The sequence below is a fragment of the Caloenas nicobarica genome, chromosome 7 (genome assembly GCF_036013445.1).
Source record: "Caloenas nicobarica isolate bCalNic1 chromosome 7, bCalNic1.hap1, whole genome shotgun sequence".
Classification (NCBI taxonomy): domain Eukaryota; kingdom Metazoa; phylum Chordata; class Aves; order Columbiformes; family Columbidae; genus Caloenas; species Caloenas nicobarica.
This window is the reverse complement of record NC_088251.1, coordinates 17,407,008-17,551,186: the sequence shown is the minus strand read 5'-3', so window position 1 is coordinate 17,551,186 and position 144,179 is coordinate 17,407,008. Positions and strand designations below refer to the sequence as shown.

The window sequence follows — 144,179 nt, the reverse complement described above, 5'->3', positions numbered from 1 at the left end:
TTGCAAGTTCTGAACAGTCTATCAAACCCATTCCTCAACTGAAACACTGAATCCTCTGTGAGACTTAAGAAGCTGACCCTTGCTCTGTAGACCCTCTATGTGCCCCTGCTCTCCCATTTTTTTCTAATTTGTTGTAGGACTTGTACTGGCAACCTATTACAGACGCATCAATCAAATCAGCTCCTAAAACAGCTTGTTAGACTGCTGTGTTGATGCATGCATTTTTAAGCGATTTGGAGGGAGAAAGTTTAGAATCAAGCAGTGGCACTGAAATTGACTGGGGCCAGTTTTATTGGTTCTGGAGTAAGCAGAAGCAAAGTAGCAAATACAAATGAACACACAGAGTATGGTGTTTGGAACTATGCAGAAAATGCTACAAGCTTTTTAAAAGTCTGTGTTGAGATGTGACACTTTAATCACACAGAATCTACCTACTTGGTGCTGAAGGAATGTTGGATCTACAAGACAACTCAAGATAGACAGTAGGTCACACGAAAGTTAAGTCTTCCATTTATGTTGTGTGTAGCTATTTCATAAGCTACAGGGTAGCAGCAAATAACTCTGGCCTCTGGGAGACGTAATTTTATACACAGTTTTATTAATTGTTCTTCTGATGGTATCACTGCGGGTCCGAGCAATGTTGCATAAATGCAAAGCAGAAAAAGTCCCTAAGTCCTTGCCTAAAAGAGCTCTACTATTAAATAAAAGAACAAATTACAGCAGAGCTTTATAACAGAACACCAGAACAATACTTGTTGGCTTGAGGAGCAGGAGTCTCAGGACCCCAGCAGTCTGTGGTTGGCAATTTTTTTGTAGGCATTGTATCTAAGGGCAATTAAGATAAATAGGTTGCACTTCTAAAGAAGTTCTTAATGGAGCTTCTGCCAAATATATTGATGAAAGCACTCTGGTGCTCTTTTGAAAATGTAACAAGTGGAAAATAGACACTGGCATCATTAAACAGATTAAAAATAGTAGTCAACCTTTAGATTCTAAATGAGAAGCTCATATAAGCTATGAAACGCAAAAGAAAAGACAAATCACTTATGCTGACTTAGACTGTGAAATGATTGTGAGAGAGAGGTGAGTGAAATAACAGCCTAGGAAAATAATTTTTTAGCCATTGTTTTGAACAGAAACAAATGGAGAAGAACTGAATTTGTGAAAAACAGGCAAAAAGATGTGTTAGAAACTGACATATGAGTGGATGAGAGTTTCATAAAAAGGTTTTAGCTGTCTAGGTATCTGGAGGTCATGGATGACAAAAAAATCTGCAAGATAAATATAGTGCCATGGTCAACACTGACTCAAGAATGTGGTGTCATGCAGACAAATGGGTGAAGGTTCATTACATGGGACTCAGCTAGTGTGCATGGTCTGTGGAGCAGTTCCTTGAACCAGATTCCAGCTGTGATCATCTCCTCTTTGGCAGCTAATTGTAATGATTTGTTCTTCAGATTGGATGTTGCCTTGGGCATTTGGGCTTTCTGTACCAGTTTTGAACCACTTCAGACAGTATTAGAGGCTAAAGTGTTAACACAGGTAGAGATACAGACTTGACACTCAAACAGTTCTAGGCTATAAACTCCAGGGCAAAAACTGTTAAGTTTCATAACCATAACAATGTCATTTTGTTTTGTTTTTCTGGCTAGGGTTTGAAAAAAATGTATGTTAGGTCTGTACTCAGAGTTATCTGAAAAATAAAACACTGAAAAACATCATATGGAAGCTGACTGTGTGGTTCCTTCCATGATCTCATTGCACTTCTCTAATCACCGATTACACCTTTCATTTAGTTAGGTTCGATGTAACTGAACCATGCTCTAAGCCCATTATTCTAAAGCACAGGATCAGTAAATTAAGAGAGATGTAAAGAAATGCATGAAGACCTTCCACAGTTATCACTATAACTACAAAAATGTATTTTTCATACATTTAAACCAAACGACATTTTTTATCTTCTCTTTCTGGTATTTCCTGTACTGCTTTTATATAATTAGTACCAGCTGTACTGTTAATACAGCTCCCAGCAATGTAGATTTCCAGCTCGAATAATTGACAGCTTTCTTCACTGACCTCATCCTCTATGGAGGCATCATTTCTAAAACACTTTCCACAGACACACTCTTACTGTTTGCATACTCTTAACTCCTGCCTCTGGTTGCGGTCCTGTCAGATTACATTTGGGTCTCTCTCCATCCATTGTTCTGAAGTTTCTGGAAATTAATGTGCTGATGTTGCTAAAGTATTAAAAAATGTTTTACTGGTCATTCTGTCATCTGTTGTAAAGCCATGATTTTTGCAGAGCATCATTTTTATTTAATGTTCATGCTTGATTTGTCACCAACTGTCCTTCCTCTGTCAGTACCTAGTACTGCTCTTGTATTACGATCTTAACAAAAACTCAGGCCACTAAGTTTTTGGTGAGATGCCCATTGACTTTAGCCAGCTCGTGGTCTCTTCTATCAATATTGTTCTGTTCACCTCTCTCTTAATTCTCTGTGGAGTGTGGTTACTTAAGGACTTACTCTGCTGACCAAGGTCTGTCCTCCAAATGAGTTTTCAATGGAAAAGGTAACATTGCAGTCCCATCAAACCTTCTATTTGTGAGTGGTGTCAGCATTGCCCTTCCTGTGACCATACTGCCCTGACATGGTCTCAGATAAAACTCTTAAGAATAGATGAAGTAGCTCCAATAGTTCCTCTGCTTGGTCATTCGTTCAAGATGATCTTTTATCTGTAGTGGTGCAACTGCCTCTCCTAACTTGCTTGTGGCAGTACCTTTTCCTTTAAGGCCTTTGGCTTATACAATTTATCTGTTTCACATCTCTTCATCTGATCATGTTTGTTTTCAAATCTGTGTGCAGTCTTTAGAAGTTGGGTGTCATTAAAACCAGCTAGTAGTGATCACTGTTAACTGCTGCCTCCTTTTGCAATGAGGCATGCTGTGCTGCCTCTGGATCAATTGCCCCAATAAACATCACATCTGTGACCTCAGCTCATTCTCTTCTCTTCCTCTGTGTTTCTCTCTTGGGAAGCACATTTTTTTGCAGAGGGATTTTCTTCTTGAACACAGTTTACCAGAGTTTACCATGTGCTAGCAGTTCTGCTTTGAATGGGATGGTTGGTGCTCCATTCTTGCATCCCTTCCCAGTTCTCTTCCATCTTGGCTCAATGTGCAGTTTATAGTGTACCAAACCTCGCACTTCCTTCTCTGTTCTAAAGCAACGTCTCCTCCAATCAAATTGATTTAGGGACTACTGTTTAGCATAATCATTCACCTGGACCTTTATCAGGTATCATCCAAACCACACTTCAATTGATGTAAGTGACCTCTGGATTGGTCCCTTTAGTATTTAACCTGATCAAGTTAGATTATACCTTGCGGAGTAGTTGTTAACACAGTTTTCAACACTTTTATCCATACAGAGAAAAAAAAAGTTCTGTTTCTAAATATGTACTCTTATATGTAAATATTTCAAAAGACTTCTGTTTATCTTACAGTCAGAAAATCAAACTTTGTCCTACATCTCACAAAAAGGCAAAACAAAACAGAAAAGACTCCAAGTCCTTCTGTGAACTAACCTATAAAAGGTAGAGCATGCATACATATCATTGCTTTCCATATAACAGAATGCACTTTGATCCATGGGCTCTAAGCTGTCTTGGAACAATTGAAGCAGGACTTTGTTGTGAAATATGTGCCTGTGATACAGATTACTTTACACAGTAGGATGAACACCTTGCCTTACAACCTATGCAGTGTTGCTTGAAGATAGCAGGAGCACATTATGGAATTACCTAGGGACTACTACTTTCACTCTTATGAAATTCCAGTGAAGTAAGTGGGATTACTCACCTGAGTAACATAAGCAGAATTCATTCTTGAATGTTTTCAACAGTATGTAGACTTCTGTATGTAGACTTCACAAAAGACTGACTATCATAACATTTTTTCAATAAACACCCCTTATTGACATTACGTATTTCACTGCTGGATTTTCTGCTTAATTTTAAATTTTTCTGTTTAGTATTTTAACATTTTTAGTCTACTCTAAAAGTAAACAAAGGAAGAGGTGAAGGTGTTTCACAGACGCAATTGCTTCAGGCAACTGTCAAATGTAAAATTCAGTGGAAAGCTTCAGCATGTCTCTAGTTTAACTCAGTTTAGGAATGCTGCAAAAACAGGTGTTGTCTGACACAAGCAATAATTATCTTTCACCTTGATGGATGTTAGTTTAATCTGTTTTTTACATGGTAGCTAGGTCTCAGCTGGGTTAATGCCAGAAAGCAGATGAGATGTTCTGCGTACTTTGTGTATGGCAGTACCCCAGACAGTTTTTACTCCCCTTTTTATTTCTTATGTGGAACAGTTTTCATAGTGTCAGTGGTTTAACCATTAAATTTTAACTCTAGATTCATTTTGTGTTATACTATCGTTGTATTTTAAATGAGCTCACAATTAAACTATTGGCTGTTGAGTACTTTACTGGAAGAAAAGAGACTAATGAGTAGAATATACTTCTAAAATATGGAGGGCTATCTATGCAATATTCACAAAGCAAAATGGCTTAAAGTACAGGGTTAGAGGAACAAACTTAAAAAACACCACCAAACTTGCTGTCATTCTTTGCATATATTTAAACTAGAGGAAAAAATCCTGTAAGTTATATCTTTAATCCAAAATGCTTTATTAATTTCTAGTATCCAGTGGTTACTTTACATCTTTCATTATATTAAGCCATTCCAAACTAGACTACAACCTTCCTGTGCCCTCGGGCAGACTTTCTAGTCCTGTGGGCATGGGAATGGTCTAGAAACCCTGCCAACATTGAACTTGGCACAATTTTGAGGATTCTCTTTGCATGAAGATAAACAATGTTTTAAGAGTTTCCTCAGGTGTTAGGCAATAAATACAGCAATTTAAACAAAAGGCACACAGGCCCTCCTGGTTTGGCAATGTTTTCTACAGGGCTTAAATTAATAGATGTGTGATACACCACCTCTGATGTAAGATTCTTGTTGGTATTTCTTACTTGCGTACATGCATGATATGTTGGAATGATTTCATACTAGCACTCATACTAGTCATTGTTGGCTGGTGACTGATACCAAAATAAATACTGGTACATGCTAATTTCCACCAGATTTTGTTGTCCAATCAAGTGTCCTCTGTTTCTTAGGAGCTCCTGATGGATAAATGTTCTGAACACCTTTGTGAATCAGCTACCTTCAGGAACAGGAAGAGGTCAGCATGTAATGGTGCTGCATGACTTGTCTCATTTACATTCCACCTCTTAATAGCTCTCACATGACACAGAATTTCAGCATGACAGTAGCCTTATGCACTGACAAAGGCAGGTTAGTATTAGCAGCATTTCTTGCCTCTGAACATACACCCCACTTTTCCCACTGTACAGAACATTCAATGGTTTAAGTACACTCCTTGCAATACAGACGAGGTTTGTTGCATGTGAAGGCTATGAAGCTTATTTAGCTGGCATTGAAAATTTGCTTTTAGCTTTCAGATTCCTAATTATTTCTCTTAAGGAGACTTGAGTTGAAAGTTTTAAAAACTTTGGCATAAGTATGCTGCTCTCTACGGTCCGCATGCCCTAAGAGTCTCACTCATTTCGCCTTCCTAAGACAAGTACCATCGCTCTGGTTTTATGGTATTAGGATAAAACAATGTGAAAGAACTACTCCAGAGGACAGCAGATAGCAGGAGCAAAAGACATGACTACTGAAAATCATGTTGGAAGCACACTGTGGTCTGCAAAGCTTGCAGACACACAAGGAAAAATAGTCTCTTTCAGAAATATAACTTTGAGACAATCTAAAAGGATTTCTTAGCCCCCATGAATGCAAAGTACTGAAGGAACATGGAGAGCTCTCTATAAAGAGTTACCAGTACCTTTGGATGCTCTAGACTGGTGGTAAATTTCATAACTGTGCAGATTGCCTCAGAGAAAACAGAGTCAGGTAACACAGACGAAGAGATCACCAAGTGCAAAAAACATTATAAGAAAGACTTATGTAGTAAGGCAGAAGGCTATCCATTCATCCTAAAGTGGGAAACCAGAAAAATAACAGTGCAACCTTCAAAGCTAAGGAATTTTATTTCAGTTGGGTACCTTTATGCAAAAAATATGGAATTATAATTGAGTTATTTAAAATCCTGTCCCATGTATATTTTCATTCCTTACTATTAAAATGTGTGTAATACTTTTTCTCTGTTATATTCATGCTTCTCCAGCAGGAAACAATACCAGGATTATGTTTTCATTTCTAGAGGGCAGCTCAAAACAAAATAAAACAAAAGTGCCTGCATTTGAAGGCAGCATTTTATGTATTGGATATACAAACATAGTTTCAGAGTTGTACATCCATTTTTTCATCTTTCAGGTTCCTCATTTCTGCATGACCCTCGAACCACAAACCTTGCACAGAGTACAATGCTTGGCAGGTAATTTTACACTCTACAAAAAAGAAACAAAAAAGATAAAAAGAGATGAGCATGTGTGCTTAGATATTAATGAAAATACTTATGGATATATTTTAATTACAACTGAAGAGTGAGTCTTGTAACAGGTGCCCCGGAATTTCTGTGAAATACATTCATATGGAAGATTGGTCAGCTTTCAATATGGAATCTGGTTCTGTTTTGTCAATGTTTTTAAGATGGCATTATGATTTATTTAGCAGCAGCTGGAGATACCATTACTAACATGTGTGTCCCTCCTAGGGTAAGTGTCAGAAACACGCAGAAGGCACCTCAGGTACAATGTTAATGTTTTTCGATGTTGCTACAATAGGCAGAGAAAGTTCATATGTGTAATACAATAAAATAAAAACCCCTGCACCTCTGTAGACAGAAAATAAGACAAAGCAGAGGGACTCAAATTTGTACAACAATCTGTAAGCATTTTTCATCCAAAACCTCAGGAATTTCAGAATATGTAAAACCCTATGTCTGTAAAGAGTTTTCCTTTAAAAGGTTGAGATAGAAACCAGACATAAAGCACAGTAACCATACTAAAACTCCAGTAGTTAGGACATGAGTTGTGGAGTTGAAAATCTGTGTTGAAGGATGTCATTCACCGGAAAACTGGGGCAGGTATGAACTGAAGCATGCTGAACCATGTGTGAAATAGGAATAACAACGCTTACTTTCCTCATTAAGAAAAATGCAAAGAAAATGCATTGGGACTGCAGTACTCAGGTATTACATTCATCGTGACCACACACAGGAGAGACCAATTTTAAAACACATCTCAGATAATGCTGTTCAGGGAGCTTCTTAGTAGTTTGGGAGTGAAAACTGCAAAATAATGATTGAGCTCTGTATACTCATGGCACAGCAGCGCAGCTATGTTTGCTGAATTAATACATCTCCTCCAGGTACAGATGGCAAACATGGAGGAGTTGCAAACCTCTCAGGAGCCTATAAAAATATTTAACTTTAGACAGGTACCAAAAAATTATTCAAACCCTGGAAAAACACCATCCTTTGTGGCAGAATAACATGAATAAAAGAGTTAGCAGAATCAGTGAACATTGGGTAAAATCTTTTAAAGAATAAGGAATAACTCAAGAGAAAAAATACAAGGAAATGTGGCAGCATTCTTAAGTGTTTGTAAATAAAAGTTAAAGACCTAAGGAAAAAAGAAAACCAAATACCACGCAGAGATTTACTTTTAGGAGATCACAGAATATATGGTAGAAATACACAATCATTAAAATTAGTGAAGAGTGGAAGAAAAGACCACTGTAAGACAGATAATCTTTCATATATATATAAAACCACAAAGAAACAGAACATATCGTCAAGCTGATGCAACTCTGCACACTGTTGAAAACTCAATAAATCCTTTATTCAAAATAAACAAAATTTGAATAGGAAAAAAAAAGAAGAGAGAAAAGATTATTTCTAACATTATTCCAAACAACAAGAGGACTGTCAAAAATAAACAATAACTAACATTTGTCAAAAAAGCCAAAAGTTGAATTGCAAAAAGAAATTCTTACTTTCCCTCTCCTACTTCCTCAATAAGGCCAAAAGAAATTTGAGACCTGGAGATTTCTTTAAGGAAATAGGGGTAAGAAACACCTTCCCAGTGCAGTAGCAATACTGGGAGAAGCAATGTAGCCAACACTCATTGCTACTGCATGTTTGGATGCATGTGCCTCAGAAAAAGTTGACTACTGTCCCTCGTCATATCTTCACATACCTTGACTATTGAACAGCAGCTGCTGAGTGAGCAGACTCAAAACTTTAGAGGCAACTGCTGCTAAACTTTGAGAAATACCAGATAAGGAGTAGGTTTCCTCCTCCAGCACACTTAGACTAAAGTGAATGTACTACTAAGAGTACTTTACGCTTATGTGTGATAATGAAGCTCTAAAGAAGTTATATGGGACTGACCAGCTCAAACTTTGTGGGTTTTTTGAGGGGAAAGATGACCATGAGTTCTTTTCTTCTCTTTCTCTTGGACTTACTGATTAGCAGCAATCTTTCTCCTTTTCATTTGGGAATGAAATGAAGTTTGTTGTTGGAAATGGATGAGAAGCAGATTTCTCTGCTATGCTGCCCAGAAGAACATATTCAACACACCACTGCCTTTCTGTAGTCTTTAATGAGCATCAGGTCACTAACACGGCTAACATGAACAGAGTAGAGAACAATTGAAGCTGAACCTTGATCTGCTTATATTTGGCAGGCTTCAAGGTATATAACATATCTATTTTTTTTTTCCCATTCTACCCTCCCAAAACCATGTTCTGGAATATGTAAAAAATTAATCAGAAGCAATTTTGACAGTGCGAAGATGTTAACTTCAGTTTTGTGAAGTGATTGGATCTATGACCTTGGAAGAGTATCTATGTTTTAGGAAGACAATATCTCCCTTCCCGTGTAGTCAGTCTACAATTCAGATTTGAATTAGATTTTTAATGTGATATATCTGATGAGGGCTATTACCTTCTTTTGTTTTGCACTATTTAAAGAGATGTACAGTAGTGAAGAAAATATTTTTAACTACATAACCTTGTATATCATGGCTTCAAAGCATCAATCTTTAAAATATAGCTGGAATATAATTATTTCTAGTACTTGCTCCTTATTACAGATCTCATTATAGATTATAGATCATTTTGTAAACTGAAGAATGTCATGTAAGCATTAAATATACCTGGTTTTTATTTTTAATACATGTATTTTAATATTTCATATTTCTTCTGCCTAAACAGCACATTTTTACCAGAAACAAATATGTCACTTATGTAATAATATTTATCTATCTAGTTAACATCACTGTCATTTTATTACTGAACAAAGCATAAAATATAAAAGAAAGATTTTTCACTTAAATGCAAAACCCCAGTGGAAATATGCTGTCATTTTAAAGAAGGAGCTACAGCATTACAGAAGGAACACAAATGTGGGAACTTTTTCCTCCCTTGTCTTGCAGATGATCTACTTAGATGGGTCATTTTGACATCCCTATGAAAGGTATGAAACTCCTGCATCAAGGAAATTGCTTATGATTAAAGGATAATGTGAAAGGATGTTTAATCTTTTTTTCTTGCCCAACTAACACATGTTAATGACCATCAGGAGTTTTTACCCTTTTTTGCTAAATGAAAGACAAGACTCTCTATTGTCTTCTAAAAAAATGACCTTATCCATTGTTTCTTATGCATTTGACTTGAAACACAAATGCGTACACAAAAACTAGAACAAAATATGTAGTCTATCTGTTCTTACTATATGAATTTACTAGTTAGAAATTATTTAGCTAGGAGTGATTTGTATTTTATTGAAAGAACAATATATGTGCAAAATCAAATTACATACCTACTAAACATATGAAATATGTACATGGTAGAGAAAAACTGTTACAACTGTATATCTGTTGTAAGAAATAATTTGGCATTTAATTATTTTTTCAGTTCTGATTTTGACTACAAAGTATTAATAAAAAATTAATGGAATGTGCTTGTTTACTAGGGGGGCTACAGAAAAGGTGTATTTTTTTCATGTTTTGCACGTATGCTCACTGTTACTGACAGCTCCACTAATTTTGAATTCATTCTATTGAATTCACCCCATTATGAAACAAGTTTATATAGGTTCACTTAGTGTGATTACTGAACATGGTATGTGTACATAAAGTCAAGATAATTTAAACTCTTATGCTGTGATTTAATTTCATACACCTATTACAGATCTAATTGCTTTACACTTTTTAATGGCTTGCGGGAAAAAATACCTTGTAAGACTTGAAGAGATGAGATAAAGAGGACAGTACCTCAGGCTGAACTTCTAGGAATCACTGTAAAACTATTTCCCTAACAAATTTTGATATTAAATTCTTGCATTCTAAAACAAGGTAATGGCTAGTTTTGAATGATGACTTATTAGGCACATTCAGCAACATGTAAGAGGAAAAGATCAATTTTCCTTTATCAAATGCCAAAGAAGAAAGCCGAGACTTGGGCTGTTCTGGAAATGGATTATGTAGTTAATCCATTAAAGGATTGTGGAAAAAGAGAACTACTTCTGTGCCACAGGAATACAGACAAAGATTAGTAGTAAACAATATGCTGTTACACAAATACTTATTTTCTCAGGTATGTCAGATGCTTAGTGGTGCTATTACAGCATTGGCATAGGATCATTTTGGTTGGAAGAGATCCTCAGGATCATTGAGCCCAACCATAACCTAACCTAACTCTAGCACTAAACCATGTCCCTAAGAACCTCGTCTAAATCTAAATGCCTTTTAAACACCTCCAGGGATGGTGACTCCACCACTTCCCTGGGCAGCCTGTTCTGGTGCCTGACAACTCTTTCCGGGAAGAATTTTTTCCTAGTATCCAATCTAAACCTCCCCTACTTCCTGATACTTCATGATTTCTTCTCCCTTCTTTTTAGATAGAACATCCAGATTAAACAAAACATTCCCAAAAGCCCTCAGTTGCATTTTTAAAATTATTTACATTCAGCTTGGCTATGTTGTTAATTGTGCTGCCTTCTGGAGTAAGTGAAGCTGGGTAAGGCAGGTATAAAACCTAATGACTGCTGTTTGTGTGGGTTTTAAATGTCCTCGAGTTTTAGAAGTAGGACATTTAAAAGAGAACCACTCATTGAACTCCATACTGAAGGCGTAAGACTAATATTTTGAAAACCTCTAATTCAAAAGACCTGTTATCTTGCTTGACCTTATTTCCTGTCATTGGCAAGAAGTGAGATGCTTCTATTCACTCTAATAGCCATATAGTATAACCCTTGCTGTGAACAACTGCTATTTATGCATCCCTTTGTAGAATGCTCCAGTCTTGGGAAGTTATGTGTCTGCCTCAGAAGGGTCATTTACAAACAGCCTCTTGTTTGACCTAAGGGATACATCACATTGCCTCACCCTGTACTTTTTACCTTGTATACTGTACTTCCTTCCTCTCATCTTTAACACGGCACAGGTGGTTCTGTGTTTCAAAACCAGGTGTCTAAGTCTCAAGTCTTCTGCAGAAAAGTTTACCTTCTTATAATTTTTAGCTGGATTTCAAAAGTTATAACAATGCAATTATTTTTCTTGGAGAAGGAAAACCTATTTTTCATGGCTTTTTTCTATTTTGTAAAGAAAATATTTTGGTGCCCTACCAGACATATTTGTCATCTGACCAAATATGAGTCTCAACCACATACTCCCTTTTACCAGAAAATTATTCATGGTAAGTCATTGATTTAAAAAGTATATAGAAACAAACAGGTACTAGGAGTCTATATTTGAAGAATTATAAACCTTTTCCACCATTAAAGAATTCTTAATATATAAATTACAGAAGCTATTTTACTAGAGAGTCCAAGTGTGAAAAATTTTGAAGCCTCTCTACTTTTCAGTTCTATTTTTTCAATAATATACACAAAGCTTTCTGTAGGTAATTATATCTGCTTGAGGTTGTCCATAGCAGAAAAAGAGAATATTTCTCTTTTCCTTTCTCAACTCAATTGTGCTTCGCAAAGATATAGATCTCAAAACAATGTCAAATCATAAAATGATACAGAAATAAAGGCATTAGTGTATATATGAAGGCATTAGTATATACATCATCTCTGTGTAGTTAGGAGAATATTAATCTTTCTTGGAGCATGTTTGTCTGTTGGAACAGATTAACTATGCTAGGTCCCTACTACAAAGATTTAATCAGTCAATAAATATGATATTTGTACAACTGTAGTCACAAGACTTTTTAAATCAGCTTTGAAAGAATGTAATAATTTTGATTCTGAGTGGAGAAACCAACAGACAAAAAAAGCAGGTCCAACACGCATTTAAAAAAAATTATCCTGCTACTGCTTTCTATCCCCTCTGTTATGGGAGGGAATAGCTATTGAATATTGCCGCAAAGCTGCACCTGTCAACAATACCATAATCCATACTTGAAATGCATACACTTTGAATTGTTCCTGACAAGTTAAGGATTGCTTCACAGAAAATTGTATAGAACTAACACGTGAAGCTCAGCTCTACCAGTGAGAGTTCATAGTAAATGTATCAGAGTGGGTGAGATATTTCATGATGGTTTGTTTTGAGAAAATAGCAGAATTTCTGGGCACAGAAAAAGCCTTGATGCTATGCTTCAAACATGGTTGTTAGTTAAGGTAGGTAAGGTAGGAGTTGAGAGAGTTGTGAAGTGGATGAGAATTTTGCTAGAGGGAAGTTGCTGAAAGGAGGAATATTTGGTCAGCGGTTGTTAGCGGGGAAATTACTACTGTAATGATCAGTTTTGTGACCATCTCATTTCATAAGACGAGAAAAAGCCAGAGGGTGGTGGTGTCCAAAACAGAATGATCCAAACAGCACATAAGAGAAACAGATGCTCTTGAAGACCACAGCAGCAAAAGTGGGATGAAAAGTAATATGTAAAGTACAATATATATTTAGCAACTAATAATGAGGATTTAAATTAGACTAAGGGTCTCATCAGCTGACAACAACAGATGGAAAATAAAACATCAGGAGGTATTACCTGATCGTGGAAAGACTGAGTCACCTACAAGATATGGCTGTGAAAAGCCAAAAATGATCCTGGAATATACGAGGCAAGACATTTCCATTGGAAACAGTCAAATGTTCATAACACTGGAGAAGGTGTTGTTCAAGCCTCATCTGGAATACTGTTCACATTAGCCCACATTTTAAATTAATCTTTGTTCAAAATTGAATGACTGAAAAGAAGACTTGCTGCACAGGCAGGATTCTGGAGAAGAGAATGAAAAGGCTCATGTGGTGCAGAGTAAAGTCTGCTAGGATGGGTCTCTATAAAGAAAATTAAAATAAATACTCAAAATGGAAAAAAATCTTGTTTAATTTTATAACCAAACTAGTGCAAGAATAAATAGATATAACCTAGCTCTGAGCAATTTTATTTTCAGGTTTTCAGAGGTTTTAACTATTAGAAAAGTGACTTTCAAGATGAGCTTTCCATTAAGAATAGTAGACACAAAAAACATACCTGTTTTTAAGACTGAATTTGATACATTTCGAGAATGGATTTTGTGACCAGATAGTAGTAGTTATTGTACCTGCAACAGCAGTGTCAAAGAAGGTCTCTTCTAGTCCAATGCTATGATAACATTTATTGCTTATGATAAAAAATACTAGCTCTGATTAAAAAAAAAAAAAAAAAATCACCAGATTGTTGCCAAAGTAAAGTTATCTGTAAAATAACCTACAAGGTATTGACATATTAATATAGTTTCTCTCAAAATTAAAATCTAGAAAACACAGTTCTTTCTCTCCCCACTTCCTCCTACCACTTGCATCAGCAGATACTAAACTTGGCAAGAACCATTTTCCCAAGCAGTGGTAACGGTAGGAATATACTATATAAAATGTTGACCTGGTTAAATTGAAAGTTCGGTATGTTGTTACTTCCAAAAGAAAACATACCTTAGGATGTGGTGAAGTGTAGAAAAATCTTTTTACAGTCAGTGTGAATATTTTAGTTTCTAGTTTTTGTGGCACATGATGATATTATGCTAATGAGTAATTAGTCTGTAGAGTATGACTTACTGCCCCGTCCTGCTAGTTTAACTCAAACCTATCACAACTCCTTTTCAGACGAGGCAATTCTTTTACATTAATTGTGCATTTGAGTAAAGAACGCAAAATTGGATCCTCATTCACTACATTGAAATAACATGAACAAACCAAATAGGGTATGAGAGAACAAGGAATTTATATTTTGAATTCATTCAGTCCATAACGCAGCTGTTTTCCAGATTTAACCCTCATATTACAAATTCTCCTGCTACTTGATAAATCATTCAGAAAGCTCCAGGTCTATTAATATCTTTTATTCAATTTCTCTTCCCAGGTAGAGATAATAAAGTGAACAATGTTCACATTCAGGCACAGAAATATTGACAGTCCATTAGGAAATCTGAGCATTTCCGCGGTAAGCCAGTGTTGCTGCTTCTTGCCTTGCTCTTGTCAGTTGTAACTACTATTCCCAGGACTACAGTGAGCAAATATGCTCGCCACTGCATTGGTCTATACTGTCGTCATAGGAAACAATTGAACTAAATCACAGAGGGTAAGACTTGAACCTTTGGATTTAGGGTCCCTAGGAGCTTAGCTTTCATCCTGTGAGGTATGCTCCTCTCAAAAGCCAAACTCACTCATCATTAGAAAGGTTGGATGTTTGTTATCCAGTGCTAAGGTCTTAGATAGCAACGTAAAAAGCAGAGTTGAACACATCAACTCCACACTTGTCTAGCCATCTCACCACCATGGTAGCCAAAATGACAACATCAAACTCATTCTCAGCCTAATGAAGTTTTCTTCAAAAGATGTACAACTTCACAAGAGATGTAGCCAAGACTCTCAGATAAGCACCTCAACTCCTGTGCTAGAATCCTGCTTCCTGGCCAGACCAGTGAATACTTATGATCTTGCTCTGGCACAGTTGTTCCAGGCAAAGTCAAATTTCTCTCTCAGAGCTGAGCACTCCATCATGCTGCCCAAGGCTCTATGGGGTGAGGAATGCTTTCCCAGCAATGGGGAGAAGCGTGTCACCTAGCCAAGGTACGACTTAGGTTTCCCAAGTCTTGGATGGCAACTTTCATTAGTAGGCAATTAGATGAAAAGGAGACACCATTGCTATTTCTCTTTCAGGTGACATTCTGAGCATATCTAGTAGAAAAACAACACATCCAGGTCCATCAAGACCTGTAGATTACTGGGCACAAAGATGGGGCAGAAAATACCCTTTTAGATTCCTAGTCCATGCTTCAGATTCCTAGATGCTATGACAAAATTTTAAATAGTAACAAAATAAACAAGGATAGGCTCTTTATAGGCCTCCTGGGTAAAGACTGGGTTGGTAGAGAAGTGCTGCAAGACATGTGGGCTAGATACAGTCTGGCTTTTCAAATTCAAGTGTAGTTTTGCTACCAACTCAAATGAAGTTCTCTCCCATATTATACCTTGCTTTTGTGTGTGACATTGCATGGTCCCTGTGTTAGGCAATACCATATTGACGTCATATCATGATGAAATAACTTGATTTGACTGTTTTAGCAATTTCTTATCGTCAATTTGGAATAAAATATGTAACAGGGATTGTTTGCTGTTGTTGTTTTGAAAGAGTTGGGTATAATTCAGGGAAAAGGTAAAAATCATGCAGCAGCCTACAAATACTGACAAAAGCCCAGTTAGGATTCACTTCTGAATGTCCACCTAAAATTGCAACCCATTAGAAATCGAATTTTTCTTCCGTTGTCTTCTATATATCAGCACACACCTTTTATCTTTTTGACAATTCAGCCAGTATCTGAATATAGCAGAATCTAGAGTTCTTAACATTTCTGTTTTTCCAACTTTTTTCACATACTCAGTTGGGTAGGGTACCATGACTTTCATTTGTAGCACACTAGATGGTGTGAACACTATAGCTGTTACTGCTTTCACCTGCATGTTACCTGTTCCAGAAGGATTCAGAAACTAAACAACTGGGTGCCAGTTTTTCTCAGTAGAACTAGGCAAGCTTCTGATCTCATTATGATCTCCAGAAGCTGCTCCTGAAAGTACACTGGATGTGAAAGCCCTCCAGAAATTAATTTTCCTGCTTTTGAAGTGACATAGTTACCTCCTTAGCTTCAACTTGTTCTGCAAAGGCCTTCTGCATGGTGGAGACCCTGGACAAGGACAGGCTAATGTGCAGAAGCTGGTCAGGAGAAAGATGCAACACCATCTGCATTTCTCGGCCTGCAATTCTCACACAGCCAATGTGATTGGTTGAATTACTTAATGTAGAAACTATCATCCTGGGGAACAGAAGCCATACACTTTCCAATGACATAGAAAACAACTACCCTTTCTATGAGGGAAAGAGTCTGATGATCAAAAATGCTTTCTATGAATTTAGCACTGTTAAGCTATTGGAATGCTGAGCAGATACCACAGTCATATAAAACTAGAGAGGGTGTTTTGTACCTAATATCCCCCAAAGAAAGCTGTCCTAAATTAAAAGTAATCCTTAACCAACCTCTCGCATACCTACAGGTGCAGGTAGAACACACCATTTGTTTAGTATCGTATGAAATTATTCTATCGAGTGCTCAGTCACCCATAATCCTGAACGTATCAGTCTATATCACAACTGGTACATACTAACCATAATGTTCATCTGGAAAAAACATATGCCACAAATTACGCATGACAGACTGACATTTTGCCTTACCACATTTGCGCTTTCAACTGAAAACAATTAGCCAGCTAAGCTCTTATTAATAACGTTGCCCAAATACTGTGTACATTACTGGTTGCACAGAAGCTGTGAGAAAACATTCAGCCTTTTTTCTGAAAAAATCTGACCCACTGATCACTTTCTGCTTCCATAAAATGCTTCTGCTCTGGAATTACCAGCCAAAGTCAGACCCTGTGCCTCCACAGCATGCAGAGCAGAGCCTCCCTCCACAGGGTGGAAAGAAGGGATATGTAATACTTCTTACACAGCTCCCCTTACAACAATCTGGTAGTTTGTTTAAGCCTAGGCACCTTCCCTTCAATGAATCCCATCTGTTACTCTTCTCACAATTTAATGGACAACTGATATTGCTACCATAATTTTACATTCAAAATAAAATATGCGTAAAGAAAGTTCTGGTTTGGTCTTATGTGTGTGTGTGTCTGTGAAGATGTATGTAAAAGATTAACAGAAACATAAGTTTCACCTTCCCCAAAACAAGTCAACGACTCCATTTATCTGCCTGATAAGATGAAAAACTACATGATTCCAAGACAGGTGCTAGTGTCCTTGCTCGAAGCACTTCTGGAAGATGCTTAAAGCAAGAGAACCTATGCAGAACAAAACAGATGAAAATCCAGCACAGAAAATAAACAGAGCTCTGGACTCAAACAGCTAACATGAAAGAGCTGGTAGTACAAGTTTTGCCTACATGTACGCACCAGTGCAATACGCCATCTCTTCTACCTAGTGCCAGAGTGTTCTGATAACAACATCGAACGGAGAAGGTTTAATGGTTAGCAACATCTGAACAATGCTTAAGACATCCTTTTAGTTACATTACTGCATCGTACACCAATAATAATAATGCCCACCATCCAATGACATGCCTTCATAGCTCTTAGGCTTTCAACAGAGAAAGACAATTTCTGCAGGGACAGAAAGAGATGAGGAGACATACTGAAGGTGACAAGCGAGGAATCAGCAATCCCAGGAAGGGAACTCAGGCCCCAGCTGAGCAGTCTGGGACTTACTCAGAATATGTGGAAATCTCTCTTCTCTGTGGTGAAGAATGGTGAAAAGGGCGCACACATTTGTCAATAGATAATGCTGCACTCCATGTCAAAGTGGTGCTATAATTGGCATCCAGCAGCCTCCGCATAAGGCCACATGGTTAGAAGAAATTGCTAAATTATTTGACTTGTAAACCCAGTTTGAAATGCTAACTGCAGAGTATTTGTCTGAGTGATAAACTCTTTAAGAAGAAACCTTTGATCTCCAGTCAAGTAAAGACCCTTAAAAGTCCTGAAGTCTGGAGTAGCCAGCCCTAAAGACCTTTGTTTGCAACCATCCCTGGAAGAGGGGGAGGGAAAAAGCATTTTGCACAGTGATTGCCCAGAAGTTTGTCTTTGCTTGTAAAGCTGGAAGGTGAAAGGCCATGCAGCTCACTTCCCTTCCCCCCAACAAAAAAAGGTTACCCAGCTTTATGGTATAAGGCAGTCCTTAACTTTAAACTAATGACTTGGGCTTAGCAAAGATTGTAATCTGTTTAAAAAAAAAAAGTTTATAGACAATGAATTTTCTCGTTTGGGAGAAAAAACATCTTTAAGATCAAATGTGTTACCATGGTATCCCTTAAATGCAGCATGTTGCAATATATTTTTGCCTTCTAGCACTGAAATGGGAAAGAGTTCAGTCTGCACGCTAGTTCTGGTAGAAACACATTCACTTTATCACTGAGTTCAGATCAACAGGGCCAAAGCCTACACGTGTGCTGACCGCCACTCTTCAGCATCACTCCAACTAAAAGCAGCAAAGCGTTGGGCTGCTGCTGCAGTCCTCTCGGCAGAGTAAGAGGTCAGTTGAACCATACGTGGACTCTCTCCTGCCACCGCACAGGCAGCTTCTAGAAGAGACAGGCAGGATTACTAACCTTTTCTGCCTTGCAAGTCTATTCATGGACAATATTCTTAACTTCCAAAATTCTTTGTGATGGAAGGAATTAGAGTTTAAAAAAAAAAAATCTACCAGAAATCAGTAAGGCCCGAGTGTCACTTCTACTTCCTGCTGTGTCCTTTCACCACCACCACCCCTTGGACAAAAGTTCACAGCTGACTAGCAATGTCTGTGAACAACAGATCTTTTAGTGCTGGCTTTAGCCTATGCTGAGCTCCCAAATGGGATGGTGTTGCTTGACGGGGTCATCTGTTTACTTAAAACAGGACTGGGATCAAAAGCTCGTTTTCATATACCATTAAAGGACAATGATATATTAACAACTTCAGCCACTGCTGAGTTGGGCTGGATGTGACTCGTAGGTGAATGACATCATATGTCAGCCACCCCGTTTCTTACAAGATTTATTTCAACCACCTTCCCTGTACCTCTCAGGGAATATGAAAACAGCCATCTTCCATACCAATCTAGAGGTGTACCTGTAGGCAATCTCTGACACATTATCTTCCCCTTAGAGGTCACTAGTGATTCATTACACCATATTTACAGAGATCCCACCAGCCACTTGGATTTGTCTCAATGAATCAGTAACACTTAGTTTCTGACCAGCAAAATCTTACTCCTACTTTTTTGGTTGCAAGGAAAACTCTCAGAGACTTACTGCTTGTGGAGCATTAAATTTTAAAGTCAGCAATTATGATGCAGACATGGGTAAGGGAGGGAGAGAGAGAGAAAAAAAATAATGAGGAAAAGTGAAAATGTAAGTAAGTTCCACATAGTCAGACAGCAAAATTGAAAAAGTGAGCAACAATTCACATGGCTTCCAACAGGCAGACCCCTGAAAAGTGGAAGAAATATGACAGTGGATGTTTTTTTCGGTATAAAAGCCCAAGTTATTTAGGCTCTTAAATTATTTGACAGTGTTTTGCAAATTAAGCAAAGCTCCAGCTCCAGTCCAATCAAGAGCTAAGGCAAATTTCTACAGAAACACAAAGGAAGAGTTCCTTAATCAAACAGGGGCACTCAGAGCATGCAGCTGACTGACATATCTGCTGAACGCCCAGCATCTGCCTGTAAAAAATGCATTTTCCCCTGGAAAAGTGTGATTTTTGTTGTTGTTGTTTTTCTTTCTTCATGGCATGCTTAAACACTCAAGAGAAAGTAAGGGCCCAGGTCACCAAATCCCACCCTTCTCCACACAGCCACCCAGTGCACAATGAACTCCAAGAAGACATGGAGCCCTGTCTGCAGCTTCAGCTTGTCAGTCCTTCCCATGCAGGACAGGTCCTGCCCAGTTTTCCAAACTCCTGTCCAAACCCCAAGTCTCAGGTCTTTAATGATACATCATAAGGCCTTCTCTCAACTCGAGGGTGTTTCTTCCTCTGTAGAATGATTGTTTTGACTACCCCATCAAATCCATTAGAAAATGTCAAGGAATGGTGTAGACCAGTGCCAGACCCTTCTTCAGCTGGAGGAAACTCAGAAACTGGGAAGGAAGAGGTGGGAAACCCTTGTGCCATGGGCAGCACCAGCACAGCTTGAAGGACTTCTGCTATGGTCTGTAGATCACACAAGTGTCTGGTGGCACCCATTAACTGCTTTCAGCATAACAATGGCTCTTTCTCATCTCAGCCCATCCTCCCTGTCCCAGTTAAATGAGCTATTTCACAGACAAATAAAGACTGGAGACACTGTCTTCACTAGGAGTAGGAAACTAGGGAAGGGAATTCAGATGGGAGTGATGAGAGCCTATTGAGAGAGGTGGGGAGACAGGGCCACCCTGAGCACTGCTATGGGAGAGGAGGGGAAAGGGAAAGCCTGGTACAGGTGAGAGAGGTGCAGGGAGCATGAGGGGACATGAAACTGCATTTACGCTCTGTCCAGGGGCTTGCAGGAGGGAAGGGAAGCCACAGTGCAGGGGCAGATATTTGGGATCAGGGGCATGCAGGAACTCACAGGAGAACAGGAAAGGAGGAAGCTGACAGGGAGGTGGCCCTGACACCTATGCCAGCTCAGCTCACACGAGCTGCAAAGTGCACAAGTGTTCAGTAAAACCAGCAGTCAAAGGGCTAGGTTTCTGCTCTCCTTGCTTACTGTTTTCTTAGAATGCCTATTTATTCTCTGTCTGAAGCAGCTGAGCAGGCAGGAGGGCAGCCACACTGACCTTGTCCCAAGGTGGTGGCCTGACCCTGCTCCTGCCCCTTTTCTGCTTTGGCTGCAAGGACAGCATGTCTGATCCAGAAGCTTCTTCTGAAATCCTTGTGCTTCCTCAGCCTTTGGGAAAAACAAGCAAAGAAGGAAAACCACCAAGGTGGGACACACACTGTGCTTTAGAGGTGACAGGTCAAACTTCAGTTCCACAGTATATCTGTGCTTCTTTGCCAAACTTAGGCAAAGTGAAGATAAAAATATTTTACATATTTCTGCCTGACTTTATATAGCTAGATGTATAACTATATTCATTTGTATAGCACGGGTAAATATTTCTGTGTTCAACCTGATTGCAGACCTCACGCTGTCAGATAGTGCAAGCAGTCAGTTTCAAGGAATTCAGGAATACAAGATTGGTTTATAATATCACTATTGTATTTTTGCCACTTCTGCTGAAAACAACTGTTCCAAAATGACAGCCAGCCACAGTGATGCAGCAGAGCCAGAAGCAGGGCATTGAGAAGTATGGAGTTCAGTATATGAAGAAAGAATAACAAGACAAAGACTTAATTTGTTAAAAGACATTGGTCCAAATCTTTCTCTACATCAATCTTAATTATAAGAAAGCAATTATCAAAATAATTCAAAGGAAACCACTTTGAGTCTGTATCACTGTAAACCAGCCTGAGTATGATAGCTGTGAAGTAAAAAGCTTTGACAGCATCATTACTGGTGTATCTAACAGCTCTACCTCAACAGTGATCTCCTAAGCATCTTTGCCAAGGCTGGCAATCCCAACCCTGGGGATTGAACCTACTATTTTCTTCTGTAAGAGTTTTGTTTATGACCCTGCTTTCCTGTTCCCAAGGGTAAGAAACAAACCTCTCTGTAAAGTGTGAGGTTGCATCTGTCTTCAAACAAGGCTGCTGGCCCTATGAAATTCTGAGTGGCAGAGCACAAGAAGAGAAACCCCTCTGGTACTGCACAGCTGCTGAGCTACGTTAGGGGTGAGTTGTGCAAAGGCAACTCATCTTGGGGCTCTCTTTTAATACAGAGGGTTCACTGGGAAGCAGCTGTCAGTGGGAGCACCGCAGGAATGGCACCACTTTCACCACCCGGAGGGCAGGGCTAGGATATGGGGTGGCAGTCTGGCATGTTCAAATGAAGTCTCTGCTTTAGTAAGGCCAACAGTGAGGTCTTCCTGGTTTTGTGGAAGATGAGATGTAACATCGCAACCTACCCAAACCTTTCACACCAATTCTTTTCCTCCTTGTGCCTTTCCTAAACTCACCATTGTCTCACATTTAGAGTCAAACTGCAGAGCAGGATCTTTTGGCATGAAAGATAGCCTGACAGTAGAAGTGTGGCCTCATGAGCCACTGCAAAGAAAATCCTGGTTTAGCAGAAATTGTTAATTTACATGAGTATACAGGAACTAGAAGATTAATGCACTGTGATATTGTCACAACCTGGAGAGGGCAGAGAGCCTTGGGGAAGACGATGAAAGCATATTTGGAAACATTTTGATCGTAGACCTCAAATATAATTCTCTGCTGAAAGGATGAAGCTGATCAGCGCTGCAATCAGAACATTACTGGCAGGCGCTGACTCAGCCTTTCGCAGATACCTCCTTCTCTGCTCCTTAACTCCCTATTACACACGTACTGATGCTCCTGTACGCAGGACAAGCTTGCTTGTGTATGTTTCTCTACTCACCCTTTCCCCAGGCTGCAACAGAAAGTCAGCTGAGGGCATATTCAGGGGAAGAGCCCTTGCAGGAGAGAGTTTACAGCGCAGTTCCCCCTTTTCTCTTCCAAGCGCACTGTCTTCAACATGTCCCTTCTTAACATTGCTGTGACTTTCTTTTCCCCTTCCTTTTGTAATACTGGTGCTGAATTTTTATGAGACAAAACCAGGTGCAGCCTGTGGCATTTATTTATTTAGAATCAAATGCAACATTTTGATAAGTATTTTGGAGTTATGGAGAAGAATGCTAGGTCATCTGCTTCTCTCAATCCAGAATGAGTTCTTATATTTTTATGTGATCAATTAAAGGAAATACTTGCCTTGAATCCACAACCATATTTTTTGTTTTAGATATTCTAGACACTTTTGGTCTTAACATTAAAATTAACGTTAGCTCTTTATATAATTCATACAGTAGCCACAGGCACCAAAAAAAAGTTAATTTCTTAACTGTAGCTCTCCCCTTTTTATGTTCACAATTTCAATTAACTGTTCTAAATAACTGACAACATGGAATATAAAACATTCCTGCAACAATGTAGGTCTAACAGCAATTACATTGATTTACTCTGGACCATGTTAAGTTCAGGGAGTAGGATAAAGAGACAAGAGTTTAAAACTTCTTTCACACTGATGTAATAAATTCAGTACATTGCTTTAAAGTTAAGGCAAAATAGCTGGTAACTGAAAGTCAAGAAAACCCTTGTTTTGTTTTCCACTGTGGTAGAAAACAATAGATTATGGGAAAGTTCTTCAGAAGGTGATCAGAGGAAAAGTTCACCAGCATCTATCATGGACTGTGTCTCTGTGGCCTGCTGGGATAGGAGGGAGGGACATAAAGGTGTCAGCAGTTGAACTGATACGGTAAATCACAGCAGGGCTAGTAAAGCGCAATGGCAGCCTAGTGTAAATGCCTTAAGACTTCTATTTCTTCTCTGAGGTTGTACTCGGGACACGTCCCCTCTTTGTGACCTTATCTCTGGGGCAGTGGGTTGTGCACTGGTCTCTCCTCTTTAGTTTACGAGGACTAATCCATTTGCAGGTTAATAAAAGGTGAAAAGAACAATCACCAAGAAGCCACCAAAATAAACATGTAGCACCTTTGACTGCTTAAGGATCCTCAGTTTTCTTCATCAGCATGCTCTGCCCATCTCCTCTCTTTCCTTCTAAATACTTTGATAATAAGTACATCTGTAAGCTGATGATTTAAAAAAGAACGCTCTAGAAAACAGGAAAATTACACGACAATTCCATAAAAAGTTGATGCCTCCACTTTGCAGGCATGTAACTTGTGTCGTTAAAATGTACTTTTGTGTACGTCTCCATGGTTGAAATTTACAATTTTTTTCTAGAAATGCTGACTGACAATTGGTGCATTCCAGTGACCAAGGTGTCTTCAGACCCAGATAGAGGAAAGGTTCCCTTAGAAATGTCACAAATCTGAGCCATTTCGTTTCATACAACAAGCAAAAAGGTCATGACATGCCATTACTTCAAGCAATCTGCTGATTGATGCAATTAATAAACTTTTCTCTTTAACTGCTAGATTTATAATGCATGCACCAGCTTGCTGCAATGCTGTAGGCAGCATCATTAACATCAGTAATATATATTTAACATAATGACACCAAAGGGTGAGAGAAGTTGGGATGAGAAGGATGACACTAAGGTGAAAATCACCTGTGTGTTATGCAGCCAGGGCTGTGCTGCGGTGCTGGAGTTGTCAGCCTCACTGGTAGTGCCCCTTTGTTCCCACCCTATCTCCTTCCATTCTTGTCAAAGTTAAGGACAGTTCACAAAGGGAGGCTATTGCCAGGTCAGGGAGCAGTTTCCAATTACTCTGTGGTCCATGGGCTTCCAAGGGAAGCTTCGGAGAGAAGCAGGGTGTTTTATGAGTAGGTGTATGATGTGGACTTGTAAGAGGGAAAAAAAACCCAACCCTATTCACACAGGCTGGCACTACTATAGCTAGCAGGGCATTATCCAGTCCCCTTCTTCCTTTCCCGTAGGACACAGACAGGTTATTAATTCAGAGGGGCCTAGGTATAAAATAAAGGCTGTAAGGTAATGCGTACCATAGCCCCTTGCTTCTTTCTGACAATTAAGTCAGCAAACCAAGAAAACCAAGACCTACCATCATTCCACTGCAAATTCAGATCTAATCCTGAAAAGACATTTGTTCTGCTGAGATTTTACACAGAAAAGCAGTATACTTCTTGAGATACAGATATATTCATGTTGACTCTATACATCTAAAGAAAAAGCAAACCAACAAAACCAAAACAAACAAACACCTAAGTTGGTGCTCTTCCCTCAAAATAATGATTCCTGGAGGAAGCTTTGTCACTTAAAGCAACATTAACAAAGATGACTTAACACAATCTTGGTAGATGTGTGCCTGTGTACATCTCCTCCTTAAATGGTCTCAGCTGTACCTAGTCCACTGCTCAGGGTGCAGATCTCCGTATTGACACTGATCTCTTCAGCTCCCAGACACCTCAGAAAGTTACTGACCTGCCTCCTACCCAGAAGAGTGCAAATGTGACTGCCTTTTGGTTACTTTTATCTCTGGAGAGATCCTGTGAGGGGCCCTCAGCTCTGGAATTTATTCCCCACTTTGCTCAAAAACAGCCTCCAACAATCTTTGACCTTCTGGGTAAGCTGTGGGGCCCAAATCCAAGGATTTGTTTTGGGACAGGCATAAGAAAGGTTGGCATTTCTGGGTGTGGTAGGAAAGCATGTTGTCAATAGCTGATTTAGCCCTTGGTATATAATTTTCTCATGTTGTGGCAGTTATCCTGTACAGCAGTGTAAACTTAACCTGTGGAGACTTCGGTTTTCCTAAATGGTCATAAACCAGGAGAAAAAAAAGCATTGAAATAAACCAATGTATGAATGATTGTGTATTTGTGAACAAAATGACCTGGCACACAAGTACATCATAAGTCACTTTTGCTAAAGTGATCCTTCTAGACTTGCAAATCACACAAGTTCTGCAAGTGTCCCTGGGCACTAATGGCATACCCAAGTGAAAGAGCTTTGTTGGGACTGCTGATAAAAGGGCAAGTAACATTTGAATTAACTGAGACTACTTACTGTGTTACTCTGCCTATGTTGCAACTGCAAGGCAAGCTGTAAACACCCATTAAAACAGCACTATTATATCCTGCTACCAAACTTCTCTTATCTGTCACCTTTTAAATATTTTAATACAAGATTCTTTTTAAAAGCTGTCTCAGCTGCTCTTACTCTCTGGATGTAAACAGATTTGTTAAATATTTTATTTCTAACCCACCCACGAAGTTACATTCATTTACATAACTTAATGAAGGCTGCATTATTCATTGAACTTCTCATATAACGTTTTTCGTAAGACATTATTAAACAAGTGAAGCAAGCCAGTCTAGTAATGAGCCTTCTCTAAACTTGCTGCCAGTTATGTTTCCTTTCTCCTAATCTATCACTCTAATGGTTGCAACTACTAAACTTTCCAAATCTTTGCTGCTAATCTGTATATGTTTTGCATTGCATGCTGGATGTATAACTTGACAGAGAATTTACAATACAAACCACCTGGCAAACAAAACTATCTGGATTAGTAAATGCTATCCAAACCTATATGCTCCCTTTTGTTAAAATAGAGGAGACAACTACATGTAACAGAGTACCTTTAAGCCATAAATAAAGTAACTAATCTGAAGCTGGTAAGTACTCTACTGAACAGTATGTCCCAAACACAAGATTTGTGACTGCCTTTTATAATTTCAAAAACATTGCTAAAATCAGTCAAATGAAGTTTGATTTACGTGAATGTTCAGCAGAGACACAGGCTTGTATAGGATCCTGTTAGACTGTTCTAGGAGAGATGGTACGTAATAATTTTAAGGTAAAGAAATTCTTACATTTGGGCTACTTAATCTGTATTTGGGACTAAGTCAAAAGTAGTTGGATTATCAGGGAGCCTAAGCAGTACAAGTCCCTTTGAGACAGATAGCAAATTTTGATAATTTATACCTCATAAAAATCAATTCTAGTGCTATTTTTTTTTTTTTTTAAAAAAAGGGTTGATTGATCTAGGGGTCTAATTTTGTGCACATTAGTTTTGAACAACTGGGGCATATTCTTTTATCATCATCCACTCTGAACACCTCTACTGGTGTGTAGAATTAACGAAACACAGCAGTGTTCTGTTCTCAAAGACAACTAGACACAGATTTGTAAAAACAGTTTTAAAAACTTCCTATAGCACTTCGGAAACTACCACTTGAAAGCCAAGGATGGAATATTTTACGTATTATTAAGTATTTTTCTTGGTACCACTCCAAAGCTGCTTCTAAATCACTTACAAGAATAAAATAAGAAAGCATATGGTAGGTTGAAATGGAATAGAAAGAAGGGCAACCTTTATGTCAGCCTCTCATCTTGCAAGGGCCAGGAAAAAATTCCTGTAGTAAAGGCATAAAATAAAATGTCAGAAAAGTTAGTGGACAACATTAAGTATACAAGACTTCAACTGACACTGTTCCTTCAATAGGTGCTTTTGTGAACCGAAAGAAAAAATTATTTCCTGGAACAACTGCTGAAAGTAACATGTCCTAGTTTCACTAGGACAACAAATCTGATCAAGTTATTTTTAATTAAGCAATATTATTTCTAATGAGTCTTCAGCATTCATTTGCACATTTTTTTATTAGTCATATAACCATTTTCAAGAGTCACTTTTACCTATTCTGACCTAATCTGGAAGGACTATTGCCTTTCATTCAGGAATTGATTTATCAGGTAGCATTCCTCAATGTCAATTTACACTTGTGTCATTCTTTGATGTCATTTTCATTCAAGACTGGATATAACTGTGTTGTTAAGAACCACACATTTAGCATTGCATAGATACTTCAAAAATTCTAAGCACCAGATATGCTGCTGGCTGGCAGGAGCTATTATTCATGTAGGTATAGGAGGAGCATGGGTTCCAGTTAACCACCTTACCCTCAAGAGAAGAGTCAGCATGCTACGCATAAATCACAGCTTTTTACTCCAGGACCAAAGCATAGCACCTACTGAATCACGTGCATTTTTTTGGAGAGAGATGTAGTCCAAAGTTTTTCTTTTAAATGAGAGGGTAACTAAGAGCAGGGATATTAAATACCTCAAAAAAGCCCAATTACAAGAAGGGAGTGAGTGCTCCCCACCAAAACTGGCCCTGTAACATGTTTCAGCTCGTGAGCCTTGGAGCACCAGTCACTTACAATAACACATGGTAACATTTAACAAGTCAAAGTTAGAGCCTAGCTCTAGGAACTACCTGTCAGCAGCCATGCAGCTGAAGCAGCAGCTTCCTCCTCTGCAGCACCCCAGCACAAACCGCTGTCCATCCAGGGAGCTGGAGTAAGGACCTAGGCTGGCTAAAAAAACATGGGAGTTTGGCAGATAAATTTTCAGCAAGACCAGTTCCTAGATCCAAGACAGTAAAAGAAGTAGTCACGGGGGGACAAGAGCCCATCAGCCCTTAAATAGCAGCCACAATCTCAGCATGCGCCCACACCAGCAGCTGCTGAGCAGGCAAAGCTACATAATCACACCAGAGCTCACCTGAAACTGGTCTGCAGCCAGCATATAAACTGTCAAGATACAGCTGCATAGAGAAGATTAGCAGGGGTTGTAAAACCTGCTCAAGAAGATGGGCAAATATTTTAGCAATTAACCCACACTGAGCTCCATATTACTGCAGCTACACTGCTACCATTTCTTGGGATAGGTTGTTTAAAGCTAGCTCCAAGATGCCTAAATTACACAGCAGTGACAGACCATTTAACTACAGAGATAAATTATCCAGGGGCAGTGCCTAACATAGGTTATGTTGTCATGATTTACAACAGCTGAGGATGTGCCCACAGATGTCCAGACAAAACCAAATTAAGTACATGATTTTTTTTTTCTCCAAACATAAAAGCCTTGCAAACCTGACTTCAGTATAAAAAAAGGAAACAGAGAAATGCATTAATGACCTTAGACTTATGCTGAGTGTTCATATTCTCTGGACAGCACTTAGATTCCCATTCTTTATAAAAACAAAATATAAACTAAAATAATATGAAGACCATGCAAAAAGTTCCCACATAAAAATTATTTCAGTTAAAAATAAACAAAACATGTTGTGGTGGATTGACCCCGGCTGGAGGCCAGATGCCCACCAAAGCCACTCTATCACTCCCCTCCTCAGCTGGACAGGGGAAAGAAAATATAACAAAAGGCTCATGGGTTGAGACAAGGACAGGGAAATCACTCACCAATTACCATCACTGGCAAAACAGACTTGGCTTTTGGGAAATTAATTTAATTTATTATCAATCAAGTCAGAGTAGGATAATGAGAAATAATAGCTAAATCTTAAGCCACCTTCCCTCCACCCCTGCCTCTTCCCAGGTTCAACTTCACTCTTGGTTTTCTCTACCTCCTCCCAAAGAGCAGTGTAGGCGAAGGGGAATGAGAATGGTCAGTTCATCACACATTGTCTCTGCCGCTCCTTCCTCCTCAGGGGGAGGACTCCTCACGCTCTTCGCCTGCTCCAGCTCAGGCTCCTCGCAGGGTCACGGTCTCCTTTGGTCATCCCCTTGCTCTGGTGTGGGGTCCTCCCTGGGCTGCAGGTGGATCTCTGCTCCGCTGTGAACCTCCACGGGCTGTGGGGGACAGCCGGCCTCGCCATGGTCTGCACACAGGCTGCAGGGGCATCTCTGCACCTGGAGCACCTCCTCCCTCTCTTTCTTCACTGACCTTGGTGCCTGTAGAGTTGTTTCTTTCACATATTCTCGCTCCTCTCTCCTTGGTTGCAGCTGCACAGTTTTTTTCCCCCTTCTTAAATATATTAACCCAGGGGCGCTACCACCATCACTGATTTGCTCGGCCTTGGCCAGCGGTGGGTCCATCTTGGAGCTGGCTGTCATTGGCTCTATTGGACATGGGGAAAGTTTCTAGCAGCTTCTCACAGAAGTCACCCCTGCAGTCCCCCTGCTACTAAAACCTTGCCACAAAAACCCAATACGCACGTAAAGAATACCAGCATCTATTTGGATTTGCAGAATGTTGTAATGTTAAGGAGTAAAATGTTGACAAGGAATACCAAGACAAGAGTCTTGCTGTTCTTCAGACTTCAGGATCACCTCCAAACTGGGATCAGAGTTTGAAATTTACCACTACTATACTGATGATAAAGGGGTCTTAAACTGAGATATTCATCAAATCCCCAAAAAGTGTAACGGTACGGGAGGTTGGCGTAGTAAAAATTATGTAAGGTTTTAAACATTGCCAAGAAGACTCAGGCACAATCTAAAAATAATATATTTCATATTTTAAGACTATAAAAAAATCAATATGAAAAAGTCTTGATAGTTACACTCAGTTTTATATATAGGTTGTGTTTAAGGTCTTACATTATGTATTTTAAATGCTAGCTGGAAACACAACAAATGTATTACAAAAACACTTCTAAAAAACCAAACAAACCCACCAAAATATCATAGGTGCTGTTAAACACCTGCAGCAATTTTGAGCAGCCTAACTCGATCCTTAATTTTTGCCTTGGGAGGACATAATGTAGAAGTGACTAATTTCCAGAAGCAAACAAAAAAATAAATTAGTCTATATGGTCCTATAAGTGTTCATGACACTGAATTACATTGATTTACTTTGTAGATGTTTATAGAGCCAGCCTATGTTGTTTGACTTTTGAGGGAAGACTAATAGGTGTAGTAATGGGGGTGTGGGGGTGGGAAGAGCACAAAAAACCTTATGGTTAAGCCAAAACAGGGGTCATGCCTAGGGCATTTTATCTGCCCTGCTTACACACCCCCGAGGAATTGCATCCCCACAGTTGATTCCCTGTTAATCAATTCACATTAGTGCCTGCCTTTTAGTTTTCACTTTGCTGAATTCCAGGAAAGAAGTTCTTAAACCAAATGCATGCTCTATCTCTGACCTAGTCAGAGCCATTGCATTTCAAGAAGAAATCACAGCAGATTTTATTTGCTCTACCAGCTGATAAGAGACACCTTCGTAAGTAAAGATTCATAGTCAGCAGACTCAACACAGAACAAGATCCAGTGGTCTGTTTACACAGGTCAGCAGTAATATGGGAGAAGAGGACCTTTATGGATTTTTTTTTCCTCAACCTGTTTTCTCTAGCTACAGAGAAAGACTCATGTCGCATTATTCTTCTGCTTCCCTTTACTTTCTTATTTACTATGTCTCAAGATCATGTGCTTGATAAAGAGACCTGTAGCACTTGCTATTACTCCATACTGTTTTCAGTGAGTGTGTATATTTTGCACTGCTCTCACCACTTACAGGCTAAAGCTTTTAACTAAAACAATTTACTATTCAAAAGTGAGAATCACACTGAGGGTAGGAGGCAGGGGAGAGTTACGAGCATAGAAATAGTGAATAGCTCGTTCACAAAAGCAGATCTGACTTTGCACTCAAACCCTTTAAACCCATTGGGTAAGCTACTCTCTAGCACACACACAGATCTTCATACAGAGCATCATAAAAATAAACTTTATTATCAAACTTAAAAATTCACACATTAAACAAGATCTAGACACAAATAATACTGAAAACATTCTCAGACAATAACCATTTTAGGTAATTTGTATGAGTAGCTAGTTCCCATTGTTTCAAATGCCTTTAAGAATATTTCTTAATACATACATCGTGAAATGTCTTCAAATGCTTAGCTGCCCAGCTTTCAGTAAGATTTTTTAAATAGGGGAAAACTTATTTCTATAGAAATAACATTATCTAATTATGAATCAGAGACCCATAATTGTAGTGCTTGGGGAAAAAAATATCATAGCCTTTTGAAATATTTAGAAGACATAAATAACTATTGTACATTTACAAGTTTAAATATTTAAAGGCCTTCATTACTATAAAAAGTTACTATGTACATATTAGATGCTATATAGAAACCCAGCCAGAGGCAAGTGTTGAGCTCTCAGATTTGGCCGCTGAAACCTATGAATTTGGTAGGCAGATTGTCCACAGGGTACACTATGGGGCCAGTTTTCATTGTAGGAGGTCCATTCAGCAGCTGCCAGTCACAGCTCCGAGCCAACTCCACTGTAAATATTTTTAGAAGGACTTTTGCGAACTCTTTGCCCACACAGCTCCTCAAGCCCCCACCAAAAGGGATAAAACTGAACCTAGACGAATCCTCTGGAGATGGAGACATGAAGCGATCGGGGTTAAATTCATCCTTGTTGGTAAAGAGATCTGCCACATCGTGGGTATCGCAGATACTGTAAATAACATTCCAGCCTTTAGGGATCTGATAACCCTATCAAAAGAAGAGAAAAGAGACATTAAGCACCTTGCTGTGTTAAATGAAGTGTGAGCACAGGACACACTGGTGCACCCCACCTCCCCTCCTGGCTTCCTGCAGGCCACTAATGCAGATCAGCTACATGAATACACTAGTACTTTGCAGCTGTGCTGAGGAGTTGAGCCTGAGCCCCACTTACATTTAGCTCAAGGGTCTTGAGGGCAATTCGAAATCCTCCAGGAACAGGAGGACTCAGCCTGAGGGTCTCTTTGATGACACAGCCTGTGTACTTCAGCTGCTCCAAGACCTCCATGTCCAGCTGCTTCTCTTGGTTGGTACTGCACAGTAACCCCTAGAAAGGAAGATGCTGCCATGACTTTCACGGAGCAGGCGGACAGGGCTCCCAGCACTGCAAAGCGGCTGCCCCTCAGCAAGTGGTGTTTTCTTGCCACCCCCTAAAAGGAGGGGACCACCTGGGTCAAGGTCTAGGACACCTCTCCTGGAGGTATCTTCCCACTGCCCGCTTCTGTGAAATAGCACTAGGGGAGACACATACCTTCAGCTGCAGCTCTTTCCTCACTTTCTGCAGGACATCGTGGTGGAGCCCTAGGAAGGCGATCAGTGATGTGGCAGCGCTAGCAGTGGTTTCATGGCCCCCAAACAGCAGCTCTGTGGCAGACTCCTTCAGCTCCTTGTGCACATGACAGAGAAAGCATAAAACAGGTCTTGAACTTAGTATCTCCTCCAGGCCCATTCTACCACCACAATGCTGTGCATTGCTCCCAGGCTGTGGAGCAGATACCCAGGGGCCAGCATGGGGTGGATGTGGTGCTTATGCCCCCTGGGGACATGGGTCTGGTCCCATGCTCCCCATCCAACAGCCCGGTTGCAGCCTCTGCACCCAAGTGCACTACACAAGCTGATTTACTGTGTGGGGAGAGGGGACAATGCCTCCGGCTTTCTCCTTTTGGCCTCAAAAGATAAGCATGTTGCTGACAGAGGGACTAGGGGAAAGGGATAGATCTGGCCCTGGGAAACCTCACCTGCATGTTGAGCTGCTCCCCATTGCCCTGCGTGTGCTCCATCAGTAGCTGCAGCGCATCCTTGTAGCCACCCTCAGGCTCCTTGCAGGCCATCTTGGCACGGATGTTCTCCTCGATCTTGGCATGGATGATGTTGCGTGCCCGCAAGCCCTGACCAGACAGCAGAGAGAGATGTTTGGGACTTAGACCATACTGACACCCTTCCCATCCATTCCCTGCTGCCCTGGATGATGAGGCATCCCCTTTCCTCCCAGCCTGGTGGGACCCTTACCCGGTAAAGCCCACTGAAGGGCACATCGATGGGGAGAGAGAAAAGGTTGCGGATCATCTCCTCGAAGGCCTCCACCAGCTGCTGCTCACCATCAGGGCTGGCTTGGAGGGGCTGGAAGCCCAGCAGGATCCTCATGGCAATGCGAAACATAAGGCGCTTCACCTCGGGGTACACCAGCAGGCAGGACCCGGCAGCGCCCAGCCACCGTGCCAGGCAGGCGCTCACCTCCTCCTGGATGACAGGCACGTAGTGCTGCAGGGCATCCCGGGAGAAGGCTCGCATGATCACCTGCCCAGGGCGACAAGGAAAAGGAAGGGGACACAGGCTCAGTCGCAGCACCCAGGGCGGCCGCACCTGCTCCTGCCCACCGTCGGGGCCATACCTTTTTGCGGTGCTTGTGCTGCCCGTTGTGGAGGTTGGAGAGGCAGCCAGAGCCCAGGATGGTGCGTACCGAGGCGGGCCACTGCACGGAGACGAGCCGGTGCTCGCCCAGCAGGATGTGCCGCACATTCTCGGCGCCCATGACCCGCACCGTGGGCCGCCCGAAGAGGTGAGTCTTGTAGATGAAGCCGTATTTCCTGCGCTTCATCTGCAGGAATTTCCGTCTCTGGACAGGAGAGAGGGGAAATAGAATATTTTGTTTTAGAAGGAGAAGAAGAAGGAGCAAGGATAGTAGCTCTTTCTTACCTGGGCACGGAAGCCCGGCGAAGCCGCTGCTCATCCCCCTCCCCAGCAGCCAGAGGAGGAGCCGGGGCTCTTCTTCGCTCACCCGCGGCATCGCTCCGCCTTACCTGCAGCACCATCTGCAGCGTCTCCCCGAAGAAGGGAAGCCCCATCGTGCCCGGAGGCAGCGGGAGCGGGCAGCTGGGGTCGCGGCTGCTCACGCAGTACAGGTCCCAGAGCTTGACGGCAGCCAGAAAAAGTAGAAGGGGGAGCAGGAAGGTACACAGGGCGCTGGCGACCAGGGTGGAGAAGCCCATGGTTGGGGAACCAGTCCAGCCCGGCCCCCCGGGAGCTCCGAGTGCGTGGGTCGGGCTCGCCTCGGGCCGCCTTTTATACCCTTCCCAGGTTGCTGCCCACCCTACCTTGGTCCGATAAATTAGTTCACCGAAAGTTCATCTTTAATTGCGGATTGTGGCCTAGCTCCTCCCCCCGAAATCTTTAACTATTTGCTCTGCGCGGCGCATCCTGCCCGCCGCAGACAGCCGCCGGGGAAGGAAAGTGCTGCCGGGCGCGGCGGTAGCAGCCTGGGGCTCGCCCCTCGCTGCATCGCGCTCGGCGAGGGAGCTGCGGGACGCTGCCGACAGCTGACAACCGGGGGCCGGCCGCCTCCTCGGATTTATCGTCGATGCTGTAAGAGACCAGCAGGCTGCGCCGAGAAGTGTCCCGCTCCAGCACCCGGGAGACCGGCTGCCCGGAGACACCTACCCCCGGGGGCTCTCCCCGGCCGGTGCCGATGCGCTCTGTAAGCTGCGGAGTTCCTTCGCCTGCCCGCTGCTGTCGCCGGCCGTAGCGGCGAGTTACCCCGGAGCCAGGAGAAGGCGGGCTGGTTCTGGGGTCGGATGAGGCGGGCCGTCCTCCGTGCTGGGGGTACCTGGGTGCCCGCCGGGCAAAGCCGCAACTGTGCCGCCGCATCGGCGGAAGAGCCTCCGCTGTCCTCTGGTTCACCTCGAAAGGCCCGGCTTGTATTTCTTGCCCGGCCTCGGAGGAAAGAGCCGCGGGCAGCAGTACGTCTCAGCCCCCCGACGCAGGTTCAAGCGCGGGTCACCGAGGGAAAGGGAGGTGAGTTGGGAAAGGAAACACCCAACCCGCCGTGCCCAGCTCCTCTTCACGCAATCAGCTGCCCGCCCTCGCCCGGGGCTTGCCGGCATCCCGGGGCCGTCGGAGCTACCGCGGCCGGGAAGGGGTCCTCGGCATCGGCCGGGTACCCCGCCTGCAGCCGGGGCGCGGAGGTGCGCTCTCCTGGAGGGCGGCGGGCAGGCACCGGAGGCTGCCCTCCAGGATGAACCGGCGGCTCCGACAGATGGAGCGCAGCCGGACCGGGCCGGCCAGTGGTGTTACGAAGAGGCTGCGCTCTCTGGGGCTCCCGTTGGCTCCCGGCGCACGATGCGCCGTCCGGGAGACGTGGCCGCTGGGAAAGGGACGCCCAGCGCGGACCGCGGAGGGAGGGACCGATCCGCGGAGTGCTTTGCTGCGCACGGCTGTTACCAATAAACTATCCCGCTCGCCTTTTTCTTTTCTTTTCTTTTTTGGTTTTTTTTTTTTTTCCTTTCCGTTTTTGTTTCCTTTCTCCTCCCTGTTACTTTTCCTTCTTTGCTCTCAGACAAGCTCAATAAACGCTGGAAGTTGTGTGTGCGTGGGGGGGGGAAGGATGTCACTTTTAATTATAATTTTTCTGACAATTAGCGCATCACCCGGGACCCTCCCTCCTCTTACGATGCCTTGCGGGAGCGGGGCTGCCCGCCTCCGCAGCCTCTTGCCCAAGAGGGACTCCTCTCTCCCCCCGGGGGGTACTTCCTCGCCCCCGGAGGCGCACAGCCCCTCGGGGTACACCGGGGCGGCTCCGCGCGGCCCGGCCGGCGCTGACCGGGAGCGGCGGCCGGGCCCTGACCCGGCGCTCTCCCCTCGCCGGGCGCTGACCTGCTTGTGACCTACAACACGGACCGTGACATCTGCGTGAACCCGGCCGGCAACCGCGCCAAGTTCACTGTCTATCAAAATAACGAGATACGGTGGCCTGAGCACCGATAATTGCCACAGGAAGGCTTTATTATCTCCCCAGCTGTGTATTCTGCAGCCATCGGCTCGAAAAGAAGCAAATGGTAAAGAGTGAAAGGGATAATTAAAAACGTCTTGGAAGGAGGTCAAGAAATTAACAGCCTAATATGAACAAAATTTGATTACAAATAACAATTATTACACTTCGTTTGTAAATGCTCGTGTTTATCTGCAAACAAAATCAGTTTCAAGTATGTTTTGGGGGTTTGTTGTTTGTTTTGTGGTTGTTTGTTTTGTGGGGGGGTTTTTTGTTTTTGTTTCAGTGGGTTTATTTTGTTCTAACTATATTCATGTTACGTTTTTCAGCGCGTGGCTATGGGTCTCGTTAGAGCTGGGAGTAATTTTTAAGCATGTTTCTGGAGGAGGCCCAGCCCTTCCGTACCTGGTGCTGGGCATTGCAGGCCCAGCCCTGCCCACAGCCCTGCCTTTGGTGGGAGCCTGCATTGCCCGCGGGTCACAGCCACACCAGCACCTCCTGCTAATTAAAGTTAGTCATGGCCACTTTGCAGCCACCACCTACTGATTTCACCTCTGATAGCCAGAAAGATTCACCTTTCAGGACAAGGTCAGGAGGGGCAGAGGCTCTGGTTCACTAGGGGGTCGACCTGCCAATAGCACTTAGCTAAGCCCTGCAGTTCAACCTCTTCCAGATTTGACCTGTCACATTTGGGAGCCACATTTCTGCCCCAGGTAGCGTTGTGCTCGCTGTGCAGCCCTCTGACAGCTCACAGCAGTGCACACCTGCTGCAGCGCTCCAGCATGGATGTGCTAGGGTGAGGTAATTTGTAGCCTGGCACTGAAGCAGGACAATGATAGAGTTTCAGGAGACAGGGGAGGTGCCCAGAGCCTTTCCAAAGGGACTGTCCTCGTGCCACATTTCTGCCCTTGCAGGTCAAGCTGCTGCTGGTTCTTCACACAGAGCACGCTGCACCACCAGACTCAGGACGCGCTGCAGGGACAAGGTGGATGATTTCCTTCGCTGCTTCCATGCAGGATGCACGACAGTGGGGACAGAGGTGAAGCTGAAAGGAGCTTGTAAACACATTGCCGTGGAGCAAGGACCTGGGCCCAGCTCTGTCCTCAGTGCACAAGCAACAGGGCTCTCTTCATTTTACATGGGAGAGAAATACTGTGTCTCAGCAAGGCAGGTGGTACTCAAAAGCCAACTGAAAAGGTGCCCTCAGTACCCAGGCTTAGACTCAGGTACCACCCTCTAGATGGAACCCCTAGGTGGACCCATAGAACTGCTGTCCTGACACTTTCCCTGGCAGAGCTAGGCTGTGGGAGGTGACACTGCCAGTCTGACCAGCCGGCCACCCTGGGGCCTGCAGCACCTAGCAAATGGCCCCTCTGCAATGTGAACAGCATCATCAGGAACAGGGGACTTTCTACCACCAATCATACTCAGAAATGTGCATTTTCCAAATGTTTATTCCCCAAAGCTCCTTCCCCTGCTTCAGTCTGATCCCTTGATCAGGCTGCAGCTGGGGAACTCATCCTGCGGGGATCCCAGAGTGGGGCTTTGTGGCAGACCCTGAGCAGCAGCACAGTGCTCAGGCACAACATACACAGCTACCACTACTGGGTGAATGAGACATGTCTTCTTTGCACTGTCTCTAATGGGAAATGCTGGGATGAGATTAAATATTTACAATAAAACCCACTTTATACCCTATTATTCTAGCTACAGCTGACGCTGTGGATTGGGCAGCCCTGGCTTGTGTTTTCCTGCAGAGCCATCCCATCTTCCTCCTTTTTACATCTAAAAAGCTACAGTGTGCAGGATGTTCATCCTGCCTCTCCTGTAACCCACCCACAGGAGATAATCCTGGGACAGAAAAGCTCTGGGAACCTTAGCTGTAGGGCTGGGAGTTTTCCTCCCCATCTCCAGCAGCTGGAGATGCATGTAGGGTAGGGGCTGGCTGAGCCCCCATGGGGGAGGCTCCCTGCCAGCAGCTTCGCTAGGCTTTCCCCCAGGCTGGGGCTGAGCCTTATCCTGATGGTCAGGAGCAGGACTCTACAGGACCCTTCCGACTGGCTTGCACACCAGGAGGGAAAAAATAAAAAGACCTTTGGGTTTTTGCTCTGCTGTGACCCAGTGCCAGGGCAGCAGAGACCTGCCCCTGGCAGCTGTGGAGAGGCATCGACGCCAGGGCTGAGCGGGCAGCGTACCCCCGGCTCAGGCCTCGCTGCCACAGCTGGCCTGCAAGGGGTGGAAGTAGAGCTGCAGCCCGTCATCCACAGGGTGCACGATGGGCACGGTCTGCATGGTGGGGTAGCTGGGGGTGGCCAGCTCCCAGCGGGCCGTGCTGACCAGCTCGATGGCCAGCAGCTTGAGGATGGCCTGCGCCAGCTCCTTGCCGATGCAGCTCCGTGCCCCGCCACCAAAGGGGATGTAGTGAAAGCGGCCTGTGGCCTCCGTCCCGGCAGCACTGAAGCGGTCTGGGTCGAAGCCGCTGAGAGGGCTCTGGTAGACAGTGGCCGTCTCATGCGTGTCACGGATGCTGTACATGACACTCCAGCCTTTGGGGATCTGGTAACCCTGGGAGGGGGAGAGAAGAGGGGAAGAGAGGAGTGTTACATACCTGTGCAGCTGGCAGCGCTAGTGGAGGATGAGCAGAGGGTGCCCGGGATCAGCCCCACCATATTGCCCATCTGCTCCACAGCTCCTTTTCTACCCAGCCCAACCAGTAACCACAGAGGCTGCTGGGTGGCACCTTCCCCTGAGCTACATTGCCAAGCACCACCACTGTGCCAGACACAGGGTGCTTGCAGGCCGTGGCAGCAGCAGCTCCCTAGCAGCCCACTGGTGTGCGAGGCACTTACATTCAGCTCAAAAGTCTGCAGTGCTGTCCTGTAGCCTCCAGAGACAGGGGGCAGCACCCTCAGCACCTCCTTAATCACACAGTCCAGGTAGCTCAGGCGGCTCAGCTTCTCCAGGTTGATGCCTGAGGGGCAGTGACAGCTCTGGCGTGACAGTGCCGGGAGCTGGGGGCCAGCGTAGGGACTGCTCTGGAGAAGGGTGGGCTCCGGTGGGGTGCAGGGCTGGGGAGAACCTTCTTCTGTTGGGCCCAGGGGCTGGCTCTGGTCCTTGCGAGCATCTTTGGCCGTGGGGTGGAGAAGCGGCTTCTCACTGTCCTTGGTCTGGGTGGTCAGGGTGTCTGGGCAGGGTCGCGCAGGGCAGCACTCACACTGTTGATACAGCTCATGGGACATCAGCTCCTGCCTTATTTTTTCAGTCACTGAGGGGTGCTTCAGTAGCAGGAGGATCAGAGAGGTGCTGGCACTAGCCGTGGTGAAAAAAGCAGCAAATATGAGCTCAATCGCTGACTCCTGGGAGAGAAAGGAAGGTGCCAAGTTTGAATGCCATTTTAAACTGGTTGTGATTCAGACTGTGCTCACCTTTTGCAGGTTTTGTCCCTGTGCAGAGGTCCCTGCTCCCCCTCTGCTCTCCACAAACCCACACCCACTCTGGGCTCTTAGGGACCAAAACAAGACATCCTTGTTCTCCCATTTCTGTATGAACTGAACATCTACTTGCCAAGTGACTGACGCAGAAACACAACTGAGCTGAGTACACATCACCTCCAATCTGACTCTTCTGAGCTTTCCTCCTGAGATTTACAAATTTTAAAGAAACATTTTAATATGCATTTCAGCACACTGAGTGAAGTCCATTCCAAGCATTATGCTTTTTACCTTCATCTACCAGTTCTCCTTTGTGCCCAGCTTTTACCTTTCTGCTGAGCCAGGGGTTATGAAGCTGTGTGTTTATGCATAAAACCTAGATGCGCTGGCAGCTGAAATGGGTTGCATTTGATCCATCTCCAGGTGTAATCAACCATTTACTTGTTTGGGAGGGGACTCAAACCAACAGTCAAAAGCAGAAAGACCTCCCTGCTACAGCAGGTCAGCTCAGGAGGTGCTATAGCTGGCAGTGAGCTCTCCCACAGGGATGCACACACCAGGCAAAGGACTTGCTCACTTTTCAAGCTTTACAGCCTAAAGCACAGCAGTGTTCTTGAAAGCTCTGTAGCAGATGTGTCCATAGCAAGTTGGGAGGTTAACTAGCTCAGATGGACCACAGCACAGTCAAATCTGTAATACGTGTCTCATCCTGGCTCACAGGTCCCCACGCAGCCTCCCAGTCTTTCTGGGACAGTCTGCAGGGCCTGTGTGGCACAGCACATGCCAGGTTGCTGTGGGATGTTCGCAGCACCCCGTGATCAACTTTTGGAAATTGTTTTCCAAAAGTTAAGGGTTGCCTGGAGCTGGGTCATGGCATGTCACATCTCTGACAGCGAACGTAATACTCAAACTTACATCCCCATCTGAAGGTGCCAGCGGCTCCAAAGCACTTGAGTGGGAGCACTGAGGCCAGACCCAAAAGCCAGGGCAGAAGCCTGAGGGAGGAGCAGAGGGAGCTGCCATCCTGGGAGAGGCTGTGGCCTGGCTGGCACTACCAAGCACTAATCACTGCAGCCTGGGCGCAAAGCAGAGCAAAACCCCTGGGGAAAGAAAGCAGTTTCCTTTCACATGGTGACATATCTGGATTATGAATTGTTCTGACACAACTGGTTTCTGGAGAGGTGAAGCCAAAAACACAGGGGAGGACACCTGAAGGTAGCTGGAGCCAAGTCTGCTGAGGTCAAAGGTGATGTAACAAGGATTAGTCTTTTCTACCATCCTCAGTGCCATGTATTGGCTTAACTAGAGGCTTTTGCCAAAGTGCAGATCTCAAGGGCATCTTTCAGCTGAAATAAAACCTCTGAAATAACAGATCCCTGTCGACCCCTATCACACCTCCTGCAGACACTAGCAGGAAGTTTTACATTCACAAGGTGGCAGACCTAGATGAAAAGAAATCCCTCAGTTCCACCACACGCAGTTAAAAACCAAGACATTTCAATACAATGCGAGGAATTTAGGGCAGGCTCTGCCATTTGAAATAACAGCCCTTATGACTCCCTGCATCAGCCTCTGACAGTGCTGCTACATAGTTTGTGACACCGAGCTGCTGACTTGCCCTCTGCTTTTACAAGGCCAACATAACCAGTGACTGGGAGGCAGCATCTTCCCAGTATTGTCCCTGTGCTATAGCTCAACTGCGTGTCCTGGGAGGCAGGCTGGCAGCGTTATGGCTCAAACCATCCAGTCAGCGACAGCACTGTTATGTAGGGTGGGTTTTTTTTTAATCCTTCCAAGGTTTTAAATGTTTTAAAACAGTACTTTTGGCAAAGTGATATCTTTTTAATGACCTTTACATTTCAAGGGTCCTGCTGAGTCCATGCCAGCACTGGAAATCACAGCATATTTAGGAAAATTTCTGGGAAAACAGTCCTTCAGATTCATTTGAACAAAAAGCAAATTAGTAACTAGTATGTGGCAGTGTTTGGAGCATCTCTCAAAGTCAGATATATCCATGACTCTGAGACAGCTTTGGACTTTTTATCAAATTACACCATTTCACTGGATGAGAGCTCTACTGCTGTTTTATTAGAGTCGACAACATTGCCATAATTGCAAGCATAGGTAGCTCAGGTTGCAAGTCATTTTGTTAAATATAGACAAGGTAGAAATTTTATAACTGTAAAGGTACAGGACAGCATATGTATACACTATCATTTGAATCAGCTGGCCCGAGGTAACTGCCATGTCTCTCCATGTTATATTTAACGTCCTCTTATTCCATTTGTGTTCAGAGCCATGGACACGATGAGAGATCATGCAATTACTTGTGTGTAATAGCCATGTGAATACTAACAGAGATTAATCAATCTTAATCACATTTTGAATCTCACAATTATTTCTTAAAAAGAATTATAATAAAAATCACTCTATTAGAATAAATAATAAATAGTTATAATAAAATTACTTTAAGAATATATGCTGGTTCTAGTTGTATGTAATAGTTGCTGTAAGGTCTTTCAAATATTTTAGGTTTAGAGATTACACTTTTACAAGATATTTATAAAACATTAGTCTTTAGTTTTTCTTAAATATCTAAATAAATGGTAAAACTATGTATATTCAATGCTTTTAAACGATATTCAAATACTTTTAACCCATATTCAGCTGCTGTACCCATGAAAAACTGCTTCAAAACTTGTTATATAAATGCAGTGTCATCTGTCATTCACTAACACCAAGTGACCTGGAGCTATGAATGGTGCAGTATTAATGACAATTTTTTCCCAAGATCTTGGGCAAAATACTCCTCATATTCAGTTGGCAGTTTTGGCTCAGTAAGGACTACTGGGTTCATCCCTAAGTCACAGCGATGCACTGTGTTGCATCGTAGCAATCCACAAACTGGATGATCTAATTAATGATGAGGTGATAGGGAATGACCTGGAATCCATCATTCCACCCCTGGACCCATTTTGATATATCACCTGAGAGGCTTCTGGGCTTGCAGTCCCCACGAATATGGTAACATGATCTACTTGTCGCGCTGTGCCAGATGCTGGGGGATGTCTGAGGAGCACACAACTAGCTCTAAATATTTCCAAGATAGTATCTTGGAGGTTACTAAGTGCACACTGGGGTACAGAGACTTAGCACAGCCACATAACCCTACCAGCATCCTAAGACAGGCTGAAGCCTGGTGGCCATGAAGAAGAAAGGTACAGAAGGCATTTATTCCCTTTTTAATTACCACCTCTCCTCTAATGCAAAGAGACACAATCCTACAAGGGCTAATGAGCTGCTGAGTCCAGGCTTTCTTGCTTGTGCTGGAGATGGTGTCCCCAGAGCTGGCAAGAGGAGTGCAGGAGACAGCACCTAGTGGTGGGTCCCCACAAAACCCTCCTCCTGCTCCTCAGCCCAAGTCTCTCAAAGAGTCGCTGAGTTGGAAGGGACACTGCAAGGGGGGGTTCTTACCTTTAGCTCCTGCATGGTGAACTCTTTGCCATGCTCCTTGGCACTGTTTATTATGAAATCCAGAGCATCACTGTGATCTTCTGGGTTGTTTCTCTGCAGTTTTTCCTGTATAGCCTTCTCCATAAACTCATGTAGCGTATCCCGCGCTTTGATTCCCTGTGGGAGGCAGACATAGTTCAGGAGAGCCTTAGGAACTGTCCCCCTCTCCAGAGAGACCAAAGGACCCCAAGTGTGGCAATCCTTAATCCCAGATCTGTAAGATCAAGAACTGACAAGACCTAAGAAACACTCTGAGAGGAAAAGACAGCAGTAAACCCATGGTACCAAGTCCAGAGGCGTCTGTGCTGAACAAACCCACAGTCGTGTCAGCTCCAAAAGAAGCTTGTCCAAAGGGACAAGAAGAGGTAACTTAGCAAAACTGAGCCCAAGCAGCAAGGCACATCTGAGACAGGAAAAAATCAGAAGCTTTACCAGGATACAGTAGATAAAGACATTTTAATCACACCTAGCCCGTCTCCAGTTGAATTGCATTCCTGTGCAGCAAAACATTTAGGTAAGATCTCAGCAAGTCAAGTGATCAGCAATCTCTTTGCAAAGTGGGATGGATGGTGTCACACAGTATGTGGCTCTGTATCAAGATGCCTCCTGCAAAAGCCAGAAGGACCAGAGATTTGGGATGAAATATGGCCATAACCAGACATCAGGTAGAAGATAAAAAGGCTGAGGTTTGAGGTAGGAAGGATTGGACAAAGGAAACAAGACAGGGAGTAGAGGGGAAGACAAGGGGACCTAAATGCAAATTGGAGAGGTTGGTCTGGGGCCAGAGAGGCTGTGGCTGACCTGGGAGAGGGCAGGGAGGGATAGGGTGGGGGGGTAAAAACACTGATGACAACCTGCAAAGGGAGACTGGCCAGAGAAAACAAGAGCTTTGAACTTGTGGAGAAGAGCAGTAAGGAGGCTGGGGGAGAGCTGGGACTGGCTGGGTAAAGGAATCCAGTGGCGTAGAGCTCACAGTGGAAATAAGGGATTGGGCAAGACCTGGCTTGAAGGGGCAGGACACTTGAGCTGTTCTAAGGGTGGAGAACCCAAAGCAAGAGGAAGGAACGCAGGCTGAAATGGGAGAGGAAGACCCATACCTAGAGCAGGAGTATGGGGAAGCAGGCAAAGAGCAGCAGGGCAGCAGGGAAGAAACTGCAGGTTGGAAGAGACAGAGGACACTATCCCTGTGCCATGGACCCCTTGCTGTCTCTTTGCTGCTGGGGGACAAGGCACCAAGGACCACAAGTCCTTGGCCTACCTTGAGGTGCACAGGGAGTGCTAACCTGAGGTGTGCTGTGCCCACGAGCCTTTCTGCTTATGGCCACAGACCCCTCTGCTGTGGGCTGACTTGAGTCCAGGCAGGATGAGATGGGAGAGGACCTGACAAGATGAACTAACCAAAGCCAAGAGAGGCAAAGTATGAGGTGAGGGAGAAACAGGGCCCTGCACTGTTCAGTGAGCTGGAACCAGTGCCCAAAGGGGCTGGAAGCCAACCAAGAGCAAGTGAGAAATGCAGAGAGAAGTGGAGATGGCTGAGCTGGGCCAGACACCAGGCCCTGAGACCCAGCACAGGGTGCTGCAGATGTCCTGGCCCATCCAAGTGGTCCTTGGAAGGCCTGGGGACAGGAGGTCTGTGCCGCTGGGACCCCGACCCCTGCTCCCAGGCAGGGGCAGTACCTTGCGCAGCCCGCTGAAGGGTATGTTGAGGGGCAGGGAGAAGAGGTTCTCCACCAGCTGTTCAAAAGTTTTGGCCAGGTCCTTGAACTGCTTTTCCTCCAGGCGGAGCCCCAGTAGAATCTGAGCTGCAATGCGGAAAGTTAAGGTTTTAGCGGAGGAATAAACTGCGATGGAGCCCGGCTCCATGCACCAGCCCTGCAGCTCCCAGCTCACAACCTTCTGGATCCGTGGCAGGTAGCTTTCCAGGGCGGCGCGGCTGAACACTCTGGCCAGGATCTAGGAGGAGAAGGGGAGGAACAGAGGCAGATGGTTAAAGTGAGGGTGTCCCACATGGCACCGAGGCCCAAGCCTGGGCAGGAGGTGCCGCCTGGGCTGCATGTCCGTGTGAGGCTCACCTTGCGGCGCTGGCGGTGCAGGTCACCGATGGAGCCAAGCAGAGTGTGGGAGCCCAGAATGATCTGAGTGCTCTGGGGCCACTGCGTGCTGACCAGTGTGTGCTCACCCAGCAGGATCTTGCGGATATTCTCAGCGCCTGTCACCCGCACCACTGGCCGGCCCAGGAGGTGGGTCTTGAAAACATTTCCGTACCTCTCCCGGCGGGAACTGTGGAAGCGGGAGCCCTGAGAACGAGCTGCAGGTCAGTCCAGGGCTCCAGACAGTCCCTTCCCACCCAGTTCCCGTCCCCCTGCGCCTTACCTGGAGCAGCCAGTGCAGGGTCTCCCCGAAGAAAGGCCAGCCCATGGAGCCCTTGGGCAGGGGCAGGGCGCTGGTGCGGTCCCGGCTGAGGCTCCAGCGCAGCGCCCACAGGTGCTGGCACAGGGTGACCAGCAGCGCCAGGGCCAGCAGGGCCAGCGCCGCCGCTTCGGGCCAGGAGAGCCCCGCCGGCATCCTCCTCCCGGGCGGCGGGAGACGGGGCGGGCGCGGGCGGCGGCGGGTGCCCGCCCCGGGGGCTCGGGGCCGCGGGCGGCCCGGGGGAGCGGCCCCGGCGGCTGTCAAACACGGCGGGCGGGGCTCCCCGCGATTCCGGTAGCGGCGGCAGGCGCTCCGCAGCTGGTCCTGCCGGCTGCTGCACGCCCAGCTCCGCTCCCCTCCTGCTGCCGGTGCGCCCCTCGGCCACATTTATATAGATATTGGGCACTTACGCCCGATCCACCTTCGGAGATGACGTATCCGCTGCATATTTAAGCAACGCGGCCAAGTGCGGTGATTGGAGCCGGAGAAGCGGGGATAAGTGACTGAGGGGCGCGGGGACGCGGCCGGGGCAGCCCCCCTCTCCCGCCCCCCGCCCGGCCCCTCGGGGCGAACCCCGACGGCGCGGCTCTGCCGGCCCTCGCCCCCTGCCCCAGCCAGGCAGGCCCCGCCGCGGGACTGCGGCACTTCGGCGTGGGGTGCGGGCTCCGCCCCGCCGCGACCCCCGAGGCGTACCCTCGGGCCAGCCCTTGCCCCGTCCGGGGAAGCCTGCGAGTCCCGTCCCGGGCTCCCCCGACCCGGGAGCGTCCCGTCCCAGCGCCAGGCCCCGCCGCCCCCGACTGCGGCGGCAGCCGGGGGGATCCCGCAGCTCCCCAGGCCACACCCGCCCATCTGGGCCGCCCGGACCCCTGCCCGCCTGCTGCGGGGGTAAAAGAACCGAGACCTGTACAGGTCCCCACGAAACCAGCTCTGAGGTGCGTTCCAGTGCGCGAAATTGAACAGGATTACGGGTGATGTTTATATTACTGTATTTAGACCGTCAATAACTTAAAAATACAGCGAAAATGTACATCATTTTTACATGTTCCATTTGGTTTGTATTTGTTAGACATTCTCTTTTCGTCTAAAATAGCCAGGAGGGGACAGTGCAAAGAGACCAGCAGTGGGACAAAATGCTAATCGCTGGGATGGGTCTGGCGGTCGAAAAGCGCATACTGACAAACAGATGCGGCACGAAACCAACAGTGGCAAACCTATTCCTTACTGTAACCTGGGGAAAAGAACCCGGGATCTTACAAAAGTACAGTTAGAAATAGTAACCCTGAGGAACAAAACCAAACAAAACGTCACATTATAAAGAGCTCGAATGGTTATTTATACTCACAACCTCAAGATTAAACCCTTTTGCAGAACAAAGCCTATAAGCCCTAATGCTAAATAAATATCAAGTCTAGTTGTCAGGTAGTTTTCAAAGGTACTAAAAATCAAAAGATTTTGTTCATACCTCCGGACTACAAAATCTGGTATACAAAATTATGTCAACTCACTTTAAGGCTAATATACATTTAATGCAGAAAACAATAGGTGGCATCTGAAATGCAAGTATCTGAATGCTTGAAAAAAACTATTAAATTAGGATTCATCCAGAAAACAGCAACTAAGGGATCATTTCTCAAATAATTACTACCCAGAGCAAAATTTTGGACACCATGTCTGCAAATATTTAAATAACATATTTACAGTTCAGCTGTTCCATTATTGAGCTGTTTTTTATTGTACAGTCTCATTTTTCACCATTTGTTTACAATATACAAAATAGTATTCGATCCATTAAAAATACATACAAAGAATTGTTTACTGATGACTCCATGTACGAGCCATCTACTGCATTTTTTCCTTTACTTGGTCAAATGAATGTCCTAACTGATGTCACTGTTTGCTTAGTAGAAATAGTGGCTAAGAAACACCTCTTAGCGCGATGAGATACCATCGATTTAACAGGCCTATGTGTGCTGAGACATACCATTCACTAAACTCCTAAGTTGCTTTACTACAGTCTCTATTAACTTCTGCTTGTCACGATCATTCTTCCTGAACTGAGTAAAAATGTTGTTCTTTTTGCTAGAGTCTTTCATTCTGGAGAAATAAAAAAGCAAACGACACAAACAGGTTAGAAACATAATTTGAAAAGGAAAAATCTGACTATTTAAATGGGTTTACTTTTGTTCCTCTTTTGATCTTTCTGCTAATAAGAACTGAAAGATTACAAACCCTGTTAACTATGTTTTCTTAAATTAAAATTCTCCAATATGGAGCTCGTTTTAATAATATTACTTCAGAAATCACCCGTAAGTATTAAGCAAGTATCATTCAGCAGGAAACTTGCCCTACCAAATTGCGTTAGGAGAGAAGCAAACCAGAAAACACGTTAGTATGATCTACTTCCATGGTAAGTTCAGACCCAGCAAACGGGCATGTTTTTTTTTGTTGTTCACGACCAAATTACCCGATATCGTTATTGCTGATCTCCTGTATCAATGGATTTAAAACGAAATTCGGGAAATAAAATGAATTGAAGCAACATCATGTTGTAATAGTACAGGCGATACATACCCTCTGTGAACTCTGCAAAATACGTGTTCATTGCGGGCAGGAGAGGAGAGAAAACACCGTTAGGAAACGCCTTTAAATCACAGGAAACTTTGATGCAGCTTTTTTAAAGCAGGTTGACGCTGCTCTGGCGGCAACGCACCCTCCTTACCCTGCCCTCCCCAGTCCGACCGCCGGGCCAGCCCAAACGCCCGCACCGGCTTTACCGCGGCGAAACCCCGCACATCGCCCTGCGCTAAAGCGGCAACAAGGCAGCCGGGACCTGCTACCGGGGCTGCGGCCCCGCCCGCGGCTCTGGGCACCGGGACAGCGCCGCGCCGCCGCTCCCGGGAGGGCGGCCCCGGCCCCGGCCCCCGCTCCGCAGCCGCCCCGCGGGTGCCGGTCTGGGAGCGCTGCGGCCCCGGCGCTGCCCCGCCGCCCGGCGCTGCCCCGCCGCCCGGCGCTGCCCTGCCGCCCGGCGCTGCCCTGCCGCCCGGCGCTGCCCCGCCGCCGCTCGCAGCCCCGCGCCGGCAGCTCCCGCCCCGGGCCCCGCACTTACTTCTCCAGGAGCGTGAGCGCCGTGCTCGGATTGACACGCAGGTATTTGGAGGTGGCCTGCCCGTAGTCAGCCAGGTAGGTGGACCAGTCCCACACCATGAAGAGGTCCAGGAGCTGGGGGGAAAGAGGCGGGTGAGGGGGCGCGGAGCGGCTGTGCGGGGAACAGGAACCCGCCCGGCTCGGGCCCGGCCGCAGCCCCTCGCCAGGAGCCAACAGCCGCTTCACCTGCCCTTTGCTTTCTTTATCGCCTTCTCACCCCGCTCCGTGCGCTGGCAGGCGGCTGTGCGGGTTCGGCCCTGGCAGGGGATGCTAATGGCTTCACGCTGTTGTTTCGGGAGCTTGCTTTACCGTGGGGAGCAGGAAGGGGATAGTTGCGTCTGTTGCTGCTCACGGTAATTTAAACCAGAGGTTCAGGTAGTCTCAATTAAGTGAATTAAACAACCCCTGCTGCACTCTCCATGGTGACTGATCCCTGTGACTCAGCCCCAAGCCCTGGGCACACTTCTGGCCCAAACAAACCCCAAACACTTAAATGGGGGAACAAAGAGCCTCCAAACACAGCCCTGTGTCTGGTCAAATCAGGCCTTTGACTCATGGTCTTGGTGCTGCTGTTCAACAAAACGGACTGCCTTCACAAGTGGATGCAATGCTTAACCTCCAGCAGCCCGTACCCTCGCAGCCATCAACGCCTAATTCCCCCTCTGCCATCACGGGGTGCAGGCCCTGTGCCGCTGGGCGCCCTGCCCAGGCTGCCTGGGGCCAGGGCACCGGCAGCCCTGCTTTGGAGCTGGTGGGCCCCACTCCCATTGACGTCAATGGCGAGGCACCCCCAGCTTCTCCCCACGTCTGACGGCTGGCCTTATCCTGCTGCTGCGGGCTGACGCGGGCTTGTTCTTGGGCTGCCCTGTGTCAGCCAAACCCACTCTTCGAATAAGCGCGAGAAACCATTAGCAATGCTTTGGCCCTGCTCGCAGTGCCCGTGGCTGCTCCCCTGAGCTGGGTCCTCAGCATAACCCACAGCCCCGGCTTGCCTGGGGGCCTTGCTACATCAGTAATGTTGGAAAGGTGGGGTGGAACAGGATTTTCTGTAACAAAACCACTCTAAGAAATATAACAGACTACTGCAAGTTGTACTATTTTGCTATTTAAATAAAGAACCCTGTTCACTTTAAATGTTTGCTTCTACTAAGCCAGACCAGAGCTGGTGCAGCCGGGGCACAACAGCAGTGGCCCCTGTTCCCGCAGGCAGAGCCGCAGTGGGTGCTCACTCCTCACACTTCTCAGACCACACTAAGAGAAGGGCTGTACCTCTGAGAGCTTTGCCTTACGCAAACTTCCCAGTCTGACAAAACATCACAGGTCTCCAGTAATGTTCATCCCCAAAATGATAATACCAACTTAATTACAAAGTAAAAGCAAACACCTGGTCTTCACAGCTTCAAATTTATGTGTCTCTCCTCCAAATTTTTCCAATTCCTAACCCTTCTTACGTTATTTCCAAATAAAGTGTCTAATTTAAATAAATTATTTTCTAAGTAGTTATTCCTTCTATATTTATAGTATACTCTTTCATGAATACGTAGTAACATCTCCTGGCTTTATAACCAACCTCTGACACAGTTACTGCTCTGTGAACAACTTTGTTGTTCTAAAGTCCTCCAGGGACCATTACAGACCTCAGTGACATCTAGATTTTACATTTAACTATCTCATATGGGTGAAAGGTGTATAAAAAACAAGGAGATGACTTCATTCTCTACTGACTGCATATCCATGATAGCTGTCAAGGTCAAATGCAAATGGTTCTTTCTCACAAACCGCTTTCTCGGGATGGGCACCATCAGTTCTCCTGCTGAGCTGAAGAGAACATGCCTTTAGTCACTAAGCAGACAGACTTGGGAAGGCTCTGATAACTCAGGAATTAGTGGCATTTGTGAAACCCACAGTGTCAGTTGCTGCTGCACATTACTCATCATTTCTTATTACCTGTGTTACAACACTTGGTAGTACCCAGTCCTCAGAGGCTGTAAATTCAAAACCATGATCAAAAGAGTGGAAAGATAGGACAAGCAGATACGAAACACAAGCTGGGAGGATGAAGCTGACAACTACAGGAACCCAAACTATATAATCTGGAGACTTCACGTTCCCTCTCTGTTACAGAGAAGCAAACAGAATGTATTAATAAATTACTACTAATTACAATGCCACTTGTCATGGGCTCCACATGGGAGATAGTCCTTTAGAAAGGACCGTGCCAATGCTCCTGCAACAGTTGTGCTCCGTAAATCAAAGTCGAAAGATTTTATTTGTTATCCCTATTGTAACACTGAAACTGAGGATTCTGCGTAAATCCTAAACAATCCTGAAGCTCTGTACCCTGTTAGCAATGTGCAGCCCAAAGGCGTTGATGACTGTTACAATTACAGTGCTGACAGGTTCAAAGAAACTTTGCTGCCAATATCACATGAGCGATTTTCATACATACTTCCAGTGCCCGAATCAACCGTCTGATTGTGTTGTTGCTCTGGGACATCTCAGTGATAGTGACAGCCAGGCTGGAAGATCACACCTCATTTGTCACTTGACCAAACACAGGTAGGCATGTAGAGCCCTAAAAAGACCATGGAGTCTGTCGCTTTTCAACGCATGAGGTAAAACAATGTCCCAAGAGAACACAAAGCATATTCTGTACACTCCAAGACAGTCCTGGCTCTGAAGAGTGAAGACCCTGAGAAACATTATTGGAAAGGGGGATGTACCCAGAGCCTCTTCCCTGCTCCGCACTTGGTCGAAGAGCTGCACATAACCAGCCTCATGCTAATAAATCTCCTAAGTTACAGCAGTTGTCATGACATGTGGCAGGTAACACAAAGGACCATGGACATGCAATCAGATGACACATGTCACTCAGTCATAGCTCTCTTCCCTCCTTCTGTACACATGTTCAGGGGCTGCAGTGTCACAAATGTACCCTGCTGCTGGCATAAACACAACACGGAGCTGCAGACACTGCTGGAGACCAGGCTGCTGCTGTGCACAATTATGCATTGTGCCCCCCTCACAGCTGCAGTTCTACACTGTGACATATTGCTGTATGTAATGGGCTTTGACAGCACGTACTGTATGCTGTGGGTGGGCAAGAGCTGCCTGGTGTGCAGCTCTTCGGATCTGTGTCCTGGCCATTCATATCACCTGCATCTGACTTGGCACTTGGCAGATGTACAGTCAATGCCGGCACTTTGCGAGGGGAGCAGGCTGGAGAGCGGCCAACAGCAGCAAGGACAGTCTAGCAGAAATGAGCTGCTCGTCCCAGGACAATCACACGTGTGTGGAAAACAACTTCAATCCACCCATACAAAGTTTCCCTCGAGCACAACCCCGAATTTACCTTCACTCCTGCAGCCATGCTGCAGAGGTATCAACTTTACAGTCTGCTTCAACTTCTGCTGCTCTGTTCCCTTCTGATTTACACTGCCTTTTGCTACAAAAATGTGTGCCTTATTTAAATGAAGCACTTTAATTCCTGTTCCTTGTACAGAAAGACTTCTGTTGAAGCGGGACTGTCTTGGCCACATGCATATGATTTGGAAGACAGCCCATCCATTCAAAGATGCAGAAAGATATTTGGGCTACTTCATGTGATTTGAACATACTCTTGGAAAGACAAAGCTGATAATGAAGCACTGGCCTACCCAATCCTTTCATAGAAGATTTTTATTTCAGTAAAGCATAAAGTTATATTGAAATTCATACATAAAGATTATTGAAAATAAGAGAAGGACATGAAGATGCAAAAACTATTTTTTAGTTCATGCAAACAGATAGCTACATGGAATTAATAATGAAAATTTGGCCAACTCAAAAAAATCCAACTTTATCTCTACCTTTTTGCCGTTTTTTCACTCACAACAGATGTATATTAAAATGATTTTATGTGACAGGGACTAGGTGTGTGCAAAACCACAGGGAGAGCAGCCTTTGGTAATGTTACATGGTACTCAAAATGAAGAAATAATGGAAATACTTTTTGGATTTGGCTTGATATGCTGGTATGACTCATACCACAGAGATGTAATACATGGGATATGTTAAATTCCACTGAAATAAAAGATGGTTGCAAATCTCTGCAGTTTTAAATACCATGATTACTACTAATGTGGAAAAAGAAAAATTGTATCAAGGGCAAGTCTGATCATAAAAGCATTAATTTTGCCAAAGAATATCAGCTACAATTAAAAAAAAAGGCAAGCAAAAATCAACAAAAATTTAGGGGATTTAAGTTCAGGTGAGCTCAGCTTCTCAATTGTGAAGCATGAAGTGCAGGAGAATTTGCTGGTTTTGTCACAGTAGTTCTTATTGTGGCAACTAGAATCAACTAATTAAAGCTCAGATTAAAGCAACTATTCTATACACTAGAACTGTTACCGAGAGAATAACTGAAAATGAGATGCATTGCCTAGCAAGGAATGGTCCACACTTTCCAAAGTTAACATGCATGGAAAACACCTCAAAGCGGTCAGAAAGACAATCTCTCCTGTGACTGTCCCGAGTCTGGAGGCAGCACAGACCATTAGCTGGTAGTCGGCTGCTCAGCCCCACCTAAGGAGCCACCCAAGGGTGCTCTGTCAGAACCAGCTTATCATGGAGCTGAAACACTGTGAAGCACCTAATAAACTAGATATAAGTACTTTAAGAACGATGGCACCATTGTACTCTCTTTATCCTGTAACAACCATAAAAAATAAGAATAAGCTAAGACAGGAAATGCTATACCTGAGAATTTTATTACAAAGCAGAATATGTTTCCCTAGCAGCAAGGGAAGCCCTATTGAGTACGAAGAACTTGCAGAGCAGTGTGTGCACCTGTGTGTCTGAGTTGTTGCCAAAAAAAAGGAACAAGCTTTATCCTCTTATCCTTTCTAGTATACCAGATAGGCTGTGAGATAGACCGTCCACTTACTTACAAGATAGAGTATGCATTTTTGCCTTATTTAGAGGATTTGCCTCTTCTAAAGGTGCAATAGAAGGGGAACCTTTATCCAACATCTTGGAACCATCAGGGCTGATGATCAGAGAGCATCATGTTCCTTTTACTGTATATGAAACAGTGTTGCTTTCTCAAACCATCACATCATTAGTCACATATATGTCTACATAGATAACTTAAGCTTCTGGCTGCTGTTGCACACTTGTGCTTTAAATTATGCCCTGCAATACTTTGATTTTCTAATCTTTTTGTTCATGTGTCTGTATTTTCTAAATGCCTTTTATGTCTAGCATTACGTTTTTCTGCTCAAAATAAGCACCGCTTGGAAAAAAAGGTGTTTATATATAATATAAAAGGCTATATTGACCTTTTACATGATATAGATAACACTGCTATTTTGAACTAGAAGACTTTAAACACATTTTAATTGTAAGATACTATTTGTTGTTGTTGTTGTAACTTTAAGATCTTGATAGTTAATGAGTTTGGTTAACACAAAACATTACAATATTGACGCTATGTTGAAAAAAGTTCTAAAGATTTTAGGGACAGAATTCTGGTTTCAAGGAGGGCACTTGGCACCTATTCTCCCACGACAGTACTCTTGCATTTTCCCAAGAAGTAGGTGATATGGCCATGTTTGGATAGAAATTACTGGTAATCATTGCTCAGTAAAGCTTTGTCTTGTATTACCTGACGTCCTGAGCAGCTCGGCCAAGCAGCTCGGCCGTGGCCCTGTATTTAGGCCATCTTGTAATTACATGAGAATTTTGTGCACTGGGAACTGCTGGAATCGACCATCCGGTCCTTTCAATGCTGTTTGAGCCTCTTGTCACATCCCCAAATATCATACAGATGCCCTTTCCTTTTTACTTTTGGGCAACTGTCAGGAATAATCTTGGAAGAGAATGCAACTTTGGGAACTAGCTATGCGCAGAGTCAACCCAGCAAAAGGGGCAGAAGGAGAAGACAAGGAAATGAGGGCAGTATCCATTAGACAACACCAATTGTGTTGGTTACACCACAAAAATCCTAAGTATAAATTATCAAGGTAGTTTAGCATGAGCTGGAATGGTGCCGTTACATCTTCTGATGTAGCAAGAGCGTCAGCAAGTATCTTTGGTTGTACTATCGTACTATCGCACAGAGATTCAGGAGCTGGAGAAAAAATGAGGAGTCGTACACTTAATATCCTGCTTACCTTTCTGTAAAGTCAAATATTCCATCAAAAGAGAAGTATTTTTTTTTCAGATATCACTGTCAGTTATGTCCTTGTGGCCCACTCTCCTTGCTCAAAACCAGAATATTCCGTATGCTCAACAGTTTATTAACCCCTAATCACCCAGTTACTTCTGCACTTGATTGCATGTGTAATTACCTTTTGTCAGGTACAATTTGCCTGATAAACATGTCAGAACACTTGCTGCTTCGTCTGTTGAAACAGATAAATGCTGTCTTTCCACAGCCTTGGGGCATAATTAACAGGGAAGAAAAAGGCAGTTATAAAAACAGACAGAAGCTGATTCAGAGCAGCAGGAGCTCCCAGCGTGCAGCCCGCCAAGGCCCATGGCACGGCCGCTATGCTTGCCTGAGCCCCATTGAGCTCCAGCCCGCTGTGACAGGGCAACGGGGGCTGCCCTCAACAACTCAGATTTAAAGTAGGTTTCCACGTGAACTTCAAAAAAAAGACTGGGATGACGCCTGTTTAAAACAAAACAAAACAAAGCCACACACAAAACCCCCCAAACACAGCACCAACCAACAAAACAAAACAAACCCACAATGTGAAGTAGCAGATAACGATATTGGTAGAGTCCCTGTCATCATTGCGTGTTGGACGCTCCAGCAGACTCTCTGGGATGGCACCAGGAAGCAAAAAATTAAAAGAAGGCAGAGAGAAAAAAAAAAAATCAGGAAAAGAAAAAAAGAGGCAAGATTAAAAAGAAAATGCTTTGTGGCATTCTTGAGCTGAGTTGCTTCTGATTTCTGCCCTGTAGTGTTTGCAGGTTCTGTACCCACACACTACGGGGAGTGCAAAAAAAAGAAATCCTTACCTGACCTCTGGGTAACCCAAACAGGAGATTAGCCCATTTCCAAGCAAAGCAGGTTGTCACACTGTTAGGCCAATTGCTTCTATTGACACTTTGCATAAACATCTTACACAGGGTGATCAGAAAGGACTGTTATGCCATTAACGCTCTTTTTATTTTTTTATACCTAAGCCTTACAGAATAAAGGCCTTTCTGAGGAAGGGATAACAAAAGGGTCAAAAGGTCACAAACATTCTTTTAAGTAGGTAAAAATCGGGCAAGTTTAGAATCATTGAAAAGTGCAAATTGGAACTTTTTTGTATCTGGTGACATTCCAGCACGCTCAGCTTTTTCTAATTTTACTTTTAGCAAATTCATTAATCTACTTAATTGTGCATCTTTACTTTTACTTTTAAGCAAGAAAATGATAAAATCTATTTTAGGAAATAGCAAGCCATCTAATCTTCTCAGCTAACCAGTAATCTAAACAGATTTAAGACATTACCATTAAAATCCTCATGGGGAACAGTGTGAAAATATACATATTTTTTTCCTGGAGTGGTACAACTGAACAGTCTCTCACATATAGTTTTCACCTATAATTTACACAGCATGTGGCTCGCACTGTGTACACAGCAAAATATTCTATATTTTCCTTTGTTTTGTTTTTGCTTTGATCGGATATGGAAACAATCTCCCTTTAATAGTATAAAAGCCACCTGCTGGGCCTTGCAGACTACAGCTAATTGGTAAATTCTTTGAAATTTAGATATAATGGATTTTGACCTCTTTAATTAAAAAAATCCCAAAGCTTAGAAAACTGGTGAACTCTTCTGGGAAATGAACAGTGCCAAGCATATACAACTGCAAGCTATGCCAAATATTTTCTTAGAAGAGAATACAGAAATAACATTGCATTTTTTTTCTTGAGGATACATGGCTTTTGAACTAGAAAAAAAGCCTTGTGACTGTTGTTTGCTATATATAATTTAAGTCATCAAGATAAAGGAACAGCAAATATATTAATATTTCAATTGTTACTATTGGTATGGGGGTTTGGAGCTAAAAACCTCCAAAGGGGACTTTTTCATTTTAAACACAGAAAAGTCAGAAAGCCACTCACAAATGTCCCACTCCTCAATAGTTCCCATTCCAAGGAGCTCACACCGAACCTAAACACACCTTTACACAGGACAAACGGGTTTGATGACCGAAGAGGAAGCCTGTCAACCAGAATCATTGTTGATTCATAATTTCTGACATAACGTGAACCTTCCAGTGGAGCTATAATCTGCTCAGTTTGCGAACTCTCAGGCAACACTGTCTTCCCTTTGTTAAAACACTTATTTATACTCTGCCCAGCGTAATGGGGCCATGGTCCATGACTGGGACTCATCGGCACTGCAGCAACGCAGCTACACAACAACGACACTTTGTTTTTAGTCTCTGTTTATGTTTCATGCACAAGTACACATGAATATATGTTACACAGGTATACGCTTATGTCCAACAAATTAACAAAAAAACCCCTGCATGAACATGAAGATAACACCCCCATTAGTTCACCAAATGTTATCTCCCTGTTTATTAAAGCATGAACACCATGAAAGCACTTACTAGATTGGAACTAAAATGTGAAGGACCAGAATTGGAGCTGGACAAAGACAAGTAAATCTTGCTCACTCTAAACATTTCCTGGTTGCAAAGGAACAACAGAAGTATTTAAAATACAGATATCTAAGTCTAGCTTACAAGGAAAAAAGACAGAGTTTGCTAACTGTAGAGTAACACCGTACCAACCAAATGCAATTATCTCTTAATCAGTTGGTGTTTGTTATTGCTGACAAATATCTTGTCAGACTGGTTAGCAAGTCTGCCTGCCACTTGCCAAAATATTTTGTTTTATTTACTCCTGGTGACTTATTTTGTGAATGTGGTGAATTTTAAAATTCCCCCTACTGATCACATAACTGGAATAACACACATTGGTCTTGTATTTCAAAGTGTAAATTGATCTCTTGATCTGTGAATGTCTCCCTATAGTTTATGCTACCCTTTTTCTGGATTGGTAAAACAAATGCATTTTCAAAGTGATGTTATGGGGATTTAGCTATGCAATTCCCATTAGTGTCAATGGGGGTCGCAGGCTAAATTCCTAGGCAATGCTTTGAAAACTGAGCCCTGGATTTTCAAAGGAAGGATAGTTTGTGTTAGAAAGGCAGTGTCTTTCAGTTTTTAAGCCACTGCATTAAAACGTGCCTTTTTTTTTTTTTTTAAGTACTATGCATTTAGAAATTGTGCCTAAATTTGGGATATTGAACTGTTCACAAGAATGAAATAGTTTTATATTTAAATGTGTCCATCTGTTTCAAATTTATAAGTGGAAATCTTATCTGTCACTATCTTGAATGTTGGAATACAACCTTTAACACATTTGTAAGTATATAATGTATAAGCTCAGAGCTTATGACAGCGGAACCACTGGGAATTGTTGCTATGCTAAAAAAACCCCAGAAGTTACTTGTGTTCAAGTAAATCCTTTATAACCTCAATTCTCTGAAAGGGCAGAATTCTTTCCCAAAATCTGGACCTTGAGGTACACTCCGAGAGATGCCTGGTCTTGTTATCTTTGTGAACAAGCCCAAATACATTTTTTGTTCTTTGACACTTCAAATGAACTTAGGCCTGCCTACAAAACACTTGCTGCTCAAGTCACAGGATGAAGCTTGTTGCTCTTACCATAATCAGAAAAACACTCACGATGTATAATTTTTACAAATCCCATTAAAACTTCAAGCAGCCCAAGATGTAACTTCTGAAGAGAGTCCCTGAAAAATAGTCACTGAGGCAAATACAAATATTAGGCCCTATGCAACACACAATCTAGCAACAAGTAATACTGGTTCAAATAAGATTTGTTTAATTACAGTGCAAATGTTTATTATGAAATGTGTTCTTCTCCATCATTAAAGAATAAGCTGGACTAGTAGCAAAAGAACCGTCTTTTGAGTCTAGAAACAGGGAAGAGTTTGAAAAGCAGGAGCCTGGCAGACAGTCAAGCTCCAGAGGGCACGGGCTCGGGCCAAATTGCTCCCATCAAGCCCGTTAGCAGTACACGAAGTCCCTTTTGACAAAGCATAAAACTATGTCAATGGTAATATTTGTGTGGATTAAAAATCGTGTATTATGCAATGGTTAGGTCATTCACAATTTTTTTTGTTTTTGAGCTTCTGACGCAGAGGCGTACACGCTCAAACAGCACACAGGGGTGACAAGTGCAGCCCTGCAAAACAGGACATCTGCCTCTGACCTGAACAAGACTTTGAAAATACGATTTCAGCTGTTAAAATCATGAAGCATTTAATATAGCACGGTTAAATTTAAGATGTCATTTTCGTTTAGCTTTTTTTTTTTTCAAAATGCAGGTTTGCCAGTAGTACTTAAACATTGAAATTTACCCAAACCATTATTAACTGAAGAGGCAATTTTTACAGTTTAGTTTATTTAAACTTAAACTTTCTATAAGGAGTTGTTTTCAACTGCACGAGACTTAGAACAGGCTTGCTTTAAACTCATTGCTTAGAATAGGCTTGCTTTAAACTATTTGCTCATCTACTAAATAATGCCATAAACAGCATGTCTCTGGTTTAGAGAAAGTGAGACTAATTAAAAATGATCTAACCTGGTGTAACTGGAACAAAATTTAAACACTAAACATGTTCACTTCAACTTCTATACTGTGTTCTGGAACTGAACACTCTTGTCCCATCTGTCATATATAATATTTAGCAGTATCCATGTGAGTAACTCTACATGCCTGCAGTCTCACCAGTGGTCAGTATATATACTATACCATGAAAAGTCATTATTTTGACAAATGCTGTTTTGAACTAACTAATCCAAACAGTCCTTGTATACACACACACCTAATCTATGCAGTCAAGCTGCTGTACCTTAGAACTAAACATCCATAGTGGTCCGCCCAAGTATAATTACACCACCAAGTTTAAATTTCAGTCTGATTACTTCTAGGGTTGAAGGAAGGAGTTTTCGATACACAGCCCTGGCATGCGAATGTAAACTGATGCCTGTGGAAATACAAGTAAGCAAGGCAGAGCTCCACGGCATCGGCCTTGTGTGCACAGAGGAGGCAAAGACTTCAGCATTTTGTATGCAGCTGCGGTTCACAGAACCGAGCGAGAAACCATCAACCTGGACACTGGGAATTAGCAATTCAGTGGTAAAATGGGATATTTCCTTCTCCTAGCTTTCCAGTTATCTCTTGTCATATTCTGACTAGGAGCAAAACACTAGAAGAAATTACATGTAAGAAAAATTGTGAAATTACATTGTTACAGAGATTGAGGCTTCCAACCTAATAGGAGGACATACATCAGGCCTGTAAGGTTTATGAGCATGTCTTGAATTCGCAGCATTTGGTCTCCACAGAGGTCCATGATCTCAAGTGTGCACTATGAAACACATCATCTCCTCTGAGGCAACCTGGGGTTGTACAGCAGATAGAGGAAAATAGCTTGTTTCAACACAACGGTTTAATTATTTTTTAATCTGTAACTTCTTGGTTTGGTTTATTTTTAAGATTTGTGCGAGTCTCAAAAAGCTGCAGATCTAAAATTAAAAAAAAAAAAATCATAGTCTTAGTGCTCCAGATTTTTCTCTTAGGTGGCCATCAAAGCCCTCAGTATTTTATACACAAGGCATCTCTGTGGAAAACCTTTGCAGGAAGCATATACAGATATAGCAACTGTCCCATAAAATATCTCAGCTGATCTTGGGTGCTGAGTTAGAATACATGGAAAGCCACTGAAATCTAAGACATAATAGGCAGAAACCAGCACCATTTTGTTTGCATCCAGAAACAAAACTCCAATGCAATCCATAAGGCACAGACACTTACACATGTGCTCATCGTGAGTTTACTGTAAACAGAGAGTTATTTCTTCCAAAGCAGGGCATTCAGGGTATGGCTGTACAACCACCCTTCATAGCAGATGAAGTTACATCCCTTAGGGAAAGCTATACTAGACCTGGGAACCACTGGACAAGGAATTCCACAATCAGTAGCTCAGGAATGTAAATATAGACAAGTTAAAAGCAAAGCCAAAAAATCACTAGACAAAAGTTTTATATTCTTTCCTGGACAACCTTCACTTTCTTCTTCAGCTACTGCAAGACATTTACTTCCACATTTATATCTATCAAGTGACTCTAAAAACGTTTTAGCAAATATTACAGCCAGTATAACATCCTGGTACTTGTCTTTGTTTGTCTTGTCTAGACAACTTGGTCTAGCAAAGGCTTCCGAGCCCAGTAAACTGCATTAACAAGAAACCCAGATAACTCAAAACAAGTTCTGAGTTATCTGGATTTTTTGCTGTTGGCTTTTTGCAAAAGATCTTTCTTCTCCTGCTGCTATGTTTGCAAACATATTAGGAAAACCCCCTTCTGCTTAATGTCAATAGTCCAATATTAGTTCTTTTCTAAGAAACACATATTCAAGAAATTACTCTCCCCAGAAGGTGATGCTTTTCCTTTAGAATAAGCCTTTTCTCCTCACTTCTCAGGTGACAACATTTTCTTAAAATGTTTCATCTGAAAAATTTGTTACAATTGCTCTGGAAGACAGAATAATTCCAAACTACGTAATATGTCATTTGTAATAATTAGTCTTCACATTTTAGCTCCAACAGATCCCAATAACATGGAACTTTTGCTGAGAAATGATGGGACAATTCAGCCTCTAATACCTCCTGCAATTTGAAAACCTCTTCCCTTGATTTTCCTTGCCACTTTGAAATGTTATCCCTTTCTGGTGAGTAATCCTGTGCTAGATTCTTTTGCTTCTTAAACGAACATTATTCTCACCCTTTATTGACTGACTGCATCTATTATCACATGTAAGCAGTGTTAATCCTCTAGTAATTAACACCCTTATTAAAAGTAATTTTAACTCAAAGAAGTTTAAATCGCATTATTGGTTTTATTTAATTAAGCTATGGGGACTGTTTTACACTGTCAGTTGAGTTTTCAGCTTGTGCCTTTTCAATCTACCAGTTACACAGGTTCCCTGCACCCCGCCAGTTACCTGTATATTTCTGTCTAGGAATTATTCTGTACTATTCTGCTTCACTGTGAACTTTTTATACAGTCCTCTCTGTCAATGGGTTCAAGACTACCACCCCCCAAACTATCATTTGGATGTGCATTTCAATGATGTTATCAAATGTATCCTTCAACAGGGTTCAATATCTTTTTAGTGCTTAAATTGAAAGAACCACTTTTCATGTCCTTCTCATACATCCCAAGCAAGGGCAAAGATTTTTATTTAATCTTTAGACCGGCAAAAAGAAAGGAGAATCTGAATGCACTGAGTTGTGCCACTTAAGAAGGCTGGCTCAGCACTTCTTCTGTTACTTCAAAAATAAGCCAAATTTTATAATTGCATTTTTGTGTGTGTGTCTACTGTATGTTTCTTTCTATGGGAAAATATCTGATGGCCTATGTTCTCTTACAGATCTCAGGTAAGCTGCTCAACTGACATGTTTGGCACACAGTCAGAAGACGAAAACTGTCTTCTGGTTTAACTGCATCATGTTACATTGTGCACTCTGCAAGAGTGTGGGCTAATTGTGTGTCCACTTGGAACGATTTCCTGGAGGCACGCCACTGAGCCCCGGAAAGCTTGTGTTCTCCTGGGAATAATGCAACCTGATGGTTTCATGGACTTCATACACCATTAACTGTGTACTAAAAGTGCCTTCTTTCCTTTGGGTAAAAACATATCTTCAAATTTCTACTGTGTAAAAAAGAAATGTTCTAAATGGGTCTCAGCGTAAACCATGGAAAATGATAAACATAGAAAGAAAAGAATAAGAACAATAAAGTACTTTACAGACAGGAACTGCCTTTTTTTCTTTTTTTGTCCTTCATCCCATATCTTTAAGTTCTTCTTTTCTCCCCATCATCTCCTCCTTCCACTTACTCCTCTTTTGACCTTCTTAAAATTTTTCTTTGCATTCCTGTTCTTATTCATTCCTTTTTTCTCCCATTATCACTCTTTCTGTGATTGGGGGTCTTCCAAGTTACAGTGCTCCTTCGCTACTAATGCTTTAGGGAAAGTCTTATATGTGAATCTTCTCTATAAACTCTGTTATTTCAATATTCTTTAAAACAGTGCAACTCGTAAAATGACAAATTGCTCCAAACCTAGCATACCCGTAAGAGCCGTATTTGTTAACTTGGTAAAAGCCCAGAATGATATAAAATTGTGCCTAAGATCATGCTGGTTCATATTGCTTATAATACAATTAGTTTAGTCAGAAACCAGTTATTTAGGTAACAATATGAAATTCAATCATTTCTTTTACCACTTATTAGTATCTTTGCACTAACAGAAAGAAGATACAAGAGTTTCATCTCCCATGTTTCACCAACTGACTGGAGGCAGTCAGATAGTCAGAACATTATTTTTTAATTTGTATTTCTGCAGTGCTAAATTAACACCTGGCTGAAGATCAGTGTCACATTATGGTACATATTGTACAAACACTTTTGAAGATATGATCTTTTTTTCTAATACACTATGATCCAAATGAAAAAACAGTAATTAATTCCATTTCACTTATTCAAGTCCTTGCCATACTATATCTATTAAATTCCTTTCTTGTGTTGTTATTGTTCTGAAACACAGAGCAATTCTTGTTTTATTGTTGTAAAAGATCTCTTTGATTTTACTGGATTTTCCATTTACCCTATAGTGATTTCCAAAGAAGAGATGGACTTTTTTTTCATAGAAGAAACTAGCAAAAGGAAAAAAAAAAAGAGATATTCTGCCTGCTGCCTGCGATTGACAGATCATTTAGAGAAGGAATGGAACATCAGTATGTTGACTGATGCGACGGAAAAAATAGTGAAGGCAAATCTGTAGGGTTAAGGGGTTAGAGTTGCCCAACACATACTACACACCGGTGATACTACCAGCTTAGCTAAGGCTGAAGAATATAAGCAATTTTGGGACAGAAATTACTGAATACGCTACTGCAGCTACCAGTCCCATGGCTTTCTGATGGGAGACTAGGACTCATAGATGTTAAGAGAATACAAATAACAGGTAACTTGATGGAAAACAATATTTTTCTTCTCCTGCGTTGTTCAATTAACAATGCTTATTCATTCATCAACAATGCTCATAGGAACCACATGCCACCCACAGGATTCAGAGGAAGTTCTGTGGAGCTGGGGGCTCCAAAACTGAACTCCATCCATCAGCTCAGGGCTGCAGAAGGGGCCCGGACACAACGGTAGCGATCCTGCAGCGACTGGCTGCCAGCAGGAAGGCAACAGCTTGATATGATGTATTCACAAACTTCAGGTAAGTCATGCACCCAAATCTTCCTTCCTTTCATTTACATCATTTCTTCCATGACAAAAATAAAGGTGAAGATCAGGTGGGGAGCAGAACTGCTAGCAGAAGCAAACTAGAGAGAAACTTCATTCCACTGAATGGGATGTGTATCAGTGACTCAAAGAAAGGCTAAGTATGAGCTTACGAATATAATAGGCACATGGATCAACATCTAATTCAAGCAAGAGACTTGTTAATTGAGAAATTATCTGAAAGTGAACCTTCTGAAATTTTTCTACCAACAAGTCCTTCTGCAAAAGAATAAAACCATATCCAGATAAAGCTTATTTAGTGCTTTCTCTCATGATGTCCTTGGAAATTACTGCTTCATAAATAGTCTCCCAGACACGTAGCATACCGATTATTGAAGAAATCTAGTATCTCGCCCCAAAAAAACCTGAAGCCTTTGGGTTCTGGCATTACAGACAGGATATAATTGGGATATGCACTTCAACTACCAAGGATACAATTTTAGTACCATTTAGGTCATGATCTTACAGGAATTTCCTCTGTAACTATGGGACGAGCTTTTTTGAACAGAAAGGTTTTCCAGAGATATGACGTTTTCATCATAACAGCAGCTCTGTAGGTTTTGAATGAATTTATCAACTATTTCTAAACCTTGTATTGTGAAAGTACTGATGACTAAGAAGAGCTGAAAGCTGATTAAATGTGACGGTAGTACTTAGATAAGGGCTCAGATATGTCCATCTAAATAGTCTTGATAGCAGCTTTTGCCTACTTTTTTTTTTGTTTTTTAATATCTGCTTTGATCAACCTCTCAGTGAAACTTTTCGTAATTTCTATGATGGTAGTATTTAGAAGCTGGAACTCCCCTACACTGCTCTAAGAAGCTAAGTATTTCTGCACATGACAAACAAGATCAATAAATGCCATTTCCTGTCTCAGTTCCAAAAAATATAAATTCATCTCACAATAAAACCGCCACTCTCGTTCAACTACGGCTTATGTTCTTACACAAAGGCTGTTATCTGCAGGTCTCTAAGTCAAGCTGAGCTGGTGCTTCACAAGTTCTGTCATTTTCTAAATACACAGTAGAGATTTCTTGCCAGGTCATCTAATTCTTGCACATATCTGCTTCAGTAAGTGGAGAACTAAGAGAATTGTATCCCTTAAATGAACTAGCTTAAATAAACAACAAGAAAATTATTTTTTTAGTTTTGATAACTTCCATGGTGTAGGTACCTACAGCATTCTTTACTGTCAGTTAGGAGATGACACTCAGTTTAAGCATTATACACCTTTCACCACACAGTCTTTTGTGCACAACCTACTATACTTTCCTCTGGAGAAACTGGTACAGTTTTTGTCATAGATTGAATAGTGTATCTTGTAGTTAAACGGCCATATGTATATCATTTTAACTAAGTAAGGTATTGATAGGGCTACTGAAGTGAAGTAACAGCATTTGTACATTGAGTTTTTAAAACCTGTTTTCAGGTATGCTCCCTCATTGTCAGTAAGCCTGGACCTAGAGTGAAAACTTGGTATGCTATCAGCATGTTATTTGCACTTCTCTGCTGAGAAAGGAGCATTCAGATGTTGATCTGGATACAATCTGTTTTGTACCGAATTTGATGAATGATTTAATGTCCCAAAGAACACACGCACACCTAATACCTGGCATGTGTGCCCTTAGTTGCTGGCAGTAACAGGGTAGGAATACCTACTGCCAGGAAATTACTGACTTGCCAACCTGCTTTGATTCTGCAAATCCTTGTAAGATAGTGTATCCAAAGCCGTGCTTGTTTTTGACCCCCCACTGCTAATTTCTGCGCATTTGTTTCCAAAGCTTCCTAATTCTTACCAGCTGGCAGGTATAAATCCCATCCAGTAATGAGCTGGCTTGTTTCTGTGTACAGAGCACTGATTGAGATCTTCCTCACAAATATCTATACAAACAACTTGTGAACTGAGCCTATTGTGATTACCTACAGGCTTCACAGCACCTAGTTGAAAGGGAGAAAACAAAAGTAAGAGATTCCATTGGGGAATATAAGTGCTTACAAACAAATGGTCATGTTTGTGTGAAAAATTCCCATTTATTTGTAAGAATACAGTACTCTGCAAAGATATTGCTTGGTCCCTGCAAGCTGGATAAGACACATATTTAGCACGTAGTCATACTAAGATAACTGTGTCATTTTGAACATAGGTATGCATATGAATACTACCCCTGTATGATGCAAATACATGAGGTATTGAGCTGTGAAGTGTCCCTGTTCTGCTCATAGTGTGCCTCCAGCTCTCCTCCTGCTTTAGCGCAGAGTCAGTTTATGGAGAAGGGGAAGGCCAGCAAAGGTGTTGCCTTCCTCCTCCAGCAAAGTGAGGATCTATGGTCTGAAATCCAGAGAGGCACAACTCCTGTTTTGTTGCTGTTTGAAATCTGAGATCCTTTTTTTAGTCGAATAAGCAGCATCGCACTGAAAACTGAAGAAGCACAAATCCCATTACATAGCGCCCTGAGGCTGGGCTTCCTGTTACAGATGTAAGGTGCCCCTCTGCTTGTTCAGAGAAGCTGGGGAGTGCATGGCGGTGGGAAAGGGATCAGTGAGCATTGAGAAAGAGCCTCTGTGAAGATTAAAGTCTCAACAACCATTTCCCTCAGGAAGCGAAAGACAAAATACACTATACTGCTTGCTAATTAAAAATTCAAACTGTTGCCTTAAGAAAGAGAGGCTTACATTTCTCTTTAAACTCTGAAGTTTTTAAGACTTACTACTAAACATACTGTTAGGGATTTCTCCCTTTTGGAAAACCCGGATGTTTTTTCAGTTCGTGACTCTTCTCTGGAGCAGAGGCCAGGGGTGGGTGTACCCTACTAATTTCAAAGCCTAGGCATTGCGTGGGCTGGCAGCCTGTGAAGGAAGCCACAGCACACCCTTGGAGCCCTCGACTTCAAGAGTCATGGTGGACAGGTCTGACAACAGGCTGCAACTTATTCTGAGACCTAACAGAAGGGCTCAAGAGCATTCTCCACAGGGAACACAGATGGTGAGAGCTTCGGCGTGCTGCATGTTGAGGGAACCAGAAACAAGCCAGAGATGAAATGCTGTAACTTCCACAGGAAATGAATTCAAGTTAAACACTGCAAACAAAACAGTGAGGAAGACCAAGCCATCAGCCTGCCTTTAGCGGCAGACAATCCTGTGGCTGGGATTGAAGGCCAGTGATCTGTTACACGGTTCCTACCTACAATGAGTTACTTCTGAGTTTATCAGAAAGACAGTATGAATGAGAAGCAAAGAAGAAAGAGGAGGACTATATTAAGTACCACTAAGAATTTTCTCCTCAAATAAACTTGACATCTGTTGCATGCAACACTACAGTTCAGAAGGTCAGCAGTAGCTCTCACCAACAATACACCAGAAAACGCATTATAAAGTAAATGGTCAAGCAACCCAAGAAACTATCAATGTAATTTCCATTATGCTTTGGATTCAGAAGAAAATGTATTACACTTTTAAATATCAGGTATCAGTTTTTAGGAGGAATATATATAGTGTATTACCAATAAATTGAGCTCATAGAAGTACTTATCCACATGCTTATTTACACACATAATAAGCAAAAGTCTGACAAAAATGTATCTTGTAATGTTTCCATGGTACATGGTATATTAATCACACTGATTGCATTATGACTTTATGTCTAATTTCTCTCTAATGTTAGCAAAATGTAAAGAGAAATTGCTGAAAATCTTCAAGAATTTTGTCCCATACCTATGCAGAATGTATGGACTTTGCTGTTCAGAGACCTTGGTCTCCCAGACTGGGGGATACCACTATCAGACTGTAAACTCTATGTTACCATGTGGGTGAAGATGCTGCTATGATGGTTGCTTAAGTCTGGGGTTACCAACAGCATATGATGATGTTCACTTGAGATGGCTGCCCCTGTTGCAGGACCAGCACTGACAGCAACTGGAGGATGTTAACAATGTGTACTTAAGTGCTAAAAGAACATAGATGACACACGGTTCTCCTCGCCCCTGGCAAAATAAGGAAATTCCACAATAATCAAGCTAGCTGAGCACTTGTCTGAGATCGGGCAGTAAAGGAAGAGGGCCTTTTTGAAACTGAACTAGTGCTTGTGGTGGAAAGAAACAATAGAAACGACTTGTGAAGTCAAAAGCGTAAAAAAGACAAGCTACCTTTGCAGCTTAGGTTATAACTCTGCAGGCAATTATGTGATTTCAAGAATAGGCTTTTTTTTACCATCCAGTTGGTTAAGAATCAGGAAATTTGCTCTAGGACAGCAACTGTTCACCTCTCAGGCTACCTGTCTGCTGCACACTACACTGGCTCTCCAAAGAATAACGCACACATTTTAAGATTCAGGCCTTTTCCTCACAGCATTTAAGTGTCCAGGACATCCAAGAAACTGCCTTACATTCCAGAACTGTAACCCTAGTCTTTAGGCACTAAGGAACAGATCATAACCAGGACAAAACTAATTCGTGTTGGAGGCTGAGCTTCCTCAGAGACTAATTCAAGTAAGATGAACTAAGACCTGTTTACTTTTGAAGGTTAATTCCAATTGACCTAGGATCTGAATTGGTAGCAAAATCCACAAAGTTCATTCCACCTTACTTTGGGCCACTGCGCTGATTTACCCAGGGTCCCTATATATACAGTAGCAAGAGATAATCTTCAGAGAGTGATGCAGGTCGCAGGAGACCTGGGTCATCTTCACAAGATGCCAGAGACCAGTCTCTTTAAAACAGCACATGCCACTTTGATAATCACCTTGCTGAGCTGGCCTACCCCTCCGTGGCTTTAAGTGAGTGGGGTGAAAGGGTGCACGTAGGGTATAACCTTGGGTCATACACTAAGACAAGTGGCATGAGGCATGACACAATTACTGCAGCTGTACAGAACCATGAATCTATCCCAATTTTCTTAGCAGCTGCTTGCTGCTTTAGGAGCTGCTAAACTAGCTGGAGCTGCAAGTTTCTAGATGATCATGGCCATGTGATTCTCCACCAGTAGCACAATGTGTGATTAGCCAACCACACTAAGTCACCTCTGTAAGATGCTGAGATACTATGGTTACGAGAATAGCACAAAAATCTTTATTGACTAGGGTTTCTACAGATTACTAAGATCTTTAAGGAGCGTGTTAAGTATGACAAGAGCATAAGAGGGGATAGTATAAGTAGAGAGAGGTGGCTCATCCAAGGGGACATCGGTAAGTGCCTGCCCCTTGATGACTCCTGGCATCTCAGAGCTTCCTGCTACTGTTCTCTCCTTAGAAGCAACTCTTCCTCATGCCAACTGTTTCTCTTTCTGTTTGCTCTTTTAGGTCTGTGGAAGGAAGAAGGAAAGAAGTGGGCTTGCTGGGGACAACATGCTGTCCATACATGGTCTTCAGGGAAAAACGGAGGATCAGGAATTGTTAGGACGAAAATACCTATGGCGATTCTTTTCAAAGCTGCTCCTCCCCCTGTGGTAATCATCCAAGTGTGCCTCTTCCCTCTCTGTCTTCCAAGCCAGCTCCTTGTGACTTTACTTCTTTAGTTAAACGTGCTACAACATTCTACTGCCCAATCCTCATTAATCTCACACATTGCCCTAGCACAACACAGAGAGAGTAAGCTGTTGTTGAGATAACTGGCTTCCATTAGCAACCATGTGATTGGCAGGACGATAAAGTCTTTTCCCTTGCAGGTCAGCTGCTTTTTAAGAAGAGGGCAATCCTGCTGATCCATCTTTTAGCTACAGTCTCTCACTGAGTCCCAAATCTCCTGCCTTTTAGCTTTGATACGGTTCAAGCTTTCCCCCTTGTATCAGCCCCTACCTGTCATCAGCTCCTCTGTACCAAACAGCCAATATCAGGAGTTTGACCTCAGGGCACAGTCCGGGTGGGCAGGTAAAACCTGACCACTGGACCTACTTCCTTATCTTTCATATCCTGCAATTCATGAAGAAGTATCAAATTCAAACTAAAAAACAGAAGCATGACCTTTCATAAGAACTTTCTGAAAAAGGCTCTGTTGCCTTTCTAAGTATTCTTGAAAAGAACTGTCATCCACTCTATTAAGATAGAAATGGAACACAAATAAGAAAGAGAGAAAAACCACTGCAAATCCTTACTAAATGGTAAGTCTTTTTAATGCGTACTTGCAATACATTTCAGTGAGGCATGCAAAAATATAGTAAAAACCCCCCAACCAAACAAATATACTAGAACTATTTTACATCTGCCAGCTCCAATTGCAACCTGATGAAGAGAGTTGCCCAGACTTTTGCTGTTCACAAAGTATCTGAAATCGATTAGTTTCCCATTGCATACACAGAATCCCCTATAAAGCGTTACTCGCATCAAACGAATCCTAAATATAAGTTGCTAACATAAACTGACAGCTATCATAAGCAACATAATCCCTATTTACACGACATGCTCAACAGTTGGTTATTAAAACATACAAAAATATTATTTATCTCCTGTAGCAAGTATGTACACATCCTGCCCTCCTGCATATCTGGAAATTACGTTTTCCCTTGAAACAAACATAAGCTCTGCAAGGATTTATACCACTTAGGTGGATGACAGAAATGGTGCCAAAATCTCTCAACATCCTTTCCCATCAACTAAACTGGCTTAGGACAAATTGGAAGATGTTTAGTCACTTCTAACATAGATAATAAAAGTAGAATAAAAAAGAATCCAAAAGAGGTAGGCTGCTAGTCAAGGCAAGATTTGTGGTGTTTGAAGTCTGACAGCGTACATCTTTACATACTGAATTCTGGAACTCCTAATGTACAAGTATCACATGAAAAAATCTTATGGTCACGATCCTATATCCTCCTCACGTAGTCTACACTTATCCCATTGTAGATATTGTTCACTATTATATTACTGTGAGAGTGTAGCAGACAACTCTGCCTTTTAACTTCTTCCTTTAAAAAGACAATGAAGCACTTTCTAACCATTAGGAAAAACTGGAATACTTTTGCTTCAGGAATCTTCCCTTATGAAATGCCTTTTCATTATCTTGCTGTGAAAAACCTACTAAACTATTAACAGCAAAAACATTCTTACTATATAGATAATTTGATGTGGATTTCTTTCTACATTTCTTCTCTTTTCTGGTGGCTTTGACAGGCTCATAATGGTGCTGAAAAATATCAAGAACATCTGCAGAAAGCTTAAGACCCTCCATGTGCAGTTAATGATTCATGTCACTATTTAAATGACACTTATACTTGCAATCCTGTGAAATAACAAATCCTTTCTAAAAGCTTATTTCAAGTATGAAAAATTTTTGAAAATTAATTGCTATGGGTGGATATAGCGTCAGAATTTACAGAGAGCAGAGAATAGAAATAACTATGTGAAATTAAGATAAGTAGATTTTAATCTGGAAAAACCTTCTTTTTGGCAAGAACTGTGGAGAAGTGCTTCCAATATTAAGGCATTTAAAATTAAATTTGATATAGAATAAAGATCAGCCAGTTGGAATAAAGCTGCTTTTTAGGAGTTTAAAAGAATGCTGTGTAACAAATTAAGGAAAGGAAATGCTAAATGATAACATGCCCAATTCTGCTCTCCAGGTAGTAGTTTTGTAGACAGGAGCAATTGCTCAGAAAGAAATCAGGCCAGCACACATCAGGTTAACATGTACACTCTTGCAAAAAGGCATCACAGGATCTTCAAAAATTGTCAGGACCAAAATTCAATCTTATATGCATGTAACAGTACCACCAGTGGCACAGTGCCCCCTAACAACACACTGGAGAAACAGTTTTTTGCTGAATTACAGGGAATAGTGCCACCAATAACACTTCAAATAACTGCTTTTCAAAACTAATTACATGGGAATGCAAAAACATGAAAGGTTCTTGAATTTAATAACTTCAGCATTGGTCAAAAGGGGAAATTAGCAGGATAAAAACCAACAACTAGTGTCTTACTTGTCTGAGGTCGATGAAAGCTAACTGCAGGGTGTCTCCCTGGAATCCTGGCACAGGCTCAGAACTAGCAAACACTGCAAAGAAAGGTTAAAAACATTACGGATGTATTTTTTTCTAAAAATCTAACAGAAAATCAAGCTTTATGCAATATAAATGCTAGCTAGCACTAAAATGAAACCGGTTTGATAGAAATAGATTAAATTACTAACAGTGACTAAAAGCAAACAAACCAACAACTTTACCATAATTTTTTCAACAATCCCAAAGAATAACACCTTTAGAAGTATTATTAGAAATTTTGCTTAAAATTCTAACCCAGTAGCAATGCTACAACAACAGAAGCCAACAACTTTTTTCGCCTGAGGTGATTACTGAAAAAATTCTAAATAATACCAGTTCCATGGCTGTCAACATATTTTCAAACATCTGCTTTTGTTACAGCATCCATGCTATAAAAACCCCACCTCCAGCCAAACAGCACTAAAAGACAAACACTAAGGTGGGGGTTAGTTTAATGTGCAGGTGACGGGTGGAAAGCTCTATGTGGCACAGAGCAGAGCTGAAATTCCTGTTCACACCTTTTAGCTAACTTATCAACAATGAACTTCTGCTCTTTTTGAACTCCAAAACAGGCTGTCAAAGTTGGAAGGCAAAACTATATTCAAAATACAAAAAATGATAACACTTATGGTAATGAAAGAAGTCAGTTATTTCTTTACATTAGGAAATTATCAATAATTGTCAAACTTAAAAGTAAATATACTTTTTGTTGTTCTCATCCCAGTCACACACTAATAACAAGGACACTTGCAGAAAGAGCCACTGCCTGATATCCCCACTGAAGTTAGATATCTTACTTCAAAAGAGCTTAAGATAATTTTTCTTATGTTCTTCAGCTGGAGCTCTTAACAAAACAAAGTAGATATTACTATAATACTCTTAGAGAGGTGTCATCTGTGGCGGTGAAAGGTAACATTCTTTTTCCAAGTTTGAGAAACAGGCCATTCAATGACAGTGGAAACCAAATATATGTATAAAAAAATTTCCAGATCCAGTGCTCAACTCTACTGTGTCACATGGACTCCTACTATCATTTAAAAGTAATATGTAATACTTAATAGATTTATTTTTTCAATGGCTAGTAAGAACATTTGGATCATAAGTGAAAGTAACATCCAGAAAGACAGTGGTGTCCGAGCTAACATGATGGTAACATAATGGGCTCAATCATTTTCTTCTGAACGTTTGTTTTCAATGTAAAGCAAACTAATGAATTCAGACAGACTACATTCACAAGTCTAAAAATTATTATATGGGATGCAATTGTAAATGAAAATAATAAAGATTATAACTTAAGTGGTACAAGAAGCTACGAAGACCATCTCAGAATATCTAAGAATAGCCTAGTAATAGATGAATATAGTATCACCGTAGGAGCTTTACCAGTAGAGGAAGGATTTATTATTTGTATTACAGTAGTGCAAAATTTTTTATGGACAGTCATGTAATATTAAATTGGAATATTACTTGGTTCTTCTTCAACTAAAGGAATAAAAAATAGCAATCAAACACCCTAGGGAGAACACTGTAAATTCACATAGAAGTATTGCTGACAGTTGGCAAATTCTCACTGATTACTGTATTCAAGTCTAAATTTAAATGGTCTGGTTTTGCTACTTTATAAGCAACACCATCTTTCTAGAGGAGTTTTCAGGCAGTTTCAATCTACCACAAAGATGCTTTTCAAATAAAAAAGAAGATAAAAAAACAGTAGAAAAGTAAATCCTAACCCCAGCATTTTATAATGAGAGTTTGCTTAATAATAAACTCTTTTTAAGCAGCAAAGAGAAAACAGTCTGTACAACCACCAGCCTGCAGAAGAACAAAAGATCTCCAAGCCTATGAAAGTACCTTCTGAACGGCCCAGGCTAAAGGGCTGGGTGTCTCCGTGGCTGTCTTCTGCAGGTACTTCATGGCCAGGGGGATCACCCTTTCTTCAGGGACAGACAGGCCTGCAATGCCAGCCCCTGTGGTCAGCCAACAGTGTTTAAAGTGGAACATCACACTATAGAGGGAATCCTTAGCAATGCCCCACTGCAAACAGCTAAAAAGAGCTACATGGGTTGCAAGCTGTGGCTGCACACTAACAAGGGGGATCAGCGTGATGGTCAGAAGCTGTCTCTTCCATGTCCCCTGAACAAGGAAGGGGAACCTGTACTATTCTTGGAAGGTAAGGCCCATCTGTATCTGATCCGGTATCACTTTCCCTTCACACACAGTACACCGAGAGCAGCTTTTCCCACTAGACTCTGAGCTCCTCCAGCCACTCCACAGTGGCAGCACAGGAGAAGGAAGCTCAATGGCAAAGGAACGGCTACAAAGCCGACAAGTTAATATAACTGAAACGCGTGACCCGCAGCAGACGTTTTCAGTTAGTTATTGGCACTTAATACTTTGGGAGGTATGCTCCTATAGTGGTAGACTTTCGCTTGCCACGGGGCAAATATTTGCATCCTTTCTGCAGCTCATCAGGCTAACACCATTTGAAATTCATCCTAATGCATTAAACAGTGCGGTATGATTTAATTTCTCTATGTAGTACATATTACCATTGCAGCTACAGCACGAAAACCACACACGGTACCCAACTTAAAGAGAGCAAAGCTCATGCAATAGTTAACTACAGTTCTATGTTATGAATGCATGTGCAACACCAGGGATACTCATCACAGCATAAGCATTTATTCTCACGTTTGGGTAATTTTTGACTGGTGACTACAGTAGAAATTGTTTCATTATTACAATTTTATGAGTTCAAAGGGCAAAAGGGTAATCTGCTTATGGTAACGGTCAGACAGTTCCCCCTCTGCCCTCAGCTTTGAAGTTTTTCTAACAATTTTACAAACCTAATTAAATATTTTCTACTGCACAGCATTTTAGGAAGATATTGTAAGAACAGGATTAACATTCTTAATGTCTCTGTCCTAAGGGTCCTTTTCCAGACAGTAATGAAACATTGTCATTTACATACATCTTTTAAAATACTCACCCCCTACATTCATTCTAGGCTTTAAGAGGATTTGGAGGGGTAGAGGGCTGGTTGGTTGGTTGTTTTAGTGCGCATAAGAGCATTAAGGAATTTTATAATATATGAGAATGAAATTTAAAGATCACCATTAAACTGTCACATATAGAGGCAAAAAACTGGTTGCTTGGCTGTTTGAATCAGATACTTCAATGTTTGGGGGAAAATAAGCTGAAAACATGCATTACATGAATCTGGTATTCACAAGGTTTTTGTTATCATCTTATTTTCCTGCACTTTGCTGATACTGTGTAGACCTTTTCTTTGTGTATAGAGCAGGATCTTTGGCACAATGTGTGTCCACAATATGTACAAACTCAATGTACTTCCTACAACAGCCAGTTTGGGAATTTACAGGAGGTAGGATTTAATGAAAAAAGAATGTAATAATACAAAAAGAGGCTGGGAGGTAACACATACATAAGAATGGTAAATTCAAATATTGTAAATATTATTTCAGTCCATTTTCTTTTGAATGCTTAGCTTTGATCTTTTCATTACATTTTGTATACTGGATATATGTGAATTGATGTATATATGTATTAATGGATATCTTAAGAAAAAGGCTGCGACTGCTAAAATGGAATTTCAGACATCTTTAATTCTAAATTGTACTGAATTTCTACACACTTTCAGATTTATTAGCAGGTCTCTTAATTTTATTCTCTCAATATCCCATCTTTTAGGCACAATCTAATTGTGCCTCTGTTGGTTTGGGAATTCTGTACCTAATTCCTGACAAATAGTTTTGCTGCTCAATGGCAGAAATTAAAAAAACAGAGTCCAGACTTTGGATCAAAAGCTAAATTAGGACAGTTTTACTTCAGCCTCATAGCATTGATTCACAGGCAGGACAGCAAAGCTACAACGGCATTTTTAAAGGAAGAGCGGAGAATCAGGCGACTATTTCAGCAGCCGCAGCCACTTTGCAGCCCTGTTGGAGGCTCCAGCTGTTCAAACATGCCTGGAGGGGAGCGGCGCTGAGGGAGCTGCCAGCTGGCCAGGCAGAGCCCCAGCCCTGCCCCCAGACTGGGGACATCTCCCCGCTTGCCCTCGCTCCCGGGCTGCCATATGTGACTGGCAGATGAAGGATGGTCTCAAGTGAGCTAAGTTAACCTGGCTTCCCACATGGGACAGGAGGCAGGTAAAGCGACCTCCCCACACACCTCCCAAGGAGAATATTGTGTCTTTTCAAGGAAAAAAAACAGGATTTGGGTTCCTCAGCTTCTGGCATGCCCACCTGGAGATCACCTTCATATAGGATGGAGGGCACCTTCACCTATGCTCAACAGAGAGCACTCAGATCAAGATCTCTCTTGCTCAGCAGCTCTCCACACAGTGGGTGAAGAAGCAAAAAAACCTGGCAGGAATCCCTGCATAGGGCTGGTTAGGAAGGTACATTGCATCCTGCATTGTGCTAATTCTCTGTTAACCCATGATCGTTGTAGGCAGGACCCAAAACCTTTTCATCCTTGCACAGATTCATGTCTGGGTGAAGAAGGATGCTACTGAATCACACCTCCTTCTGCTAATTAATCCTGTCTCACAATTCAGCTATGTTAAAACACATAAATTAGAAATATTATTGATAACTTTTCCAGCAATTAGAATTTCTGACAAGTTCTAATTCCTTAATTAAATGCTGATGTAAGATATCTAGATCTTGATGATGTCTCTGAAAAGCTCATTTTCTATTATGTACACCTTGCTTGTCATAAAGTGAGACACAGCAACCCACATTTGAATTTCATCTTCAAGAAAGGGCAAATACCTCTCCTGCCCAACCCATTTCCCTCCTCAGGATACTGAAATGCAATGTTCAGGCAAAAGACTCTTCTTTGGGTTTTATTCAATGGGACCTAATATTTTTCTATTTTTCCGAATATGATTCTAAGAATCCCAATCATCCTTGTGGAAGATCACCACTGAGAAAGACTGGTGTAAAATACAGAGGTAGTACACTGCTCTAAGTTGTAAAATATGTAGAGGGAGTGGAGAAATACTTCAATTAGAACAGGACAAACTGAAATCAAATTGAAAACTTTTGGAATGTTTGGAAAGAAAACAAAAAACTTATCAGAGGCAGAGCAAGAAGTTCACACCTTTTGTGTATATATGCATATATAAAATCAGAGAAGACCACCATTCCTATTCTTGAGCAAAAGTACCAGATACATCCAGATTTTCTGGTCTGCTTTTTGAAGTTTGGTATTTTGCACAGAAATGCAACGCAGGATAATGAAATCTCAGAGTTCACCACAAGATCCCCTCCTTCCCTTCCACCTCTCTTTCTTGGAAGTCCACTTATCATTCTACCTATTTCTGTGACTAAGAACTTCAGCACTTACTGACTTTAACAGATTGCTGCTCATTAACAGATTGGTGGGTTGGTTGTTGGACTGTTGATTGCTTTTTAACAGAAAAGAAAGAAATCTGTCAAGTAATCGCATTTCCCTACTTTTATTTAGATCTCCTTCAGTTCATATTAGAAAGAATATTATGTTAAAGATCAGGATAAATATCTAGAATATTGCCAAGAACTTTTAAAAATTTATCTTCAGATATTAATAATTTTCTACATCTCACATAACTTCTTAGTTCAAAATGCAGCTGAGTATACTCCACTGTGTCTATAAGTAAAATGTCAAACCCATGTATGCAATACAGTAGGAAACTACCCAGCAATTGTGAATTATTCACACATTCTAAGCACTAATTGAAATGTCACTGTCGTATCCATTAATCTCAAAGTGTCAAAGAATAAAGCTGGGGGAGGGTGATGAACAAGAACATAAATCACAGACATCACAGTGAGGCCTGGAATGTGCCTGTGATGGACCTTACGAATGAAACCACAACAGCAAAGCAGTCTCTGAGCAAAATCTTGTGCTGATCCACAGAGTGTAAAATGTCATTTGTTGCAATGTGCTATTCTGACAAGCTTCCCTAATTGTACTTAAACTACCCCAAGTGCTTCTGCGCAAAACCGTTTTTTTTTCTAATGTGCTTTGCAGAAAGGACGAATTAAAATCTATTCTACTTGCACCTGTACAGCTGATGCTAGAAATTACATTACAATGATGGTGGAAAGAATGCATTTTTCAGTCTTTAAGTTACTAGTTTTCTGAAACATTCTAATTTTTGCCCAAGGTTTCCCATGTCCTGTCCACGCCATATGCTCAGTGTAACAGCTACATATAACAAAACATGTTGTCTTAAGGTTATATTTTACTCTTAAAATAATGAAATGTTATAATGTTAGATTAAATGAAAACTCCGCTAATATCTCTCCACTCATTGAAGTTTCCACTGTGCAGTAACCAAAGTTGGCGGAAGAGCGGTAATAGAAATTAGGATGGTACAATATAGGGCAAAGGCTGCAAGGAAAAAGATCTGAAAACAGCCCAGAGACCAGATGACAGCTGGACCCATTGGGACTTCTCATTACTTTGCTGTGAACATACTGTTCATACTGTGAAAGTCACCTGCAAGGCATGCATTTTTTCACCTGTACTGCTAGAAATCCCTGAGTGAAACAGCGAATTGGTTAACGTATACAGAGTAGTGAAGTACTGTGTTGTTCACAGATGATATTTGAAATACTAGAAACAGAATAATATGGTAGCATGCAAGCTTTCTTCACTGTTCAGAAGGCAGATGACTGTGTAGTAGGTGCACCAATTCAGCTTGTCTAGATGAATGATTACAGTATGGTGTCAGTATTATGAATACTGTGGAATTTTTGTTTCTACAACTGGGATCTTCTTCACATCTGAGAAACTACACAAATGCACATACACATACTCCTGCCCATCTACTTGAAAAGAACACTGTTACATTTGCAACACCAAGCATACCGAAAGTTAAAAAAAAGTCAAACCATCAACTGTTTAGCCAACTTGTGCAATCAGGAGACAAACTTTAATGTCATGATCAGAAATATTTTTTTCAGTCATACTCTGATTACTCCATTGATTTATTCCATGCACTGAAAAGACTGAGGGCTGTATAATGAAGGACTGTCAGAAAGATTCCTGCTCTACCTGTTACAGAGGTTAGCTGTAATGTAACAAATAAGGCAGGAGAAAAAGACAGATAGACAGAAACACAGACAGACAGAAACACAGAGAGACAGAGAGAGAAAGGGAGACAGAGAGAGAAAGGGAGACAGAGAGAGAAAGGGAGACAGAGAGAGAAAGGGAGACAGAGAGAGAAAGGGACAAGCATATGATTAAAATGTCAAAAATACCCCTTAACCCTGTCTCTGGACTCCCAAAAGAACCCTTTGTGATGCTAACCTATATGTTTGAAATAAAATTTCCCATTTCCCATAGGTGGCTGCTAACTGAGTGGTCACCAATTTTTTCACATGTCCAAACTAAAAACCTCAGGATATGACTTGCAGAACTCCCCCATTTTAAGCCATCACCAAAATCATCGAGAATTGTCCTTCAAACACGTAAGAGGAAAGATGCTTTGAAAAAAAAAGAGCATAAAAATCTAAAAACATGTATTAAAAAAAACCCCTAGTGAGCCTTTTCACTGTATCTCAGTCATGAGCTATAACATCAGACCTAAAACCTATTCATACCATAACGATGTTACAGAAGTAACTTCCTTCACACAGATGAACAGCTCACCCTCAGCGCTGAGCGCCATGGAACACATGAGGAAATTAATCCTGCCTTCAGTGCTGGATTGAACCACTTATTTTATAAAATAATTCTGATGCCATACTTTGAACAATGAGAATAAAACAACATCCGATGTTTACTAAATTAGTACTTTTATTCTGCACAGTAAGGCAGTAATAATTCTAGGAGGGAGGAAAGCCATGTAACAGCACATTATAAATAAATAAATTCAAGCGGGAGAAATGAAATTTCACAGACATTTGACCTTTTTTTTTTTTCCTCCAACTATAAAAGCATAACGTTTATGTAGTGGTTTGGGGCGATTTTGTACTAGACTATAATATTTTTTACTGGGTGTAGCAATTATGATCCCATTAGGGCTAACAACAGATATATGATTCAATTGCATACCCGAGTTAAAAAAAAGTTTCACAAAATAATTTCCCAGAAATGTTAACCTACTTACTCATAAATACTTTTATAAGAAGCTGTGCTGTAATGTTTTTGTTGCTGTTCAAGAGACAAAGCTTTTGCAGGTGATGGAAAAAGATCACTATATGGCTTACATTAAAGAACTTTTTTGCAATGCTAAGAAAGACACAGATAGGAATACTGGAACATCTACTTACGTTCACATTGTATCACATCCAAATTAAACTGCTGAATTGCTCCCATGCTTATTTGTTTTAATTCACTGTCCAGTAGCATCTGCATTAGGGATGTTGAAAGATGCTGGCAGGCTGACATGCAGGCTGTCTGGGCCACTTTTCCCTAGTAGAAAGAGCAACAGGTTTTAAGATAGAGACGAATGGCACATCACTAAAGAATTGCTTATTTGATCTGATTTGATTTTAATATACACTCAAAGTCTTAATGATGCAGGACTTAGATTAGAAGGAAAAAGATCACGCTGTTATTTCTGTGACCTGTTAGCTTTGTTTCTACTAAATCAATTCGGGAGCTAAATTAAATATATGTTTAAGCAATTATTGATATTTCTTTCAGAAATCCAACTGTTTTCATAAATACAGTAACATTTCCAAAATAATAACAATGTAAGTTGCTGAAGCATATGACAATTTTGTGGATTTTTTTTTTTAAACCCAAACAGAATGAAAGCAAGACTGTAACGAAAATACTTTTAACAATATTTTTAACAATAGTCAGTAAAAAAACCCCAAACTTTATATAACCCAAACCCATTGCTTTCATTGGGGCATTTCTCATAACAGCTTGTGCTAATTATTTGCACTTCAATTGCTTGAATTCCACCTCAATGCTTGTTGCGAAATTATTTAAAGTATTCATGCTTATCCATCATCTTTATAGGTGCTTAATAAATCAGTGCTGTCAGTAATCAACTACTGACAAAATGAAATGTAGTCCTCTGTTGTACAAAATAGAAATTGTTTTCCAATCACAGCCTAGTTAGTAACATTTTTCTTGACAATGTACATGTAATTGAGACAAATAATTTTCCGTACATGAGACCAAAAAACAAAGCACAACATCAGACATTTAGTAAATTATTAAAAATTTAGTACAGAAAAATGGAAAGATATGGAAATTCTACCTTAGAATTAAGAAAACTAATTAAGACCAGATACCTGATCAGATGGCATCATGCTATTCATAGCACTGCAATCTTTTAGAGCAGAGTGATGATCTTGGCTTTCAAATGCAATTATGTTGAATCTCTGTAGTTTAATGTACTTAAACCACACTTTTCAACTGATGTCTATGTTACAATATATATTGAAACATACGTAACTATGAACATGTTTACACAAAAGAAATAATAATTACGTGATACACCTACTGGAGCACACGCCACTATCGCCTTACTTATATCCATCAGTAAAGTGATGACACCTATTTCTCTAAAGCAACAGTTCCCCAGCTGCTTCTGTAAAGTCAGGTTGATCAATTCGCTGTTGACTCACAGAAACACACGTAAGCAATGAAAAATGGTAAGGAAAGACAGCAGTTCACTGTTCCAAAAAGTTTGGAAAGTTCTGCTCCAGCATCTGAAGAGCAAGATTTTGTCCTTAATAAAACAACTTGCTCATATCACTGAATTGTCATGTATACATGTAACAAAAACAAATCTGGCCCTAAATATTTAGTATTTTAAAAATCCATTCTTTGTTAAAACACACTTAAAATGTCGACAATACAATGGAAATTGTTCACTCTCCTCACATGTCACACTGAAACATTAAATGGCTTTTGCTAATACCTCTTTAGCATTAGGACACCTTGAACTGTTAAGAGCTTTATATCTAAAATGAGATGTCAGTTTCTTAATTGAAAATCTCAGAAAAGCAAATAACATTTTTGACCAAAATAGATGAACTGACAATGAGGAATGTAAGAAACAATGCAAGAACAGCATGCTTAAAAGTCTCCCAAACCCAACGGTAATTACCCTGGGAGACATGCAGCTCTATTCCCCGAGTGGAACAATATCAATATGAATGGAAAAAAAAAAAGAAGAGGAAAAAAAAAAAGGAGGTGAGAAGGCGAATCAATGGGCCACAGTTCATTTAATTACAGTGTAGTAGGTCTGAAATACTTAATGGAACTGTCATTTTGATTTAATGGAACAACTAGTGCATCTTTGTTTAATGTACTGCTCCATCAAATCAGCTCCATGTCCTATTTATGCTGCCACTATAATGTAATAAAAGTTCAACCAGATTAATAGATTGTCAAGGAAAATTTTAACTTTCAATTTATTTTATATGCAAACAATGTGTACTCCTCTATTGTTTTAAATAAAAGACAGAATTTTATCTTTCTGACAAACATCTGTAGTTAACTGTTAAAATCTGGCAAATATCAATAGTACTGGAGCACAAGAGAATGGTTGCAATGCAGAAATGACATGGTAGAAGCCACTTGGACTTTAAATAAATATCAATACATGTACATTTAATGCTTATTTTTAAATTTCATAAAATGGAAACATCCTAACATTTAAACTATTTCCAACTATGTAACTTGAACTACAGGCTTATTGTTCACTTGACATATCAACAAGTTTACTATACACAGTACATACTTAATACAATCACTCAATTTTCTTAAATCTAGAGAAAAAAACAAAGCTGTATATCAATCAAAATGCTGAATTTTAACTGAGAGAAACGTGAACATTACTGTTATCCTCTTCAAAATTCAGTTCTTCTCAGCTCAAAATATGTTGGATGTAGAATATTCAGAAAAACATGAAATTCAAATTTGTGCTTGACAAACAAGACTTAGTTAAAAATATCTCTCCAAATTTCCACCATCCACCAATTTACCAATTCTTTGCCATTTTTTCATAGTGCATTTTGAAGAGGAAATTCAAGGATTCGTGAACATCGCAATAACACATTTATTTTCCAGAATTAAACAATGCTCAGTTAGTTTTAAAACATTCTTAATGTTTATTATTTGTCAGTTTGGGGTTTTTTAATTACTATGATTATTTTTTAAGGGGGGTGGCTGTGGTTACTGTATCTAGGAATTAAATACCTATATTTAATAGCATGCAGAGATTCAGCAAGCTTCTCACATTCGCTCCAGTTGCCTCCCATTTGGAGACACTACCATTATCTCACCCGTGCCTATGCTAATTGCTGCTGTCTACAAAACCTATTATTCCACTCAACCAATGTAAAGTTTACGAAACAAGGACTCTATTCTATAAGCAAAACCACCTGCTAACAGTGTTAAAGGCAACTGTTTTTTCAGCCAGCCTTCACATTTTTCTGAAATACAAGTTTGTAAAAAGAGAAAACCCTTAGACAAACTTCTTATATTTCAAAGGAGCTTGCAAAGAGAATCTGCTGACATATTAAATCCTTTTTTTATAGGACCCAAAAGCTTTTCTCCTAAGAACAATTGCAGCGAAGAGACATTTGGCTCCTAGGAAACTCCCAAAGGGTCAGCCATATGCATCCTCCACGGCACCTTCGCAGTGCTGCTTTCTAAGACTCACGCTCGCTGTCTCAAAAGCAGCTTTCATCATTCACTATAGTGTCAGTCAATATGATTTATGGACTGCATTCAACAAAGTCAAAGCATATAGAATGAGAAATATGACTACAATCTGCTAATTTGTTTTGTATTGAGCCACTTAGGAGTCAAAGACCTGATGTCAGGCTGAGACCAGTAATGCAATTAACCCGCCAGTGACAGATTCATCCATCCTCCCTGCCAGGCCGTGCCAATCAAAGACAGCATGAAGCAGCATTTGGAGAAACGGGTAAGAAAATCCATTCTCTAAGTAGCCTGTGGAGGCTGTTGATTGACAGTTTTTGAATATAGCTGCAGAAAACCACTACCCCTTCACCCTTACTACAAGCTCTGAAATGAGGCTTTTGCTGCCAATCACAGAAACAACAAAACAACACGAACTGCCATCCTCAGCATGAAAGGAAATAACAAAACTTATCTGCTACATCTAAGAAGCTGAAAAATTAACTTAACGATACAAAATGACATAATGAAAAACTTTCTGCAAATGCAAATAAACTAAACATACAGATTTTATCAATCATAAGAACCAAAGCATGGTATGACTTAATATCGGGACTAAAATCCAGCTTTTGAACTACTGACAAAAACCAAGTATATTAAAAAACACTAATACAATTCTGAAGACTCAATTTTACTTCAAGTCTCCGCCCTGAATTCTACTGAAAAATAATAAAAAATATCCACTTGAAAGTAATTCGTAACTGTTACTTTTCAATAGTCACTCTTCCAAAGAGTTGTCCTATACTAACTTTGCACTGACAAAACACATTTCTAGAATAGAACTTCAGCTAGTGCTAAACTTAGATGAAACACACTTGTATACACACCCTCTATAATTTCAAATTAACTGATCTGAAAATAAAAGGTATGATTTCTATTTAACTTTTCAAAATGAAAACAAAAAAATGCAGGTCCTTAGTAACAAATTGGATCACTCAATTGATCTCATGAGATTAATGGCTGTACAACGAAATTATAATTTGCTTATTCACTCTAAGTATCTAGTGGCACTATAAACGGTAACACAGACTTAAAATGGGACGTAAAAGAATATGAAAACAGCAGTAATCTCAGAAGACTAAACTCTTGTGACTTTAGAAAACAGAAACATTAAAAGCTGGGTAAATCAAATTATAACTCTCCAAAAGCAACGCAGCCTCTGTGCTCTGCATCTCTGAAATTCTGGCAGTGCTTGAGCATGACACAACCATCACACTGACACCCATTCAACATTAACAGGGAATATTCCCACACAAAGTATTCCTAGTACTCATTACACTTAAGAGCTTGATAGTTCAACATGAGGTTTAGTATTCAAATCACAGAAATGTTCATCGGAGTGAACCACCAATGTCATCTAGTCCAGCCTCCTGGAGCAGGACTATTGCCAACACTAGTTCAAATCCATTGTTCTTTTTCCTGCCGGAGCCTTCAAATCAGCTGAGGATGGGAACTGCACAGCCTCGCTGGGTAACCTCCTCCAACATGGCACTACTCTACTCATGCAGACTTTTTCCCTAATGTCAAAGCTTCATCCTCCAAGCTCCTACCTGTGACCACAGCCATCTGTGAGTTTGTCAGTCCTACCAAGAAGAGTTTGGCACCATCACCTTTGTATCTTTCCTTTTCAAGAGGTTGTAGGCTGCCATTAGGTCTCTCCCCAGCCTTCTCTTTAACAGATTAAATAATCCACCTCCCTAAACTTCCACTTGAAACTCATGTGCTCCGGGCTCCCAAGAACTTGGAAGCCCACTGCTAGATCCTCTCTCCAGACCCAGCGAGCTACTACTCAGCCAATTGCTTTCCGGATTGTAGTAATGAATGGGGTTATTCCCACACTGTGTACTCGAAGTGCCTTGGACATACGTTCAGTTAAACAGTGGACAGCACAGTGTACATTTGTTCACTTAAGCAGTATACAGCAACAAGATTCAACTACATTAGAGTTATTAGAGAAAAATCAGTAAAGTAAGTCCAGAAATTTGGTATTTGAAAGCCACTCTTAACAGATTGATATTAATTTCAACACTTTTATTATAATGGAAATGCTTATGACAAATCAAAATAAACTCCTTATACAAAAATTGATGACCTGAAAATAATCAGGGCTTGGAAGAATTCTTAAATGCAATCCATCACCTTCTTAAAAAAAAAAAAAAGAGCACACACATTCCCTTGACGCCAGGCAGATGCAGCGCTGACTCTTTATTCTGTTATATCAGTCTACCCTTATTCTCTATGCATGTCTCATAGCTGCATTTTGATACCTGACCTCTCTTCCAAAAGGTCGCATAGTCTCCTCTAAATTCTGTCATTTGGGATGCAAGGCACACCCCACCAATCTTCTGCAAGGTTTTTAGCACTCCTGCTGTCCCAGTGTACGAAAGCCCTGATCCCTGCATGCAACTACACAAAGTACGCAGCAAGTCATCAGGGAAACAGAAGGGTCTTTTTATTAAATGATTAAAAATTGAAGCAATAAGCCTGCAGGCAGTTCATAGTTTCGCAGTTCACATGCTTTTTCTTCATCTTGCATTTACTTACCGACATAGCTGCATGGTCATTGTTGTTATTCTGAGAAGAAAACCAGTAAGGCAATCAAAACAAAAAAATTAAGATATACTGTCAACATCCAAAAAAAAAAAAAAAGAATAAAAAATTGGTAGCAATAAAAGGTAAGGAAAGGCTTCCAAAAAGAACAATTACAGCTACTTAATACCTTAAATTATTTTTTTTAAGCCTGTGAACTTATATAGTATTTTGTTGTGCCATAATAAAAGAGATTCTAATTTAAATAATACTAATTCAGCAACAAAATGGTTTTTTGTAATTAGGAACTATCCGCCAAAATATCAAAATAGCAAACTTCAAATGACAAAGTATTTGTTGATATGCCTTTCGAGGAAGTCTTCGTTATAAAATTCCAAAATACTTAGGTTAAAAAATAAATGCCATGTTTACCACCTTGGTAAACATTAACATAACATTAACATACTTTTTACAAGCAAGACTTAGAATGGCTCAGGACAGTAAGAATCTAAATGTAACATGACCCATTAATACATTTTAACATAAATCTAATGGTAATATAACTGGAGGGTGGAATGAAGCTATCTTATTTTCCAAAACTGTTTCCTAAGTAGAGTGCACATGCACAAAGGAGAAAACTAAGATGTAAAACTTAGGAGGAAAAAAAGCAGCTTCAGAGATGCAAGGTGTCTCCAGTGATTAAATGGAGATATCAGACCCCAACTAAGTTGTGCCACGAAATGTGCAGGTTCAGTAAAACTGAGATCATGGTCTACTAGATTTAGATCTCTAATGTTCCAATAAAAATAATACAAATTGCATAAAATGGATATTTAACATAAAATGTATTTTTTAAAGTTACATCTACATTGTTACAGAAATACTTCAGTATATCCCCACATGGAAGTATGAAAGCAGACACATCCCTGTGCATTACACAGCTCACACATACAGCTGAAATAAAACAAGATTCTAATGACAGGAACCCAATGACTGCAACAAAAAAATCATTAATGAACGTATCGTAACAATCCTACAAGAAGATTAGAGTTTGAAACAATATCAAAGAGAAAGCCAGCGACCCTTGAATGAGCCTATAGAGAACTAGTGTGGCCAACTAATGCCCCCAGCCCTGGCACAATCCCCTTTAAGGTGATCAGACACACTAAGGCAGGCAGACATTTCTCTACTTGTCCTGCACTACTTCTTACAAAAATTACAGCCGGTGGCTAGGACTTTGGTTCTTTGATTTTTAATTACAAAAAATGTTTCGAGAAACTATTTTGAGCAATGGAATGTTTCTGCCAGCTATACAAAAATTATTATGGAAATTACGCTGTGACATTAATGGAATAATCCATTAATGAACACTAAAATTATTCCAAATCTTAACTATGGCACATATGAGAATCTAGTGTAGTTTAGCACTCCAAAGCACTTACTATTTTAATGACTTATGGAACGTAGTTCTGGGCTTATCTTTGAAAATGCATTTACTCTAAATTTTCTCTTAATGAAAATAACTTAGTATTACAAATGTAACCAGAATCACCATAACGGATGGTATACACATTTTCATACAACTTCCACAGCTCATGCACAACAACATTCATAGGACTGCATATTTCTACAATCGGCCAAGCCAGAACAGTGAGTAGTACACAGGGTAAGTAAAAAATTACAAGAACTCTCTTGCCAGACCAGACTAGTTGTCCATGTGGTTTTACATCCTGCCTGTTACCTGACAAGAGTTTGAAATTACCAGTTAACCTCTTCATAGGAAATAGCTTTCTCCAAAGGTTGACTTGTGCCCCAACATGCATATTTCTATTCCTTTCACACTTTTCAAGTCTTAACCACACAGCTGCTTCTTTCCATCCCTCTTAACATATTACTTCATTCTGTCTGTGGCTCACTTCCAAAGAGCTATATCACAACATACATTCGTGACAGACTTCTGTACATCCTTCTCTAGAAGCTGCATATCTCCCAACTACATGCATATGGTCACTGAAGAGCAGTGCCATTTGTTCACAGTTTTGTATGTTAAATTACAATGAATTTAACTAATTCACAAACTTCATATTCTTTATCAAAAATTGCTCAGCTGATGTGGCACAGAGCACATGCCTCACACGTCACGTTCTCATCAATATTCCATGACACATTTTGAGTGGGTTAAGTCTTTGAGTCGGGAAAAAAAAACAAGAGACTGAAGAATGACAGCCTCTTCACATGTGATTTGGAAGACCAGCTAAACCCACTATGCCAGCAACTTCAACACCTTGCTGTGCATGTAAAGAAATTATCTTTTACTTCTAAACCAGGGTCTCAAAACATTCTTTGCACTGAGGACTTATTCTTCATAGGCACTGCATGTGGGTAAAGCACTCAGACATCCGCATGATGGTAGCAACCAAGGACAAGCTGATGAAAAGCAGATGTAGCTTGAAAGATGTATTGAAGTTACTCCGGACCTATAAAGCTATAAACTATTAAGACGATAGATCAAACTAGAAATAGTCTTTTTTGTCTTAAAGCAAGGGGAAATCAGACAAGAGAATGTAACAATTAGTGCATAAAACAGGCTAACAGTACTCTTTTACCCAGGACAAAGTAACACAGGATATATTTGAATATGAACAAGGATTCATTTCAGTAAAGCTCAATTAACTAGAATCAAATTACTTTTTATGATCAAAACTATTTAGCTAAAAACAACCTCGGAGAATCCAAGACATCCATAATCTCGTGCACAAATACAGGATTTGCACCAATTCTGCATTGTTTGAATCAATGCATATGTACACAGAACCAATATGGCTAATTAAAAAGGCCATCTGATGCTCTAGAAAACTGCATGAGTACTTACGCTATTTGTAAATTAGCTGCTGTTAACAATATTACTGAAGTATTTGAAAGTAATTCAAAGTATTACCACGGGTAAGCATCATCAACATACTGAAACACCTCTGAAAATATATCTGAACTAAAAAACAATTTTAAAAATACTTCTGCCAGCATGAGCACAATTCAAAAATCACATCTATCTTCAAAATCTTAGTATTTTAAAATAAAATAATGCTCCAATAGTTTGAAATTAAACTTAAATTTGAACACTTACAGGTAAATGAGTAAAAACTTGAAACGTGCTTCTCAAAAAGTTAATAAGGTCCATTAAGTAGCCACTGGCCCTTCCATCCGATTCAGACATTGTCCAATCATAATCAGCAATCTGAATAAATTCATCTATTTTTTGGTTAAGTTTTGTGTATATTTCTCCTTCTGCAGCATGCCTTGCATCCTGAAAAAAAAAGTGCGCAATTGTCAGAATTCTAAAATATTATTAGAATGCAGATAAAATTATATTAATTAATGAAACTGAAGTCTCGTGTTTTTCTTCGATTCAAAAAATATTTTACTTCAATTAATATTTTAACTTCTGTCTTACAATAAGTCTGACGCTGTGTTTTTTAAAATACTCCCATAATGTATACTGTAGGAGTGTTTATAACAGAATATGCCTACAGAATAATCTAAGTTCTCAGACAAAAATGAAATTAATTTGAATTTGGCAACAAAGCAATTGCTTTAGTCTCTTCAAAACAATACCCTTTAATTCAGCCTTACAAATTTATGAACCCCGACACAAATTTTATTTCCCCTCTTTTACATATAAAATAATAAAAGAACCTAATTATTTTATCTGTTATGGCTAGAGGTCCAGCAATCCTGTGATTTTTATATAATGTGTTAAAGCTGCACATTTGAAGAATACTCATCGTCTTCCAACCTCCTTTAAATACCCGAATCATCACGCACCGTGGTTCAGAGCACTCCTCTACTTCCTCCCACCCCATCCTGCCACCCTCTAGATTCCACTTTTTGGAACGGTAAAGAGGTAAAGTCTAGAATTTAATGTGAAGTGAGTTTACGATGCAAATCTATCTGCCTTATTTGTTTAGGGGACATCCTCTCAGATTCAATGAGAGCTATGTACAGATGCTTGATATGGTGTCTCCTCCTGGAAAGGCATGCTTCTGCCAGCCTGGAGTTTAAAGTTATTCGATAAATTCTATGTTCTAATTTGGGCTCAACATGAAACTTTCTTCACCGATTCTGAGCAATAATGCAAGTAAGACATTTGATTTTAAAGGGAACTGGTCAGTTGTTGAAGTTTTTTAGAGAGTAAGAGTAGGCTGGATACATTGGAACAACATAAAAGTGGATTAAATTCCCATCACTAGCTTTCTCTGGGAGAAAGCAGTCCAAAAACATGGTACTTCAGGAAAGGTGTAAATAGGAAAGGCAAAAAGAAAAAAAAAAAATTGAAATGATCTGAGCTTAAAGGCAGCATCACACAGAGCATATCAAATTCAGTCTTCAACCAGGCCTCGGGCCGTGAGGCACTTCAGGAGGAAGCGAGAAAGCACGCGGCCCTGGCAGGTAGAAATATCAAAGTACAGTTCCCCCCAAATAGTATTTTTAATGCCCAACCAATTTGTAAAAGCCTCCACCAAACAGCTCTCCCAGTCCAACACACAAGAATATGGCAACCTGTTAACATGTTAAATAAAATAAGATGCTGATATCCAAAATTTTGTAGATGGCCGTGACTATAAAAGCCTCAACTGAAGTCAAGTCTACATTTAAAGTTTTTAATTACTGATGAGACCTCAGTTTCAACAATCTACCATGACAAGACTTGCAAATACATCTGCTTAGGTTTAGTATGATGGCCTGTTTTTTTGTTTTTGTTTGTTTAATTGGATTTCCAACCCAGAAGTTACTTCTGAGAAGCAGCACTGTGAATCCCACGTGCAAGTCCAGAGTGAGTTAGCAGCATTCAGATTTGGGATGACTTCTAGAAGCAGGTGAATTAACTCCATCTCTTCTTTTAACATGGTGACAGAATTGCATCAAAAACCTTTTGAAAGCTCACCAGATTTTCCCCCATTATAAAAGTGAATGAAACTGCATCATTTGCCCTTTTAAGTGGCTTCTTTCTCAGAGGCTGTCCTGAAGCCCTGCACAGGATTTGACGCTGTGTATCCGGCTCTTCATTAGTCATCACGCAGTTTAGTGCTGAGACCCTCGGCTCAAAAACTTCTGTCAACTAGATCTGCAAATACATCTATTTATGCTTAGTGAGACTGCCGACTTAAACAAAGGAAAACCATAGTCACCCAAAGCTGGAAAACACAGCTATAAATATTGAAACACACACTTTTTCAATATGATAAAATGAAAAAGGTTTGGGGTTTGTTTTTTTATTTCCTCCCCTGTGAAACAATGGAGTGTTTGAAGAACATCTTAAAATGAGTATATGTATATATCTTACATACAAACAGTATATGTATATATCTTATATACAAACAGCCCTCTAAAATAGCAGCCATGAAATGGGTCTGAAGGCTTCTGTTAAAATACAGTGTAGATGTACTTATAAGATCATCTCACAGAATATAAACGTGATCAATGCTGCTAATAAAAGGAGATTTTTGACCACTCAGAAAGAATGGAGGTGACATGATTTGCCACCAGGAGATTAATTTAATAACAGTAGAGCATACCAAACTCTGTGAGGGCCCAGTTGGGGAACGGCAAGCAGTTTTTCATTAAAACAGAGAGGAAAAAAAAAAGAGGGATTAACAAGAAAAGATTTCTCTGCTATAAGTGGAGAATGTTGTGCTAACAAGTTCTCCATGGAAAGAGACAGGAGAGAAACTTAAAAAATTCTTACATGGTTGCCAGTGTTCATGCTGTATTTTTCCAAAGTGCATAGATACTAAGCTCACTAAACACAGATGTAATAGTTGGTGATTCCCTCCAATAGAACTTAGAGAGTTTATAGGATAGTTAAATATAACTTACAGCATAAGCAATCAGCACAAAACATAATGCAAACTTTCAACTGTATTTATTAAATTAAATTTGAGGATAAAGAACATCTTGCCTCTTAAGGAAATCAAAGACTACGGCTGCTTTAAGTGTTTTGTTTGAATGCTAAAATGATTATGGATTGACCATACATGAAAATATCTACAGATATGCAAATTCAAAGACACACATGCACTACTGATACATAACAAGCACACTAGGCAGCCTAGATCTCAAGGGCAGGGCAAAATCAGTAAAACTACCAGTAGGGCAAAGGTAATCTAACCACAGTTGTGAGGCCAGAACATTTCTGTCTTGCCCTATCCATTAAATCCTCAGCAAAACAGATGACGGTTAATGGGAAAACTGTTGGCAATCAGATGGAGATATAAATCGTCTTGCAATGATGATGTCTTATTCCACCTCACCCACCTTTTAACATCTATGCCAAAGGGGAGATTATAATAGGATAGGCTACATATCAAGAGAAAAAAATTAAGTACTGGAAACAGAACTACTCTCAATAGGATTAGTCCTCTTTATCCCATAAATACAAGAAATCACCCTCCTTTGTTTCAGTGCACACTGAAAAATCCCCAAATACCTAAAGTTCAAGTTGCAGCTACTTTGGAATCCCTGATGACTTGTTGTTTTGTTTCTCTTTCAAAATTTTCTGTATAGAAGCCCCTTATGACTACAGCGGCAATGCACTGGCTGAATTAACAGCACAAGGTAACAGATACAAGATTATTCTTCTGTGAGAATGTTTTCTTCACAAAAGAAAACTCCAAATCCCAGAAGCACACACATTTGCTTCTATTCTAAATCAAAAAAGCTACACAGCCAGACTCAGTCAACAAAATAATATCTGCCATATTTTATGTATATGAATACCGAATCTTGGTTCTTCAGTGCACACAACCATTTGGTGCGTGAAAGAAGTACCTGGCACTCAAACACCACCAGGGCATGAAGGGTCTCTAAGCATCTCTACACCTGTCCCCAGTGCATAGCACAGGAGGGTTTCTGGCCCGAGACCAAACCATCTTTGCACTCAGCTTAGCTAGTCCAGCTGTTGGGATCTTGTTTTAGAGCTTACTACAGTCATTATGACATAAAACAGCCTGGGCAAGGATCAGAATTTTGACTAATTTATCTTAGGGATAAATCTCAGTCATCTTGAGCTACCTGAGATTGTGTGTTTAAGTTGTCTTCAGCAATTTAATTTTTATGTGCAGATTTCTCATAAAAAACATGTGTCTGCCTTACAACTGAAAAAGGACTAAGGCCTTTTGAGTAATATAGTGGAGAGGGACTTCACAGCTGAGGGTATGGGGTTTACTCTGCCAAAGCCATCAGACATGACTATACAAGTCACTTAGTACTTTTGCTTTAGTTTTCTCTTTCCAAAATCCTTCAAAATTTTTATATAGACAAATGCAAGAACAACTAGGAGAACTTCATCCATTAATGAGATGAGGAGCCATATACAGAAAGAAAACTACAACACGTTTTATTTTAGCATTATACTTGGCTTACAACTGTTGAAATTATAATTGTTTACATGGAGTATGCATCACCAATTATCTACTTTAATTTTTTGAGTTTAAGCTTAAATACTTCTGCCATTTCTGAAAAATGCCAGAGAAAATACAGTTTGTGCAGACAAGCAGTTGCCATAAACGTACGGCATTTATGAAAACAGTCAAGTTCCCAGTGATCATTTTAACGAGTATTATTGTGTAAATAAATTTAAAGGACATGTAAATAGGATATGAATTCTAAGAAGATGATTGAATAATTTATGCTTTGTAGCACATTGTTAATACTGTTTTTATGGTACTAAGTTACAGAATTTGAAAATATATGACAAAATATTTCTATTGTACAATAAAAGCAAATAAATAATACAAACATTTTAGATTAAACTGGCTGTTTTGCTCAATTCCATTCAGAAAGGAGATATGTTACACAAATTGGAGCTTCAACTATTGAAACCTTCTGTTGCAGTTAAGCTTAGCTTGTCATTTTGTAACTTAATAAAAGATGCATCTGAAAGAGAATATTAATGCTTCTCGCTTACTGACATTTCAGGTCATATCAAAAACATAAACCCCAGTGCTCATCTTCTGAGTGTTACAAATGAATTCTTAACAGTTCAGTATTGTTTTAGAGTCCTTACCCCTTTTTGTTTTAAAATGCTTCAATTATACGGATTTTAATACAACTTTTCAGAATTAATCATATAATGGATGACACACACGGTACCTTAAATGTAGAAAGTCCATAAAGTCTTGCAGTGTGAACAGTCACTTGTGAAATATTTGTAATGTTGGATATAAAATCTTCAAGGTATTTACAGGCTTGCTCCAGGTGTGTTGTGTTTATGATGATTTGAACAAGCTATAGGAGACAAAAATTCTTGTAAAAATCCTTTTTGTATCACCCATTGTCATTTGATTTTGTAAATGGTTACTTTTTTCAGCAACAATGCTACTAGAAATCAATCACAGTATTTTAGGTTACCACCTATTAACTGTTAGTTTTCAAGTTTGCTTTCAAATGCCACCAAGGAGTAATACTACAGTTTACATACAAATGATGCCTTTTAAAAAACTAAGACTACACACACCTACTCAGTGAAATAAATCCAATTGATATTTTGGAATTAAAAAAGGGAAAATGAAGGAAAATATATTGTCAAAAGCAAATCACTGATTTGTACCATAAAAATGAATTTTAAAAAATTATTGCTATTAGAAAAAATATCAAATTCAGTCTGCAGAATGGTGCATTCTGAAGCTAAAGAAGTTTAAAAATGAGGTTGGCAACTCCTTCTTCCCCCAACAATGGCAACAATCTGCTTGTACATGACATGTTTTTATAAGCAGGACCTGTGTTTCAATTCAGTTCACAAATAAGACAATGTACATAATGTGTAGTATCTGAAGTATCAGTATACTGTATCTTAATTCTCACTGAACATTCCTTTAGTGAACACTAATGTAATGCTTGGTAAAATAAGTGTTCTCTTTTTAACCTTTTTTTTGGTCATAAAACTTAATGACTTGACAATGAAATAGCTCTAAAAAATACCAGTGAGTGTATTTTCATATCCTTGAATATAATCCTGTACCAATTTAAAGAATATAGAAAACTACACCTCAGAAAAATTGTATGGCTTGTCTTACTAACATGGCGATATATGATTTATAGAGTTCTTTCCTCATCTTCTTCTTCTTGGTTTCATCTATACAAGAGGTTCTGGCAGTTTAAAAACAATGTCCAATATGACATAACACTACTCTCTCAGCAACAGCCTAAGTCCTTCTCAGCATGTTTCAGTCGGTACCTGCTGCCCGCCAACACTGCCTGTACCTGCAGTGAACATCCAGACCGACTCACTATCTCACCGTGTCTCATTCTTTCCAATAAACAAACTAAACTAAGAGTCCTGATGAAGAAACAACATGCACAAATCTACTAAAATATTTTTATTTCAATTACTATAGAAAAAGTTTCATGTGTCAGTGTGAACTTGAAATTTTAGATTTCTTGATCTGGTAGGTTTACTCTGAAACTTTACAGAGTTCATGTGTGAGAGATTTTTCTCTCCCCTCCCCACCTTCTTTTTTTTTCTTTTTCTTTTTTCTTTTTTTTTTTTTTTTTTTTTAGTACGAAGAAAAAAACCTCAACAATGTGCTACTAATTGCTAGACAGAGGCAGAACACACGAACCACGCTCTGTATGCAACCAAAGAAATAAGAGTCTTCGGCTTATTTCTTGCAAATCTCTGTTTATCATACAGAAGACAGAACTCTCACATTGTCATCTCTCTCTCAAAAGGCATCACTGTGTAAACAAACTTCCAACTAGACCCAACACTGTATTGTATTATTTATGTAACAGATATTGATGCTTTTTTATGCTTCATCTTGCACCATTTTAATTTTTCAATCTTAAAGCAAACACCACTTGTTTTTCTTACATAAATCTACATTTACAAGAATAGTTTTAGCACTAATTGTCTTAAAAAACACAGTTTTGAGTATATGTTTTAAAACTTACCTCTGTTAAACCTATATGAGGTTTTTTAATTAGGTTCTGTAAACAACTACTTAGCGTTCTTGTAAGCAGCAAATTTGTAGATTTTCTGAGCATATCATCTATTTCCGTTGAGCTGAAAAAAAAATATTTTTATAACTATGCTGTACATGACAATACTTCTGACAGTAATATTTAAGATTTTTATTTCTTCCCTGCAAAGGGAACTTACCATGTTAAGAACTGCATTTAAGAACGTGCATTTAATTTCTGGTTGCTAAAAGTGTTCCATGTTCTAACACACAGAACACCTCTTTCATTTAGCAAATTATCCATTAACTGACTTTCAACACTGAAGCAAAACCTGTTATTTTTAGATTCAGACATGCTTATTGACACAGCAGTTTGGAAAGAGTAATTTGTGCGTTTTAATGAGTTACTGAGGAGGTCAACATGTGCTCATTAGTACGTGTAAATTATAAACAGTATCAATTAAGAATGTGTGAAAGCGAGTCATTTACATCTTTAACAGTGCAGAAGTGGGTGACCAGCCAGGAATACCTTCCAAATTTCAGATCTATGATTCTTATTTTCTGTAATTACAACTAAGCTTTTGTAGACCACAAGAGGAAATGAAATGGAAGAATTGTGATGTTTTCCATCAGAGAAAGGTGGGATGGAAGAGGGAATGAGCATGCAGGCAGCACATTTGCAGGACAAATCATTGCTAAGGAAACTACGAGCACTGAGAAGGGAAAGACCGCTTGAACTAATCAGGGATGCTACATGATTATTTCTGAAATGGTCAGTACCAAAATACATTTTCCAAATCTTTCATGCTTTGTTAAATAGATAAAAATCTATATTCAAACCAGTCAATACCAGTTAAAAAACCCCAGCAGTGTTTTAGACTGCTTAACATGCCAAGCTACCTTCACCTTCACCAAGCTACCTCCTATACAACACACATATTGTATAGAATACATATACACACATATGAAATATATGCTATTTCATTGGGAATCATACAATAAATATAATTATGTATGTAAATTATGAAACAAGCACAGCTAGCAAGTACACAAGAAAATATATTTTCAATTTAATATATATTCTTAGGTCACCTGGAAGTTATAGGCTACCTTATAGTCACATTCCTGATGCTTTAAGCTTACCTGCGGTGAAGTGATTCTGAAAACTTAAGGCTTGCATAAATAAATTCCTTAACCTGGATATAAATCTGAGGCACTGATTGAGACATTGGAAGCTTCTTCGGAAAGGATTGCTATGAAAATAAATAATACTATCATACACTTGAAACATTCTAAGGACAGCTTGGTATTAAATGCAACAATTAGAAAGCCACTTAATGCTATCAATACTTCAATCTGTCTTAAGCTTTTCTGGTTTTCATCACATACATTGGTATGCATTGGGCTGACTTCTACATCTGTTTCAATAGCTGATAAGCAAAATAGAACTTTATCACTTATTTAAGTTCCAATAAAGTTTGGAGACTTTATGTAATTTAAGATCCCTCTGCAGAATGCAATTTACAAACACAGTAACAGGTCTCAAGCTACTTCTACTCGGGATGAACAAGATAGATCTAAGTGGGATGAGAAGTTCAAAAATGCAAACATTTTTTTTGCCAAAGAAAGCAGTAAAAAAAAAAAAGGGGGGGGTATGACATATTCAGTACATCAAGGATTTTCAAAGCATCCTGAGTATGTTTAGGCATGTATATTCACTATCATGTATTTACGTCTCTCAAGGGCTCACAAAACCAAAGCAGTTGGAATTAATTCCAACAATCTGGATTAACATGTGGGAAATATTAGTAGTCTGTAAGAATACAATAATTCTTCTTACTTCAGTTTTTAAACTGATATTGTGTTTGGGAGGACAAAAAGAAATACACTCAATTAAATCTACACATACCAAATAGATATTTCCACATTGAATACATAATTTTTGAAATCTGCCAAGCTATTGATTTTCTGTTTAATCTAACGCACGAGCAAAATAATTAACAACTGGTATCATCCCTAAAGAATTCAATTTCCTTTAAAAAAAGCATTAATCAACAGCAGCTTAACATTTGTGTATTAAAAGACCAAGACAAAACAGATTAACTTGACATTCTCCTAATCATACCTCTTTATTTAAGATCAGGTAGTGTGCCAATTATGTGGTGTAAGTGCCAGGCTTTCGTGTCATTGAACAGAGGCAGCAAATACTTCTTTAACAATAAAATTCACTTCAAATATATGTTCATCTGATTTAAGCAATTAATTTTTACAGATAAAACAAGTGCTATTACATACAACTATTTTGGATCATTACAGTAGTTTGTCCACAGGGCTTGAGTCTCAACCTTCATATATTCAACACTCTAAGAGATGCAATTCTTTATCCTCTACAGTGTCTGGTCAATACAGGAAGACACAACACTGTTTGTCTGCTTATTCGAGTAGGTGGCAAGAAAAAAAAACAAACACAAAATGACAGAGATGTAAGTCAACTGTTTCACTTCTGAATACAGAAAGGGAGTAAAATTAGATTATATAATCAAACCATGATGGTTTGGCACATTCACTCTAAACACCAGAGCGCAGACAAGACTATTTTGTCCAGTCAGATTGGATTTACTATGTTAAAAATCTAGTAGGTTCTGGTCATAATTCTGCATAATGTGCTGCAACTCCTATGATAAACTTACCTGTAAAATGTGAGAGTGGTTCATGCTAACCTACAGTTAAAAATGAAACACTCACATTCATCTCTTTTTATACTAAATTAGACACTTTCAAAGGTGTAATTCCCCTTGATCAGAGATGCATCAAATCAAGTTAGGCCTCTGGGGTGTCTCTTCCTCTCTATTACGGGCTCCTTCGGTGACTAACCTGAACTTACACATCTCTTTTTTTTTTTTTTTTAAATTTAAATTTAAATTAATCCACCCAATAGGATCTCCTAGTGCCTTACAGCCGAGGCAAGAACAGAGAAGGGAACTGGATGAGATTATAAACAGCAACCAATAGAAGTGATCTGGGAGAATTTATAAAGTTTCCCTTCCATGTGGATTCCCTGCTATCTAATAACACATAAGGTAACACTGCAGTCTTTCTTTCAGCAGATACATTTAATGAGTCTTTCTCCTCTACCCCACTGCCTAGTTGACAAAACTTTTAGGACCTCAATTACCTTTGGGAGGCCCACCTCTTTGCTAAATTTGGTTGAAGTTTAATTAAACTGTTTCAAAAATTGCCAGGACATAAGAAAAAAACCCTCAGACTGCCTTATTTCTAATGATGTCCTTCTGCTTTACATACAGGTTTCAAAGCTCTAATCAGAGATATGTAAAAAAAGTTAGCTCCATTTTACAGATTAATTAACAGGGGCAGAGAGATGTGAAATGACCTACCAGCACCACGCAGCTGGTCAATGAGAGAGTTGGGAACAGCATCCAACCTGATTCCCAGCTTTACTCTCAAGCTCGCCAGTCCAAAAACTAAGCATCGGTGAGATTCTGCCCATAAAATAGCTACAAAAAGTGTTGCTCACTATGAAATAGAAATCCCTCTCTGTGTCATAGAACAAAATGAAAATTGTTGGGTACAGAGAACACATTTTCCCTCTGGTGAAATTAGAGCCAAAGCTTTGCATTAATCATACAGATGTGTAACTACACATGCTTACACAAGTAGTGTCCACACACACATGCCAATTCAATCAGACAGAGTGAGGCTAGCAGATAAAATTATTTAGTGCAAGTTAAAAATCTCTGCAATTTATTAGCAAAATATGTCATGCTAAATTGCATCCAGGATGTGGTATACTTCCAACACTGTAACAGATTTCCATTCTCTTTATCCTATTTTAGTATTATAATGCTAAGTAAATGAATCGGATGTAGGAAAGCACCCAGCAAGCACTCTGGAGTCTTATTCAAAAATCAGCATAAAACCCACCTTTGGTTTTCATTGTCACTGCAATACTGTATGAACGGCAGCTGTTACATTTGCCTGCTAAATCCCTGCCGAATCATAGAATTAGAGTATCTTTTTACTTTTGCAGATATCTGTAGTGACAGATCATGTATAAACCTGCTTCCCTCCACAACAGGTACTCCTACTGTCATGTGGTTCTTAGATTCAGTTCACCTCTACAGATTCCATCACAGGCCTGTTATTTCTTCATTGGTATTACCAAAACAATATTTGAACAGCAGAACATATTAATCACCTTTCTGTGAAAGGTGTTTGTAGTGAAAGGATGGCTAAGGATATTAAAGATTATCCTATTGGAATGTTAGTATGGCAGAATTATTTACAGTCCCTTCATGTTTATTTTGCCACATGTGCTCAAACACAAATAATTAATTTAAAAAATGAAACACAAAAGTTGCTGTTTCTAACAGATCCCTGTTTTACACGTATTTTTGCACTACTACAGCATATAATATACTGCGAGTTACTAAACCAAATGAGTTGCAACAAAATTAGACAGCCTGTATTATAATTACATAAAGACTGTATCAATTAAAGTGTATTATTAATTTGTTTACAAAATAATGGGTTTCATTATTCACTCAAACATCAGTGCAGATGACTAAAGCTTTAATTTTCGTATTTATTTATGACTGGATAATTACACACAAAGAAGGTGATTTAGCCTCTTAATCTAGCTAGCTTTTCAAATTTTAATTACTTTTTAATTATAAAAATCATGACTGTACCAACTGTCCTTAACTGGGTTTTGGCAAACTTTAATTACATAAAACTTTTCCTTACCTTATCAAATTCAGGATCTTGAAAAGGAAATTTGCTTATAACTATTTTGTATTCCTCTTCATTTCCTACAGGAATAGGGCTGTAGTTGTCTGCTTCAAAAATATCTCTGGTGAATTAGTCAGTAAAGTTAAAAAAAATTAGTACATGTGATTTATTTACAGTATTTTCCAGTGTTAAAACATGTACATGAATATGAATTTTACTACCACACTTGTGTGTGCAGCTTCAAAAAGTTATGAGCTACAACCATTACAATTTCAGATATCCAAACTATTTTTAGACTAATTTGAAAGTATCTGCCAAATATTTATACCCTGTCTAATCATAGAGAACAAATAGCTGATAGCATTTTAGTATGTATGACTCAAAGCATAATACAGCAAAGGAACTTTAGCTGAACTAGTCTACTCCAGGGTAAACCATAATGAGATACCTGTTAATTACTACATGAATTATGGCAGCCTACACTTTGCCTGTACTGAAGCAGATATTCAGTGTTTCACTGAGGTACCACAGCTACATGTAGTCAATGGAGATGACTCAGAGAACTTCAACCAGGCACGTGGCTACAGCTTTATTTAAGTACCTTCTGGACTTCTCTTCTACTCCATTGACCATAGTAAGAGTCCAGAGAGCATTAGAACCTTAGACACTAGACTTAACCGGTCAACTTATTTTTAAGGTTTTCCAGGTTTTTTTTTTTTATGGTAAACAACACCTGCACATTTAGCTATCACGCTCCAACTGCAAACAGGCTTTGGAGTACAGTCCCAAGCTGCCCTGTTCCTGGGGTTACAATCTACTCAATCAAATGATTCCAAGGAATAGGTAGAAACCAACCTTAAAACATTAAAAACATGAAGATGCACTGGCAATGTCAGTAGTCTGTCAGGGAGATACACATATCAGCTAACTGTAAACATTAAGATAACCTAAATTAGGAACATAATGCCCTACTGCAATAGCCTAGAGCAATTAGGTTCCTAATGAAAAAAAACCAGACATCTCTCTCCTGCGTGTTTCTTGAATAATGTCTCTTTGGAGACCTTCCTTCTCTCCATTAACTACAGAAGTCATCCTCAATGGCTCTTCCCCTGAATATTAGTTACATGTGATGAATGCCTTAGTCCTATCCAATCTGAAACTCAGATACAGATTGTGTTAATCAATTATTCCAAAATTACAACATACAACAATATAAAAAAAACCCCTTTAAGTAAGAAAAAAACCCAGATACAATACAAATATAATTATTTTGAAATACTAACCTGAACAATCCAGACCACTTTTTAAGAAGTGTTTCATTGTACTGGTCTCTAATCTCAAATAAAAGATCAAATAGTCGATTCACAGGAAAACCATAACCCTAAGGTATAAAAATGAAAAGAGCGGGTAATTCAAGAACACACTCAATTCCTACCACAACACTTCAGGACTCTGAGACATGACTTACTCAATCTTGTCACGCCTATTAAAAAAATATATTATTGTACTCTAAACACACCACTGCAATTAGAAGATTATATATCAATTTTTTACCAAATACTTAATACTATGCTTTTGGTTTTCAGGCAGAAATTTGTCCTATTTCTCTGTAGCATTTTAACTTGCTATTTATGCATACAACTAATCTTTTTTATCAGTCTGTTAAACATTGCAAGAATACTTGCCTATGAAGTTCATTTCGTCTTTCAGCTAGAGAGCTAATGATAACTGGAATGCTATTCTTCTTAAGATCAGAAGCAAAGCATTTACAAAAGACAAAAAGACGTACAAGTTACAAAGCTAACATCAATTTTGCATAGATACAAATAAGTGGATGCTAGCTGGATATCCCAGAATGCATAATTAAATCAGTAATACTGACAAAGAGGAACCAAGGTGAGAAATACATATATTTAAAAAAATATTATTCTGTAGTTTTGTTCTTGATTCATATATATGACATCAGGGAAATCCAAAGCATTGCACTTACCTAGAGGAAAAAATTGACTCTAGTAATTTCAGTTAAACTACTAATATAATATGTACCTGCTATAACACATACCTGCAAAGTATCAGCAAATACTACAATAAGATTCTTCAGTTCCAGAACAAGGTCAGGATCACTGCAATATGACTGAAATTGAGAAATTCTGGTTTTGTTAAAAGGATTTAAAATATGGGACATACGTTTTCAAAGAATATTAGAACAGAGGGTTAAACTCTCCAGCCTTATCCCTTTACGTGATGGACTGGCTATCAATAAAAGCTCAGAAAAAGTAAATTAAAAGTAAACTAAAATATGAGAGTCAAATAATATCAGTGTGTTGTACTGAGATTCAAAATCAGCAAATTACATTAATTTCAGTGGAACGTAGGCACACATCAAAATGCTTTGCTAAATCTACATCAGAGAGGTTTCCACAGGACATTGTTTGGAACACTAACTAGTGTGAACTGTGCCACCTCTGACAGTTTCCCAGCTGTGTGGGGAAAACACTATAAAATACTTTCTAAATAAGTTCAAATTACAAATTTTATGGCAAAAAGTCAAGACATTGAGTTATTTACTAAATGATCAAAATCTGATTTTCAGAAGTGTGGAGTCATACAACTAACACTTTCACCTCAGCTTCAGTATTTGCAATACCGCATAAAGTAAAAAGATATTTATATTGAAATAATTTAAAGCAGTATGAGAATATAGTATTGGTTAGAGACTATAAATGCCTGTTTCAACTTTTTTTTTTCAATTTTTTGCTCTTAGCGTACTTTAATAAAGTAAGGGTTTGGTTTACAGTACCTCAGAAGACAACATACACTTATCTAAACAATAGTCTGTACTAAGATGATGTTAGAAAGAGATTGTGATAGAACCAGTTTTGATGGGAGTTATGCATTTTGAGAAAAAATAGTGATCAACATGACAAGACACGGAAGAGTTCTTTAGAGACTACAGTACTTTCACTCCTTAGATCACCATATTCCTACATAGGTGTATAAATCCATACACAACCAATTAACTTGCAAATTATTTAGCTTAAGAAACACTGAATATATCTCAATTTATCCCAATTCTCTGAAATTAATTAAAAAGTATGAGAATATCTCATGTACCACGGATCAGTAAAGGTCCTATGATAAAACTATAGTTGCAATCTGAACTTTTCCCTTATTTTCTTCAGTATATGTGAAATGTAAAATATTCCTTGAATTAGAGATTGATTGTAATAAAAATAAAAATAATATTGCATAAAGGAACTGCTTCTAGCAAACATTAAACAGAGAAAGATAAAACTCTCGTATTTTTTCTGATAGTAAAAGTTATACCAATAGTAAACTCTGAAGCAATATACTATTGGTAAGTCTGAGTGAACAATGTATTCCATTGGTTTCCACACAGGAATAAGAAATAGCAGTTATTCAGCATCATGGGAGCTCAGATAGAAATGGAACTTTAAAAGACACACTTCAAATGTACTGAAATACTCAGCTGATACAGAATTACAATCTAACACCTATGAAGATTTTTCTAATACCTTTACTTCAACATAAACATATTACTACTATAGCATTGAAGAGATAGCTCCAAGGGTTTTCCTGGTGGAGTTTATTTTGGAAACACAGCATTTGGAATGATAATTAGGAACTATTTCCTGGTGGTGTTTTCAGTGCTGAACTATTCAATCTGATCTAATGAAGAGGTCAGTTGAGACTAATGAGGAAGGATTGCAATAATAACAGCAGATTAACTCTGCATATTCTAAACTGCTGGACTAAGAGAAGGTTTGGAAGACCCAGTGAGTTGTAAATCAGTGGAGGATTATGCAAATAGCCCATGGCTGTGGATCAGAGCCTGATATTGTTGGGTAAAACAAAAGCTTGGCAGGCTCCCTCCCAAATCTGAGCAATTTTTAATCACCAGGAAAAGAAAACATGAGAGAGGTGTAATTTTTCACTTTGTTACTATCCCAGCTTTAAATATGCAGAGGTCTGAAGTAAGATAATTTAAACTGCAACACTGATAAGACTTCTCACTTACTGAATGTGTTCTAAGAACAGCAATGATCTTGGAAAGGGCCATGTTCCAGAGTTCATCTGTGTATGTTCTAGTTACCAGTCCCTGGGTTACATGTAAAATGTGGTCTTCTACTACAAAGAAACTAAAACAGAATAATGCTTAAATTATTAAGTTGTTTTCTAATAGAGCAAATTGTACCATTTCAAACAAACACATAGTCAAACCCTTCCCCACTCAAGCAGTAACACTTTGGTAGGTTTGGTGTCCTGCCTTGCCCAGCATGAAGTCAAAATGTGAAAAGTTTGTTCCACGCCAGCTGGAGCCCAGGCTGCTGGAGGGTCCTGATACGATCTGGATGCTCTTCCCCACTCAGAGCAACAACCACCCAACAACAACAACATCCAGCAACAACCACCCACACAATTTGTGCAGAAACTGAATCACGCAGAAGAAAGTTTTTGGACAATGGGAGAACAGAGGGTGAATTAAGAATCAATACAGTAAAAGTGAAATAAATCTTCATCTAGAAAACTTACCCTACAATTTGACTGAAGTATCTTCTATAGCCTTCTACTGTTTCATGCTTTCAGTGAAAAAGAAAACAAGTTTAGGAATGAAAATACCACTAAGTATTGAGTAGAACCCAAGTAAATGCAAAAACAAATGTATTGGTTACCATGCTTGACTGTGGCTGTAGAACTAATCTTGCTTGTTTCCTTCTTTGTTTTCTGTAGTAATTCTCAAATATTTCTCCATCACCCTAAAACAAGACAAAAGTAGTTAGAATGAGAACATTGTCACAGTATGAAAAAGGCACTTCTTAAACTAAAAGTAGAATTTTCTTAAACTAAGGCACACATTTTTCATTTATTTCACACAAAGACCTCCAGCTGACACCAGCAAAGTTTTGCAGGCATCAAATATGCAAAAATTATATCTTTAAGTAGCCTACAGAATGTACTGTAAATAAAAATTTTGCCCATATGCCTACATTTTGTCAAACCATATTATGCATTTTAAGCAATATTCATGTTTTTAAACTACTGCTTTCAGAGTATGTTAATATTTCTAGACAAGACATATTACATTACTCTGTTGAAATTCATTGTCCCCTAAAATGTTTCTCTAGGTTATTCAAGAAACTAACTGCATTGGAAAGTTAAGTCACAAGAAGGTTTCTGCAAATATTGGATACTTCTGAACACTGCCTGCATTAGCTTCGTCTGAGAAAAACAAAACAAAACAAAACAAAACACACCACACATAAGATTTATTTAATATTTGCTTATTCTCTTTGGAATTGGTAAATATAAGGACTGTGGATTTGGATTTTTATCCTATCACTGTCCTCAAAAATACAATACTCTTTGTGCCTAACGATTATATTGAGAGGAATTCAAGTGACATCCGACCCATCTCATTAAGATGACCACTCAGTAGAAACTATCTGTCCATTTGAAATCGGTGCTACATTGACTCATCTACCTACTGAATGCAATGTAATTGGTATGCAAGCAAAATAAAGCAGCTTAGCATTGTTGAGGTTTGTTTTTACTTCATGAGCCTTTTATTAGGCCAGTGCTATTTAGAATTCCATTACCTGGGCTTCCGAAAATCTTTGAATCAAATTATAACAGAGATTATATATTACCAAGACAGGATTACCTACCTACTTAGTATTTTAAGTTCATAATGAATATTGTGACATATTTAGAAACACTGCTAATCTATCACAATCTAAAAGTAAAAAAGAGACTTGTCTTAAAAACAACAAAAAAACCCCAACTTGAAATTGAGATGCAAATTTACCAGAACCCTTTCTGTTGCAGCAGAACTTCACACAGTGTGCCATAACATCAGATTAGGTGATGTTGGCAGGAAAGACAGAAGCCCTATTCTGAAGATATCGATAATCCTTTTTTCTAAGGGGCTAAGGACCTTTGATATCAGAGAGCACTTCAAGTTGTTTTCTGTCCTCAGTAAATCTGGAAGCTGGGAAACTTTCTGTGCAAACCCAAAGGGCATCTCCTTGGATCAACGATCAAACATCAGCATCCTTGTCAAAGTAAAAAACGTAATCACATTAAATGTCATATATGAATTTTATTCCTGTTATTTTCTTACACTAAAGGAAAAATAAGCAGATGTTGTCAACTGGTGTATTTAACTTTTCACATTCTTTTTTATATGTTATTTCACACTTTTTTCCTCTGTAAAAATAAACGGTCCATTCTTTTTTAATAGTGCTGGCAGCCTGTATTTCTGTCCCTCCTGATCTTTTCATTGAGATGAAAAATTACTGATGTAATTATTGATGGTTTTGTTTGGATTCCTTCTTCTTAAAAAAAAAAAAAGTAACAGTGAGATAATACTTTAAACGTTATTTCAATATATAAGCTTCTATGTTACATGCTACAAGTGTTCCATAGAAAGAAGATAACCCAGCCTCAATGCTTGAAGCCAGGTCTAGCAGAGATTGTAGGATAAGGAATACTTAAAATTACTTAATCTATATGCACCAATCCTTATTCTGTAAGTAATCTGACTTCAGAAGTAACTGAGACACAGGAAACTGAGAAAATTATAAATAATTTGTTACCAAGTTTCCCCCAAAAAGTTTTCGTCCTTGTTAGCTTGTTTTAACTCTTTTACAGCAGCTACACTGGGCTATTGTGTCTCTGCCACTGAATTCAATTTAATCTGCCTGAGCACACCCGTCACAACCTCCAGTTTTCGCTTGCTGTTTTGCCCTACTATTCTTATTTCCACAAGATTCAGACTGAACATTCCTATCTTTTGTAATATTGATCATTTTCCCCCAAACATCTGTGTACATCTGGAACACTTGGAGGAACTGCAATAGTGCTGATATCACTATTGAGGCGGACATATATATTTTATGAATATTCTTAAGAACACTTATGTCATTAATGTCTTACTGTATATCCTTTATTATGCATATATAATAAAACATACAGCCATGCCCTGAGTGTCTATATTCAACCTACCTCAACTGGTTCATCCAGAACTACCACTACTAGAAGCAATATGCTTTTTGGGACCTATTAGAGTATGAAAAATACAAAAATGAACATTCAGCTTCAAAAAGTAAAATACCTTTTGAAGTGACCTTAATACATACCAAAACTGAGTAGATGTGCAAACACCTATAGACTGGGGAAAAGTCTACAAGATCTTGAGCAGTTAAAACCTGAAGAAGCAAAGGAAAAAGAAAAGTATATAAAATATAAAAAGCATATAATCTGCAAAATGTGATACATGACCAACAGAACTTGTCCACTTAATAAACACTTCACAAGACACCTTACTGGTAAGGAATTATCTCTTCAAAATACTGGTTTAGTGCCCTTAATTTTACAACTGCTCAACTTAGTTTCTTTAAAATTTGGAGATTTAGGGGAGAATTAGTAGTTTGGTAAAGTTAGTAGACTGATGAATCTAAAGTTCAGACGAATCTGGAAATACATTGGGGTTGAATACAAAAACACGACCAAATTGGGACCAGCGAAAGCCAACTCTGTTGACAGGTTTTACAGCTTACTAAAACTACTGTTTTCATACAAAGCAGCAGGAGTTTGCTCTAATGACTTGACGAGTAACTGTGTCAGTCTTTTTGCCAGTAATTTCAGGACCCAAAAATGGATGGGTTCTATCACAAAAGAGTAGATTAATTGCTCAATTCTCCCTGCCTTTGTATTACAGTGCTAGATTTTCTTTGTGTTACAATACCAGATTCCTTTCACTGTGTTTTCAGAGCACCTGATTTAAAGGTCTCAATACTTGCTATTTTATTGAATTTATGAATACTGAGTATTTGGTAGCTGAAAAGAGTCCTAACACAAGCTGAAGTCCTCAACACAGAAATGCTGGCTTTAGCAATAGCAGAATATTCCAGTAGGCCACGTATCATTTACAGTGGGCGGGTACTGTATAATGCAAATTGCAACTGAACTCCAGAATAATTACAAGTTCTATCCAATTGATGCTAAAGCTGGAGTTAATACAATTAATATTTTGGCACTATTTTTCCTCCTAAAATGCCGATCTGGACTGGTGTCCCTTGAAGGTGTTCTCTGGTCTTTTCTAACTAACATTGACCACCTACAGACAGCATACTGCAAGTTTTGTTCAATAAACCTACAAAATTCACTTTAAATAAGATGTACTGATTTAGTATAATGTTACCTCTTCTTCATGTTCATCATCTTCTTCAAATGTTCGCTTCAATGTAATTTCATTCTTGGATTCCAAAATTCTGCTTCTACCTAAACACATATTCCGACCATAGTTTAAATTATTCTGCTTCTGAAGAGGTGTACTAAAGGTTTTCTGCTGCTGTGCCTGTTTTAAAAGTAGTACGAATAAAGAAGGATGTAATGCAAATTTAATCACTGATGAGTATATGCTATGACATGAAAAACAGGTGGTGCTACTGAACACACATCAGTATAACTACAAGATCTGTGTTCTCTGCCTACACCAAGGATTTTTTCCTTAATCAATTTGCGATGACAAATTAGTTCAATAGCTAATTTCTGCATAACTTTTCTCTAAGCCCCAGAATACAATCTTAAAGGTAGAAAAAATTAAAAAGTAATCTGTACTTTTCCTGATCATAAATTGCAGAGAATCAATATATAAATGAACTACAGTTATCACAGTTTCCAGATATTTATTCGCTGTCTTCAGTTACGCCTCAGTGAGCAGTCAGCTGCAGAAGCCAAACACACTATATTGCCTTATTATTGAAAGAAATGCAACACAGTAACACAGCATAATATTGCAATTAAATTTCATATCTAATACTCAATGCCACATTTTACAAGAACCTTAGATGACAAAATGGCAACCCAACCTGAGCTCTACCCAACAAAAAGTGAAATGAAAACTATGCTTGCTCTCCAAATAAATTTTAAAAGCATTAACTGTTTAAGGCTTGGCCAGCACCAGTGCTTTGAAGTGGCAGATTGTTTTGTGATGGAACAGGTAAGGGCTCCAGCTATCCCAAACTCAATCTGGCTTTCACCCCAGTCCTCTGCCCTCTCTCCTCTGCGGTGTGCCCTCTCTGGAGGATACTATGCCAGTACCACGCCCTGTACTGGTACTGTACAAAGAACCAGACAGTTATCTCAACATTTCTTTTAGCCTTATTCCTCCTCGCCAGCTGGCCAGCTGGGCTGCTCTTTGCTTTGCTGTAGTAGCTGCTCAGTTACAAGACTGTCTAGGAATTGACTACTCAAAGTATCTCAAGACTTTTTGCAGCCTGAGCTATAGAGCATTTCTCCTTCCTTTCCCAGAGAGGAAACTACTTCTTGTCTAGCACACAGACACAAATTTTTAAGAAAAATTGGATGCTACTGAGGTGTCACACTGCTGCTTCCTGCGTTAGCCAGGGACCACTAGAATTGACAACTTCATGTCCTGGAAAAGAATTTACCCAAGATGCTAGCAAACACTTCACAGCCTTCCATCTTTACTCAAATTCTGTGTGATGACTGAAATCCTTAGACAAGCCTTTTGGGCTAACCTGAGACTATCGACATTGATCTTTTGAGCAGATAGCAGGACTGAGGTAATCCTATTAGGTTGGCTTACCTGCTTCATGGCAGTTTCCCCAATCCTGTCAGAATGCTTTCGAATACTCTCTAAGAAATCCTTGAGATCTGACATGGATATCTCTTTTATTTCTTCGCGCAGTTTTGGAAGATTTTCTATCATTATCTGGCAAAAACGGTATTGGCTAACTCTAGGAAGATATAGATTTTCTAGCTGTTCCATTGTTTTTAAAGCAGAATAGTATCTACAAAGAGATTAAGATCAAATTACATAGATTGTTATTAAATTTTAATAAAATACTTTATCAAATATAGGATATCAATATCACACACACAATCAATATACATCTAATGCAATTACTCTGTTCTTAGAAAAATTAAGGAACAATGGGTTATCCACATAATGCTTTAGTATGGAAAAAAATAGTGAACTGTCGGAGTGACTGGGCATGTACAAATTTTAAGTAGGCTCCTATAGTTCTGATAAATAGATTCCTAACACCACATGGAGCATCTTGCAGAATGGAGGCACTTAAAGTCACAACAATTATCTTCCCTTTGAGATTGACTTTATTAGGAGTTTTTATGAGTTCTTTTTTCTGAAACAAAAATTGCCTATTACCCAACATTGCAGTATATGCACCAAGCAATGAAAACAATCTTGGAAAAGTGTGCCCATATGCATCTGCCTTCTTCAGGTATATGTGAACATCCGCACCCACCCTCTTTCCACCATCCTTAGCTGGAAAAGACATGTACACACTTATCTCGAGCAATATTTTTTCCAGCAGTATTTCATATTTTGCTGTAAACCACAAATTTACTTACTCTGCTGACTAAATACAGTATATCTCACCAAGAAACTGATTACTTTGAACAGGTATTAGAGGGTAAAAACAAACAAACAAAAACCAGAACAAAGACTCCTTAATTTTCTCTATTCTCCCATGATCTGTTAGCCTACAGACTATTGTAGCAGAAATATGGAAGATGTGTCCTGAGAGAGGGAAAACACAAAACACCAAGAAATACTTTCTCTCACGTCCATACATTATGCAGATGTTGTACAGTACATTCGTAACTATGTTGTGAAATTTTACACATGGGACAATTAGTTTAAAGAAATACTCCAAGTTAAAACCAAGTGTAAAAAGTGATTTAACTGCAAAGTAAATTAAAAAAATAAAGACTCAAACAATTTTGACAGTAGAAAGCTACCAAATACTGAGACATCAACTCTATATATTACTACAGTTATTTACCTGTCTTCATTCTCAGTTGTCCCATAGATTACTGGGTTTGTTGGGCCAAGACTTACTCGCTAAAACCATTTATCAACTTCAGGCCTGTAAAGTTTTACTGCTTTCAGCTGATTTAGGGAAACGTTTACAGAAGGAAATTTTAATTCAGGGAAACTGTTTTTCCATGCTTCCTCTTATAATCAGTAGAGAGATGAACACCACAAAGAGGTGACTCAGAGCTGAGTCAGGCTTCTCTGTGCCTGTTCTTGAAGTCAATACCCTTCTCTATTTAATTTTCAAATGTCACATGGGCTACTAAGGCAGAATGCTTGTGAAAAATTTTACTTTATTGAAAAGATGAAGCAAAATAGAAGTGGGCCAATTCTGGGACAAACAGCTAAACTAAGAAGGCACTAAACAGAAACACCATGATCAACAAATCTGTGATGCCGACATTTTAAAGAGAGGTGCAGGAAACAGGTTAAGCATGAACAGGACAGCAATTAGTTTTAGATACGACAATAATTTTTTTATGCAGTATTCTTACCAGCCACTCAAGAGGCTTTTAGAAAAATGCATTTATTTTGGCCTATTATAACAGAACAAGGTGAATTGATGCCTTCTAGCTTGGTCTTGAACAGGAAAAGTAGAAAAACTGAGATCTGTTGTTAGTTAGTTGCTGTTAGTTCCAATCCTTTCTTTCCATAAATACAGAGTAATATCCTTAAGTCATTTTTAGCTTTCATATTATAACTTTAGTTCCTTCTTCTTCCTGAAAGTCCTACACAATCAGTACTGGAAAATAACCGAGTCACTTTGAAAGGGAAAAGCTGAATATGAGAAAAGTCCCTTCAAATGTTTGAGAAAACCTGGAGAAGTGTCCTTTCCAGTTCTTTTGCTTCTGGATATTAATTGTAGAGGTAGTGAGTAAATACTTCTAAACTGAAATACATTTCAAGCTGCTGGCTCCACTTCTGTAGACAAGCAATAATAAATTATTAATACTTCAGTCATAACTTCTTTTTCCATTCTGAAATAAATACATTATTTTCAATTTTCTCAATCAAGACCTTTCTAAGCTAATTGCTCAGCATAGCTAGAGGATGGGAAAAATCTTCTCTTTTATTCCAGAACAAAACTGCTTTCAGAAGACTGCAAATGAAGAGGTTTCAAGTGTAAATTAGGAGCTTATTATGTAGTTGGTTTATATAAAATACACATAAGGCAAGGGGCATGTTGCAGATAAGAAAGGGTCTGGTGCTTTTATGTGTGGGAGGTTTTGGTTTTTTTTAAATAGCAAATAACCAAGAGTGCCACATGGTGAGACTTCTGGGGAATAAAACCATAATAGCAACAAAATTGTATAAAAGGTTTTTATTTAAATTATATGGATCTGCTTATCAGAACACTGTTAGTTCATCTGGAAGGTTTTTGACTCCCGTCCCTAAGACAAGAATTAACATAATCCATTTAAAATCCATTCTAGAGTCCCTTACTAATTATATATATATATGGGGCTCAGGATCTTGCCCTTTTAACATCTGTTCTGATAATGCACTCAAGTCTTATTAATTTGAAGGTCATCTGCAGGTCAGGATTTAAACTAAAAAGTTTTGCATATAATTTCAAGGAATTATGTATTTGTATATTTTGCTTTAAAAATAGACTTAATGCTGAAAACTTTGACAACAATATTATTAGTTCCTATCATATACTTTCAATCATATAAAGATTGCCCATTTGACTATAAATGAGTTAAAGAAGTATCTTCAATGTTATTTTTTTAATATAAAAATAGCTGCCTTCTGTCCATTCTTCTGAGCTAATCTTGTGAGAGTATGTACTCCAGTGCAAAATTTATAATGTAAGCTTTGAAACTGAAGACACAAGTTTGAAACACCAATAGAAGTCATATGATAAGCCTGTCCAGAACTAATTAATCTTGTCATCAGAACCAGAAAACTATAAGATGGATTTTAGTAACATCTCCAAACTATAAAAATGGAAATTTCTAAAATCAGCAAGAAGTAGGCTGAGGGCTGGGGGGGAGGAAATGGGGAAAGGAGAACACAACTAACAAACAACTGCCGTAAAAACATAAGATTAGTGTTTTGCATCATCTTATTCTAAAATTGAGCTGGCCTTTTACAAAATGGCCAAGTACCAGGCATAGAGTAGTCAGGTCTTGTATTAGAATTTGAAACATCAACATATAAAAATTTAAAAAGAAAAAGGAAGTGACCATTACTTTAGTGTACCCAAAGTATTAAGTTATGTTTTAAATGACAGAGAGAACTCTTAAGATTTTTATCAGCAGAGTGTCATTTCGAGGCAGTTAAGAGAAATACCAAATCTTACTAAGAAAGCCCCATCAAGTTAAACTATAGCAGCCAAGAAGCTGCTCTGGACAGGAGCAAGATGAACTCAAAGGCTGTGAATTTTCTGAAAATAACCCATTTGTACACAAGCCTTTTGAAAAAAGAAGTGTAGTCATGACCCAAAATTTCCTGCTGAAAAAAAACAAGATGAGAGACAACAACCTTATAATTTTAAGGTTATTTTAAATAAGGAAACAAACAATTTACAAAGAAAAAATAGTGTTCTCCAACTTTTGTGTTTCCCTCTGAGGTAAATACTGTATATTCCTGCTTACAACATTTCTATTAAGTAAATGTGACAAACTTTTTGTACTGTACCAAACAAATTTAAGGGAGTTCATTGGAATTTTTCAATAATACTGTGGAAAAGTCACCTCCACGGAGATCTTGAATAGGATATATTGAAATTGCAATTGAAAACCTTTCACCACATGAACAACTATTTTTGTTTTTTAAATCTAGTTGCCTTAACAATTCTAAACCTAAATTTTAAACTTCCCCGCATACCAATTTTATCAGTTGCCCCAAAGGACCACAAACTGAGATCAAGGCACTACTAACTCTGAAACTTCTGTAAAGTGAGTCAAAATCCCAATATTTCTGAAAATCAGATTAAAGAGTTGCTATGTGAAAAAAACTAAGATGTGTGGAACATCTTTTTCAGCCATAATGATGTGATAGGAGATTTTTTTAAAAATATAAATTATCAAACAAATAGGGTTGTGAGAACAGTGAAGAAGAAAGCATCTGACACTTCAGTATCAGATTTTTTTTTTTTTTTTTTTTTTTTTTGCCAGACCCATGATACCTCTATGAGGTATTGATTTGCGGTTGGTAAATTCCAGTGCTTCATTTTGACATGGTTCCAAAACCATGCAGAAAACCAAAATCAAATCACCATCGGTTTTATCTGCTCCAGCATCTTTCCATACAGTCATGCATAGAACCAAATTTTATAAATTATGAAGTTTTCCTATTTGTATCCTTTACGTCTTCAGGTTTATTTGAATGCTTGGAAGGTTCATGCTGAGAAAGGCTGCATGACTGTCTCAGTGAGACTTAGTAACCTAAATAACTACACAACTCTGTCTGTCCCACAGTTCAGAAGAAGCTTATAGTAAGGTCAAAAAAATAAATCAGGTCTTTCAGGGAAACAAGCTCACTCTTTCTTTAGTCCTTCTCATGGTAGATTCAAGAAGATTCGGCAACAACCTTAACAGATTAATTTAATTCTTTTCATTTTATGGTGGGTTTGGGTTTTTTTTGTAATACTTATTGTGAAAGAAGACTTGCAAAAACACCAGTTCTAACAACTCTCAATTAGACCACAATCCCTTGAAGCAGCTAGGAACTTTCTCCAGAGACACGCATCAAAATCCAAATGGCAACACAGCTGCATAAAATCTGTGATGATCTTATCTTTGACTTAAAATTAAAGACCTAGGTATTCAGTGTAAACGCATAGCCTCCACTAGGTGTTTTGGAAAGCAGTGGAGAAACCACGCTTAGTGCTTCTGCTTCCTCAGCTAAGACTTTAAACCCTCTACAACTCTTCCCAGCCAATTGTGTCTGTCGAGAGCAGATTCCACAGTTACTTCCTCTCACAACTATAGCTCTTGTCAATTTGTGTTATGCATGGCTCAGGAGACAGAAAAATAGGATACAGAGCCTTTCACCTCTAGGTCATCAGTTCAAACATACCCCACATTCGTAGGGACCAAAAGTTACCACCAACAGATGGCTTTTTTGGAGTCCTCAGTAAATCTCCATTCTATCTGCATACACCAGGATGTACTCCAGACTCCAAATCCTGCATTTCCTTACAAGGCATCTGCCATGCAGAAAAGGAAATGGAATTCCAATCTTCATCTTAAAACAACTGTCGTCCAACAATACAGAATAGCGACACTTTCTTCTTCTCTTCCTTTAAACATTAGAAATACTACTATTCATAGTGCAAGACTATAAGACAATGGAATAATGAAAATATATTCTAAAGGGCTGCAGGCAGAGAAAGTCAAAATAAAAGAGGTCTTTTTAAAAAAGACCAATGAAACCTTCACTGCATTAACTAAGTCCAGTGAAGGTTTCTGAGAAATATTATCTTTGCCTGAAATAAACATTCCTCATTGTTTTGTTAAGACAGGGATTGTGAATGCTCCTCTCTCTGACTCTTCCAGGAAAGCCTCAGAGCAAAACTTAGGAAGGTCAGTTTTGAAATTCCTTGGATCTGCAAACATCAGCTCTATCAGGTCTCTGCACTGATGCTATGGATGTCCTTGCTGTTGCTCAGTCACAGTGATGCAGGATACACTCACTCTTCGGATTTGTTGCCTGTTAAACTGCAAGGAAATTACCATTTGAATTAACCGTGAGTTCCAGGGGATAGCCACCTCCAGGCTGTATTCCAGGGAATTGTAAGCCATAGGCAAAGTAGTAACTGTAGCACAGCTAATGAAAGATATCTGAGCTGGAGCAGTAGCCTGTAGCAGAGTCTAAGCCTTCTGCGTGATTTCAAGGTTTGGTACATCAAAGCATTATTCAGAATTATTAGTATTTTCCATAGAATTTTAAGACCTCCACTCTGGCAATTCCTTCCACAGGAAAATTATCAGATCTGAATCCGTTAAATAATAGAAATTTAGGTTTAGATTTAAAGAGTGCTGATGATTTCTCAGAAAGCACACCAACCATCAGTGGACTCTCCAAAACTACTAGCAAACATGAAATCAAAATGCTAAAAGCCATCTGCAATTTTATCTCACTTAAGTGATCTCTCTGTGATAACTTTAGGAACTATAACTTCCCTTGGAATTCTAAAACCAGGATGCTGCTCGTCTGACAGAGCAAGGCAATGGCAGAATGCAGGCCTTGATCCCAGTGTTTCGGTATTTTCAACATGCAAAAGGTAGCACACTCTACAGACCGCCTTGCAGAAGGAAGCGGTGGGGTTCAGCCAGCATAGCCTGCAGTCTGTCCTCTGCCTGAGCAGCAAGGGCACTGTACTGTTCACATCTGTGTGCTCCAAGAACACTGCAACAACACGCTGCCAGCTACTCTAAGCAGATGTCAAACCAGTGCCCTGTTCAGAGGAAACAGGGAACAGCAGTCAAGCTGATAAGATTCGCTGGTTCACATTTAGCAAGTTTTGACTGTAATAAGAGACAGCATAGTGCCATAGCTATTAGGTCATTCCTAAAGCTCTTCTTTTTCTTCAGAAGGCCTCACAGACAGCGTGTGTGCCCAGGTATCAAGTAGCACATATACCACTGGCAAAGATACATCAGAGTTGCTGCAATGCTGATTGCTCTGACGTGTACAGTAGATGGGATGCATTTTGGACACGTCTGCACACAGGCTTTAGAACCGATTTACTCATACACAGTGGCCATTGTTGAGGATTTTCAGATGTCCAGCAGGATGGCAGGAGGTGTTGGATATCCAGACAAAGAGTCCAAAAGTAAATCTAGATTACACAGTAGCCCTGTAGACAACTAACTATGCATAGCTAGCTCCAAATGGAAATAGTCAGGTCCAGACAGACTTGTTTAGCGGGAGCTCGCTGCAGTGGTGCCAGGTGCACAAAGAGGTAATGGCAACAACCATGAATCCCGCACGGGAAGACACAGAGCAATCGGCGTGACTGAGGTTGTATAAAAAACAGGCAGGGATGAAGGTGGCAATGATGCTGTAGACATTAGGAAGAAGAAAATAGCAGTGGTCAGATTGCTGAGGCAGGTGTGCATGAGGCGCAAGGCAGCAGTATCAGCCCCAGTGGGACAGGATGACAGCTACAGGGGACAGGGGCAGCCAAGCTGCCATGGAGAAAGAACTGGGGATACTGGGTTTACAGCACCAGCGAGTGGCTCTCTGAGAAGATATGAAGTGAAGACACAACACAGGAAGGTGCAATTGGTTACATACCAGTCAGAAACCATTTTTCTGGAAATTTATTTTTAATTATGGTTTTAATTTTTTTTTAACAAATCAGTTTGTCAAGGGGGAGTGGGGAAGAAGGCACTTTTTGCACTTCATCCTCATAATCTCATGTACAAGAAAAATTAGCATAGAGATACCAGATAGGTCTGAAGAAAGGTATATGGACTGAAGTGTCCTTTTTTCTTGGATTATGAATTGAATTTAAATATATAGTGATAGATTAATCAGGTATTAATGTACTCTGAAAGATCATTTCTCCCTAAGGATCTTACTTTCTTGCTTCTTAAACTGTTTTAAGTATTAAAAAAATAATACACTTTACTTCACATTTTATAATCATAATTTCACTGTATGTCATACTTATTTAAGCAAACATGATTTTTCATGGCAATCACTAAGCTCGTAGAAGTCCTCATATTTAACAGTTGTTCACTTGCAGTGACATTTTTGGAACACAAAGTATTATGAAAAGAAGACTACACATAGCAAGCTACAGGACTTAGAATACTTGTCTACATTAGTGTTTGCTATTCTATCAGTTTACTTACAGGTGTCATATTTCACTCACAGAAATAAGTTGACTCACCTTTTTACATTCATCTGTTCTTTTAGTTTGCTGTACATTTCCAGCACTGCATAAAAACAAGCAGATTAACCCATGGATCTTATTGTGGCTTTAGTTAGTAAAAGAGGAAAATATATACTGTAAAGGACAAAATAAACCATAGAAAAGGATATGCTAAATTTACCTTATTCAATTCCTGCTATATCATAAACATAAGAAAACTAGCAAAAAAATATTCTAGAAGGCAGCTAAGAAAGAAAAAAGAACCGAACTCCTAACAGCTTTTAAATGAAAAAGAATTAAGACTAAACAAAACAGTAGACAATATATATATATCAAGCATATTCATTCACTTACTACATACCATAACTTTATCTGCATTACCAGTCTATGACCTGCCTCCATTAAATGGCAACAGTACCACCTACTGTACTCGTAAGAAGTCAACAACAAGACTTTACAAAGAAAAATTCTCAAATTTGTTTTATGCCAATATCACGAACAGGATAAAATCCTTATAGAGTTGTGTGCAATCCTACAATATTACCTTTCTGAAACTTCATTTAGGGCCCTTATGTTTTATGAAAAAAAAAGAAGCCTGTAATGACACAAAGCTAAAAGTACAACATTGAAACAGAATGATTAGTATTTTCCATCGAATTCAAACAGTAAAATCCACCCTCTTAAGCAACAAATTCATTGTTTATCATATTAAAAATATTACTTCATTTAAAGCTGTATGTGGCTACATGGTTTGCATCATTTATGTGTCTCGCTGTCTTCTCACTAAGTGGCATAATTACACCAAATATTGTAAAAGACAGAACTTAAATGCTGACATCCTTCTAAAACATGTTAATCATTTCATTAAACTAGATGTTACAGGACAACTTAAACATAAAATGATTTTGCATTTTGCCTATTGTGACTTAATTGATTTAATTTGCCATCATATTTAGCTGTAGGTCACTCACCTGGAAGACACAATTGTAGTTTTTCCACAACTGTTGTAATATTCCGTTGCTGAACTCTACATCGGATTACTTCCTCTGTTTGGGCTATCACCTTAGAGGTTGGTGGTTTGGTTTTTTTGGGGTTTTTTTGGTTTTTGGGGTTTTTTTAAAAAAAATAAAAGAGAAAGAATATCACAATTAGATTATGCAAATAAATTTAATTTGCTACAAATACTCATAATGCCCATATAGGAAGCACCATTTTCTCACCTCTTTCCCAGCATCCTGAAGCCTCCGGTTGGTATCAGTAACTTGGACCTTAAAAATAATTTCACCTTTGTTAGACAAATATGCATATATTGCCCTGATGTGACTGCTCACCCTTGTAATCAGATCATGCTTCATGAGAAACTTAGAACAAAGAAATGCAAATTCAAATTAACTCTACAGCTTGAACTTGAACTTTTGATCGCAAAGGGCTTTTGTTAACTTCAATTACTTATGACAGTTCTTTCTAACAGATTCTGTGGCAAACTTCTCAAATTTAGTTGGGATTTTTGAACTTTCCTTGTTTCTTTAGGTCTGTCAAACAATTCAAATCATTGACCCAATTGACCACTGGTCCCTTTTTGATAACCTCAATGAGCTCTATGGGCCATTCATTGTCTGTAAGAAATGGTGATTGCATTTTATGGTAATTAAACATTCATACTTTGCTGAATGCAAACACTGGGTGGTTGATTAACATCAAACGTGGAAATCTCCAAACCACAGCAACATTTTAATGCTGCAGGTGCAGGCAAAGCTCGACCTCAGATTTTCCCACATAGTAAGTGACTCATTAGGTCATCATAATAAGGAAGCACATTCTAGTTTATTAAAAATCTCATTAATTTCTGAACAAAGATGCTCAATGACCTCATTGACGCTGTATTTGGTCTCTTGTTATCTGAATATCCTTTATATAATGCTCTTCTAATCATAACCTCTGATGAACTATGCTCATTCTGTCTGGTGTGCATATTTTGCTCTCAAAAGTGTAAAGGGAGCTAAAAGGGATGGATCTCATAATTCACTATTCTGCATTCTGATTTGGGAGTAAATCTTAGTTCTCATTTCTAATAAAAACTACTAACTCCATCTACTCTCCTACTCATTACAGAGCAAAGAAAATTATTTTTCATGTATAATGGCAATATTTTTATTTTGCTAATCAAGATTTTAAATTTTTCTAAGGTCTGATGTACAAACGTACGATTAGAAAAAGACCTATGTAAGAAATATTGGTTTTACCATTTGCTGTTCTTTCCCTTCTGAGAAAGCCCTTAAAAAGGGCAAAATAATTTTGGTAACATTTTCTGAAAACATACATTTAAAAAAAAAAAAAAAAAATCGGAGTTAGACCTAATAAAATATTTGGCTTTGTAAATGTAAATTATTGGATCAGGCAACACATCTCTAATCACAAATCCCAAATAATCCAATTGTGAAAAATTGTTGCAAACATAACGGCATGTGTGATAATCACTAAATTCTTGTTCTTCGGTAAGAGAGTCAAGTTCTTTCTTTTAAATTCTAAGACAATGATATATGAAACTCTGAAAAACTAGTTTCTTACCTTTAATTTTTCTGCATCAGCCCTAACTTTAAGAAGTTCTGTAATAGCATCCACAAAGCCCTGATGGTGAAAATTGCACATCTTTTCTATCTCCCTGTCATGGTTACGTATGCAGGCATCTAGTTTTTCCATAAACCTCTGATGTGCGTTTGGTTGGTCATCATATACAGACCTGTTAAATACAAATAAGAAAATGAAAGTTTACTTTTTCCCCCAGTTAAAAGTAGCATGCAAGGATCTTTATTGAAATCCCTCTCCTAAAGAAAAAAAAAACCAAAAAACCAAAAAACCACCAAGAGCACGCAAACTTGATGTTACGGTGCCATCATTTGTGATCCACTCCACCAAAATTAGCATTAAAAGAAAGACGTGGCACAAAACTGAGAACTGAGAACCCAGCCCTTATGGCATTAATCCAGGTGCTTAACCAGTTACATCATGGTTGACCTGAACCTCGCTGGTCTGTTATTTATGCCCTAATGCTCAAATACGGGTACAAATGAATTATTTTCTCCAACCACCTCAAATAGCATGGATCGCTTTTCCATCAAATTCCACTCTTTACTAAATATAAATACGTGCAAACAAACAAAATTGCTTTTTTGGTATTCCTAACATCAGAGTTACCCAACTACATCAGGGCTGGACGCTTCCAGCCCGAACAAGGGGAGCACTGTGCGGCGGCGGCCGGACCCCCGGCAGAGGGCAATCCCCAGGGCCGCCCGCCCCTCCTGCCCGCGCTCAGCGTCTCCCAAAGCAAAACCACGGCACGCACATGCCTGAGGCTGCTACCTCAATGGGATCTGGCTTGCAGGAATGGCTAAAATCAGGTCTTTTGGTTTATTTTACTAACTGTTTGAATAGTACACTTATAAATGTCAAACAGAAAGCACGACTCCTGGAGAAATTACCAGCGTAGCTTGTTGAGCTGCATCAGAAATAGAAAGCTGTGTGGACAAATGGGAGTAGGCAAAGGAGACGGGGTAATTTAAAGCTTTAGACTTTAGCAGAGGAAGCAAGAAAAGAAGTATTACAGAGAACTGTACTGGAAATCAAAGGTATGAAGTCTCCCAAGAAAGGTAAGGCAAAGGCAGTCCCAAAACTTGATTAATAACTTGAAACAGCAAAACCAGCAAAGACAAGTAATTTTTGAAGCAGCTTTTCAGATAGAGAGCGAGCAACAATAACAGAATGATAAAGTCATACATATATGAACATGTTTGTACTGCAAACTACAAGCATTCAAAAAAATCAGATCAAAAATCTTTAAATTGCTTTTTTTAGCCGTTAATTTCCTTTCATAATTACAAAGTTTTCTCCAGAAATGCATAAGGAGAAGCTGCTTTAAAATAATTTTTTAAATATCTTAAGATGGGGAAGAAAAAAAAAAAGGCTGAAGTTCCAATGGTCTCAATGTAGCTCGTGTAAATACAGTCCTAAGTCCAAAACCCAAGCAACAGTCAGTCAAAGCCTCTAAAACTCTTGAGCACAGAGAAAGTACTTCCCTGCTGGTGTTCTCAGAGAAGTCTGACTTCCCGTATTCTTTGAGATCCTCTTTTCTAACCAGACAGCTGGGCTCTGACAAGATCTGGGGTCATCATCACCCGTTCAACAAACCCCTAGCTGAGTGTCTGACAAGAACTTGACCTTTCAAGGAAGAAAAGGGTATAGAAGAGATTGAAAAGACTCTTGTAACTAGATCCTTCATCCTTTTGAGTTCCTTTTGACCTTGGACTCAGAGAAGCAACTTAAGTTTGAGACATGAGAAAAGTAATAAGCTGTCCTACATGCCAAAGGAAGAAAGCCAAATCCTGGTAGCCTTCGTGCTGTAGATATTTTCTCAGGGAAAAATCTATTCAATAAAATATTCCTAGAATATCCCCCTTTTGCTTATGATTGATAGGAAAATAAGGCTAAGGTTCTGAAAGGAAGGTTCTTTCCTCCAAAGTGCACCAGGGGAAAATCCAAGGTTGTTGACCCATTAAGTGGTTCATAAATGGAAAAATAGTCCTCACCCTTTCCACTGCTGCAGTTTGAAATGACAGCTGGAAGGAGCAAATGTGTGACAGTCAAGTCTCTCTTCCTGAGGTTCCTGTCAGACTCGCTGAAAGAGATTCCTCAAGGCTGCTTAGGACAACTGAGGTTTAAGGGGCTGTGGTGAAGATCATGAGTGACCCACACCTGCCAGTGGGAAACATCTGCACCCAAAACCTGGGGCTGGCTGGAGGGAGACGCAGCAACCTGGCCAGCGGGGAAAGAAAGGTGCAAAACACACAGTCAGCGTTAAGTGAGCTCTCATTAGGCACCCTGATGTTCTGCATCTGAAGACATGGGGGGAAGCATGTAGACCATATCACAGTTACCTGTAAAGAAATGGGAAAGGAACAAGAAAAAGGCTCAACAACTCATTTTCTAGTGCTTCGAAATACATAGGACAAGCTGGTTACATGAGTGCTGCTCTGTCTCTGTAAGAGAAGGGTCAGAGATGTTGGAACCTACAGGGTGGCCACAGAGGGACATCCACCTGTCTCCAGAGTACCGTCCCTTGAGAAGAAATAAAAAGATTAGGAGGACCAGAGGCATCAGATAGGGCCTTCAGAGATACTGGGCATCCATGAGCTTCCCCCGAATGGGCTGGACTCACCATCTATACTGCACTGAATGCTACAGGAAAAATCAGCAAAAAGTTCAATTTATTACTGCTTCCTTGAGCCTTTCATCCAAGTGTGGAAGGAGTCTCCAAGTTTAGGTCTCCTTCCAATGTTCTCAAAGGGAAGTGAGAAAGGACTGTCATTATCACAGAGAGGAGACTTCTATCTATCGTTGTGTACTTGTAAGTTGTGTATCGTAATTGACAACAGTAGTAAAACACAGTGGACCAAATATACCTAAAATGAGAATAAGACTGTAAAAAGATGGTGCAAGAGGAACTCCATGCCCGAGTTTGTACCACCAAGCTTTCTTTGGTAGTAGCAATGCACTGACTTTTTGGACTTGGTTATTGTCTGATAATTTGGGGTACCCAGTAGCTGCAGTTCAGCCTGGCTGTCTTGATACCTTTTTATCGATTTCAGATTTGCCAACTGGCAGACATGCTGTTAAAATATTGAGGGAGGGAAATAGTTTACGATCAGGAGATTTTTCTTTAAAATGTGATCAAACAATTGCAGGCAACATAGCCCCAAATTCTGGAAGCACAAACGATATAACACAGGCAGTACAGTATTCGCAGTTAAAAGAATCAGTATTTATTATTTTTTCTCAGTATTAAAGCTACTTACACTTCAGTTTAATGATGATAAATAAAGTACTGATTGATAATTCTCAGGGGCATTATCACAATATTTAATTTGAAATCATACAGGGAAAAAATGCTTAAAATTGAGGAGGAATAAACCAATATTGTGTACGTCCAAATGCACTGCCTTAACCACAAGATTAGCCTACCTTATTAAAATAAGATTACTATTTAACATACTATATTACACTGTGTTCTGCAGAGATACTAATAAAAAGGTGATCTGTGATCTAAACCAGTATTTTGACAGAGCTCCTTAAGATTCACTGGTAGTATAAATTCCATATTAATTACATATGTAAACAGCTCCATCTTGTGGGAACAATAACAAATCATCCCTCTTTCAGCACACTAGCGAAAAAACTCCTGAGACAGAACTGCTTAAAGAAATAAATCCTCACACTATTTAAAAGAAATTCACACTTTGTATCAAAACTCTCTGACCTAGGTGTGAAGTAAGAAGACAGAGGAAACAAGTTTCTAACTTTCTTAAGACGCTGTACTCTTAGGACACTATACACAGGCCATTTCAGAGGCTTTGGAAGGAAGTCTGACCTAAAGCACTGGCCTTCTTGAAAGTTTAAGTGTACTCAGGAGAGCCATGCCACCTCTGGCCATGGACAGAAATGAGGCTTTTTCTCAAAACTACAAACACAACCGAGGGGTTGCACACCTGATTCACCCATTATGGAACATCACACATAATAGAGTGTGGTTTATTTATACTGAAGCTTATTTTCCATAGATACATTTCAAAAATTACCTATATGTATCTAAATAAAGTAATTGCTACCTTAGAATAATTATCTGAAGGTGAACATTTTAACAGATTATGGCACGGCAAGTAATGCTGATAGCAGTTTGACACTCATCAGAGTTAAACTATCAGGCAGACAAAAAAACATATTTCAATATCTTGGAGAGACACGTGGAAATCTGAAAGTATCCTATAGCTAATTTTTTTAAATCACAAGACAAAATTAACAGAATTTACAACACACACACACACACACACACAGAGTTCTGTTGGGAAGAGAGTGAGGAAGCGGTAACTCTTCCAGATGCATTTCTTCAGGAGACAACCAATACATGCAAATACATCTACCCTAAAAATCTCTCTCTCACTATAAGCTGCTTCACATGTGTCAGTGGGAAGCGTCATAAAAGAGGCAAACATGCCTAGGCTATGAAGAGAAATTTTACATGTGTAATATATAGTTCTTTCAATTTCTGTTTACATTTTTACACTTCTGAATGAAGAACCCCAAGGATCCTCTTCAGCTTTATGGGCCCCTGAAGTGGATGCCAGTGGTCCAAAATACAGCACAAATTGGAACTGAGCAAAACTGAAACACATGATCAGTTTGTATTACAAGTGCTTTCAACCTCTGATCTATACAGGTATAGGAACCTACAGACTACTAGTGGCTGATTCACACATCTAGTAATGTAGCGGGTTATTTGTTTATATTTCCCAGAACTCAGGGACAGAGAGACTTATTTTATTCACTCATCCCAACAACTGGACAATAAGTCATATTAATGCTAGTCTAGATAAATACAATATAGTGCAGAAAGTACTCGAAAGAGGAAAAAAAAAAAAAGAACTAGGAATAGTCAGAAACAGCTTAACTTAAAAAAGAAAGATGTCTCAGCTACTGGCTCAATTTTATTTCAATTGGGATATATTCCCTTGATCTTTTCTTACCAGCTGTGCTGAAGGGAGAAAGACAAACATGAACAGATTTGAATTCAGGTCTCAATTAAAAAAATGAAGAAGAATTTTCAGATATGGCACCATCTTCCAATTGAAAAAAATAAAACAAGGTTACTTTATACCATAAAAAAACCTCCCTACAATTTTTATTTTCAAAACTGAAACACAATATGAAAAACATGTATTTAATAGGTCTTAGTGACTTTTTTGTGTGTTTACGTGCAAAAATCTACTGAAGCACCAGAGGGCACCATTCTACTCACAAAAATACCTGCTGCTGAGTAAGCAAAAAGACTAACCTTCAGAGGAAACTAGTTTAAATTCCACCCAGAATCACAAAACCTAACCTGCCAAGAATTCCACCTGACTCTTCAGAAAACAGTAATTTTTAAAAATTAATTAGCCTTAAATCATTTGATCCATTCTATAATGACAACTCCATACGTATGCATTATCACTCTAAGCCACTATCATAGATCTCTTTCACAAATGGTTTCAGTACAGCTTTAAAAATACATTTCTGCTATCATTTCATACAAATATTTTCTATGCATGCAGCCAGGATACATGTCATTAAATGCCTGAGTGCAAATGGGATTAAAAGAGGATCAGCATTTCACTAAGGAGGAGGGAAATAAAAACTCACAGGCCAAAAAGTATCATAAGCCAGAAATTAATTTAATACATTGACTGGACTACTGGAAAGGTAGGCAAAGGAAGTACATATAGACTCATAAGTGTAAAAGGAGAGGAGCCTAAAAGCATTTCTTGAGAGTTCAGCAAATACCCCCAATTTGCTTTTTCCCTCCTCATCCCCTGTCTTCACATGTATGCCATCTTCCCACTAGAAAATGAGAATAATCAGAAACCTAAACACAACTTCTGCTGCAATCTATTTGGTGGGAGTTTAGCATGGAAAAGTGAATTCCAAGAGTAACTGGAATGAGAACTAAAGTAATTTTGTCCCTCATATCTATGGCAATAGCTGTAACTTTTCAATGGTAAGCAGAACTGTGCAGACACTCAGGCCTCAGGCAAAAATGAACTTGAAGAGTTTATTTTATAAAAAATAAAAGCTCCATACTTTCATAAGAAGATAATGATTCAGAAGATAATATTAATTCCTCGTTGGTAATAAACAATTCTGTCAATTAAAAATCATTACTAAAACAGTTTATTAGATAAAGGGAAAAAAATAAAAAACCCCTTTGTGGTTAAAAAAAAATAAATCTATTATTTCTTGAAGGTTTTGGGGCTTGGTTTTTTTGTGTGTTTCTTTGTTTTTTCAATGAGCAATGATTCAATTTTTAATTGCAAGTCATATTCAGGAGAAACATCTCTGAACTTATGGAGCATTACTGTAAATTTTTTGAATGAACAATTCTCATCTTAGTAATAATTTATAATAATAGGTTCTAACAGCAAAAGGTCTTAGATAATTTATTTTAAAGTAGGAAAAAAAAAAAAGTTGTCAGAAAATAGAGAAAAAAATCCTGATCTTTTTAAGGGACAAAATAGCTCCTCTCTAATGACTTGTCACCTCCCACCATCTTCACACCTCCAATCCATCCTGTTCTGCCCCATTTCTAGGATGAATTGCAGGTTCCCCACCCCTGCCTGCATTGCCACAAAGTCTTTCATTTCCTGATTATGCAAGACATATGAAGCAATTAAAAACGGTAAACACACATTCCTTCCAGGGTTCTGACAACCACTTAGTAAGTGTCAACTAGTTACACCTCCACGAATTCTGTGACGATGACGGGAATTACACATATCTGCACAATAGTTGTACAAGTTTGACATGGAATGTAAGCCTGACCATGCAACTTCTGAACAGCAAGGGATGCAAGAGAAAAAGATTCATTTGTAGAACTTCAGGTTTAGCATTGTGGGGAAAAAAAAAATTCAACTGATCACTTTGATCAGTTAAACCAAGTCACAAAAACCCCCCTCAGACATACAATTTTTATTCAGTTTTTCAAAGTAATACTTAAAACACACAAATAAACCAATTCTCAAATGAAGAAACTATGCTTGTGGAAAATCATGTTTTTAGAATTCATATCTTGCTACAAATTTTGTGCTGAGGTTAGAGATGCTCTCAAATAGCTCCCACACACATACGGTGAGACATTTGTCCTCTGTCTCCATTTCTCATTTGATTGGGCGGGGGGGAAGAGAGAGACATATTAAATAAAGTTATAAAATAAAATAGTATTTACAACTCAAATTTGCATGTTTGATTAAGTGGATCAAGATGGAAGCACAAAACACTGACCATGCAAATTCAGACTCAGCCCTTAAAACAGACCTGTCATTGTGACTATAACCATGGCATCCCTAACCACGATACTGTATCACACACCCATTCAAGCTACAATTTCACAGGAAGCACTGCAGAAACTTCCATTGTCCTAAAATACACAAAGATATTTTCTGTTTACACAAACTGCAAACTTTGTAGGGATTTTTCCATGGAGTAACTTCATATAGGTTGCTGCGTACACCCTAAAAAGCTTTATAAAATAATGTCCAGGTGTTTCCTGTAATTCAACTGGAGTTATGGTAATAAGCACATTTCTTAAAACCTAAGCAGCGTTTTCATGCCAGGTGCTACCTAGGGTCCAGTTCTGCCATCCTTATTCATAATTACATCTCACTGCTCTGTTTGAAAGATCACATTACAGGCCAGAACAGTGTAGAGCTCAAGCTATGGCCTAATCAGAGAAAAGATTTTATTAATCTTAGTTAGCTGTTATGCTTTACTTGCCTGGTTTTCCTGGATGTGCAATTTCTGTGAATTGTTCTCACTAATAGTATCCTGTTTCTACGAGCAGGAAAGGGCTGAGTACGGTTTGTTAGTTAACATTACTTCCTATAAGCAGGGTCCATATTCTGTGGTAGCAGCACTCCAGCAGTCATTGTTCATGCTGGATAAGCAATGGATCACGCTGGTGGCTGTTAATGCACATCCTCTGCAGCCAAACACCACTGATAATCAGCAACCCCAGATTTGCAATAGATTTCCTTCCTCCTTCCTGTTTGCACCCTGCTGACCAAGGAGATGCCTCTTCCTGCCGAGCCTTTGTGCCACTTACTGGTGTATGAAGCAAGAAACTGAAAAACAAGTGCTACGCTACCTTTTTTTTTCCCTTATTTTGTGTTCTAATAGTAGACTAAAAGACAGCAAAGAAAACAGCGGCTTCACACCCTTTGGTACTAGCTATTGCCACATAACAAAATGCCAGGTTTGGGCACCTGTTTCATATACCTAAATGGATTCAGTGGACATAGTTGGAACCTATGTTATTTCATAGAAAATGAAAAAAGAAATATTTCCACAGACTGTAACATAAATCTTTCCATTTTGGGAGCAATGGCTTAATCTATAAATGAAATTGTGAGCTTCTAAGTTCTTTTTAATGATTTGATCAGATTTCTACTACACACATCCCAGAAATAATTAGCCATCTATCACAACACTTACCTAATTTGCCTCTTTTTATCTGGAGTACTTTAAACATAAACTTCAAGACAAATATGTACCAATTGTTTCTGTAGAGCCTTCATGAGACATACGAAAACAAAACTGAATGTTTAATGTTGCAAATGTCTAAGTTACTTATTTCAATAGGTTTTGAATACCAACACTACACTACACAGCTATAAGTATACTCTTTTAGAAATCACAAAATTCCAGCCTAAATAAAATATCCAATAATTAAAGTTTCAAACCCAACTGGATTAGGTATGTATTCTATTCAATACGGATCACACCAGATAATTCTTTGATGCGTCACGTTCCTCTGCAGACATATAACCAAAGGATGTATTTTCCAATAATTTTCTGTTATTAACTTCTGTTAACTCCATGAGCTCACATAGCCTAAACATAGAAAATCATCATGTGTTTCTCTCATGCAAATTGACAGCCTGTACTATATATCCTCTGCACATGCACATCTCCCAGGATCACAGAAGAAAATGAAAGCTGACTTTTGAAAAAGGCTGGTGTTAATTCAAAAGCCCGGGTAAAACTACCTCACAGTGTTTCTGTGTGTTGGGAAGCAACTAAGAGTGTTGAAGAAACTGACTTCTAGTACTCTTTGTGACCTTACTCCATCTACCTGCTCGACAAACAGACTAAGCAGCAGAAAACCCATTCACGCCTCAGGGCAAGGTGACACTCCAGCACACCACGGAAACTCCGCACTTCAGGAGGAGGTAACACACATTGGCGACCTCACCACAGTTTCCTAAGTTCATAAAACAAAACAGAACAAACACACAGTACAAAACAGTATCGACTATGTAACTTTTATCTTGAAATTAACTAAAACCAAAATTCGGAAGAAAACATTGCCTGGCTGAAATCAATGGGGCAGAGATCCTTCAAAGTGACTCTACCCACAAGGAAGTGTGCAAACTGCACAAGTCCCAGTGAGAGCTGCTACCAACAAAAACACCTACATGTCTGTAACAGAAAGGAAGGTATAGTGCATTAAAATTGAAGTATGCAATATTTGAAAGTTTAAACACTTCTTTGTGAAGTTGAAATGTCTCAAAAGTATCCCCCTAGGTACGCATACTATAGTTTATGCATTATTAATTTTCTATTACTCTGACTCGTGGGAGAACTGCAAGTTACACTGCAGTTTTGCAAGCACATTACTTTCTCTGACATAGTGAAAATCCCACTCACAGTATCAGACCTGAACACCTTTATCATGCTATATCAAAAAAAAAACCAAACCAAACTCCCATTTCTCTCTGCAGGTTCCTAGTGCAGATCTGTTCAGAGACATCTTTTAAGTCCTCTGCCAAACACCCAGTCTTTCCATCAGGGTTGATGCAATCTAAAACCTGCTTCTTTCCTTCTTAATACCTCTGTCAGTGATTAAGTTCCCTACTAGTTTGGTATTACTGGCAAAGGTTGAGGTACAGAAGGGCTTCCGCCGGGCTCCAGGAGAGATCGTTAACTCCTTCCTGCACAGGACACGGTTTGTCTGACACACAAATAATTCCTTAGTAGACATGGACAAGATTAGGAGGAGATACGTTGTTGAGTGTATTTTAAACTGAATATTAAATTGAAAATGATGTCATTGTTTTACCAAGGTCTGTGGTGACAGGGATTAAATTTGGGCATTTCAACCATCACCAGATAATAGCCAGAAAGACTGGCAACAGCTAGACTTGATAACTAGCCATAGCAAGCCCTTCAGTAAGATAAAATCTAATGTGATTACTTGATGTTGATGCAAAGCTAGGTTGGTGTTTTCAAAAAAGTTAATACTTAATAGTTTACTACAAGCCACAGAAATAGTTTCCTATTTGCGAACCCATTCCTGGCATTACCCTAGAAGCATTCTTTAAGAAACATCAACCTTCATAGATTTTTATGAGCTCATTTTAGTAGTATGATCCATAAAATGCAACATGACAAAACTTGCTTAACTGCAGTTGCTGTAATTTCAGCTCTGTATGCGCAAACACTCTAGCACTGCCAGGTCAAAACCAGGCTTATATCTAATGGAATTATGATAAGACTCCTCAGGTATCTGTATTGAGGAAACTGCGAAGTCTCAGAGCAATGGTTCAGCAACACACACAGAAAGCTGGAGTGCAGTGTATGCTGTTGGCTTCCCCCAGAAAATCTGCAAGAAAGTAAGTACCCATGTGACTGGCATTTGTGAAGGATATAAATTTATGCATTTCCTACCCATATGGCAGGTCCAAAAATCTGAGTCAACAGACACTAAATAAAACCAGTTTGAGGAATAAGTTGATGAAGAAACAACATTAATTACAACTGGCTTTCCTGAATTTAACTGATGCAACACTGAATAAGCCATTCATATGCAGAGAAGGTTAAATTTAAATGAAACATAGTGATACAAACTGCATGAACCACCTACCAAGTACACTATTCGAGATCTCTTGGCAGATGATCCCTATATCTTAAAAGCTGTAATGTATTTTGAAACATGCTTCCTAAACACAGGAACAATTTCAAGCTCTTTGGTGATGCTCATGAAATTGGAGAGAGCTATTTCAGAAGTATTATTCACAGGGGTTACTAGTGAGGTTAAAGCTTCACTTGGCAGTCGCCCATTTGGAAAACACAGCAAGAACTGAGTCAGAAGCTGATGCATGAACACTTAAAAAGATCAAGATAACTTGATTTGCAGATACATATTTCATGACAAAATTAATCAGCATTGAAGCTAAAGATTTCTTTGCACAACAGAAAAATACAGTGCAGATATGATTACCCACAAACAGTTTCAGGTTTTAAAAAAAGTAGAAAACTACTATGTTGAAACTTGCAGCAATGGAAGCGAATCCTCACCTTCTTCTAAAATATGTTTTGCCACCAATGGTAAATCTGCCCGAAATATCAGGCTAGCCCACAGAAAAATCAGAACTGTAGTTCTGCCACTGAATATATAAAGGGCAGATTGATCTCTGTCTTATGCTGTTTGGACTCTCTGTAATTGACTAGAGTTCAGGATAAAAAAAAAATTGCTCCTTCATAGCAACATACATGGTGATAGATCTGCTCACAGAAACAGTTGCTTTATCTGACTGTTGCCTTTAAACACTTGGAATATCATCAAATCCTGCACCAAGTAAAAAAATCTGCAACTGACACTACAAGCCAGCCACCGTTTTTTCAGGATACGCTGTTCTCAGTGAGCAGGCTTTATAGCAAGCCGGCTGCAAAACTGGAGTTAGCTATTACAATAAACTGATATATAAATATACATCGAAGTATGCTCTTGATCCAAAAAAACCCACAGCTAACACACAAGGAATTTCTACTTCCTTTGGGCTACTTCGTAACTTCGGTTTGAAAGGGAACCAGGAATGAAACACATCATTAACTTGAAAACGGAGCAGGGCTTGAAGACAGACCATTAATGAAGATATAGACTACTGATTTTTGAACCATAAAAATAGCTTACAATATTGTAAAACATTATCATACTATATGAAATTGAAACACATGATCAATTCTGATTCAAAGCATTGGTTGATGATGTCAGAGCCATCTTACATTTGCTCTATATTTAAAAAAGACTAAGCTACAGGAAAAATGCGAATTGTTGGCTCATAATCCAAGACCAAAATAATAAAACACAGAAAAATGCCTTTAGACAATCATACCTGACAAGTAAGACCACAAGACAAAAATGAGGGCAACCACATTTTGTCATTGGATAACCACAACACAAATCCCAGCAGCCCATCAGCAAGCGCTCAGAAAAAAATCTCTCTCAGTCTGCGACTGTGTTAACACTGTAGCACCTTCCCACATCCAGAGAAGTCATTCATACCGCCTGTGCTACTGCTTACAAACTATTCTGCTAAAGATACAGAATCATATAACTAGATCATGCCTACTAGTAATAATAGTGTATACTTTTGGTAAAACAAGTTACATTGAGGCATCAGAGCATCCTGTCATACTCCAAAGAGTATTTTAGCCACTTTATTCACTTGGCTTTGGAGACACTCCCTCAATGGATACAGGAATATCTCCAAAATACAAAATATGGCCCCCTGCCTGAGCAAAGCACCTGCAGTTGTAAAGCATACCAGAACTCACTAAAAGCAACAAAATTAGACTCTCATTCCGTATTTCTACTTCTGAATTTTCTTAGAACCTCTTGATCAGAAAAGGACAACACAGTCTTGCTTGGAGGACTATTGCTACCTTCGCTTCCTTAATTTATTCCCCTAATTGCGCCTTACTGAAGGGTGCTTTTACCTTCAGCTTTCCTGCAACACAAGGATAGAAGTTCAGGATGAACGGTTACCAACTGCTTCTAATACTTCACCCATACTCATTTATGAGGCTCACAACAAATCTACATCCTACCACCAAACTCTGTTCGACCTAAATGAGAAAAAAGCAGTACCATGCAGAAGTGGTTTTGCTTTGCAGCTGCATGGCTCAGTGCTGCTTTTACCAACCAGAGCAATGCAAGTCCTCCGTCAGTGGAAGGTCAGCGCAGCACATTGCTGCGTGAGAGAAACGCATGAACCTAACAGCTCGTCAGTGGGATTCCCGCAGCCAGAGACAATGTGCCAGCAAGATGCCTTCACAGGATGCCCTCTAGTAACTCTGCAGAGAAGTTTCATGGCCAGCACAACTTACAGTAACCTAGAAGATGCTCGAACATCTACCAGGCAACAGTTTGGTGATGACAGATTTCAGGAGCAGTGGAACAGAGAAGCTGCTTGAAAGCATTTTTACACTAACTTTCGAGGAGCACTTTCTGAGCTGCAGTTGTGGGTCAAAGCCACAGGGTACATCCCACTTACAGATAAACCAGTAGACATAGCACCTCCATAGCAGCTTCACCTCAGCTACAAAATTGCCATCATCCATTTCCCCATAATTTAAAAATTTTATTTTATTTTTGTATTAGTTGCTTAGTCAACTGATTTGTGGGCATAGAGGTATCCTCTGACAGGCTGTGCATGGGGATCACAGAACAATGGAGACTCAGTGATGCGAAGCTCATGAGATGAAGTGTTCAGAAAAAGCCTGCCATATGCTTACACAATACATTGCCAGGCTAGAGTTTAAGAGTTAATTAATTTATTTAAAAAAAAAAAAAGGCTTTGAAATATTACACATTATCACAAGCTCAAAGAGACTCATAAGTATAGCATATCAGGGCACTAGCAGAATGTCTTCTGCTCTCTGGGGCTCCACTTTGAGCTATTTCAACCAACATAAAACTAACTAACCAGCAGCTAAGGTCAATTATTTTCTTCTAAATATTACTTATCTTATTAATTACCCTGGCACGTCCAATAGAGTATTCAAGAAGTGTGAAGACACTCTTAAAATTAGACTCTTGAAATTTTGTTAATATTTATTTATTTATTTATATGTAGCTCAGTAAGGGCCTGAAAGGTTTTTGTTACTAACTTTTTAATATGTTTATCTTGGTTTTGGAGAGGGATGTAGGAATTGCCTTTATTTCTTTTTGTGTTTTTCCTTTCCCTTTATAAAGATTAGAAATGTGCTGACAACTCTCCCTAGTTTTGCATAGCCCAACAGTATGAATATGACATGAATTATAAGATATTAACACATTATATAAAAAGGTGAGAGTGATGAGCCTTTAACAGGTTTTGTCATTAATCTCATTTACTTAGCCATTAAAGCTAGAAAGATGTTGATAAAAGCTTCACAGTCTGCTGAAAAAAAAAAATTAATCCTGGCCTGCTACATATACAGTCTGCCTATTTAATGAAAGGAATGTTATACAGTTAAGTCTCATTTATAACGATTCAGTGTGTGTCACTAAATTTAGAGATGCAAGTTAAATACCAGCAACTTTAAATTAATAAAATCGTCCACTTAATTTTTTTTTAATTAATCAAATACAAAGTAACTTAATCAAATACAATCTCTTCAATTTATATTTCTTGAGACGCAGAGCAATCTTTAGGAGCTAACCTACTCTCCTAAATAGTGAATAATACCAATTATACTAACTGCACCTTAATTCCTCCTAGAAAGGACCTGTGTTTCACATACACTAGTGCATCTCAGTACTAGAAAATCACCTGCGGGGTCAGTCTGTATGTTGTTCGTTATTTGTAAATTACACATTAAAACATTGTGTATCTATATATACCACTATTTTTTATATCATAAGCACAAGTGCTGCCAAACCAGCAAACGAGACACTGAAGAAAAACAAGAGCAGAAATGTGTTTGCATAGAATCTATGTACAGCCCACAACAAAATTATACATCCTTTGTGAAGCATGGATGTATTAGGAAGATATTAAGATCTTGATATGAACAGTTAAGGATAAGTCAGATCTTGCATATCCTATGATCTTCAGCATTTAGTATTACCTCATGCTACTTATCCAAACCACTCACCTCAAGCCCCTTGTTTTGTTCTGCTATTTAAGTATGTCAGTACTGTGTTGCATGTCATGATGCTATATTCTCCCAGCATTACACACCATGGATTGCAAAAATATTCAATTTCATGTAATGAACATAATTTTAGTCATCATGTGAGACAACCAGCATCAATGGCTTCCACAACTGGAAACTGATGGATTGCTTTATGTTGTAGCCTTATGCAACTATACATAGAATCACTCAACCAATTTCTTTGATTTATATTGTTTAGCAAGTAAAACCTAGATCTTGTGCAGAAAATAATGCTCCATTTTACGTTCATGGTTTTGTTCATTGAAACAGATCTTGAAATTAGATGTGGGATTTCAGACTTTTCAGTTTCACACAGCAATTCACAAATTTTACCAGGCATAGCTGAAGAGATAGCTCAGTTTTCATTTTAAACACTGCTGTTCTTATAAAGTAGCAGCATATTTATGTGATGTTGGATAGACGTCTCTCAAAACACTCAGCCAAATGTAATAACTCTTTAGCCTCATTGTTTTTATTTTTAAATGAACACTAGAGGTTAAATCAGACCAACATGCACTTCTTTTCTAAAAATTCTGAAAGTCAGCAATGCAAAACTCCCCTTCTGAAAAGTCATTAAGATAACAAAATAGATAAGATAGATGAGATACAAATAGAAAAAGAAAGAAACATGCAAAGAAATTAAGAAATGTTCATATTTATAGAAACTTTGACACATTTCAAATGTTTAATATGTATAAGAGATTCCTATTGTCTCTTCCCCATTCTACATCCCTCCCCCATCCGCACTTGTGGTTCTCAAACACGCCTTCTTCCACTGTGCAACCGGATTCTCTGTATGCCCTTTACATAGGTTCCTCTGATATAAGCTCTATACTGGAGATTGTAGCGAAACTGCAATTAGACAATATTTTGTTGCCAAGTTTTTTGTTTTGGCATGTTTTTTGCAGACATCAGCTCCAACCTGCCTGGGCTTGTTATGTGAAACATGGCTAAACTGCCTCCAGGGACAACTCAAATCCGAAAGGATCTCAGCTACTTTCTCTCAACCTGAGCTCACAAACTCTCACAGGTGAAGCTCAGCTTTGACACCTCCACACTGTCCTCTCAGTACTGGCTGCGTTTAAGGAACAGTAAGGGGAGATCAGAGCACAGTTTGCTCCAAGCTGGTCTCTAAGACCAGGAGGACCCCACAAGCAGCCCCTGGGCAATGTCTGAGCCACCCACCATTTGGGCTCTTTAAGGCCTCATTAGCCCCAGCCTCACAAAAATGCCCATTCTGCCACCTGCCCACACAGTCCTTGGAGCCTGAGGTCCCATTGCTGCTATACACAACCAACCACAAAATCACTTGCTGCAAATTTGATGCAAAATGACCCACTGCACCTGCAACATACCTTTCTCTTCCATCAGTTCTCAGCACCAGGTTCCCCATCCACGGTACCCACATTCGCCCTTTCCCGGCCCTGCCCACGCTCTCTCCAGCAGGCACCATCCTCTCACCACCCTGCCACATGCTGCCACATAAACCGCCTTTTCCAGTTCCCTGCACACAGGCTCTCTGTATCTTCCCCAAGAGATAACGTGCAAATTCACAGTTCTCTCTTCCCGGTTTGGCTAGTGTCTGAGCTTCTTCACAGCTTTCAGACATCTCTGATCAGGGAAGCACTAGCACAGCTCCAGGATTCAGACCCTCTTTCCCCTGCCTCTCCTCCATACCCAAATTCGCTCCCTCCAGGCCCTGCCCTTCTCTCCCCAGCTCTGACTGAAGGGCCCTGACACGTTCCTCTCTAACAGGAAAGATTAAGCAAAACCTTTTCTTCAACATGCAGGCCACGCCATTAGGCAGCATGTGGGACTGGAAGGAAAAAAAACATTGAAGTCATGGCGTTTCAGAAATGCTCTGAACGCTGTCACATCTCCAGAAGGCACCTGGCCGGGGCCATGAGATCTCAGGCTGCACCAGGAAAGGTCGCGTACAGAGGAGCCCTGCAGTTACTGCTGCAAACACCACCCACAATACGGCTTCGGTCCCGATCTCGGCACAGACGCGGGAGAACCCGCCCACCCCAAGGCGATGACCCATGGCCAAGCGCGGGGCAGGAGCCCTCCCTGCCCGGGCGACGGAGAGGCCGACACCGGCTTGCGGCGGGCACGGCCCCGGTGCCCCGTCCCAGCTCCGCCGCGCCCGCCGCCGCCGGAAGCCGGGCAGCGCCCCTCGTCGCCGGCAGACAATGACAGAGGGAGGCCAGCCCGGGCGCGGGGGCACGGCCGCAGCCTCTGCTCGGCCCCCTTCCCTGTCAGCGCAGCCGGCCCCGATCCCTGTTGGCACCGCACGGCGGCCGCCCCTTCTCCCTCTTGCCAGCCCGCGGGCGGCCGGGGCGCGACGCCCCCGCAGGGCCCGGGGCGAGTGGCAGCGGTCGGGCCTCACCGGGGCGCCCCCAGGGGCTGCGCGTCCCTCCCGGACCCGGAGCGGCCCCTCCCGGACCCGGAGCGGCCCCTCCCGCCGGAGGCGCTGCGGGCGACCCCGCCGTGTCTCTGGGGAGAAGCTGTCAGAAAACGCGGCTGGGCCGGGCCGCGGCTCCCCGGACGGGCGGGCATGCCTGGCGGGGCGGGGGACCCTCTCCTGCCGTCGGCGCCGCGGCCTCCGCCGCCCTCACCTCAGGGTGGGTCCCACGCAGGCCGTGTCCGTGCTCTCGATCTCCTGGAGGATCCGATCATGCTCGGGGAGACTCTCCGCCATCTTGGAGGGGAGGGACCAGGCGGCAGTGCCGCTGCGGGAGGCGCCGGGGAGGGACGGAGGGCGGAGGCGGCCGCGAAGCCGGGCGGGGGGCAGCGGGAGCCGCCGAGGGGGGTTCCCAGCACGGAGGGGCGGCCGGTGGCCCGGGCCGGGGTGAGGAGGGAGGGCGAGGGGCGGGAGAGGAGGAGCAGGTCGCGCCGGGCCGCGCCCGCCCGGGTCGCCCCGGCTCGCCGGTGCCCCGCGGCCCTTGCCAGTGGAAGGGCTGTGCCGAGGGAGCCCGGAAACCCCCCCCGGCCCCTCGTGTCCCGTGGACACCCCGGGCAGCTGCCCTCATCTGGCGCCACCCGCTCTGCCCCGCTCAGCGCCCTGTGGCAGGAAGGGGACACCCAAGGTCCGACCCTTCTCCCGGCTGCGCTGCGGGCGGGCCCGCTGTCCCCGCTGCACCGCGCTCCGGAGGCGCCTTGAAGGCTTATAAGTTCAGACCCGGCGTTTTCCTCTGGGATAGTTCTGGTTTGTTTCTTGGGGCGTTGGGTTGGGGGGGAGAGGGGCGTTATGCTTTATTTTTGTTTCGTTTCTTTTTTTAAAATTTGTTTTGTTTTTGACTGCTCACGCTGGCGTACCCGCCTGCCGGGCTGGTGCCGGGGGGGCGCGGTGCAGGGGGCGCTGCCGGCGGCAGCTCTGCGGGGGTTGCTGCGTTCGAGTCCGCTCACCGACTTGTTTCCTTCTTTTCTTTAGGCGATAGAAATGTAAGGGTAAACATAAAATAACCGAAAAGCGCACGGTTCTGTGCATTGGCTGGCTGTGTTCTGCTAGAAACTGGCATATTGTTTCCTAGTGCACCTGTACAGCAAAGCTTCAGATTCCAATTGAGGAATATCCCATTTTCTATTTAAATTATACGTATTTTAGTTTGTGGCCAGAGATGAGCTAGTCCTTGGGTTTTGCATGCTCAGGAGACAGGCTACACCTGCTTTCTGGGCAAAGTTATCTGCACACAAGTGGGAAGCCAACTTAAAGAAATAGGCCTGAAGTGTAAAACTTCAGAGTGATGTGTGGCTGCTTTTCCAATGGGGAACCGACAGGAGTTTACAACTGAATGCATCGAAGTCTAGACACCAGCCAGCTACAATTGTGTTTGGCACCCTTACAGTTATTGTAATCGAACTCATCTCTCGTACCCTGGTGCATCTACACCTGGGCACTACTTAATAAATGGCATCAAAAACCCTGTCTTGTCTATGCTTGTGGCTTTATCGTATTCAGTGTTGATTCAGATGAATTTATTGATGACACCTGCTGAATCAACAAGGACTATTCCAAACGTAGACAAGTGCCTACAAAGCGCATGCTGCAGAAAGAAAATAGGGAAAATCCTACAGGCTGTCACTGCAGTAGTATTTCCTTCAAGAAATGTCTCAAATGCAGCAACGATCTTCCCATGTGCCTTTTTTTTTTTCTTCTCTCATCACGTTACTGAAGTAATAGATTGACACATACATATTCCAGGGTAAATTAAATTTTCTTTCTTTAGCATGATAGTCACTGCAACCTGACGCCTACAGTTCCAGGCAGGCTATTTTTAAAACTCTTCTACAGATACTCATAATAGACATACAACATCATAATATTTTATGTATTATTTTTTATGGGGATTACTATAGAGAGGAATTTTTTTTCAGTTGCACTTTTACCATTAAACAGTTTCCATAAGCTGCATATGAAAAAAAAAAAAATCTTAATATATTTAGGGATATCCATAGTAAAACCTTAAGTAGTTGTGTCTTTAGTGATTAAAAAAAAAGTTGCATTTATTAAAAATCTAAGCAAGAGCAACTCTTTAAAAATGTAGCTGTTAACAGCAAACTAAACACACCGCTACACAAAAGAGCAAATTTCCCCTTGTTTTCATGTTTAAGAGTAATTTTTTTCTTCACAAAGAATCTGCAGCCAGCTTTCAGGAACAGATAGTTTTGTCCTACTGAAAAGAAAGAGCTGAGTAGGTGACCTTGGTTTGTATGTTTCATTTAGGGCCAATCACACTGAAATTAAATTCAACTTTCCTGCAGATTTCAGGGTCAGGAAAACCAAGTTTCTAATATATTGGGCTGACTGAAAGAACAGCAATAGAATAGAACAAATCCATCATGAACAATATAATATTATCTAAAAGATGCATACCTTAGGGTGGTTCCAAGAGGCAGCTCAAAGGACTGGATCTCAGCAAAGGCATTTTCATATATCTGATCTTTGTTTTCTTCTAGATACAATTCTGACAGATTTGACTTGCTTTTCCTTGCCATAAATTAGCATAAAACTAGTCTAACTTTAGGAGAGGACTTTTATTCTGATTATTATCATTAACCAAGTGACTCTGTAGTCAGCAAAACCAAGCATGAAAAAACAGATCCTGCTCTAACCTCGTGACTCCTGAGGGACTTTGTGTCCAAGAATGGTGCACAGCTGCTGTTTTCCTGTCTCTGCTGGTAACGTTTGCCTCAAATGCACTACCCAGACCTGCACAGTCTTTTTTGTATGTGCGTCCAATTTATTTATCTTAACAAGAAATTTACTGGCAAAATAATATTTTTACATCCTTGCAATAGTTCACCAGTAATAAATATTAAGCTTGAAATTTAGCCAGTTTGAAAACACAATCTTAAAGTCATTTCAGACACTAGACATCAATGCTCGAATTCTCTGTTAACTTTTATGAGATTAAAAAAAAAATTAAAGATGTATTTTTCCTCTTCCTGTATAAAAAGCCTGCACAGAAGAAATTAGCTGGATTTATGGAGCAGATTTACGGACCTTGTAAAACAGACTGGAAAAGCAGAGAAACTTTTATGTTCTTGTCTTTTTCTGTTTCAACATTAGTAGATGCTACTTATAATGGTAGAGTGCATAAAATGCTCTGGAATAACTGTGGCTTTTATAAGAGTGTGCAATAATCAAAACTATTACTAATTCATTACCTGCATAGAAGAAAAAGAGAATGGATAAACTCCCACAAATGTTGGGAGCAGTGGTGCTGTCAAGTCATTGTCATGATGATGGCAAAGAAAATACTTTGCACAAATGCCACAAATTACAAATTCCAGGCAGTCGTTTCAAACACAAAACTGGACTTCTAGATCTTTCAATTTAAACAACTTTTTAGAAGCCTAATTCGACATTATGTAACACAGTCAATTTTGTTATGTTTGGTTATTTTTGTTATTTCAAAGGTTTTAATCAAAATTTGGCTCTTAGCTCAGTACCGCTCCTGACAAAATGGATGGGAGTCTTGACACAAGTGGTGCAATCAACAGTTAAATGCAGGAAAATAGAAATTACTGATTCCTGACTAGGGCAGTATATTGTTTATTCACTTTTCCATGCCCAGCAGGAACAAGGGGGCAAGTTCACGACAGCAGCAGTGGGTAAGATCTCTGAAGGCCACGATGAGTTACTCACGTACATATCTGTAATGTGTTCCCTTGAACAAATTGCTTTAATCACCTGTTTAGTTTTAAATGAAAATTAAGCAATTGCTCTATCAGTGTTAATATCCAATACATTTTCTGCTTTCACGTTCTAAGCAGAGTCGTGAGCCGTTTTTACACCTTTCGCAAGAAACGGGAGCCTGTGATTGACCCATCCAGCCACTGGATGTCACACAAATGCAGATGAAAGGACATTGTAACTACTTGTTCTAATAGACACCAGGTTCAGTATTAATGTATCAATTATGAGGTGACACTGTGGAAGTAAAACTGCAAAAATTATTACACTGCATAAACTGGAGCTTAAGCTGATTCACGTGATAGAAGAAAGTACATTTGCTACCACCATAGCAGAGCACAGGCAAACCAGGTAAATCGGAGACGTCTTGGACATCTACACCAGCCATCACACGCCGTGGCCTGCAGGAAAAACACTGCAGTGATGGGAGCATGATGCTTTATACAGAGTGCTTTTGTGAATGTTTTAATGTGATTTTAAGTGAGTTTGATACTTATAAAGGCTTTGGGTACAATTTCTTCTTCCTTCTTTCCAAAAAACTCAAGTAGGAGCTTGTTTTAGGAATAAATCAACTGAAATAAACAGTACTCTGAATCTGTTGTGCAAATGTTGTTGTAGATATCACAGCTTCCTGGAAATAAGTTTAATAACAAAGCTAAATCATCTAAAAAAGAAGCAAACAAATACTAAGGTGAATGGCCAAGAAATAGGCAGATGTTACATCTGCTCGGTTGTGGAAGCGGGTGCTGAGGTACCTCGGCTCCCTGTGCCCTCAGTCGTACAGGGTTAGACCAAATTGCACCAGGCACATCAGCCTGGCTCTGCAGTGTGGTTTGCACCAGCGCCAAACCTGTGTAAGACCATGACATGTGGAGAAGATCTAACGCATAGTGGTGGATCTGCAGCTGACCCCAGATCCACAGGCAAGAGTCTATTAATACTTGCCAAAAGCTGTTTGTGCTGCAGACAATCCCGCTTCTTCCCCGTACTGTCTGTCCAACCTGCGCTCCCCGCCTCGCCGTTTCCATCTTCTGCTCCTCTCCACCTCTTCTGTAATCCCAGTGCTGATTAGACGTGCCCAAGGTCTATGTCTTCCAGCCATACATGAGCTTCTCCTTTTTCCAGCCAAGTTCAGGGCCACTCTCAATAGGCTTTAGGGAACTGCCTTATCCAAGGAAAGTAAGTTTTTTTGCAAAAAGGCAAGAGGACAAATTCAGTACTGTGACATGACAGGCTAATACACTGTTCTGCCAGCAGTTGATGAATGTATCTTTACATCACAACTATACATAATGTGCTCAGAGGCTGCAGCTAAATAGACTATCAGCGAAGACAATGCTAAGTTTTTGTTGTTGTTGGCTTATTTGGTTTTGGGTTTTGTTTGTTGGGGGGGGAAAGGAGATGTTATTTTTTAAACTTCTGGTACTCCCCATGTTCAAAGGGAGAGAAGGAATTATCATTTCTGAGGCATCATTCGCGTACTAGTTGAAATTTAAGCAGATAAAGAAGCTTGAGAAAGTATTCATCTGCTAGAAGTCCCTGACAGAAAAAGGGAAGATATTTTCTGTGCCTGTTAAATTCCCACTATGTCTGCGAGGGAGGTATTTCATTGCCTGGACAGACAGAAACCTCAAGGCCTGTGAGCTGTAAAGACAGCTTTGAAAAAATATGCCCAAGCACCTGTTTCTTCCTAAAGGTGTAAAAATGGTTCACAACTCTGTATGGAATACTGAAGGGAAATTGAGGCAAGTATCAACAAGATTGTGAAGCAGGATGCAGATGCTTTTCTAGAGCAAAACCATTTTCGGCACATCAATGCTCGCTTTCCTCCCTTGACTCCTACTCTTCTCCAACCTCAGTGGGATACCAGAGGGCCAAGA

At 40.1% G+C, this 144,179-nt stretch overlaps 3 protein-coding genes across 10 annotated transcripts; all 3 read right to left on the bottom strand.

Annotated features, from left to right (window-relative positions):
- Positions 1-31,528: 31,528 nt before the first annotated feature.
- Positions 31,529-34,221, bottom strand: LOC135990955 (cytochrome P450 26A1). The gene is made up of 7 exons (XM_065639145.1): positions 34,033-34,221; positions 33,624-33,848; positions 33,242-33,529; positions 32,971-33,120; positions 32,484-32,618; positions 32,127-32,279; positions 31,529-31,942 (listed from the first exon to the last, which is right to left on the bottom strand). The coding sequence occupies exons 1-7, from the start codon at positions 34,219-34,221 to the stop codon at positions 31,601-31,603; spliced, it is 1,482 nt and encodes a 493-aa protein (XP_065495217.1). The 3' UTR covers positions 31,529-31,600.
- A 1,863-nt stretch (positions 34,222-36,084) lies between these two features.
- On the bottom strand, positions 36,085-45,505 carry LOC135990817 (cytochrome P450 26C1). Its single transcript, XM_065638893.1, has 6 exons — positions 45,314-45,505; positions 45,013-45,237; positions 44,618-44,893; positions 42,902-43,057; positions 38,846-39,352; positions 36,085-38,561 (listed from the first exon to the last, which is right to left on the bottom strand). Exons 1-6 carry the CDS (start codon positions 45,503-45,505, stop codon positions 38,199-38,201), a joined length of 1,719 nt encoding a protein of 572 aa, XP_065494965.1. The 3' UTR covers positions 36,085-38,198.
- An 827-nt stretch (positions 45,506-46,332) lies between these two features.
- Positions 46,333-141,224, bottom strand: EXOC6 (exocyst complex component 6). Of its 8 annotated transcripts, none has more exons than XM_065638601.1 (23): positions 140,977-141,223; positions 121,107-121,278; positions 119,759-119,806; positions 119,510-119,600; positions 118,557-118,602; positions 110,453-110,657; positions 109,043-109,198; positions 107,979-108,047; positions 105,513-105,596; positions 105,373-105,419; positions 104,858-104,978; positions 102,881-102,952; positions 102,102-102,199; positions 100,834-100,939; positions 97,213-97,322; positions 96,062-96,173; positions 94,262-94,396; positions 89,238-89,417; positions 86,129-86,158; positions 80,185-80,326; positions 71,837-71,910; positions 48,456-48,568; positions 47,352-47,932 (listed from the first exon to the last, which is right to left on the bottom strand). In XM_065638601.1, exons 1-23 carry the CDS (start codon positions 141,096-141,098, stop codon positions 47,851-47,853), a joined length of 2,415 nt encoding a protein of 804 aa, XP_065494673.1. In that variant the 5' UTR covers positions 141,099-141,223; the 3' UTR covers positions 47,352-47,850. The 8 variants fall into 8 exon arrangements, with proteins under 8 accessions (XP_065494679.1, XP_065494678.1, XP_065494673.1 ...); XM_065638603.1 differs by lacking the exon at positions 140,977-141,223 and adding an exon at positions 138,719-138,840; XM_065638607.1 differs by lacking the exon at positions 86,129-86,158 and having other exon boundaries at positions 46,333-47,443.
- Between the last annotated feature and the right edge of the window lie 2,955 nt (positions 141,225-144,179).

What these genes read in the sequence shown, in the direction of transcription:
- LOC135990955 (XM_065639145.1), bottom strand. Translation starts at nt 34,221, where the DNA reads ATGGGCTTCTCCACCCTGGTCGCCAGCGCCCTGTGTACCTTCCTGCTC. An exon ending in CGCTGCAGATGGTGCTGCAG is followed by an intron (nt 33,849 to 34,032) that starts GTAAGGCGGAGC and finishes TCTCCTGTCCAG; the next exon opens with AGACGGAAATTCCTGCAGAT. An exon ending in AGCACAAGCACCGCAAAAAG is followed by an intron (nt 33,530 to 33,623) that starts GTATGGCCCCGA and finishes CGCCCTGGGCAG; the next exon opens with GTGATCATGCGAGCCTTCTC.
- LOC135990817 (XM_065638893.1), bottom strand. Translation starts at nt 45,505, where the DNA reads ATGCCGGCGGGGCTCTCCTGGCCCGAAGCGGCGGCGCTGGCCCTGCTG. An exon ending in TGCACCGCCAGCGCCGCAAG is followed by an intron (nt 44,894 to 45,012) that starts GTGAGCCTCACA and finishes TTCTCCTCCTAG; the next exon opens with ATCCTGGCCAGAGTGTTCAG. An exon ending in CCTTCAGCGGGCTGCGCAAG is followed by an intron (nt 43,058 to 44,617) that starts GTACTGCCCCTG and finishes TGCCTCCCACAG; the next exon opens with GGAATCAAAGCGCGGGATAC.
- EXOC6 (XM_065638607.1), bottom strand. Translation starts at nt 141,098, where the DNA reads ATGGCAAGGAAAAGCAAGTCAAATCTGTCAGAATTGTATCTAGAAGAA. An exon ending in TGCACATCTACTCAGTTTTG is followed by an intron (nt 105,597 to 107,978) that starts GTATGTATTAAG and finishes GTCTTGTTTTAG; the next exon opens with GGTGATGGAGAAATATTTGA. An exon ending in GCGCTCACGCTCCTGGAGAA is followed by an intron (nt 47,444 to 48,455) that starts GTAAGTGCGGGG and finishes TTATTTCTCCAG; the next exon opens with AATGAAAGACTCTAGCAAAA.